Genomic DNA, 130,833 nt, shown 5'->3' on the forward strand with positions numbered 1-130,833 from the left:
GGGCCGGTACGCTCAGAGCGCGGAAGATGGAAACCACCCGTGTGGGTTGCTGACGCGCTTTGGTGCCTTTGAGCAGGAGACAGGCCACACACAGCAGCCTCACCCTCGCAGCCTGGGCTCTGTCCTGATGCTCTGTGCATGTGCAGGCCCTGACGCCTGCTAGGCTACAGACAAGCCCCAGGACAGGAGAAGCCTGTGACAAAGCTCAGGGCGGAGCATTCGCCCCGGGAGACGTAAAGCAGATGCTGTTCCAGGGCCCCCGGCCCTGCTGGACAGACTGCGGAGTTCCATCCTCCCTGGGCCACCTGCACCTGGCTGGAGCCCAGGTCATGCATTGTTAAGTGGCCAGTCATCTGGGCCAGCCTCTAAGTGGGTTGTGTGGCAATGGAGGCTCCAGCTGGATGGCAGGAAGGCCAGGGGTGGGGGGCTGCAGGATGTGGGCACACCTCCACCCATGAAGGCCTCCGGGCAGGACCACAGTGTGACCACTGAGAATAGGCCCCTGTGTTTCTATTTGCTCTGTCTGTGTCCCCAGATGACTTCTGAATCCTTGCTGGAAACTCAGCCTATCGGTGAGAGGAGCGCAGGGCCCGGGACACAGGAGAGTCCCCCAGATGAGTTTAACCTCAGGTCTTCAGTGACCCAACCTCACTCCCTGTCCATTAGTGAATTCCTGATTCTGCATTTTTAAAGTAAATGAAACCACCTATTGCTCACTCTCGGGGTCCTCAAGTCCCCCTTATTTGAAGACAGTGTTATTTAAGAGACGTTTCCTTGATTTAAATGACGATGGTTCCAGCTGGGGCTTGGTTTCAGGTGGCTCTGGGTTCTGTCCCTGATAGTCACCCCACTTGTCATCAGCCTGCACTGAAAATTAGGCCCAGGATCTGACTGTAAGCTGGTGACTTACTGTCCCGTGACAACTGCCTGAGACTGAAGGGTTTTGTTTCCAGAATGTGGGACTTCCAGGGTTAAACCCAGGACTGTCTCAGGAAAATTGGGATTGTGGTCACCTGAATCATGAGGAAGGCAGAGCCGCAAGGCAGTCCTGTGACCTTGACGGGTCTCCTCTGCAGAGGACGAGGCATGCGGTCGGAATGGGACTCAGGAGAGACTCAGGAGGGACAATCTTACTAGACAAGCCCGCAAATCTCCAGCTCCAAATTCCCCGCCCTCCGGGCCAGCAGAAGCAGCCTCCCTCTCCCTTGCGAGGGAGAGTGTCTCCCCCACCCCGACCCTGTACCCGGAGACCTGCGAGACCCCACCTGAGTCAGGTGTCCCGCAGGTGATCCCAGGCCGGGATTGCTGACGAGCTGGGAAAGGTGCACGGAGCGGCCCTGCCCTGCTGTGGAGGTGGTCCCTGAGTCGTTGTCGTGGAGACACCACATAGCCGATGGAGCACAGAACTGCCTCAGTGGAGTGGTAAGGGCAGGGGCCAGACGGCTCAGGAGGGGAAAAGCTGGATCAGGTTCTCTGTACAACCAGAGAACCCGCCATCTGACTAGTGGACCCAGGGAGGTCAGAGGCTCCCACACTCTTCACCGAGGCAGTGGGGATGTGCTAACGTGGGGCACTGTCATCACAGTGCCAACTAAAACAAATTGCACAGCCTGTGAGTTGAGAGTGACATTTTCTTCTGTGGATTTCCTGAGGACTCGAGCCCGGGTAGGCGGCCTCTCAGACAGATCTAAGGGACGGCTCCAAAGAGGCAGGGAGGAGCCAGGATGTATAAGAGTTTCTGCAACAAAGACAAGGGTGGGTGGGCGCAGCACGGTCTGTTGGATGATGGAAATGGGACATTTGGGACCAAGCTCGAGCACTAGAAGTTACACAGACCGTGGTCCAGACCCTCGTCTTGCCTCTGTCACCTGACCCTCCCCAGCCCCCCTTGGCCCCTTGGGGGTGCTCCCTAAGTCCCGAGGGGCTGCTAGAGGGAGCATCGTAGGTCTGATTCTTGAGTGGCTCAGCCCAGTGTGACTGCACAGTGGAAACGCACCGCCGCGCCGCAGCCCGAAGGCAGTGGGCAGAGGTTAGAGAGCTGCCCGGGCCGGACCTTCGGACGGAGGGAGACGTGGCTTGTGGTGGTGCTGTGGGGTGCTGTCTAGGCGGCTCGGCTCGCTAGTCCATTGCCAGAAGCAAAACTGGAAGCAAAATCTGTGAAAATAGCAACAGTGACTTTGGGTGTAAAAACGGGAAAGACCTCAAATGCTGGGAAGTATTCAGGGGTGAGCAGGTGTGAACACTTTTTTTAAAAAACTATTTTTTGTTTTTTTGTTTTGGGGGGGTAATTGGGTTTATTTTTGAGCTCAGGATCCTGTGCACGCTAAGCATGTGCTCTACCACTGAGCTGTAGCCCCCCGCCCCACCCCGAACACTGACTTAAGCTCCTGCATTGGTTGGAAGGAGAGGCAAACGTGCCCCTGAACCTCAGGACGAATCACGTTAAGAATGTGTGTTAAGAGTAGCCACTCAAAGAATAAAAATACCTTGTAGAGGAGGGAGAGTTGGGGAAGGAAGCTTAACCGGAAGGCAGAAAGAGACAGAAAATGCTGAAAAGTGGTAAAAATAAAGTGAGTCCTAAAACCCATGAAGCTCACTGGTTGAAAGGCATTTATTTTCTTACTGGATTAAAACCAAAATTGACCAGTACATGTTGTTTGCAAGAGATATAAGAGACAAACTCCCAAATATAAGGACACAGAGAGGTTAAAAGAAAGGAAAAATTATACACTAAGCAAAAAAAAGTAATACGTAGCTATGTTGACATTAGATTGGGAGGAGGGTACAGCTCAGGGGTAGAGCGCGTGCTTAGCATGCACAGTCCTGGGTTCAATCCCCAGCACCTCCGTTAAAAATAAACAAACAAATAAATAAATCTAATCACCCCCCGCAAAGAGGTCCTAAGACAACCTGTTCCCCAGGCAGAAAGTGTAACTGAAATAAAACGGGATATTTAATTCTGTTTCCCACACCTCCAACTTAGCTCCAGGTGGACGAAAGTCCCAAATGAAAAGTAAACGTTACGGTTTTCAGAACAAAATGTAAGCGAACCGGCTGTGACTTCAAGAAGGGAAAGGGTTTCGTAGCGAGACACAGAGTGCACAAAGCACAGAGGAGACAGGGCGTGCGCGCAGAGCCATTAAACGAGAAAGTTCTACACATCAGAGACACAAACGTAAAGGGAAGAACAAACCAGAAACGGGAAGGCTTTGATAATGCGTAAAATCAACCCCAAATCCGTGCGTATGACGTATATAGAGAATGCTTAGGAATCAGAAAGAAAAGGCCGGCAACACCACGGCAGACCAAGGGATGTCCCCACAGCCCTGCGGAGGAAGCGCCCGCAGCCAGGCGAGGGCTGAACCACTCAGACCCCTGCGCGCAGCGGGGTGTGCGGCAACGCACTTGCCTGGGGAGACAAAGGTAGGACCCGAGAAAGCAGGGCCTCCTCCTCCCCAGATGCAGCCATTCCCGCTGCAAACGTGCGCCCGACCAGAGCAGGACCAGAGCACAGAGGAACGTGGACGGGAGAGTCACAGCGGCACAGAGCACTGCAGCCAAACACGGGACACCTGTAGGTCCAACTGGGCAATGGACGGACTCGAGATGGTCACCCAAGGAAGCGTGATGGGGTGGCAAGGATGGACTGCACCGCCTGCTTGATCACCCCCTCCCCCCAGAACACTGAAAGAGACAAACAAGAAGCAGAGTGACCGCTCCATGCGCTCCCCATCCCGCCCACCTGGATAACACCCTGCAGGGCCGTGGGGGAGGGCAGAGGCGGCGGGTCCAGGCTGACCGCTGGCTGGCCACGCTCTCTCCGCTGTCACTCTCTGCGTGTTAGTGTTTCCTCCTGGGTTGATGTGACCTTAAGCAAGTACCCCTGTGAATTGCCCAGAACAGGGCCAGGCCCACAAGATCACCATGGAAGTCTCAGCTGTTACTGTTTAGGGATAAATGCACAAGGCCACTGGGCAGGATGGGTGAGACGCGTGAGGCTGCAGTGTTTGGGGACAGGCACCTGGGCGTCTATTTCACTGTTCTTGATGTCTTTCGGTATGTTTCAGACACTTGGTTAAATGGTCACTTTGTTGGTGGTGCTCTGTTTTTCCTTAAGCTGTTTTTCCTTCTGAAAGTTCATCTTGGGGCTTCCTTTCAAAACCACCCCACTCATCCCTCACCCTCCCACCCCAGGCCTTTGGAACAGTTCCCGTAGAGTGATACACGGGTCATGCGCTGCTGGGGACTTCCAGTGTCATTGTGAGATTCCCCTTCGAAAGTCACTGGCCTGCCACCCTCCAGGACCCTCCCAAGTTCTGGCAGCTTCTGTGCAGGATGGCTCTCCTTTGCTCTCCAGTTCTCTTGACCCCAGCTTCAGGGGCTCTGGGCCCCTTGGGGCCACACAAGGAGCAGCCAAGATGTCTGGGGGGTGAGGGGCAGGGAAGCTGGCATGTGTCCCCCTAGCTCCTCCTGCAGGGGGGTGACATCAGCAAAGACTCTGGAACAAAGGGCTCCTTCCAAACCCTTAAGGGCAGTCATCAGATCCTAGAGACTGTGAGACTGACCAGCTGTAGCACCTGCCTGTTCAAGGCGCTGCCCTGGGGCCACCCCGGGCCCCTCAACATGCTCAGTGCTGCCAGGTGAATTTCCTGCTCGTCCCAGCCCAGACCTGGTGACAGGCAGGGGCCCCTCTCAGAGCAGTTACCTTGGCCACTCCTGGTGATGAGTCCTTCTCTGCCCTTCAGACGTACCTCTCCCCGCCCAGGGCCGTCTCCCCAGGACCAGGGAGCAGACACTCACTCTCTCCCCGTCCCGTCCCTGGGGAGGTCAGGGCCCAACCTCTGGCGCCTTGCTCAGTGCACCACTGCCTCCTGCCCTCAGGGTACTTCTGGGCACGTCCAGTTAGCCCACCCGGGTGGCCTGGTCACGTGGCCCCCACCCCACCCTTGTGCCTCCCCTCCAGGGCGCCCGCCTTCCGAGAGCCTCCTGCCCGGGTCTGGGGATGCTGGGCTCAGCTTCCTGCAGCAGCTGTCATGGAAGAAACCTGCCTTTGCCGCCTCTGACTGGGGTCCGGCTTTGTTTGTCTTTGGCGGGGGTCAGGGCCGGCTGCTCCTTGCATCCTCCATTTGGGGCCTTGGGCAGCCGCTGCCCACTCCGGGGGCAGCCCCTCCACTACCTGCTCCTAAAGGGCAGAACCTGTCTTTGTCGCTTTCTGGCTGGGAGGGAGCTGGTAACACAGGCCCAGCCAGAGCAGATGAGCGAGCACGCAGCCAGCGCTCCTGCCTCTCCAGGTGGCGTGGGGTAACCAGCTGTGCTCTGCAGGCCCCCGGGACCTGGGAACCAGCTGTTGATTGAGACCCAAGGTCCCTTTCCCAGCCCCCCTCCCACCTCCCCCAACCCTGGAGACCCAGACGGCCCCCTCTTCGAGGGGTCCACTCTGCCGGCTACCAGGCCCTGAACGAGGGTGGCCTTCAACCTTCAGACCGTTTTTCAGTGCCCGCCTGGGGTGGGGGAGCGACCGTTTCTGTGTGCGTGTTCTGGGACCAGCAGGAAGGTCGCCCCGAGTCCTCACGGGATGCCTGCATCCTACCAGCGAGAGGAGCCTCCTGGAGACCTGGGGAGAGCCCACCGCTGATCTCCTAACCAGTGATTGTGACAGAAGTCAGAATCCCCTTGGGCTCAGGACAGGAAAAGGCATTTCAAAGAGTCTAAAAGAGGGAACAGTGTTGTTCGGGGTAGTAAAGCGGATTTCCCCCCTGGGGCCCTCTGCTGCGTGGTCTGGGTGGGTGGGGGCTTGTTTCCCGCTCCGTCAGTCCCCGCCCCAGCTAGGCAGTCATCAGATTCTAGCATGCGTCTAGGAGACTGACCCAGCAGGAGGACCTGCGTTCCGTACAGCTGTCCTGACTCAGCGCCATCGCAGCCCCGAGGACCCCGGAGATGCACGGGCTGTCCCAGAGAAACAGGCAGCGAGGGCCCAGGAAATTGTTCTGGCCCAGGTACCTCCCTGAGGGTAGGGTGCCCTTCCAAACCCGGAGTCCCTCCTGTGTGACCCCAGGGGTGGCCCTGTGGCAGGACACACTCCCCTGAACACTGAGCCTCACTGGGGCCCTCAGCACCCATTTCCTCCGGCACCAGATCTTTCACTAGCGAAGAAGACATGGCAGGTTGGCCTCCACCCCTGATTTTCTGGTTGGAAGCAGCAGAAAAGGGGGCTGAGCAGGAGGGACGGCTGTCTTGGGGCTTGAAGACGGCATCCTGAGACCAGGAGCGTAGCCCCAGGCTTGTGTCCTGATGGCAGGGTCTCTGGAGGTGGCAGCTACCTCCCCACTTTCCACAGGGTGGAGGGTACTTCCACGGCCCTCGGCTGGCCCAGTGGGTCAGGTTTCTTACAGCGTCCTGGGCAGGTGGGACCGACCATGCGATCAGAGACAGCATTGGAATTCTTTACCAGTGAGTGATCACAGTTTAAACAGTCTGTGGGGGAGCCATGTTCCAGAGGCTTCCTGGCCCTGTGTAGTGACTGAGCTGGGAGGGGCTGAGGAGCCCTCGGGGCAGGTGTACGGCCTGGGCGAGGGCAGACTCCAGGGACGGACAGCACTTGGAGTCCTTGTAAGTCTCTGATCTCTGGCATCAAGTCTGGGCCAGGTGGCTGATGGCAGGAGAACCTCATCCTCCAGATGTGTCCCTGGAAGGGCCTGAGATTTTACAAACAGGATGCACCTGCCTGGCAACAGGCGGCAGCCCCCCCCCACCCCGACCCCCAACCCCTGTTTAGGGCCACTGAGTGTCTCCTTGTACCCCGACACCCCGTGCGCTGCACAGCCTCCTGGTTCAGGGCCTGGAACCCCGTCCGCTCCTGCCCTGGGTGCGGAGGAGGGAGCAGGGCTGCGATTGCACTGGATCTTGCCCCTCCTGACGGAGCCCACACCCTGTGCTGTGAGACTCATCTTTCTGGAAGGCAGTCTGAGGGCTGTGCTGGACTCCTGGACTTCAGGAGTGTGATCTTGGGGGTCCAGCTCCAAGCCAACCATTGGGGATCGCTTCAACCGCAGGCAGAGCCCAGTGCCAGCCCCATCCCACCTGTCACCCAATCCATCCATGTATTCTGCCCACTTTCCACAAAACACGCCCCTCGGCATAGTGTTCCTGTGCATGTCACGTCCCCCCACTCACTGACGGAGCTGGAGCCCGGAGCAAGGGACATTGCCCACTTCCCTGAGCTGTCACACGACCATTTGCTCTCTTCACCGAGTTTTGGGCCTTTGGGGAGCACTTTCTTCAAGTCCAGGGCTGTTCAGGGGGCCTAGACCACGTGTGCCCTCAGGCTTTACACCCCTGGGAGGAGGTGTGGGGAGGGGGGGCCCCGGTGCAGGCCTGTGGTTTCATCCCATCTCCTAATGGGGCTGTGTGGCCTCCCTGAGCTTCCCCCTCACTCTCTGGGGTGTGTGCACCTGTGTGTGTCCGTGGGCAGGGCCCGTGTGTGTGCCTGTAGGCGCGTGCTGGCCCATCCACACTCTGAATTCAGGATGTACACTTGAAGATAAACCGCGTGGAGACGTGCGACCATCAGGAGGCCAGCCTTCCCGGGCCTCAGGAGGGCTGCGCTGAGCGGCCGGGCAGCAGCCGGGCGCGTCCGCTGGGGCGGCTCCCAGAGCACACGGGACACCACGCTTCTTTTAGCTCAGTTTATTTTCACAAGACAGACAGAGCAGACCCTGGAATAGCTCTTGGTTCTCACAAGAGATCTTTCCTCTATAAAGAAGAAAAAGGGTTCCTGGGTTTTCTCCACGGAATGAATTTGGTTTTACAAAAAAATAGTTTTTGATATATACATGCCTACTTTGGAAAACCTCATCCTCGATGGCTTTCAAGACCCGTTTTAGGTAGAGGGCCTCAGCCTTGTGCACCAACTGGTTTTCTCCCTTGCTTTTGCCAGATGATCACTCTCCGTCTCAATTTCCCTTCCAGAAGCAACTTATGGGCAAGGGAGAGGCTGGGAAAGTGTCCTCAGCAGGACAGCCTTGGAGAAACACGCGTGGCCTCGGAGTGTCTGCGCGGGCGAGGCCCCGGCCCGGACGTGTGTGCCCGGAGGGCCTTTCCTTTCCCTAGGAAACCCTCTGCAGACCAGAAGCAAAGGGACAAAAGGAGGCGGCCGCTCCCTCCTGCAGTGTGATTTTTATCCCTCACTTTCACAGCAGCAATTAAAAAAGCAAGTATGACGCCCACAGTGTTTTATCTAGAAAACACCGTCGAGCAGGCAGGCTCAGGCACGCCGTGTGCAGAGACCAGCGCGGAGCACGGCGATCGCGGCCGGCTTTTCAGGAGACAGGCTTTTAGGGTCTCAGTTAGCACCCCCACGCCCCCCAAGACCAAAGCCAGAGATCAAAAATACTGCTATCCTCAACTGCATAAAGCTGTAGCAAAATTGTAAAACTGAAGCGTACAAAAGGAAACACGCGTATAATACATTCGCACCCTGTATACAACGTCTCCCTCTTTGAAGCCGGCCAGCATCAGGTCGGCAGAGCATCAGTAGAAAAAGAACCCAGCGTCTGTCCCACACGTCTGAGTCGGTGGTTCGTGTGGTTTTCCAAAGAGAGAGACTTTTCCGTTACAGTTACAGTACTTGCTGACGGTCATTATGGTTAAGAAGCCAGCTGAATTTCCTGGCAGTTGGGCAAGTAACATTTGATTGTCACAACGTACAATTCTGAGACAATAAATACAAGGAGATTGGATGCATTTCTTCATCGCGTCAAGTCACCCCGGTTGGATTTGATACAATTCAGTGCACTTCAGTATCTCACTCACTGCTCAACCTCTGTCCAAATACTCTTGCAACAAAAAGTTAAGAAACTGAAAAGTTAACGGAAGAAGAAAACCCCAAGAGGCCTTTTCATCACAAAGCGATTCAAAGTCAATTGTTTTTGAGAAGAGTGTGGGGCCACTGACGGGCTCACTGGCATCCACGCCTCTGGGATGTCCCGGGCTCCCTAAAGTGCTCCGGTCCCTGGACTTCCCGAGGGTTCTGTGAGAAGGCCACCGATTACCCTGACTTAACCAGCGGCCAGTGCTTGTGGTAAAACTTAATGCACGTGTCCATCCCTTCAACCAAGCAGAGCAGTGTGACATCTCCTACCTAAAATGTCCCTGTGTTTTTGTGCCCTGGCCCTGAAATGCAGGAATGTGGGACCCGCACACCTGCGCCCTGGCAGCCCTGCTCAGGAGGCGGGACAGTGTGACTGGCCCCACTGGCCAGGCCCAGGCGCAGGGGGGAGGCCTGCCTTTGCTCGGGGAAGTAACTCACTGGAGCACTGGAGCAGGGCGGGGGCGGGGGCGGGGACATGCTGGCTCCGGAGGGGAGGCAGGTGGGCATGTCAGGCCCACTGTTTTAACCCTAAGCCTGGTTACCCTGCAGAGGGTGGCAGCCACTTGACCCTACAGACCCGTGTCGCCTGCCGGGGCTGCACGAGTTGCGGCAGCAGAGGGTGGAACAATACAGCTGCAGACCAGCCGGGCTGAAAGGTTCTGTTCCGCGTGTCCTCTAGGTGTCTCGGGCAGGGACAAAGCAGCATGAAGAGTCACTCTCCACCCCAGATCTGACACAGCGGGCGGTCACCTGGATGTGCACAGCCTGGTGACTCCAAGGCGCAGTGGCTAAAGCAGTGTAAGAGAGTGCTCCTGCCCTGGTGTACATGGCGCAGGGAGTGAGGAGGCAAACAAACCGGAGATGCCGGCCGGACCCCCGGCCACACCGCACTGCCTTTGCCGGACGTGCCCGCATGGCATTGATTCTCGCTATTACTTGGCGGGCTGTGCACTCAGAGCTCATCCCTTCCACCTGACCCTGTACTTCTCGAGGGATGACGGCGACTGGGGAGCACCTCCCCTGGGCCATGCACCCAGTACACTGCCACCAAGGGCTGGCTGACTTGTGTCACTGCTTGCTTTTGGGTTAAAATTCCGTCATTGGGCAACTGTTTCAAACCCTTCTCAAAGCCTCAGTTTGGGGGAGAAGACGGGTAAAGAGGCGTTTGCAGCCTTTCCCCAGCATCTGCTCATCAGCGTGGGTGGAGGCAGTCCCCACTCACCATGCTGTCAGAGACCCTGAAGAGGGAGGCCAGGAAGTCTACAGGAGCTGCGGGCTGCCACAAAGTCACCAGGAAAGGCCACAGTCACCTTAGAAGCCCCTGGAACTCCCCAGAGGGGACTGCTGGACACATAGGGAGGGCCCACAACCCAAACACAGCACCTGGGCCTGAGCTGAGAAACACTAGTTGGCGGCCCCCTGGGCTCAGAACTCAGCCTGCTGGTCACTCCTGGGAGGGGCCCAAGGCCTGGGGCCGCCTCTGTGTACCTCTAGTGGGAGGGGAGCTGACCCCACAGAGAGGCTGAGCAGACCCCTCCTCCAACAGAGAGGCTCAGCAAACATCCATGCTCACACACCCTCCCACAATGAGGCTCAGCAAACAGCACAGAGACCCCCTTTCCTGACCCAGGACCTAGTGTAGAGGGCACCAGCGACTTCAACCTAGAGCACACTCTCCCCACTGTGACCAGCACAACTGTCCCAGCATTCAGCCTGATCTGGACATCACCAGCAGCAGAGGGGGTAAAGGAGAAGAAATAAGGAAAGCACTGTTCTGTGGTTTATTAATTGAGGGGAAAAAATGAAGAGAGCTCCTCTCCCCCTTTCCTTCCGAAATGGATGAAAAGCAGAGTCTACCCCTCCAAAAAAAAAAAAAAAAAAAAAAAAAAAACCCAAACATTCATGGTGTAGTTTTTATTGCTGTCAAAGAGCTTGGTATTCAAGTGCACAAGCTAATCTGCGTTCAGTGGGAAGGAAGTCGCTGAGATTTGAAAATTAGAAGTGGTCAATCTCCATTTACCTCGAGTCTTCACAGCTCATCACTGCCTCCACACAGAATTTACACATTAGGTATTAATTTCAAGGGGAGGGAACTTATCCCAGAGGCAAGAACTATTAATTAAACGGTAAAAAGATCTAATTTTGCATTTTCCAGGTAATGTACCCGCACAGTAGTACTCTTCAACTGTTTCCTTTAAGATTTGCAGGGTTAGTGAATTAGCAAATAACATAAACACACAGAGAGACGGAAGAACAGCACACCGTGTGCAGAGAAATGAGACCTAAGGTAGCGCTGACCGCAGTGGGAGCAGCTCTTCCGCAGGGGCTCTGCTATGCGGGGGGGGGGGGGGGGGGGGTTGGAGGGGCGTGCTTTGTGGCAGAGGGAAGCACGCGTCTAAGAAAAGCACTTCAAAGCCGGTTTGTTTTACCCTTCAACCTCACCAGGACTCGTGTGCACCCACTGTCCCTCCTGAGCAAGTACAGTATCGTGGTTCGCGTCCCTGCGACCTCGGTCCCTTCACCAAGGTCACTAATGCAGAATTCAGTAGTGTCGTTACAAAGGATGTGGGCTGTTTCCCTAGACCTCCCCAAAATACGTACTTAGGACCAATGCATAATTATTTTTCCAATTTGGTTTATAATTTTTTCCATGCCTCTTCCCTCCATTTTTTCCCCTAGAAAGTTCACCCTGCCTCTATTCAGGATGCTGGTTACAGTGCATCAGAGATAACACCCGTTATTTTTCGTTCTCTTGCTAAAAAAGATGAGGGGAGTGTGACTTTTAAAAAGCAAGGTAAAGTTTCAGAGGAAAGCCGGATGCGGGCGGGGGGCGGGGCTACAGCGGAGGGAGGCCGGGCGGGGGGCGGGGCGGGAGCGCCCGGGGGGGCGGGGCGGCCGGCCCCGGGGGCTTCCGCCCCGCCGGGCGTGCGCTGGAGGCGCCTCCCTCCGGGAGGAGCGGCGAGCACCCCGGCGGCAGGCTGCGGGGATGCGGTGCCGCCAAGCACAGGCGGTCAGCACACTCGGGGGACAGCCCTGCGGCAGGAGCCGCCGCCGGCCCTCCCCCCGGACACATGCAGCTGCCCGGGGGGGAGGGGGGCGGAGGTGGGGAGGGCTCACCACCTCCCGTTTTCGTCAGGACGCTGACAGCCGTCCACAGGTCCACTGTCAAAGTATACCCTCTCAAAGCAGACGAGCTCCGTGCTGTTTCCAACCACCTCAGAAGACAGGGTGATGGTGACACTGCCTTCTCAAAAGCGTCAACAGTCCTGCAGGCTGCGGGCCGAGGCTCCCCCACCCCCGACCCCCGGACACAGCGCCTCCGTGCGGGTGGCCGCCCTGCGCTCGGCGGGGGACCCGAGTCTGACGGTCGCCGGGGACAGAGGAGCTGCGCCCGGGGCACCGGGAGGACGCCGCACCTCGCCGAGTTCTCGGGCTCCATCCGCCTTGAAACGGACTGAAGGTGTTTCCACGCGGGCTCAGGTAGGAAGGGGCAAGGAAGCTCTGGAAGCTCAACGGGGCGAGGCGCGTGTCCGCCGCCGGCTCGCTCGGTGTGCTGCTGGCCCAGAGAACTCTCCCGGGGCCCCGCGCCCACCGCCTGGAGGCCACGGTGCCAGCAGATCGGGACGAGCAGGTGCTCTGAGGCCCGGGGGCCCGGGAGGAGCCTTGAAGATAGTGTGCTGGGGGTGCAGGGGGAGAGGCGGGGAAACTCCCAAGATAACTGGTAAAAACCCAAACCGGGATCTAAGTGTGGGAAGAGAAAGCGACCGAAGGCTCCCTCGGCAGACAGCGCTCTCGGAGGTGACTAGTCGGACGGCTCTCCGGGCGCCACCTCCCCCCAGAGCGACGCCCCGGAGACCGGCTTCCCGGGGGAAGCGCAGGGGCGAGGCTGGCGTCTCCATCCGCAGGCCTTCCGACTGCTTTACTCTTGGCTCAAGTTTTATTGGTCAGTATTAGTCACCAGTTAATAAGAAAAATAGTTTCTAAGTGTCTTTTTCCCGCTCTGTGTGTGTTGTTCTGTTTTTAATTGAGTTAATTGGATACCACCGTCAGGTTATGTGTGTTCAATCACAGCCATTAATTATTCCTTTTTCTTAAACTCTTGGTTTCCATAGCTGGAGCCCTTCTCTATTTCAGTCACTCCTATTAGTCGGCGGACTCCAAAGGAAGCTTTAAAATAGGAAAAAGGCGAGGTTAGATGGATTGCTTTGCTGTCAAGCTGGGAAAATCAAGCGGGATGGCCTGCACCTTTGGCCTCAGACTCTCCCCCTGGGGCTGTGGGCCGCTCCCCCTCTTCCGTCTTCCCTGACGCGGCCAGCCGTGCACCCTGTCCGGGGGCATCAGAGGCCCCTGCTCCTCCAGCCAGCGGGAGGTAGGGTGTGGGCTCCTGGAGGGGTGCAGTTCTCACCCAGGTGCCCAGAGAGGCCGTGCGCCCATCCGCCTTGCGAGAATAAAAACGTCCTGGGAAACTTCAGACCGTCACGCCAGCCCCCGCCCCTAAGTGCCCAAGTGCAACCCGAGTGGCCCAGGGCCCTCCCCACCCGGCTCTCAGAGCACTAGCCTCGCTGCTGCATGGATGCCTGGCGGGCAGATGGCCGGCCAGCCTTCTGGAGAGATGGCCCTAGAATCTGGCTGTGGTCTGAGCAGCCGGAGCCACATTTGGCGGCCGGCAAGGCTCAGGTGGGAGCCCGGCTGCCAGGCCACCGCGGCGGTACAGGACTCCCAACCTCAAGCCATGCCTGCGTTCCCGTCCATTACCTGCCCCGACAAACCCCAGGAACGTCAGGATCAGCAGGGGAGATCCACTGGCGAAGACCCCCAAGACGAAACTGAAGAGAGGAGACAGGAGAACCGTGGCCCAGGAGAGGAAGTTCAGGAGCGTCCATGGCCGCCGAGCAGGTCTGAACTGCTCCCCAGGGAACACACCCTTCTGGTTGTACATCTCCTGCAGCGCGTCCTGGAAGAGGCAACCGGGAAAGTGGCTTCACATACTGCTGTCATAACACGACAGTGAAAAATGACTCTCCCCATAAACAGACTAGACGGACCACGCCTGCTGCAGGTGGGAGATGAAGTTGGAGGGACCATTGCGGGGAACCGTGGCGGCCTGTACCGAAAGCTTGAACAATTCCTTTCGACCCGGCAAGTTTCCTACAAAAACGATCAGCCAGTGCCGGGCGCACAGCACACACCTCTGACCCCCGGGAATGCGCTGCCAGCCGGCCCCTTCTCTCCCCACCACACTTTAAGGCAAGGGCGGCGGCTACCCCTTGCTGGGACTTCAGCCGTCTAGGCATCACCCCTGCCAGCTGCGTCACCCACGGAAAGCTACTTAACCTCCCCTTCCTCTGTGTCCTGGTGGCTAACGATGGAAGGAGGGAGGAGCAGGTGAGGACAGCAGAGCATCAACAGAGACATGGCGACGTGTGCTCCACACTGGGCAGCGGCCAGCTGAAAAACCAGAACGCCCAGCATAACAGGTTTCTCTGCAGCCGTGCCAAGAAGCATGTTAGCGAGCATGGAGATACACTCGTGATGTTTTCAGTTTTCTGAAAGGAGTTAAGTCCCACATAATCCCATGTAAATGACAAGTATGCGTGACTATGTACTGGTATAGGATCAAGGTTGGAAAGATGCACACCCACTTGACCTGAACTTCTCGAGGCAGTGGAATGTCACCTGTCTTCTTTATTTTCTGCGTTTAATTTTCTACAGTTGTGGGGGTTTTTACCTAAAAATGGGGCAAACACCTGGGGCAAACACCTGGCCTCGCAGCTTCTTCCAGCCTGTAGAGAGGCAGCTGCTCCTTCCGACCCAGGGCGCACAGGGTGGGCAACTTTCTGTGGCCTTTACACTAGAGCAGACTCCTGGGGGTGACCGCAGTGCTCCCCTGCGCCACCTGGAAGGCCCTCCCCGGCGCGGGGCAAGAACATCTTCAAGCCCAGTCGGCGTCTCCACTCTGAGCACCTGACGCTATGCCCACGGGCCAGGCCTCCCTCTCCGCCCAGAGCTCCTGTTGGGTGGGAAACCGTGGTCCCCCGTACAGGGGGCACAGGGCCTCCCAGTGGGCTCACAGTCAATGGCTGTTCAGGTGAGGTGGGCCCAGGGGGACACTGACAAACCAGAAGGCAGGCCCTTGCCCTGCAGGAGAGCACATCGTGGCTGCAGATTTAGACCAGGTTTGTGACAGGTGTCTCTGGACCATCTGTGCACCACCCACGTGCACACACATGGTCCACCCAGGGCCCGTCCTCCCTGGCAGGGTGCCCTGTGGGGTGAGCCCTCAGACAGTGGTGTGACCTCCGTCTGTCCTGACTTGTCAGCAATTCCATGCACAACTGAAAGGGCTCCTCTCCTTACACCCGTCCCACCAGCAGACGGCCCCCAGATGGTGGTCCCCCTTCCTGCAGGCCTGCTCTCCTTCCAGTGGTTTCTCCAGGAGCCCTGAGCACCCCCCCAACCCCAGCTTTGTCGTTCCAGGAGGCACACGGCAGGGTCCAGGGCTAGCCAGGATCTGCCCACCATCTCCAGCCAGCTACTCAACTCCTCGGCTGGAGTCCCCTCGCCTGTGCTCTGCTGGCAGGCGGAGGTGCAGCTAAGCGAGGTGACCATCAATGGCTCTCCGGAGGACAGGCCTGCCACACATGTGCTGCTGCTGTGACCAAAGGCACAAAGTGCCACGCCTCTCAGAAGTGTGTGCATTACAGCAGGACCAAAGAGCTGAGTTTGGTCACTTCAGGGTCTGTATCTCCCTGGCAGGGGGCAGTGGGACCAAAAGTGTTCCAGACCCTGCCGTCTCTCCTCAAGACAGGGAGAAAAAGCAACTCGCGCTCAGCTGGGGGGTGACGCACAGCTTAGAAAAGTTCTGCAAAGGCAGACGGGGTTCCGCCGCCAGTCACAGGGCTAGCTAGTGTCTCACAGAAACGCTCCCACACTTGCATAGCTAGTTCATAAATGTTCACAGATGGGAAGACACTTAACTAAAACGGGGTGTCATCACATGGTGGAGCTCGGCATCTGAAAGGAATGGACTAAATCTGTCTATGTCCATGTGGACAGGCAGAAGAAACAATGGTCACTAGAAGCAGAAAAAAATGGGAGAACATGACACGCAGTATGGTGTCCTTAATGCACATTAAAATATAAGTTAAACAAAAAGCAGTATTATATGTTTCAATATTAAAGGAGAACATAGAAAAATATCCGTATAAATCAGTTACGTCAAAACTTGTATCAGATTGTTTTAGAAAGCCCCCCTTACAGACTGGAGATGAGGCCTGTGGTTTCCCCTCTAGAAACGTCATGCTTGTGGTGGGGGGGAGATCTCCATCCCCAGGCAGGGTTTACACCTGCACTACCTGTGCGTGGGCACTTCTACGGTAATATACGGTACTGCTCCCGTGCCGGGCACCTCTACTACAATATACGGTACTGCTCTGGCCTCCTGTGATCTGAGAGTAGCGTCCTACCATCCGCCCACTGCAATCTGTTTTTACACTTAACATTCTCAAGATTCAGTTAGACTGATAATACACAGTTCATTCACTGTAACTGAATCACCGCAGATGAACACGAATACACAATGGCCTCTGTCCTAATTACACACCTTTAGCTTATTTCTCATTTCCTGCTAAATGCTGTTGCGTGCACGTCACTTGGTGGAAGAGTTTCAAACTTAAAACTCGACCCAGATCCAGAGACGCGCTCTCCGCTGCAGCCTCCTGCGTGCGCGGTCCCTCTGCCCATCCATCTACCTGATGCGCACACACTGCGCTTCTTTTCTGTTTAGGTTTCTTTATCTTCTGGAGAGGCTTTGAATGTTCTTGGAAATCACACATTTTATCCAAGTTTCCAAATGTATGCGCATGAAGTTACTCGTTTTGCTCCTCTGTTCTTTTCACTCCCTGCTCTTCGGTGGTGCCATCTTTTCTATCCCCATTAATACCGTCACTCTTTTTAAATTGGTCAGGCTTGCCCAAGGCTTTCTATTTTATTAATATTTTTATAGAAAAGTTTTGGTGCCACAGATTCACTCTTTTGTGGCGTTGCTTCCTGCTTCAATAATTTATGCTCTTTATTTTCTTTGCTCTTTCCCTGGGTTTACTCTATTTGGGGTGTGTGTGTACAATGCGTGTGTGGGGGTGTGTACATACGTGTGCACATGCCCGTTCTTTCTGTCCATCCTGTTCCACGCTTGTGCTTCCTGAACCTGATGAAACCCGTTCAGGGTTCCGGAAGCTGCATGTCACTGCCAACCACTCTTCCGAGCTTCTCCTCTGGACCTCCCCCTGGACATACTTTCCCGTCTGTGTCCTCACCTCCCTTTCGTGTCCCCACTTCCTCTGCGCTGCTGCTGGGCAGCGCCCTCAGCGCCTCCCAGTTTGCCGCCTCCCCCTCCGGCCGTGGCTTTACAGTCACTAGGCTTCCTATGCCTGTGCATTTTGCTGGGTTTTTCTCAGATCTGTTTCTTTCTTAAAAAGGTCTTGTTCCTTTGTTTTCAATTCCTTCTCTTTTGCTTAATCATTTCAAACACACTGCTTCTGGTTGCTGCCTGGGAGCCCCACAGCGCAAGCTTAGTTTTCTGTCTGTGTGTCTGTCGCACCTGCCCGTGGCGGGTCTTGCTGTGAGCGTGTCTCTGGCAGACGCTCGCCTGAGGGAGTCGGGGCAGCTTAGGCTTGGGGTCGTGTTCGTCCAGTTTCACACATGCTTCTCTCAGGGATTCTAGGGTGATCATGTAGAACCACTTTTATGCTGCTGTTTTGGCTTTGTTCTTCCGAACCCGTGCTGTTAGTATAAATTCAAACCCTGCACCTGTCTACGGATAGCACCATGATTATGAGTTACCAGGGAGACTTTTCAAGACCAAGAGGGGAAAGGCCAGCTTCTGAGTCACTTCCTGTGCTGGCAGGTACATTTTCCAGTTTCACTTCTCTGAGGGCGAAGCTCCCTGAGGATCCCAGCTTCACTGGGGTCTTCAGTTCTAGCTTCTGGCCTTGAGTGCAGGCAGACCTTCGTCTTCTGTTTCCACGTGGGCACTAAAACTCGACTTCAGGCTGTGGGGACCAGCAAACTCCACGAGCTTCCACCCACCGCCTTCCCTCCTGGATTTCGGCCCCCCTCTTTGATTCCTAGAGGGCTCCCCTACAATCTCAGAGCTTGCTGATGCATTTAAAATGCTATGTGTTACATACTGGCAGGATTTTCTGATTACCTAAGCCTCCCTTAATGCTGAAAATGAACACCTAGTGTCTGTATGTTTGTGTCTATAAAATAAACTGAAAGTAAGAGTCAGAGGTGAAGCGTCCTTGGGGGAGTGGAGAAGGGTGAGGTCATCATAGGAAGCCTGTCATGTCATCTAGATTGTAATAAGCCATATGTATACACACGTACAGTGTGTTATAGAGCTATAATTTCCTTTACGTGAGAAAAAGGAAATGAACATAATGAAGTGTTACCGGCCACGGGCATACAAGAGTTAGGATATCCTTTAGACTTTTCTCTGGTTTGTCAATTTCTCAGAAGCTAAGAAAAATGAAGGAAGAAGGAGAAGGATCAGAAAGAAGGATCTGAGGACGGCGCAGCGCTCCTGTCCCCAGAGCTAGGCTGTGGGACGCCCGCCTGCCCTGTGGGCCGCCCACCTGCCCTGTGGGCCGCCCCTTCGACATCTCTTCATGAGACCCTGGGGTGCCGGGAGGGGGGCTAAGGCCTTTACCTTCTCCTGGTACAATTTATGAAGCCACTGAGCCGCTTCCTTTTCATCCAGTGGAATCTCTTCCAGAGGAAATCTCCTGTTTTATTAAGAAAAGTGAAAGCAAAGTGAATCACCAGATGACATCAGACTGGAAAGGGGAGAAACAAATCATTGTGCATCAGGGCTGGTTGTCTATCGTGCCTTTTCTATTCAAATCTGACTCTCAATTTCTGAAAACACACAAATGTCAAAGCAGCCTCTCCTTGGGCATACGCTGGTGCTCCGAGGGGGCCGGGAGGCGCTCTGTGTTCACGGGACCGTGGGAGCACCACACAAGGGACGCCCGGGAGCAGGTAGCTGAGCGGGCCCCACCCCCAGCTCCACCACGAAGGCTCATCGTTTTTTCGCAAGAGTTCTGGTCTCTCTTAATAGTTCATTCCTTGGAAGTAACCTTGACTGGGTGTGTCTCATGATTACGAGTTTCACAAATGAAATCTACAGCTTCAAATATGAAGAGCAAGATAGATTTAGAAACTTTAATCTCAGTTAACAAATGACTGACTTCAATTAGGAAACGGACTTACATTTAACCTCACCACCAGCTGGCCTGCCAGCCCCACGAGGGGCAGTGTCTACCTGGTGAGACACGGCAGGGCAGGGGCCACGTGCCACGGCCACTGTAGTACCTCAACATTGCCGGGAGGGGCTGCCGAACACACGCGTGAGCTAGAATACTTAACCCGGGGCCTGGCTGCCCATCGGGGAAGGACCACAGTGAGAGAAGAGACAGGAGAAATTTCCACGGCCAGAGGTAAATCTCCTTGTTTCAAGGTGTCTCCATCTTTTTCTCTCTGAGAACTGAGAACGTCAGGTTTTGTGTGTTTTACCTGTTGGTCTTTACCATATTCTAAATGAAAACTTGAGAAATTTTACAAGCATGCATGTGATCAGACATCCGAGCAATGCTGGTGCCACACATCACGCAGCCTCTGGGAAACTCTACTGTATGCGCAAAGGAGTGAGGAAGACATATAACCTCCTAGTAAACAAAATGGGTTAACTTTGTGGACCATCAGTAGCAGGTATGGAGCTGACACAGAGGCGGGGCTGCACGATTTGTACACACACAGGGAATGCCCTGCCTTTCTGGCAGTGGAAAGGTGCTGGGGGGCTCCAGGAGTCCCCAGACCACAGATACCACTTCAGGAAGGAAAGGCATCCCCCAGGGCTCTGCCAAGGGGGCCGGGAGGTGCTTTGTGCTCATGGGACAGTGGGAGAACCACACAAGGGATGCCCAGGAGCAGTCAGAAGGGGTTTGTCTACAGAGAGAGACGACCACCAAAGTGTCAAACTCACATGATTGTGCTCCCCTGATTTCATATGTGTGACACATATGCCATATACAGGCTCTGCTGTACATCTATTACATGCAGGATAAAGTATATAAAATAACTTTAAATGATGATAATAAATACAATATTTATTAAATACTTCATGAGGCAGAGAAGCTTGGAAAGTCAGAACATGGCAGTGACATGGCCCACCTCCGGGAATGACTCTGATCCCTGACCCTGAGCTTGTGTTTCAGACAGGGATCTACTCTCCAAGTGAAGCCTCAAATGCATTTCACAATGAGCCCAACCAGTGGCCCAGGACGGCTCCCCTCTGACCCCGAGATCCCTGCCCCTCTGGGCCGAAGTCACCAGTGCCAGCAAAAAGTCACTCCGGAAGCAGTGCAGCTTCTAGAAGTTTCCGTAGGAGGGAGAGCCTGCACTGCCCCCTCAAGGAGATATCTGGGTTTCTACATGGGCTGAAAGGCCAGCACCCTGTGTCCACCTTGGGGAGCCCCCTGGGGCCTCCAAGGAGGTGGGAGGAGAGGGTGCAGGGGCCCCTCCCTTCCCACCCAACTACAAACTAGGGAGAAGGGCAACCATGTGGTCGTTTCCCTCCCTCTGCTCCCAGAGTGTGCCTGGAGCACAGCTTGCCTGCCTGAGGCCTGGGGGGGAATCCAGGGAAGGTACCCCCTCCACGCCCCACGGTGTTCAGGTTCCAGGGCAGGCCTTGGGACAGGCCCGTGAGCCGCAGCCACCTTCCCCCAAGCCCCACGGTTCTGCAGCTGCAGCAGCGAAGCCTTTCAGAAACTCTGTTCTCTCTGATCCCGCTGCCTGCCTCCACCTATCTCTACCCTCCTGCTCTGCATACAGTAGACACTCAATAAATGCTCACTGCACAAGTTAACCAGAACAGTTTCTGATAACCTGGGGACATTTTAAGGGCTACGTGGGGCCCCGCTTCCGACTGAGGTTTGCTTCTGGAGATTTCTCCGGTGTCCCTGCGGCCAGCCAGCCCCAGCAGCCCTGCATTAACCAACCGGATGTCCTTGCGGCAGGGCTGACTCTGAGCAGTGCGGCTGAGGCTGGCTGGGGTGGAACTCCAAGGCTCAGCCCAAGGTCGCCAGGATCTGGAGGCCAGGTGCGTGGCCGAGGTCAGGGTGGCCGTACACCATGAAAGGGGGCCACGTGGGTGTTCCACTTGGGCTGGGACAGCTTGTCCTTCTCCTGCCTGTGAAAGTCCTACACACCGCGCAAATCTTAGCTCAGACGCTTCTTCCGAAAAGCCCCTGCTCCCTTCAAGGGGAGGGGTCACTCTTCCCTCAGAGCTTCTGAAACATTCTGCATGCACCTCGCACCCCACTCCTTGGCTTCCTACTGTCCTCCCTGGTGCGGGTCCTGGCTGGATGGTGGAACTCCGCACCACCCCCACGTGGGAGCAGCGGGGAGGTGAGAGGGGCGGTGCGCCGCGAGCCCCGCCCCGCCCGGCCCCGCCCCCGCGGGAGCAGGCTGAGCTCACCTCACACACATGTCCGCCTCGTACTTCTTCCCGTACAGGATCCCCAGCAAAGACGGGTTCTTGTTTCCTCGGAAATTCAGCGTGACGTCGTAGACAGCTGCGACTGCAGGGAGGGGCGCAGAGGGTGAGCGGTGCCAGCTGACATCCTGCAGCCCGGCCCACCGCGGTTTGCACCTGGATCGCTGGCTTCTGCGGGCTCCCATCTCTTACTGGCGCATCCAGCTGACTCACATCACCGGACTTACGGCACGTTTGAGTTTCAAGTTGCTGTCTGGCTGCTTCCTACCCGCCTGCTCTTTGTCCCTTTCTTTTATCTTGCCTCCTTTTGGCTTAATTTGCTATATACATGTATTCCCCCCCTTTTAAGGTTTTGGTTACACACTTTTTAATTTAATTATCACTTCAGTTACTTTCCATTAACTAGTATTTTATCACCTCAAAAATGACACAAGAATCTTACAGCACGTAAGGTCCGCTTACTCGATTCTCCCTGTGAGGCTAGCGGCCTCCCGTATTCTACGCGCAATTCACTGATTGGCGTTTTGGCAAATCACTGACTTCGCGGCTCACTCTGCTCGGGGCGCAGGGGCGGCGCGGTCCCGGCGGGGCGCTCACCTGTCCCGCGGAGGCACTGGACCGCGGTGGTGAAGCCCTTGGTCCGAGGCAGCAGGTGGTACTTGAGGGCGGGCAGCCCTTTGGACGCGGCCACCTCCATGCTGACGCGGTGCTTCTTCTCCGTGAAGCGCGTGCCCTCGCAGTACAGGAGAAACTGGGCCGGACCCGGGACGCGGGTCAGCGCGGGCGCCGAGGCCGGGCGCCACCCCGCAGGCCCCGTGACGCCCGCGCGCGACCCCGGCCCGCGGCAGTCTTGTGGGGAGGACACCCGCCCCCGTCCCGCGCGCGAGCAGCGCGGCGCGAGCAGAGAGGCTGCGCCGTTCCAGCCGCGGCCACGCTCGCGCGCAGACAGCTTTGCCCTTCCAAGGAGTGAAAAGACGCCTCTCCCAGAGAAGGCGCAGCGCGCCCCCCCCGACAGCAGCGTTCGGAGGGCGCCCGGAAGCCGTCTTGCACCCACTAGCCCAACGCGAGTCACAGACGCCGGGCACGTAAGAGCCGGTTCTCGAGGAACTGCCGTCAGGGACCAGTAAGAGGGGTTCGGCGGGGAACTCAGGCCTAAACCGACTGACGCGAGCTTCGGGACGGCCGTCCACCAGCCTCCGTCCGCTCGGGCCGGCCCCGCCCTGCCCCGAGGGGCAGCTCTCTTAAGTGCAGGGCCAGCCTCCGCGGAGCCCAAGCACACGGCGACCCGCGGGCGGCAGCTCCCTCACCTGGCTCCACACGAGAGCCTGCCTGCAGAGAGGCTCCTCAGCCGGGGCGCTCGGCAGACGGAGCGCCGACTCAGCCCAGCAGGCTCTCCTCCGGCGGCCGGCTGTGCAGTGGGGGCGCCCTGCGCACAGCGGGTCCCACGGGGCCGGCGGGAAGCAGGCGGTCCTCGAGGCCCCGAGGGGCGGGGCACAGCTTCCCTGGTGCTCAGAGGGCCTGCTCGGTTGACAGCTAACAACTCGGGCTGCCTTCCTGGCACCGCGGGGCTCCCCTCACGCTGCCTCACTCACCCACATGTATTCGGGGTAGTCAGCCAGGCGCTTCAGTCCTTCGATGACGGTGTCCCGGTCTTCCTCCCACTTCCGTTTGCAGAATACGATCTCCAGGAAGTACCAGGTCCAGCCGATGAGGGGCACGTAAAGCAGCTCCCTTTTAGCCAGGACTTTGGAACTCTGGGGGGGAGGGGGCAGCTGGTGCATCAGGGCAGCCGGGTCCCAGAAGGCAGCACTGCCTCAGGCCACCCCCAAGACTGGCTGTCATCGGGAGCCCCTGACTCTGAGTGTGGGGACCAGCACGGCCCAGACGAGGAAACCATGGAAAGACCTGGCTGGCACAGGCCGATGCTGGCAGGCGGGCGGGCGGGGAGCCCAGGGCACAGACTGCACACTGGACTCCTGGGGCTGCTCTGACCACCAGGCCCAGGGGTCCCTGGGGATGATGCCAGGGTCATATCCCACAAGCTTCCAAGCAGAGGCCCCCTCGGCCTGTCTTATCTGAGGCAGCTGAGCTGACCAGGGAGGAAGGAGCTATGAGAGGAAGTGCAGCGACACCTGATCACTCGAGCCAGCCCCCCGGGGAGCTGGGGGCAGCCTGCAGCCCCAGGCACCTGCGGGCAGCCATTCACCCGGACTCCTAGCTTGGAGGGACTGGGGCGAGACCCAGAGGCAAGGGAAACCCAGAGCCACGCCCGCACCTCCCGGGGCCCCGGGCCCCCGCGCTGCTCACCCCCAGCACACCGAATCGCTCGCACATGGTCCACCCGCAGAGGAAGTCGATTTCGAAGTTGTGATTGAGGATAATGACCGCGTGCTCCTTCCCAAAGCGGGCCACCGTGGCCTGGTCGGTGAACAGGGTGCACGCAGTGCACGACCACCACTCCAGTAGCATGACCAGCTCTGCAGACACACGGGGAGGGATGTCAGCGAGGTGTGGGTGGCCACCCTCCGGGCCCTCCCTTCCCGCTCCTGATGTGGGTGGGGCTCCTACAGCCTTCATCCAGACTGGGATTTTCTGCTAGAAAGGAGTTTTGATGGCTTATATTTAATAAATTAAGGTTTCTAAAATTATAATTACCCTCTCTAAGCAGAAGTCGGGGAGAAGTCAAATGAAAAGCAGGAGAGATGGAGGAGGAAACACATTTTACGTGGACTTTTCTCTAATCATTGTATCTAAAGGACGTGATTTAAAATATTTTTTCTTAAAAATCAGATATTCCATAAAATAGTACAGTGAGCAAAGCATTCACTTAATAGAACACACCATTATCATCATCATCATATTATTATTATTACTATCGACAACCACTTCTGAGTACCGACAGGACACCAGGAGCTCTGCTCTGTAAGTCGCACCTGGCACCTCATCTAACTCTCAGGCACCTCGGGGTGGCGCTACTATTGTTCCCAAAGCCCAGAGGAAAGGTAACTTGTCCGTGAGTGCTGGAGCTCCGACTTAAGCCCAACACGCCAACTCCAAGGCTCTGTGGAAGGTTTCAGAGGAAGCTTCAAAACGCAGAAGTAACTGAGCAAACTCGGGCCTGGTCCGGCCATAAAGGGACCTTAAACTTACATATGTCAAGCACAGTCACTCTCATCCACATTACTCTTTACAGAAAGTTTAGGTGGATTTCTTCATCTTCCTGTCGGACTCCGATTCTCCCGTGCGCCGTGGACTGACGGGAAACCACACGCTGCATCCACGGAATAGGGGAGAGGCGACTGCGGGCACACAGCCAGCCCGCGGCCGTGGCCAGCATCACGCCCACCATGGCCAGGCACCCTGGAAGGGTGGTCTTAGATCAGAAAGGACGGCTCCCAGGCTCAGGAAGGTGGCCAGACAGCCTGTCCTTTGTGAGCTGGACACCAACCCCTCCGCTTTCGGAGGGGACCAGCCCTGGAAGACAGAGGCTGGGGAACGCTGACAGGCAGGCAGCCCGGTGTTTAGAGAGGCTCCAAGCCTGACCGCCTGGGCCCATCTCCCCGGTTACAGGAAGGGGCCGACAGTGGCTTCCTCACAGGGCTGCCGGGAGCGCGGAGTGGGGACCAGAACATGAAGTTAACACCTGAGAACCAGGGGGCCAGGGCTGGTTACCCTCCCCAAGAGCGTCCCCACCAGCCCAGGTGGAAGTGTGGGGTCACACAGCTCTGTCCCACAGGCTGGGGTCCCAGCTTCCTCTTCAGCACAAGGCGTGGCTGGGCGAAGGCTGTCTCTCGGACACCCCCACACTTCTGGGCCCGACGGCCAATCGGAGGAGGGGCCCTAAGGGGGCCAGTGAGGAGGAATGAAGTGCAGACAGACAGACAGAAAGACGCAGGTGGTTGTTCTCAGCATCCTGGAGGGGGCGCCAGCAGAGGCCCACCTGCGGGAGGCGGCCTTTCCACGCAGCGCTCTCCCGCCAGCTGCCAGCGCCCGCGGGGCGGCGGCTCAGCCTTTCTAGACACACTGGCCTCCCGGTGGACGGATGTGCTGCCGCGGACGAAGCTGGTCTGCTCACAGCCGGTCTGGGGACTATTTCAAATTAGGAGTTTTGCCGGTTGGCTCCTGGGTCCAGCACTAATTTTTTTGTGACTTCTTTTCATTCAAACACGGGCTTGTCCTTGCACACATGTGAGCAAGCCGTTCTCTGCACACTTCAACCAATGATTTTTGGAAAAAACTCAAAATTTGCCTGTCGGTAGTAACCTTCTGGGCAGTGCTGCCCACAGATTCTACACACTGACGCGACATCTGAGAGGTGACATCTGCTTCCCCGGTGAGAAGGGCAGAACCTTGGCTGGGTCAGCAGGGAGCCAGGGCCCAAGCCAGGAGGCCTGGCTCCACGTCTGTGCCCTTCACATGGCACGGAGGCTCCTCAGCCCGAGGACGACAGGGTCACACCAGAAATGGGCTCAGGGTGGGCAGCGTAAGGTGCCAGGCATCACAGACTGAGGAAGGTGTGGCCGCAGACTTGAGCACAAAGCAGTGGCCCAGGGCCACCTAGACAGAGCTGTGACTCCCGCGCTCACCATGAGCCATGCAGTTGGGGAAGGGCTTCCACCAGCTCGACTCGGGCTCACATGTTTGAGAAATAAGCAAGTGAGAACCTCCCCAAATCCGCTACCTCCTGGGGGCAACTCCCACAGCGCGGGGGTGTTCCTCCCAGACAGACAGGGGATTTTACATAAATCTTAATTTCTACCTCAAGTTTTCTTATTTTTATGCTTTTCCCCCCTACTTTCTTGTCTTAAAAAAATGAACTTGTCTTTGCTTTTTTTTAATATACTCTTTTTAAAGTATGGTCAGTTTATAATGTGTCAATTTCTGGTGTGTAGCTTTAAAAATCCACCTTTTCTAATCGTTTGGAAGTTCTGTTTGACTTCTCTGTCCTCTTCCCTACACGCAGTTAACAAAGCCTGGCGGTGAGATCCCCGCTCTGTTCCCAACAGACACGAGAAAGACAGTCTAACTGTGACCGTGCCGTTCCGGGTACACGGGCTGCGGGTGTCAGCCCCGTGCACTTGCAGCCTCGCAAACTGGGCATCGTTACTGCTGGTAAGACTGTTTAGACTCACCTGCTAACCAGTGTCTCTGGTGCCGGACCCTGTAACTCAGACCCGACTTTGAGGATGGCTTCTGTTCTCACTGAAGAACACGCTTTACGGAAACGTCAGGTGAAGGCGGGCGGGCAGTGATCAGCTCCCTTTCTGTTTCCTTCGGACTGTTCCTCTGTCTCCTCGGGAAGCTCCCTCTACTGGACGTAGAGTTCTGGGCTGGGCTGCCGCAGCCCAGGGCCCCAGGCTCTAGCCACGTCCGCAGGGGCTCCGTCCGCCTTCAGAGGTGTTCCAGCTTTCCCTTCTGGGGGTTTGTAAGATCTTCTTTTTGCCTCTGATGGTCTGTGATTTCTCTATGATGGGCAGAAGGGTGGATTTCTGTTTATCCAGCCTGCCTGGTGCCCACGTGTCTCCCAGAGCAACAGGATCGTGTGTTTCATCCACCCAGGGAAGTTCTCAGCCACCATCTCCTCCAGTGAGAACTTCTCCTTACTCTCCCTGCTGGGCCAGGGGTCCAAGATGGCTTCACAGACCTGCATCCTCTCCTCACACCTTTAACTCAGATTTTATACTTTTCATCTGGTCGCTCACTCTGCGGCAGTCTGATGACTTCTTCACATTTATGTCTGGTTTACCTACTCTCTCGTTAGCTGCATCTAATCTGTTGTAAAATCCAATCACTAGGTTTTTTTACTTCAAAAAACATTATAATTACAATTTTTATTCACCGAAGTTCTATTTGGCTGTTCTTCAAATCTGGTCACCTGGGCTGTCTTTTGTCTGTCTGTTGCTGTATGTTTGTTGTTCTTGAGCTCACATATGGTTTGCCTTCATCTGTGTGGCTCCTCAGGCCTGAATTACAGACACTTCCCCCCAGGGCATACTTCTGTTGGCCTCTGCTGACCCACGGGAACTGCTAGCTTCTCACTTCAGCCGTCTCTCAGGATTCTGTTTTGTTTTTGTTTTTAATTGAAGTACAGTTGATTTACAATGATGTTAGTTTCAGGTGTACAGCACAGTGATTCAGTCATACATACATACATTTCTTTTCCAGATTCTTTTCCATTATAATTTATTACAAGATATTGAATATAGTTCCCTATGCTGTACAGTAGGACCTTGTTGTTTATTTTCCATATAGTAGCTTGTATCTCTGAATCCTAAACTCCTAATTTATCCTCCTTTTCCCCTCTGATAACCATAAGTTTGTTTTCTATGTCTGTGAGTTGGTTTCTGTTTTGTAAATAAGTTCGTTTGTGTCATTTTTAAGATTCCACATGTAAGTGATGTCATATGGTATTTTTCTTTCTCTTTGTGACTTACCTCACTTAGTGTGATGATCTCCAGGTCCATCCATGTTGCTGCAAATGGCATTATTTCATTCTTTTTTATGGCTAAGTATTATTCCATTGTATAAATACACATCTTCTTTATCCACTTATCTGTCAACAGACATTTACGCTGCTTCCATGTCCTGGCTGTATGTATAATTTTTCAATTATAGTTTTTTCCCGGACATATGCCTAGGAGTGGGATTGCTGGATCATATGTAACTCTATTTTTAGTTCTTCAAGGAACTTCCATACTGTTTTCCATAATGGCTGCACCAATTTACAGTCTCACCAGCAGTGTGGGAGGGCTCCCTGTTCTCCACACCCTCTCCAGCATTTATCATTTGTAGACTTTTTGATGACAGCCATTCTGACCAGCGTGAGGTGATACCTCATTGTAGTTCTGATTTGTATTTCTCTGACAGTGACATTGAGCATCTTTTCATGTGCTCAGGATCCTGGTTTAGACTCAGCCCCTTTCTTGCAGCTGCCCAGGAATTTGGCTGTTTTGCAGTGTTTTACCTTCGTAAGACTGCTGGAAGTGGAGTCGACAGCTTTCATTAACTAGTATTTGCCCTTCTGCTATGCATTCCTCTCCCCAGTGACACCCATGAGTAACTCATCTGTATATTTTATATGGTAGGATTTCTGACTCTCCCTCTGACACACGCAGAAAAAAGGTAGCCCATTATTTAGTAAAAAATCACCTGGGAATTGAAACGACTGCCCTTCTAAGGTGAGAAGCCCGGGAGGGGCTGCTGTCCCTTCCCAGGGGGGCCGCATGCACTTGGGCTCAGTCACCCCCACAGCCGCCACAGCTGCCATCTACCTGCTCCTGCACTAGGCAGGGTGACGGGGTGACGGGGCGATGGCGTCAGGTGCACAGAGTCACTGCTGCCCGTGCGACATCAAATGTGTGTTACTTTCTCTTTATTGTAAAAGAAACGTGCTCTTCTGCTAAGATCTTCTGCTAAACAGCACACCCTGAATAAGCAGTGTCCCACCTTCCTCGGCTCCCCGGAGGCACGTTTTCTGCTCATCCTGCAGCGTTTTCCTGTGCAGGTGCAGCCACAGCACACACACGTCTTCAACAAGCAAGGAAACAGTAGCAACTATGCACTTGGTGCTACAGATTCCTTTTTCACTTAAACATGTGTCTTGAGGGTGGTCCTCTCCCAGTAATGAGAGATCACCCTTGTTGCTCTGGACGGTTGTGCAGGATTCCATCCAATGGACAGAGTGGAGCTGGTCTCCATTCATGGGCATTTAGGCTGCTGCCAAGTTCTGTGCTAATATCAAAATGATAAAGCGAGACTACCTGTGCACATGTGTACTTCTGCAGGTATCTTTCTAGGTTACATTCTTATTTTGTGGAAAAATTGGGTCAAAAAATAGACCCGTTTTAAATTGCTGATCACTCCTGACCAAAGCTGCCGACCAAAGATGTGCCTTGTCACCCAGACCCACAGTGTGAGCATCCACCGTCGTCAGCAGTGGGTGTTGCTACCAGGCTTTTAAGTCTCTGTCCATCTGACGGGCAAAGACTGATTGTATATGTACAAACGCACACACATCACAAGTGCATACAGGTGACACCTGTACATGTCTGAACACATGTATTTAAGAGACGGGTGAGAGTCTTCTTCTTTCAGAGAAGGATGCTGAAATATTTACACGTGAAGTGACAGGCCACACGAGGGTGGCCTCACAGTGCTCCGGAGCCAGGGAGGCTGGGGGGTCGAGGGGATACGAGACTGGCCACGTCCTGGCAGTGGTTAGGGCTTGGTAGCCATGAGCTCAGCTTACTATTGTTTGTTTTCAAACATCCCAAGTTCTAAGGAGTCAACCTCAGTGTCCTGAGCTCCTGGTCAGGGAGTGAGAGGTGGCCCACTGCCCTCCGTCACCGCAGCAGGAGTGAATATCCAGCCCCGGGGGCCCTGCACACAGGAGCATCAGACTGGTCTGCACAGGGGTCAGGGGTCCTCCAGCAGAAAGGGCCCCCCCCCAGCCACCCGCCCCCCCCCCCCCGCCGCCGCGCGTCCCCGCCGCACTCACGGCTCCAGAGTGAGTAGGCGAGGCGGCAGTTGAGCCGGCGGTACAGCTGCTTGTTCACGGGCCAGAGGATGAGTGTGCAGAGCTGGACGAAGTTGATGACCAGCCCGCTGACCACAAAGACGAAGCCGATGAGGAGGTGCACGACGAACTGGGTCTTCAGGAAGGCGAGCAGGCCCATGGCCACAGCTCAGTAGCGCGTGCAAGGTCCCTCACTGAGAACGGCCGTCCTGGAAGGAGAAGCAGTGGTCAGGGAGTGCCTGGGACCCCAGGAAGAGGGGGTGCAGGCGGAGGAGAAACCCACGGTCCTCAAGCCAGAGCCAGACCTGTGCGGCCTGTGAGCCAGCAGCTCACCTGCAACATCCTCTGCATCTGTCCCGTCTACAGTGGCACACGGTAGACAGGTGAGCGGACACACACCATTCACACGGGCGTCATGTGCACACGCACACACCATGCCACACCATATACACATACGCCACACCACACACACACATCACATACACACATACACCAGACACACACACACACACTCCCATGCATACAAGAAAGGAAGAAAAAAAGACTAGCAGAAATGTACACAAATATTAATAGTGATTGTCTCCAGGTAAAGGCATTATGGGTAATTTTTCTTTTCTTTTTTAGCATCTTATTTAAAAGATCAAACCAGCACACCAAATCTCTATAAAAACACTTCAACAACAACAACAAAAAAACACTTCAACGAATGTCTTTTAACCCCCGAGCCGTGGGTGCACTTTCTTAGCTGAAAACCTTTCATTTTGGCCTCTGACGCAGAAGCGGGGACCCCAGGACTTAGCCAGCCTCTCCCTTCTGCTCAACACCGGTTTCCTGGCTTCAAAGGCAAAGCCAGAAGCTGGCCTTGCCTGGCGGTGCCTGCCCTGTGCGCTGCCCTGAGCCCCTTGTGTGGACAGAAGCAGGCGGGCAGTGGGGGTCATGCCCCGGCACCATCGAGCAGGCCTGGTGACATCCCAGTGGCCGCCCGCCACCAGCCCCACCCTGGGTCCTTGGGAGAGGTGACCACACGCTCTCCTTGGTGCTGCAGGGGGAGCGGGCTCTGGAGGCTTCCAGGTGCGCCACACCGAGCACACGGTGGCACGAGGGACCTGGCTGCCCCCCACCCGAGGTGCCCGTGCCCGGAGAGGCCCAACTGTGCCAGCAACAAGGCCAGTGACTCCCGGGGCTGAGTTGTAGGCAGGACGCCCCCTGCCTGCCCCAGGCCCCAGCGGCCATGGAAGGAGGATGCCCTGGAGGACATGGGAGGGGCTGAGACCCGGCCTGGGCCTGGGAGCCTCCGGGAGGCGGCCCTTCAGACGGGATGCACGTGAGGTGTCTCTGCCGCTACACGGTGGGTCACAAGAGCGTCAACGCAGAAAGCGAACCATTACTCTGGTGAGTCAGCTGACTGGGCGCCCACCCGGGATGCAGAGGGGAGACAGCACCGCAGGGGCCACTCCCAAGCCCCCCAGGCCCCGGCACCCTGTCGCCGCCCCTCTTCGACGGGCGAGCAAGGGAAGCCCAGAGGCTAAGTGGCTTGTTCAGGGCCACACAGCACAGAGTGGGAGGGCTGGACTCCGATTCCGGTGAGGAGACCCGAGTCCACACTCCTTTGCGGGCCCTCCGTGGGCGGGGACCCTCTGTAAACAGAGTGTCACACACGTCAGCCAGGTCCGGCCGAGGCCCGCTTCCTTCTGGGACTAGAGACAATGGCTTTGACCAGACCTGACGATGCCGCCCGGCCTCTGGCCCCCGACCTGCACCTGGCAGGCTCTCTGCACCCCCGCACCATTCCACGTCAGGCACAGGGCTTCACCAGGTAGGCCACAATTACCAGGGTCCCCAGAAAGCCAGCTCAAGGATTGGCCCATCAGCTGTGACGTTGTTAGAAGCAGATTCCATCATTAGGGCACCAGGTACAAGACTGACAGAGAGCCAGCTTCATCGAGGCCAGATCCACACACGCGCACAGAGGGACGACCGCTGCCCCAGCTAGACAAAGCAGCTCCACCGCCCCTGCTCAGTCCACGCCCCCGCCCCCCGCCCCCCGCAGCACCTCTCAGCTTTCTGATGGCAGATCCGTCTTCCTTTCCTAGAGGGGCACAGAAGCAGGGGCACGTGGGGTCTGCCCCACGGGCCCAGCACGGAGCCGAGGCCCAGCCGCACAGCGCGCTCTCCCGTGACACGGGCGTGGGGTCCAGCGGGGCTAATGTGAGCCCTGGCAAGGGCTCCTGGCCTGGTGTGGGCTGGCCGGGGCCCAGAAGCTCAGTTCTGACCGCCAGCCTTCTTCATGACCCAGTCAGGTTCACTACCTGCTGGTCCAGGAGCAAGCGGGAGCCAAGCCTGACAGGACTCCTTCACGGGTGGCCTTGGCCCTTGGCGGTATATCTCTGCTGGAGCAAATGCTCCCACGTTACCTGGGGCCATAATGACCTGCTGTCTGCTCCAGGCGGTGACAGGCAGGTTGAGATGGAAGATGAACATCTGGGCAGACCCTGCCGCTGTCTGCCGACCCCCCCCACCAACCAACCCCTGCCCCAGGCGCGAGCCTGGCGGGGGCTCCTGGCTGCGGCCGTCCTCCCTGCTGCGGACCACCTGCCGGGGTTGTCAGTCCACCCTCCATGCCCAGAGGTGGGTGTGACTTCACTGCTCCCTGGGGCAGACTCCTTCCCAAGGGACGCCAGCGGCTGCAGTCCAGGGCCCCTCCCACCTGCCCTCCCCCACAGAGCACCCAGAGTCCATCATCTGCTTGGACATGGCTGTCACTTGGCCCCCTACGTCTGGTGCAGTGGGGTCTGCCTACTGTGATAACACATCAGTCACACGCGCTAACTGGGAGGCCCTTCACCAATGGCAGGCCAACCAGCACCCCTGCAGAGGGCGGTGGTAGGAAGACGCCCCGCTCCCCCCCACTCTCCCCAGCTCCCTCAAGGCCTGCAGACCCGCAGGTGGGAAAGCATTGGCTCAGAGCCCTCAAGAGCACTGGCTTGTGTACACCCCTTCAAAAAAGTATTTTTAAATTATGTATCACCAGACAATTTTAAGTTGATTTCTATATTTTTAAACCCAAGTTTAAATATGCAAGGGGTATAAATTCTGGCATTTCGGGAAGTTTTACTTTTCAAATATACAGATCTTTCTTGACTTACAATGGGACTACATCTGGATAAACTCATTACAAGTTGAAAATATTGTAAAGTTGAAATGCATTTAACATGAGTCCCAGAGAGGATGGGAGGCCCGGGAGCCCCAGCTGGACCCTCCTCCCAGCTCTGGTTCTGACACTGTCCCTCCAGGGGCTTCTGCTGCAAACTCTGAGCCCATGGATCCTGTTGCCACGTTGCTGGGGGCTCAGGGCCGGGGGTGAGGGAAGAGCTGGGACCCGAGCCCCGTGGAATCACTGACCATCACCCCGTGCCGGGCGTGGCTCTGCCCTGGCTGCTCCCAGCCTTAACTCGAGCACTTCTTGTTAGGGGTGAACTGTGCTCCCTCAAAAGGGTATGTTGGGGTCCAGTACCTCGGAGTGAGGCCTCCACAATGGGGTCAAGTTCAGCGGGGCCGTCAGGGCGGCTCTGCTCCAACCTGCCCGGCCTCCTTGTGAGAAGGGGTGAGGATGCAGACCTGCAGGGAGGGAGGGCCCCATGAGGACACAGAGGCGGCGGCACCCGCAAGTGGACACGTGCACCCCCCTCAGAAGGACCGGCCCTGCCGACACCCCGGTCTCAGGCGTCCGGCCCCCAGGGCTGAGAGAAGCAATGTCTGTGTAAGCCCCCAGCCTGTGGGGCCGAGGCACGGCCCCTGGAGGATGAGCACACCTCTCACCAAGATACAGGCCTTGCTCCCGGGTCCCGCAACCCTGGATGTGCACAGGCCCCCCCGCCACGTCCCGCCGCCCGAGACCCGGGGCCTGCCACGACCCTGGCCCAGCCTTGCCCTGCTCAAGGGCGGGCTCCTCAGCCCCTGCCCGGCCTCAGGGCCCACTGCCAGATGCCCGCAGGACTCGCTCTCCCTGGCATTGGTCCCTTTGTCCCTCTTCCTCAAAAACTAGCCTCCAGTCAGATACTCTGACCTTCAGATCTCCTTCCCAGGCACCCCTCATCTTTGCCAAAACCCCACCCTTCCAAGAGTCTTTCCATAGAAACGGAAGTTGAGGTTGAGGGCCTGCCATCCTCCCCACACCCAGAGTGGCGGCCAGGCCCCTCTGTTCCTTCGTTCCAGGTAGAGAAGGCCACGGCCCTCTGCACGTGGAAGACTGCTGCCTCACTGACACACAGGGCCCGTATCAGTCCCCCCAGCCTCCGCCGACGGGGTCTAATCATACACCTCGGGGAGCAGCGCCCGACCTGGGCTGCCCCCTCAGCCTGCAACAGCAGGCCCTGCCCCACAGCCGGGCGTCCGAACCTGCGCTGGAGCAGGAACTGGCCAGCCCTGGGGACACTGCTTCAGTGCACCTGCTGCCCTGGTTCCTGAGACCCAAGGCCAAGGCATGGTCACTGACAGCAACTCCAGGACCAGTCACCCCTCGGAGCTGCGGTCACAGCCGGCAGCTCACCCTGCCCTGTCGGAGCGTGTCTCCTGAGCAACTGCCCTTGTGCACACAGTGCCGGTGAAGGGAGAAGACACTACATATGCCGAAAGTGCTCGCTTCGGATGTTCCAGCTGGGAAGTCTGGGTTAGGATTAAAAAGAAGTGTTCAGTTACATGTGACCCAAACTCAAAGTCCATAACGCAGGAAAACCGAGGAATGGATGTCGCCTTCCTTCCTTCCTTCCTTCCTTCCTTCCCCTCCTCTGCCTCGCTCACCGACCTACCTGTCCATCCACCCACCCACCCATCCATTCACCCTTCCTTCCACCTACCCACCCACCCACCTTGCCCATCCAACCACCCACTCATCCTCTTTCCACCCACCCACTCACCCCTTTCCATCCACCTGCCCAGCGATCCGCTCACTCATCCATCCATCCATCCACCCATCCACCCACCCATCCACCCATCCATCCACCCACCCACCCATCCATCCATCCACCCATCCATCCATCCACCCATCCATCCATCCACCCACCCATCCATCCACCCATCCATCCATCCACCCATCCATCCACCCACCCATCCATCCATCCATCCACCCATCCATCCACCCATCCGTCCATCCACCCATCCATCCACCCATCCATCCACCCACCCGTCCATCCATCCACCCATCCACCCATCCATCCATCCACCCATCCATCCACCCATCCCATATTTGAGTGTCTACGTGTGCAGCAAGCAGAGCTGACCTGGTCTGCTAGGAGGCAGCAGAGCGGCAAGGCTGTGCTGGCTGGCTGCACTGGGGGAACATACTGGGACAAGCCCTAGGTTTCTGTTCTGCTGTGGATAGTTTTGCTGTTGCTGAGCCAGGAGATACTGGAGGAGAAAGTCTGTGAACAGGACTGACTATTGGGAACATAGGGCAGTAGAGACATAATCTTATCTCAAGCATTTTAAAAGCATCTTAAGATAATTCAGGTGGCAATGGCTCCTGTTCAGAACACAGCCAAGAACGGGAACAAGCCCCCAGCACTCCCTGAGCAGCCAGCTGGGGTCAGGGGGCAAGCACACCTCACACGGTAGCGTTCTCAGCTCCTAGACAGGTTCTTCCTCACTCTTGCTTTCAACACAGCTCGGACAAGCGGGACTGGGTGGTCTCCTGGCTCACAGCCAATCTGAAGCGCCAGATGAGAAAAGTCAGGGTGGGGGGCGCTGGAGGCAGACATCCTGCTGACGCAGCCTGAGGACAGAGGCAAGCCCGGGACCTGAGGCTGCGCCACCACGGGGCATCGGGCGTGGGGGCAGCTCTGCAGACCCAGTGCCCGCGGTGACATCACGGGTGAGAACATAATGCAGTGATTGTTGTCCCGCCAACCTCACCCGGCGCCGACGGTGCGCCACGCTCACCGGTGCTGGAGACGGCGGGGAGCCGGGAAGGTATTCCCATGAGTCGAAGAAAAATTTTAGAGTAGACACACACAGTCCTATCTGGAGGTTTAAAGAGTCTAGCGTCAGTTCTTGGGTAAATTCACTTACAGGGACTATCTCAGCTTTCAGTAAGGTTGAAAAATATGATGTATTTTTGTGCTAATAATGATCCATTGCTGGTCCGACCTCAACAGCGTTTGAAGTTGCCAAGACGTCTGAGAAGCGACAACGGGGAGTAAGAGCATCACCGTTCACCGCGGGTGGGTTTGTGTTACATAAACCCAGGGGCATCCACTGCAACTGAAATGCTGCTATAAACAGTAAGAGATTCCAGTACTGTTGAAAGGAGTAAAATTGATAGAATTTACAGGAGTCAATATTCTAATAATGTTCAATGAGTGGTTCCACCTGAAGTAATTAGGAGGGGCTAAGACAATAGAAAGATTTCTTTCTTTCTGACTTAATGGATCCAGGTCACTGGCCCCAGATGGTCACTTGGGACAGCGGAGGAGTTCAGGAAGCCGGGCAGTGAGGACGTGGGGGCCCCCAGCAGCCTGGCAGCTGGCCCCTGGGGTCACCTGGGGACGACTGACTGTCCTGTGCGTTTGTCTTAAGGCCAGCCTGCACTTCAGCTGCGTCACACATGGTGACAATAAACAGAACACGAAGTCGACCTAAAACCACTGCTGGGCTCATGAAGCTCTTCTGGCGTTAACCTCTCTCAACCGCCATGAAATGCCCATCAGAACGGCCCCTCCAGGCCTCCCTCACAAAACCCCCTCATAGGAGAGTCCTGCTCAACCTCTGGGAGGGGAGGGGACCCCCAGCCCCAGACCTAAGCCAGAGAGGTAGTAACTCCACGCCCAGTTTGAGCGACCGATGCAGGGTAGGCACGTGGCCCAGTCCCAGGCACTGGGCCACCCAGGGCTCCCAGGAGGCGTCTGCTTCCCTAACACCCAGGACAAATCCCCCTGGCACAGCCCCTCACTCTTCTGCCTCCTTGAGTGAGGAAGGGGCGTCTGCGGCAGCCCCCTTAGAAGCGTGGAGGGACCCACACTGCGAGCAGAGGGGGAAGACCCCGGGTCCTTGTGGGCATCGGTGTGTGGCTGAAACCACGCCAGCAACTGCCCCTCAAGAGGCCGGGGGGACCAGAGCTCACCATTTCTGTCCCCTGGGCCCATCAGTTCTGTTCCTCTCACTCCCGTGGGCCTGGTGCCCAACACACGGCTGCTCCATCTAAGTTCGCTACACGGATGCTCAGATTTACTACATACACTTGTGATCATGGTGGCGTGCCTTCCTAATCTCGTGCCACTCCCACATGCGTGTGGCCGTCTCCATGCAAAGCTTCCTGAAAGAGCAGCGTGACAGGACAGCCCGTGCAGCCCTTGGCCGGACGGTCTCATGGGGACTCTCCAGACCCTGCCAAGCTCCCCTCAGGCCAGTGGGGTAGGGCTGGGGACTGCACAGGCTGGAGGGAGAAAGGACTCAGCAGAGGAAGCTGCCCGTCCTTGCAGCCCCCACCAGGGACGGCCGGGGCAAGGCCCCAGCCAGCAAAGGTCAGGCAAGGAACTGGCTGCCCGGGCCAAAGGGCGGGGGTCACACACGGCCTGCACCCACCCTGACCGCAGGCTGCTGGAGGAGTCATGTGTATCAAAGGGTCCCTGGGTCCCAGACCACCTCTGAAGGAGGTCAGAACCCCGCCTCGCCACTGCCAGTTGCTACGAGAAAGCCTGGGAACCACAGGCCAAGGACAGGGGTGGTGAAGTGGCACCGTTTCCCCGGGGAGGAGGGTCTGCTTCCACCGTGGAAATGGAGCACCCTGGTGGGAGGGAGGGCCGGCGGGCAAGCCGACAGTGCAGGCGGACCCTCAGAGACGAGGGCCCCACTGCCCACATGCCCCAGTTCTCTGAGCTCCAGAATCTTTTGTCCTTCCAAGGTGGTGGTGATGGTTTTACTGGCCTGAGCAGCAGTGACCCTTGTGGTGGGGGTGGGAGGGATGGGAAGGGCTTCCAGGGACCGGTGACAAGCCTCCGGGCCCGAGGACTCAGCGGGCACCCCTCACACTGGGGCGGCGGCCAGTGGCACACACAGGCAGGCACACGTGCGCACACATGCACACGCCCCCACACGACAGGCGCGACTAAGTTGCCTCGGATGTAGTTTTGTGACAATGATCCGCCCTCTATAATAGTGACATTTTACTTAGAGAAACAGGTGGATGTTTGCTTTCTAAATATTCAATAAACTGGCTGTTAATGGACTTTTCAACATGGACAATACACTTCACAACTTAAAATGTCACATTGAGCCCTGGTTTCCCCTTGGGAATGGTTGTCACTCTGGCCCTGCAACAGGATAAAACCAGACAAACTGCAAGCTGACCACTTCTCTTGGCCCCATGGGGGATCTGATATCACAGGACAATTAACAAAAAATCTGGGGTGAGGCGGGTGCCTGCAGTGGTGTGGGATGGAGCCCTCAGCTCCCTATGGCAGACACCGAGGGAGGAGCTGTTCGGAGGAGCTGAGAGCCGGGGGAAACTGCACATCTGGGGAGAGTGTGAGGTCCCACAGCTGCTGGGGGGGGGGGCTCACCCTCCTGCAGGCTTTCTCTCCATGACCCCCACCCCAACCCAGCATGACAGGGACGCCTGGGGGAGCGTGGGGACAGCGTCTCCACCACAAACTCCAGAATCTGTTGGTGTTTAACAGTGCTTTTTAATGAGACACAAACCTCAAAGGATGAACAAGGACATTCATAAAGATTTAAAATGTCACATTTGCCATTAAAGAGGCACCAGAAGTCACATACTTAAAAAATAAGATTTTATGCAAAGTAAAACTACAATGAGGGAGAGAAGCAAGATGGTGGAGTAGAAGGACACTCGTAGCTCACCCTCTCCCACAAATACACCAAAACTCACATCTATGGACCCACTCAGCCAACCAGAGCACCTGCCAAACTCCAACAGAACATCGCCCTCCTCGAAAGACAAAGACACCAAAAATCTGGGAGGAGAAAAGGAAAAAAGAAAGAAAAAAAAAGCAAAACAGTGCGGGACGGGTCCCGCGGGGAGGGAGCGGTAGAGGAGGACTGGCGCTCACTGGCTGGGTCTCTCCTCTCCAACGCAGAGGCCAGCGGGACGGAGGGGGAGCCCCCGAGGCTCAGATCTGCCCCGAGCACCCCTTGACCGACAGAACTGAGTTAAATGGGCACAGAGGGTCCCCGCGACACCCAGCCCGAGAAGCGGGCCGGCAGTGGGGCGGGGCCAGGCCGCCGGAGCCGGGTGGAGGACCGGGGTGGCTGCGCTAAGGCATCCCCAGGGGACTGCAGGGGGCTGCGCGCCATAGCCAGGAGGAGACACGGAGCAGAACAACCTCGGTCCCCCATAAATTGCGAAAAAAGCAAAGCAACACGGCTGGTGTGCCCTGGGGGGAGGGGCGCTGTAGCCTTTGTCTCCTCAGACCCGCGCCGCCATTACTAGCACTTCTCGCAAGAAGAGAGGCGGGGCGCGGCCACGGCCACTGTCTCCTCCTGCGGGGGGGGGGGGGGGGCGGGCCCTGAAGCTGCACCCGGGGGCTCCGGGGCCTCCTGGGCTGGACTGAGACTTGTTCACAGCCCCAGGCACATTGGATCTTTCTGCCCTGGCACCTCAGAGACCTCGCACCGCCAAGACAAACAAGGAGCTGCGATTTGGCACGGAGCAGGGGCGGGGCCATTCCGCGGTCTTCCCCGAGCCCGCCTTCGGGTCGCTGAAGTAGCGGAGCGACCGGCGCTGGGAGAGGGCGGGTGGTCACCCGCCCTCCTGGCAGGAACGCAGCACCTGACCATGGTGCTGGGAGGGGGCGTGATCCGCCCACCTGCCTCGCCTGAGCACAGCATCTGACTGCGGCATCGGGAGGGGGAGTGACCCGCCTGCCCACCAGGTAAGAGCTCAGCACCTGACCCAGTGTTAGGAGGGGGCGCGATCTGCTAGCCGACAGCCACTGGGAGCAGCACAGATGAGGGCGCCAACAAAGAGCCTCTGGAAACAGCAAGCTGAGTTCATGAAATACTGCGAATACACAAAGATCTCTCAGTAAAATCATTAAGAGCACACTGTCTCCAGGAGAACTAGATAACTGATACTCCTTAAGCCACAGTGCCAGAGAGATATAAGCAATATGGACAAGCAGAGGAACCACTCCCAAATAAAAGATCAAGAGAAATCCCCTGAAAGCACGATCAAGGAAATAGACATTGATGGCCTACTAGATCAAGATTTCGAAAAAGGAGTGATCAGAGTACTGAAGGAACTAAAAGAAATAGTGTTTAGAGATACAAAATATGTCAAAACTGAAATAGAAGCTATAAAGAAGAACCAAGTAGAACTAGTAAACTCATTTGCTGAGATGAGAGCTGACCTAAAGGCTGTACAAAGCAGGCTAGATAATGCAAATGAACAAATAAGTGACCTATTAGGACAACAGAAAGCACCCAATCAGAACAGCTGAGAGAAAAACAAATAAAAGATAATGAAAACAATATAAGGGACCTATGGGATAATATAAAGTGTGCCAATCTATGCATAACAGGGGTTCCAGAAGGGGAAGAAAGAACAAAGGGGATTGAAAAGGTATTTGAAGAAATCATGACTGAAAACTTCCCGAACCTAAAGAAGGAATCAGATATCCAAGTGCAGGAGGCTCAGAGTGTCCCAAACAGGAAGAACCCAAACAGACCCACACCAAGACATATTATAATCAAGATGGCCAGAGTCAAGATAAAGAAATGATCCTAAAGGCAGCAAGAGAAAAACAAAGAGTGAGTTACAAGGGAACCCCCATAAGGCTCTCAGCTGATTTCTCTACACAAACACTACAGGCCAGAAGGGAGTGGCAAGATATATTCAAAGTCCTGAATGAAAAAAAGATGCAGCCTAGGATACTCTATCCAGCAAGGCTATCCTTTAGAATAGAAGGAGAAATAAAGAACTTCACAAACAAGCAAAAACTAAAAGAGTTTAGCAACACTAAACCCATGCTAAAAGAAATATTGACAGGTCTACTCTAAATAGAAAAGAAGCAGGATGCTACAAAAATGAGAAATTCATAACTGGAAAGGAGATAACTGCCATGAATTACAAATAGAATAAACACAAAATTGTAAAAGAAGACATCTAAGTCATTAAGAGTGGGGGAGGGAAGCAAGGAAAACCACTGTGGAAAAGAGTATGGAGATTCCTCAAAAGACTAGGAATAGACTTACCATGTGACCCAGGAATCCCGCTCCTGGGCATAAATCCAGAAGGAACCCTACTTCAAAACGACACCTGCACCCCAATGTTCACAGCAGCACTATTTACAATAGCCAAGACATGGAAGCAGCCTAAATGTCCATCAGCAGATGACTGAATAAAGAAGAGGTGGTATATTTATACAATGGAATACTATTCAGCCACAAAAACCGACAACATAACGCCATATGCAGCAACATGGATGTTCCTGGAGAATGTCATTCTAAGTGAAGTAAGCCAGAAAGAGAAAGAAAAATACCATATGAGATCGCTCATATGTGGAATCTAAAAGAAAAAAAAAACATAAATACAAAACAGAAACAGACTCATAGACATAGAATACAAACTTGTGGTTGCCAAGGGGGCAGGGGGTGGGAAGGGACAGACTGGGATTTTAAAATGCAGAATAGATAAACAAGATTATACTGTATAGCACAGGGAAATATATACAAGATCTTATGGTAGCTCACAGTAAAAAAAATAAATGTGACAATGAGTATATATATGTTCATATACAGCTGAAAAATTGTGCTCTACGCTAGAATTTGACACAGCATTGTAAAATGACTATTACTCAATAAAAAAATGTAAAGAGAAAATAAATAAATCAAATAAACACGATCACCAGTTTAAAAACAAAGTCTACAAATAAATGCTGGAGAGGGTGGAGAGAGGAGGCCCTCCCACACTGCTGGGGGGAATGCAAACTGGTGCAGCCACGTGGGGGACAGTATGGAGGTTCCTTAAAAGACTGAAAACAGACGTACCCTATGATTCAGCCATCCCACTCCTGCACATGTAACTGGAGGAAACTCTGATAGACACATACTTCCCAGTGCTCACAGCAGCACTGCATACAACAGCCAAGACATGGAAACAACCTAAATGTCCATCCACAGATGACTGGGTAAAGAAGCTGTGGTGTATGGACACAATGGCATTCTACTCAGCCATAAAAAAGAGTAAAATAATGCCATCTGCTGCAACAAGGACCTGGAGATGGTCATACTAAGTGAAGTAAGACAGAGAAAGACAAATACCATATGGTGTCAATTTATGTGGAATCTAAACTATGACACAAATGAACTTATTTATGAAACAGAAACAGATTCACAGACGTAGAAAACAAGTTTATGGTTACTAAAGGGGATAGGGGTGGGGAGGGATAAATTAGGAGTTTGGGATTAGCAGATTAAAAACTACTATATATAGACTAGATAAACAAGGTCCTGCTGTCCAGCACAGGGAGCCATATTCAATATCTTGTAATAAACCATAGTGGAAAAGAATCTGAAAACGAGTATGTATATATGACTGAACCACCCTGCTGTATACCAGAAACTAACACAACATTGTAAATCAACTACATTTTTTAAAATAGATTTTAAAAAAGGTAGGGATTGAAAATGGAGTAAACTCAATGGGTTTCAAATGCCCACGTCGGCGTCTGTCCAGGGTGGAGGGGTCCCCACCCACTTCGCGGTCCCGGAGCCACCCCGACCCAGGTGTGGCCTGGAAAAGGTCAGACTGCCCCAAGTCAGAGCACGCAGTCCCCTGTCCCTTGGCAGTCTGCCTTATTTGAGCTTCCTATCCGAATACAAACTCAGACCATCTCAGACATACAAACATTTCAAAGTAAAGGATGGTTTCCAAGAACATTAATCAGACCTGTGAAACGTCATGTAGAAAGTGAAGTGAAGGCTGCCACAGGCTTCCCCGAGGTGGCGCACCTGCGACCCCACGAGCTCGTGCCCCCAGGAGGTGAGCCCCGCCCTCCTCCTCACTGACCTCGAGACCCTGGACGAGGAGGGATCAGAGGAGTGCCCAGCACTCCAGAAATCACAGCACAGCAGTGTCTGAGGAACAGACCTTGCTTGTGTTTTTCTGAGGGGACCCAACCTCTTTCTGAGGCCCCTTTCAGACCACCCTGCTCAGGCAGGACAGGCCAGTGGCTGAGGGGGTCAGCTGCCTTCAGGGCAGCCCTAGCCCCGGGCTGGCTGCAGTCCCGCCCCGGCCCGGCCCCAGCCTTAGCGCCCAGCAGAAACTGCACGTGAGCTGAATACGAATCCCACAGGGGAAGTGACCAGTCACACATCTCTCACCAGAAGCCCCAGTACGTAGACAACACACTTACTTCCAAGGATACGAGTTATAACAAAATTTGCTAATATTTAAAAGGCATAAGAGAGAAACATTTTCTGAGTTTAATGGTAACATGGCCAGATAAAGAGTTACCAGGGAATCTGGTGACTTTTACAGACTCGTCCAGCTGTTACAAATAGTTAATACTTAAGCCTGAGGAAGAAGACGGAGCTTTCTGCCTCTTTCTAGCACTGGACTTCTCTCCTCTCTCAGTAAACACTCATGAAGCACTGCCGTGGGCATCCAAACTGTTTTCGAGCCCCAAGGGATGAGGAGTGTCCCAGACCGCCTGAGGTCAGGGGGCAGGCTTTACTAGACAGAGGACCAAGAGTCAGAGTAATGCGCTGGGCGGGAGGCAAGAAAATGAAGTTCATGAAACGGCAAAGATTCAGAAGGATTAATTTCACCTACTGATTAATTTCCCATTATGGTGGTGATGATTGTGCAAATTTACATTTTTTAAATTGCTTATTAACTTTTAATTCCTTCTAGTCAGCACAAAACAGCGTAGGAAGCTGGGCAGGGCTGCTGGGAAGTCCTAGCAGAGCTGCGACGCCCGCCCCCGCACCGCGAGGGCGGCCCCGCCCTCCGTCCAGCTCCCTGGAACCGTCTCCCCCACCCCTCCCCCAGCTGCTCTCTCCTTCCCGCCCGGCCTCCTGGCTCCACTGCAGACGGGAGCACACACACCAATGACGGATCTGCTGACCGCACCAAGAAACAATGCTGCATTCATCCTACACGTTATCTCCATAGTGCATGTGCTGGAACGGCCATCTCACCGTTCAGTGCGTGCTCTTGGGCTGAAACCTTTAGGTCAACAGCAGTGAGTGGGGCACAACAGGCTTTTCTCTAGGATCAGATGCCAGAGCACAATCCAATATGTGGTCACTTTACAAATGTCACAGAATTTGGGCCCTGGGACCAAGAACAGTAAATTTTAATTCCATTGATACTACTACTTTTCTCTGGACCCTTTCCTTCCCCACAAAAAAACAGTGGCTGAAATAAGCTACACTATCAGCAAGAACTCGTTAACTCAAGTTCTTTTTTCACTTTCTTATTGCTTTCTTTGATCTCTGCCTACATCTTTGTAAACAGCCCTTTTACTAAATTCTCCTCCCTTTATGCAGCTTGAATCCCATTTGTTTTCTATCAGGATGCTGACTTATACAAAGAATGAAGACAGAAATTATGATAAACTCAGGATAGGCAGGGGTTCAGAAATTTTAATTTCCACTCATCCTTTATGAAAAGATTACTTGAGGATATTGTCCAGCCAAACAAGAAGGAATCTAATGAAGAGGAAGACATGAGATTTAAGAAAAAGAAGAAATAGCCCCATTAAGAAATTAAAAGAAATGCCAGGATAACAACTTTCTAGATGGCCTGGAAAGAAATTGGTCCAAATAAAACAGGAAACCTTTTAAAGAGAAAGCAGAATTTGTTCAACAAAGATTATAATTAAGGAGCTGACAGTTTTTGCTATTGAAGAAGGAATATGTTTCTTTTCTCAAAAATAAAAAGCAAAGCAATTAAGATTTTCAAGTAATAAAAAATGATATGCAAGGAAATTGTGACCCAAACATAAATCAAATTAACATGGGGCGTGATGTCCCACAATTGGTTTAATGAGGTGCTTAAAACGCCCTCCTTCAAGCAGCAAAAACTTGGATTTCCAGTTCCTTCTTGTGGCATATACAGCAACTAATTTTTAAATTTTTATTGTGAAAAAAAACTTTTTATTGTGAATGCTATTTCTGGCCTTCTAATATTTAAAATCAACCTAGAAAGAAGCATGGATATTTTAATTACAATTAAACAACAGAACATGAACATCATAAACCTAAATTATTTTATATAATAGGGGGGTCAAGAGATTTTTTGTCTAAGTCGATCCAACAAAAAGTGGAAATTTAAGTACATTAAAGTTTTGAGGGGGCAGTAAAATAACAAAAAATAACAATACACTGGCAGCACTGGAGAGAAGGTGGGAGGCCTGTGAGTTGACTAAATCCCTAATCCCTGACAGTACCGCCGAGGAGGCCGAGGGTCTGGTCTGTCTTACACACTGACAGCCAAAGGTCTAGGACAGTGCCTGGGGCACGGTAGCTGCTCAGTGAAAATCTGTTGGGGAACTGAGTAAAATTAGTAAATCAAGAAACAGAAGCAGTAGATCTTAGCAATGTTTTCCTAGGGCAGTCTACCCAGGTAATGGAAATATAAGCGAAAATAAACAAATGGGACCTAATTAAACGTATAAGCTTTTGTACTGCAAAAGAAACCATAAGCAAAACAAAAAGACAACCTACGGAATGGGAGAAAATATTTGCAAAAGATGAGACTAACAAGGGCTTAATTTCCAGAACATATGAGCAGCTCATACAACTTAATAAGAAAAAACAAACAACCCAATCCAAAACTGGGCAGCAGACCTAAACAAGCAATTCTCCAATGGAGACGTACGAATGGCCAACAGGCACATGAAAAAATGCTCAATGTCGCTAATTATCAGAGAAATGCAAATCAAAACCATGAGGTATCACCTCTCATCAGCCAGAATGGCCATCATTAAAGAGTCCACAAATGATAAATGCTGGAGAGGGTGTGGAGAAAAGGGAACCCTCCTACACTGCTGGTGGAAATGTAAATTGGTGCAGTCACTGTGGAAAGCAGTATGGAGATTCCTCAAAAGACTAAAAAGAGCTCTCATATGATCCAGCAATCCCACTCCTGAGTATATATCCAGAGGGAACTTTAAGCTGAAAAGATACATGCACCTCAGTGTTCACAGCAGCGCTATTTACAACAGCCAAGACATGGAAGCAACCTAAATGTCCAATGACAGATGACTGGATAAAGAAGTTGTGGGGTATTTATACAATGGAATACTACTCAGCCATAAAAATGATAAAATAATGCCATTTGCAGCAACATGGATGGACCTGGAAATGGTCATACTGAGTGAAGTAAGCCAGAAAGAGAAAGAAAAATACCATATGATATCACTCATATGTGGAATCTAAAAAAGACAAATGAACTTATTTACAAAACAGAAACAGACTCACAGAAAACACACTTATGGTTACCGGGAGGAAGGGGGTAGGAGGGAATAAATTGGGAGTATGAGATTTGCAGATACTGACTGATATATATAAAATAAACAAGTTTCTGCTGCACAGCAAGATAGTCAATATCTTGTAGTGACCTGTAATGAAAACAAATACATGTGTGTACATGTGTGACTGAAGCACTGTGCTGTGCACCAGAAATTGACGCAACATTGTAAACTGACTACACTTCAAAAAAAAAGAGATATTCTTCTATTATCTCCTAAAAAAAAAAAAAAAAGAAACAGAAGCACGTGCAAACTATGCAGAACCAGACCCAGGGCTGACTGGACACGGCCACCTCTGAGGACAGCACTACAATGGGGAGGCAGCTGGGAAACCCACTTCCCTGCCGTCCACTCTGTGCTGCAGGAGTTTTTTAATTTTTTTTATTTTATTTTTTTAACATTTTTTATTGATTTATAATCATTTTACAATGTTGTGTCAAATTCCAGTGTTCAGCACAATTTTTCAGTTATTCATGGACATATACACACTCATTGTCACATTTTTTTCTCTGTGAGTTATCATAACATTTTGTGTATATTTCCCTGTGCTATACAGTGTAGTCTATTCTACAATTTTGAAATTGCAGGAGTTTTTTTAAACCAGTGCACATTACTATGTTTATAGTTATAAAAACGTCAAAGCATTTACGTGCATGGATCCACGCTGATTATGAAATAACATCTTCAAAGTTGAAAAACAGACCCTTGTGTAACTCTGTCGAGCAAGAATGATCCACAGGTTTCAGTTCGGTTTAATGCATCCGCCCCCCGCCCCTGGGGCCCCGCGCCCACCGCAGTTTTCTCCACCTAGGAGGGGAACGTGTTGGGCCCGAGGCTCAGGACCCTGGATTCTTGTCCCATGTCTGTGGCCTCAGCACGTGACACGATCACTTTGAAATCCAGTTTCTGGTTTGAAGACGTGACTAAGACAACCTTACTACCTACCCGTGGCCTGGGGTGGCTCTGAGGGTTAATAAGAGCATCAACGCCACGGGGCCCCCCTTAATAACTGCTGAGGGCTGAGGGACCCTCATGAGCAGGTTTTACAGGGTACTCGGCAGGTCAGCAAAACAAAGGTGCTGTTTTCCCTACAAATAACAGACACTGGACTCCTGCGCATGTGCAACACGGCACAGTTCAGCTGCTAATCCCAAGAAATGCCTTGCTGCCAGAGGGTCGCACTGTCACATTAGTTGGGGAGGTTCTGTTGCCCCCCTCCCCATGCTGAACAGAACAGACACGCACTCTGAGAGGCTGGGCAGGAAGGAAGCAGTCTGACCGGTTACCTTCCTGAACTATGAGCCCAGGGACGCTTTCAGCGTCTCCTGTCTGCAGCGGCACTAACTCAGACTCACTGCCCCCCCCGACTCTGCACTGGTGAGGTTTTAAATAACATTTACACACACAGGTTTCATTTCAAAGGGTGGGGTTGAAATCTGATTACTGGATATGGTTATAAATCAGTAACATTAAAAACAGCTACTGTTATAATTTTGAACAAGTTTTTGGTGCTAGGGAGGAAAAAAAAAGCAAAAACCCCAGAGCAGTAACTACACTTCAACCAAGATGACAGGGAGGGAAATTTATCAACAAGCCAGGTTTGGGAGGCTGCGGACAGGTGGCACTGGCAGTGCCAACCACACACGTCCACGGCGGGGGGCCTCCGCCGGAGAGCGCGGGATAGAGTGTGAGAAGTAAGACTTCCGCCAGGGCCGCCACTGCGCACCTGCGCACATGGTACACGAGCCACTGGAATGTCTTTTCCTACTGGGTATTTCTTAGTGGCAGGAATTTTGTTTCTTTAAAGAAGAGGAAAATCGTAAGCCAATGCCGCAAACAGCTTCAGCAATAAGGGCAAGGAACCTGCGAAGTATTTAAAACACGAGGAAAGGGCAACACAGCTCTGCCTGTTTCCCCCAAAGGGAGTGACCTTAGCCACGCCTCAGCCCCACGCCTCCCCGCACCCGTGGGGTCCTGGGCAGTGGACACAGCCAGAGTGGAGTCCATCGGGCTGACCCAGCATCTTCTCGTGCACTGTGCTGGGTCCTGGGGCTCTTACCCCTGAATCTGAACCTGATCCTGAGAAAAGCAAGCTTGCGCCCCAGCCACAGTGTCCAGACGTGGTGACCCTGCAGACAGACGTGTAAGGGGCTGAGCTCCCGCCCCCCCTCACCCCGGTCAGAGGTTCTGTGGCACCTCCTGTGGCCCTGCGCTTGGCTGGACCAGACTTCCCTGCGTAAAGAGGCGCTCCCTCACAGGTGGGGTGCCTTCTCCCCAGGGCACGCCGGCCGCGTCCAGCCCCTTTGCTAGTGACGACCTGACACCCGGCACGAGACGGAGCCCACCTCGGCCAGAGTCCTTGCCCACGGACCGGACAGACGAGGCAATGGCCTCTCCCCCGGCTGCTGTGACGTCTGGCGGGGCAGCTGGGACCGCTGCGGCCTCCCAGGCGTCCGCCAGGGGAAGGCCCCGCCTGCTGGACTTTCTGTATTGTTCCCATCAGCGGGAGCTGAGGTTACACGATCCACAGCTGAAAATGTCCAAGAGAGGCCGTGCACCCTTCCCTAGACGCGCCTCCACGTTTAGGAAGGTGCAGCACCTTCCGACGTGGAGCTGAGCGGTGCTCGGTCCAGGGAGCTGTGGACTCCCACTGCCCCGCAGGAAGGCCTTGGCCAGGCCGCTCTCAGCAAGTCCAGAGCGGGACTCGGGGTCCCCAGGGAGAACAGCAGCGGAAAAGGCCGTGCTCAAGTCCCACACTGACCAGGAGGAGACAGCTCTGCAGACCCGGAGAGCGAAACCCTCGCTGTTTCCTCCCAGTTCTGAGCCCCGGGGACTTGACTGGCAGATCACAGCTGCGCCGGGAACGTTCTTTGAATGGGGTCTCTGCCCATCTGTGGATCAGTGACCCTTTGGTCGCCGGGACAAGTGTCAGAGAAGGACACATGGATGACACACTGGACTAGAAAGCCAGCGAGCCCCTCCCCCCGATGCAGGTGTGACGCAGTCCGTGGCCCTTCTCAGGCCAGGCCGTCTCTGACCTGGGCCCAGCAGCCCTGCCGGCCTCAGAACCCGCACACACTGCTCCCTCTTGGCTGGCCATCCTGACAGGGTGACGCATCAGGCAGACACCGCCACCACCCACCCCGGGTGCCCGAGGACGGCCCCACACGGAGGCCACTTGTGGGCAGAGGTGTCGCACACCTGTGCCGTGGTCCTGCACCCTCAGAAGTGTCCTGAAGTCCATGATCAAGGAAGCAGTCCCTCTCATGGGGCCTTGCTGGGGCCTGGGGCCACTCCGTAACAACTGCCCCACTCACCCTCAAAGAGGCCAGAACCCATCTAATAAGGGACCAGTGTCTGATTAGGAATTAGGGCTAATCCCACACCAATGTGCTACCTCTTGGTTCTGTGCAATCCTCATTTGTCAGTTGTTCAACCACATTTACATAAGATCTGAAACGCAAAAAGCTCTGGGCGCGAATTCATGCTGCAGAGTTCGGAGGGGAGGCCCTGCTGGAGAGCACATGGGGCTGCACCCCTGGAACAGCGCCCCCCCCCCCATCAAACACAGGCATTAATCAGATCTACCGGAGAGCAAGCTTCCCAGTCAGAACAGAATTCCCAGCCCGATCGAGTGTGCTCTGAGGAGACACGACGGCCTGGGACAGAGCCCTCAGAAGATGGGCCACTCTCCACGGGAAACCACCCCACTCCCCAGCTCTGAGAACAAAGTGCTCCCCAGACTGGGGCCTGGGCTTCCTCATGGCCCCCACCCCACCCCGGGCGGGTGGCTCTCCTCCTGTGGAGCCATGGTTGCAGACTGTGTGCAAGGTTGTGCAGACACCGGGCTGACATCCTTGTCTGCTCTCCAGGTAGAATCTGGGGGCCCAGAGCTCACAGGCCCCGTTTGTGACCCCAGCCTCGTGAGGGGCCAGCTGGACCAGAGAACCCAGAGCCCCAGGCGGGCGTGGTCCCCAACCCGCCAACTCTGCGTATGCACAGCAGGAACGGTGGGCACCCCCATCACAACTGCGCCAAGGGTCATCAGTGACGCTCTGGAAACCAGGTCATCACTCATGGCTACAACAGATCACGTCCCATTGACGGAAATGACCCGTCTTCTGCTTAGCTTACAGACCGACACATAAGTCAGCGGCCCCTGCAGCACCCACCCTGGGGAGACGTGAGGTCAGAGGCCAGAGAGCACGGGAAGCAGACGGGCCTGAGCGTCAGGCACTTCTCCTCGGAGACCTCCTGAGCACCTGCTGGTACCAACTCAATGGGCGGAAACCTGATCCTTCTTCAGGAAGGCTCCGAACCAGAGCGAGTGGCGAGGGGCCGGTCAGTCCCTGGAGCAAGTGCCCTGGGCAGAACTGGCTCCTGCCGCCACCTCCCTCCCCCGCCGCGAGGTCGCCATCCCAGGGGAGGGAGAATGGAGCGGAAGGGCCACAGCAGAAGCAGACGTGGGCATGGGACCCCCCAGGTCGGCCCAGCCGGCCACGCTCACCAGTAGAAGTAATAGGCCAAGGCCACGGCCAGCAGGCCGGTGCAGACGCCCCAGAACAGGCAGGTCGAGTAGCTGGCCAGCATCTTCAGACCCTTGTGAGAGTCGGTGAGAGGAGACGGCGGCGTGGACGGGTCAGCCTCCCCAAAGGATAAGGAAGGGGATTATGGCCCCGTCTACACTGCCTGGGTCTGACGGGCTGTGGCCGCCCAGACCATCCGCTCAGCAGAGGACACTGCTTCCGGGGTGCCGCCTTCCCTGCAGCGGCCTGCGGGTCTCAGAGGCCAACTCGGAGGAAAACAGGGACGTCCTGGGGCAGCACGTAAAACACAGGCCTTCCCTCTGCCGTAGGGGGGGCTCCACTAGGCGCCCGCTAATCCAATAAGCGGCTTTCGGCCTGGAGCCGTTGCAAGCAGGTGGTGTCACGGGGCTCGGCCAGGAGACAGGTCAATGGGCTCCACCCACCCCGACCCAGGACTGTGGCCGGAGGGCACACACGGGACCCCGACGTGGCCTGGGGTGGGTGTGCAGTGGGCTAGACAGGCCGGTGCTCGGCCCTGGGCTGGAAGGGGCTGGGCAGACCCCCTCTCAGTGGGGCCAGGTCCCAGGCCCACGGGCTCCCCAGCCTCCCCACCACCCCGGACGCCGGGAAGTTCCAACTCCAGGTGCCGTGTGCATGGCCGCTCCGGCACTGCCAGGGGCGCCTCTCCCTGTGAGGACCTGGGGGAAGGGTGTGGAAGGAACCGGACACATGAACAAGCAAACGTGGGGTCTGTCCTCCCACGCCCCCCCAGCCTGAGACGGCTGGGCCTGCAAGGAGGGGCTGAGAGCAGATGAAGGGACCCAGGACAGAGGCATCCCCTGAGGAACCTGTCCCCAAGGCACGGGGCCCGGCACAGAGGAGTTCCTGGAGGAGTCTTCATGCTGGATTGGGGTGAAGTGACACTCATTCCTCTGTGCATCCTTCATGGTGCTCAGTACAAGAGACCCTCTTCCAAAAGCAGCTGCCCCAGCAGCTCCCAGCGCCCCCGCACCCCCCGCCCACTCGCAGCCCCGGGCTCTGCACAGCAGAGGACCTGCCCTGTGCTCCACGGTGAGTCTGCAGTGCTCTGGCACCCCGTGTGACCCGAGGCTGCTGTCCTGGGGCCTCAGACAGGCTGCCGTAAGGCTTCTTCTGATACTCGGTTCTGCACCCCGGCCTCCGGCTCCGGGCCCGAGATGCTCTCAGGAGAGGAGGCGGCCACTGCTCCCCACATAGTCCATGGGAGGGGCTGGGAGGGCTGCCCTGAGGACTGTCCCACTGGATGAGGCTTCCCGCGTCCTTAATCCCCAGAGCAGCCGGAGGAAGTGCTGACCTGGCTTGGGGGGGGGGGGCGGTTCCCCGAGGAAGGACACCGCCTCCATCTTCTGATGAAAAATGACAGAGCCCTCCTCTCTCAGAGCGGCTCCCTGATCTCCGTCTGCATGACCATGACGGGCCACCTGACGTCCGGCAGACCCAGGGTCCTCGTGGCATCTGTTCTCGGGTCGGGGACGCTGCCCGGGAGGCTGTCTGGCTCGGAGCTCCAGGAAGGGCGGCAGGTGCCCTTGACTGACCCACGACTGGTGGCATCTGGATTCGCCCTCTGCCCTGAAACCAGTTCTCATTTAAAAAGCTGTTGTGAGGACGTTCTGTGGCCCGGCTGGCTCTGCCCCCTCTGTGTCTGCTGGTGCCTCCGGGCCTCCTCCACCACCAAGGTCGGCCCCTGTACCGCAGGAGACAGGCCACAGCCCAACTGGCTGCTGCTGGCGGCATCCTCAATGGTCGCCTTCTGACCAGGCCTTTAAGACACTCCCCACATCCCGTTCCCAGCCTCCTGCCGTGTCCGCAGGGCACCAGGCAAGCTCAGGGGTGGAGGGTCGGTGGCCCACGTGGCTTCGGGCCCCTCGGAGCCTCTGTCCTCAGACCGCACCCCTGGGGGCTCCTCCAGGGGCTGAGCTGGGTCTGTCCTCCTCTGTTCTGCACTGGACGCTGGGCCCTGGGTGGGCAGTGACGGGCCTTAGACCGTCCCTTGGGCCCAGTGCTCTCTGAGGACGTGTGGGGATGGAGGACAGAACGGTCAGGCTAAGCCTGCATCGCTCCCACACCTGCGAAGCCCAGTGTTTGACACTGAGGGCGCAGCGGCTTGGGGAACAGGCTGTCTGGCCGATGTGGCCCTGACCCCTGGGCTCCCTGGGACTGTGGACCTTCAGGGTCTCAGCGGGTCCTAGAAAGAGTCCCGGTGAGGGGTGCACAGCAGACGTGGCCATCTGGCCAGGTGCCCCCCCCAAGCTGGGCCTCAGTCTTCCCTGCTGTAAAGTGGGGGTGACAGCTGCACCCACATCAACGACTGGGGGAGGCCTTAGACGGTCCCCAGGGAGGCAGCTGGGAGGGTGCCTGGCCTGAGCACCAAGCGGGCATCTCTCACGATGCCATCACCACCGCCCCCGTATCACTTCCGAAGGAGGTTAAAAGGAACACCCGAGATTTCTCTCCAGCCGTGAACCAGCCGGAAGGACAGCCTCAGACTGCGCGGGACGCGGGGGCAGCTGCCGCTGTTTGCGACGCTCCGTGTGACTTGTGTGAAACGCAGCAAACCTGAACGTTCAGTCTCTCGGTTTCATTTATTCTGAAATAAAGGCTGGCACAGGAATTTTGCCCAAGTCCCCCTGCGCAGTGTTTCTGCTGGACGGAGACCCCCTGTCAGGGGCCTGCCTGCTGGGGCTCGGGGCTCCCCGAGGGAAGGACCCTCACCGCCCTCGGCTGAGAGCCACCCCAGGAGCCAACGTCACCTCCACTACTGCTCAGATTTCACTGCCCAAGAACAAGTATCACACGAGAAAATGTCACTGGAATATAGGATCTCTAGATTATTTCCCTGGACCTGAAAATCAATGATTTATACCAAAATATTAAAAGACCAGGGAGCATGTTGACAGAATTTTCTGGTGGTTTCCAAAGAGCAGCAACATGAAAGGTATGTTTTTAAAGCTTGGTGAACCCTTCCTTAGACCAGATGACTCTTACGACATTCCCACATTCCCTTCCGTCCGCAGCTGCGTGACAGACGCTCAGGGGTGGCTGGTTGTCACCCTGGGCTAGCAGCGGTCATCACGCCCACCAGACTCGCAGAAGTACGGAAGGATGAACAGGCAGTCGCTATCACTGTGCAGTTTCAAAAAGACATTAACCCCCGCTGATACTCCTCGTCCCGCAGAGGACCCCTTGCTGTCTGACCCCAAGGACAACAGGCGGCCGTCGGGGCCCACGAGGCAGAGCCCTAACGAGACTCAGACCCCGTCCCCAGGATCTGGGGTCCCATAAGCTCCTGCCCCGGAAACGCAGGGCCAACACTCACGTGGAGAGCAGACGCGAGACAGCCCAACAGGAGGCCACGGGGGCCACACCAAGGTCACGCCAAGCGACAGGAACTGCGTGAGAATTATTTATTTCACGATCACAGTAACTCTGCCAACTCCACAGGATTCTGCCCAAGGTCACCAAATCACCGGCAGACCCAGGGCCTGAAACCAGTTTAGCCAACGAGGCCCCTGAGCCCTTGGCTGCCCCAGGGTTAGTTCCACCCCAGACGCCCCAGGGACGAGCCTGGCACCTCCCGTCCCCAGCAGTTCCCGGGGCCAGGGCGCCTGCAGTCGGTCCCGGCTTCTCCACCTGTTAAGGCACAGTCACCTGCCCCGCGGTCTTCCTGCAGACCTTAGGAGGACGGGCCCCGCCTACACTCAGAGGAACAGCAACAAGGCTCGAGGCTCAGGTTTCAGGACAAAACCCGCTTCTAAGCCCTCCTCTGCTCTGGGCCCCGGCTCTTGGCTCTCGGTGCGGGCAGAACACCCGCCCCGGGCGGCGTCCCCCTCACCAGGTCCTGCTGCATTCACTGGGTTACCGAGATGCCGCCAGCCTGCTGGGACGGCGCTGGTCCTGCAGCCTGTCTGTCCGTTGGCCCAGCACTCGAGCTGGGGAGACCCCTCAGACAGCGGCCACACGACCCACTTAGGGTCAAGGCGCCCAAAACTCTCACTAACGGCCCCCCGGGCCCCCAAGGCCTCGTGGGGCTCCTTCTGCGGAGAACGTCAGGCCCACACCTCCTTCTCACGCCCAGCACATCCTTCCACTGATCGCCGGCCACGGAGCTCCTGGTGTTTGCCGGCAGCGCTTACCTAGAAAGGTTATGAGTTTCCTGAGCTTTCTCCTAGGGCCCCAGAGGAAGCAAGGAGAGGCCGTGTCCGCAGCCCAAGCACTTCCCGGAGAAGTCGCTCGACCCGCGTGCGGGAACCAGCCCTGAACACGCGGGGGAGGCGGCTTCCGGCCCCTCGCCTGGAGCTCTCACACTCCACGCTTCAACCCAGCCTGCCCTTCCACAGCTTAAATACATGAGCAAATAAGTAAATAACCGAAATAAACCGACACGTGGAAAGCTCTTTGTTTTGCCCGGCTCTGGGGTAAAGGAGCCGGTGATGGCGGAGGGCCCAGGAGGAGGCTGGCGCTCTCGGGGACCAGCTGATTCAATGTCCTTCCAATCCACCCCGGGACCTCGGAGGACGCGGGTTACTAGGCAAACCAAACACAGGTAAACAGCCTGAGGTGCGAGCCCAGGAAAGCCCGCGGCCAAGTCCCCAGTGCTCTGAAGCACATTCGGGAAGACTGCGCAGCCCTGTTTGTGCGGCTGCACTTATCCTGCAGTGCCTACCCTCGAGGGCCACGCACAGGGGGCAACGGCACGGGGCCGGGGACAAGGCTGCCACGTGGGGGGCTCACCTGCTGTGGGGCGGGGGGCGCTGGGAGACCACCAGCTCTGATCTAAGACATGGGGCCAACCTACAAGCCTTCCAAGGACGTGGGGCAGCGCTCCGGCCCGTGGCCACCCAGGCATTCAGATAAAACACACTGACTTTCCTAAGATTCTGCAGGTCAGGACTGGTCGGCAGGAGGCCCTCAGAGGGCGGTGACAGTCCAGTGGCGACAGCAGTGAGAAGACGTACACAGAGCACAGAAGCACCTGCAAGAACTACCTCGTGGTCCTGGCGCCGTGCGAGGCGCAGCGTGGTCCTGGCGCCCCAGCCCTCCAGCTCCGGTGAAATGTCTCGAGTACAAAACACCCACAACTCTGTTTTTTGAAGATTTTGCAAATTGGCGAGATTCTGCAAATTGGTAAGTGGAATACATTTTTTTGCCATAAAATTTTGAAACCATGCAGAAGTACATAGTAAGAAGGGAAGAGTTGCTCTCAGCCCCGTCCCACCCCGGGGCCGACTACTGCCACTCTGGTGTCTCTTCTTCGGACCCATGTAGCTTCTGAGCGTGGCAGTTTCAAATTACCACACACCGTGATGCTGCGGCCTCCGCAACTTGGCCTCCTCACTCAGCGCCCTGTGCTGTGGGTGGGCCGCGCCTCCCCCAGAATCACGGCTGAACTCCTAGTCGTCCCCAGTGGGATGGCACGTGCGGTGGGGCCTTCGGGGTGATTAGGTCGTGAGGGTGGAGCCCCTTGTAAAAGACCCCGGGGAGCCCCCCGCCCCTTCCACTACACGAGGACCCAGCGAGAAGACGGCTGCCTATGAACTAGGAAGCGGGTCCTCACCGGACACCGAGTCTGCCGGCACCCTGACCTTGAACTTCCAGCCTCTAGAACTGTGAGAAATAAACGTCTGTTGTGTGCCAGCCCTGTCTGCGGTTTTCTGTTACGGCAGCCTGGACGGACTAAGACACCGTACCAGGAAGGTCTTCCGGGTCAGCACAAACTTCTCGTCTCCTCTGAAAGCAGCAGAGAACACGGAAGGCACTACCTGGGTTCCAATCCCGGCCTCTCCACCCAGGAGTGTGTGACCTTGACAGACAGATGGACCTCTCTGAGTCTCCACTCCCTCACCTGGGGGAGCAGGGTGGAGGCGTGCCCGATGGGCCTGGCTCTTCTGCTGTCCTGAGACACTTCTCTCAGGGACCCTCCTGCCCCTGCCTATCTGGGATCGGAAGGTGTCCTCACTGAGGGGCACACGCCCACTGCAAGCGGCCCGGAAAGCAAACTGCGCCCCCCGACCCACAATTTCTTACCTCCTGGCACGTCTCACTGGCACCAGCCACCAAAACCCCCTCCTTCCTCCAGCTTCCTCTCCTCAAGCCCAGATCCTGGGATTAAGGATTTTAATTCACAAAAGGGGAAATCTTTTTCACTAGACAGAATTTACTCCAAACAAAGAAGCCCATGTTCTCACAACAATCTATCAGATGTTTGCTAAATCCTCACAAAAACAGGATCAAGATGTGGAGAAACCAGTAAAAAGACACCCTGACACTTGCACCTACCGCTGGACCCCCGCGGAATGTCCTCCAGCACAGCTGTCCCCCGCGGTGGCTGCAGCACACGCCCAGCTCCCGACGCCCGCCTGGCCCATCCTGGGACTCTGGGGTCAGAAGGCGGTAAGCACGGTCCCTGGAGACCCGGCTGAGAGAGCCGGCAGCATGGAGCTGCTTACTGATTAACAGGAGGAAAGCCACCAATCGCAAATTTTATCATCAACTGAAAACAAGCTGTCAAAGCACCAAACAGTGGAACTGCTCCAAGGCCATTCACTGCCCTGATAAAGCCAACATCTTGCCAAGTTGCTAGTGTCACCGGAGCTGGGACAGGACGGCAGCCCCGAACCCCACCTTCACACAGGAAGACACGCACACGCACACGCACACACACGCGAGGAACAGGCGTGTCACCGCACAGGACACCTGCCGGCCAGTCCAGAAAGCTGCCGCAGGAAGGGTCCCCAGGCTCGGGGGTGCCAGCAGGGTGAAGGCTCAGAAAGTACAGGCGTCTGGAGTGGAGAAGGAACAGGACAAAAGGCACGGCCCTGGGAGGGCAGGGACGGAAGTGGTGGGCGGGCGTGGCGGCCCAGAGTCACTTCTCCGAGCACCCCGATCCTCACCTGCAGAAGACGCCCAGAGCCCAGGAGCCATGGCGGAGGCTCCATGAGAGCACAGAGGGGCAAACACCTGGCACAGGGTGGCTTGTGCTCCAGAATCAGGGCTTGAAAACACTGTGAGCCCAAATCCCAGTTCTCAGGTCTCCGTGCTATTTGGGAAGAAAGCAGACACCAATGCTCTGTATCTCCGTGCACCAGGCCTCCTGCTGCCAGAAGGGCACCGCTCCGAGGACAGGAGCTGATGAGCACATTTAACAGATTAAAGTCAAGAGAAGGCAGGAGAACAAAGGAGAAGGAAGATGAATGATGAAGGTGATGAAGTAGAAAGTCCAAGTCCATCAGTGACCACAGTGAGTCTCACCAGCAGTTTAAGAACCCAGCAGCCCACTAGATTCACAAGAGACAAATGACGCTAAGACATGATGTCACAGAAAGACTGAAACCGAAGGCAAAGGAAAGACACGCAGACAAACGCCCACGGAGCGAGCACTGGGTACCAGAGTAAGATGCAGAAACAGCTTGCAGGCAAGAGGTCCTGGAGGGGTGACAGGGGCTGGGACCCGGGGAAGAGTGGCTCCGTTCACACGGACAGTCCAAACCCGTGCCCACGACTGATCCAGACGTGGCTGAGCCACCAGGACGTTCAGGTGGAGAGAGAAGGCCAGGCAGAGAGGGCTGACCCAACGGGACATGCTATGTGCTCCGATAACCAAGCAGGGTGCCATCATTCCACCCACCACGGCAGGTAAAACGACGTCGGGGCAGCTGAGCGACCGGCAAGAACAGCTCAGGTGTGCAGGGGCGGCGGGACCAGGTGCCGGGGGAGGGAAAGCCTTGGGGACGGGGAGGTCACAGGGCATTTTATTGTCCCTCTTAGTAGAGAAAGGACAGATAGTATCCAAAAGGGGGAACTCAGGATCTGACGTAAAGGCATTCATATGAGGTAGCCACTAAGGCAGAACACACACTGCCCCAACCATCAGGGCAGCACCACCAAGCAGCACAAGGCAAAACACCAGAAGGGCGACGGGAGAGAGCACTGCGTGCATGGAGCACCGTGTCTGCGCCGTGCGTGTGCTGTGCGGGCAGCAGCCTCTCTGTGCTTACCCCCCAAATGCACAGAACACCGACAGCACTAATCCAAACACGTGCATCCTATCGGTCAGTACGCGGGGCTAAGATCAGCTCCTAACAGGGAAATAGTTTCACAGCAGCTTATGAAACAGAACCCAGCCCTGCGAGGTGTAAGAGAATTACTCAGCGCGGCTGCAAGCGAGGAATGAGGGTGCACTCAGGAAACGCCCCCACAACAGGGGCAAGACCTCAGTGTCAGAGAACAACCAGGCGAGCGAAATGCAATGAGACAAACCAGGAACGCCTATGATGCTCCGGACTAACGTTCTTAAGGAAGATGCAGCAGGTTAACACCCGCGGGCCAAGTAATCCAGCAACACTCTTCATAAAGCAGAAATTACTGGGGACGCCACAGGAACAAATCAAAGGCGCTAATAATAGGAGACACTAATACATCTCTTTCAACCCAGAAAAGAACAGTGGTCAGAAGGACCAGAGGAGCTGTAACAGCAAGACTGATGGAGTGGACTCCGAGGACGTGCAGCCAATCCTGTGCTTGGTAAGTGAGGCTGCCCCCCCTTCCAGCTGCTCATGGAAACACTGGTGAACAGAGCCCCTAAAATACGCAACCAAGAAATTTTCAACAAATGCCAAACAGTAACTAAACACAAACAATATTCCCTAGAAATTATAAATAAAATCAGGAAACAGAAAGGGCTCCCAACAGATGTAAATGTTTTCCTCTAAGATGCTCCTCCCGGGGGAAGTAGAAACCCAAGCTGCAGAATTTCTAGAAACATAATGAAAACTAAAGCAGTGTTTAGAGGAAAATTTATCACATTAAATACTTTAAGTCTTTAGAAACGAAAGCATGAAAATAAGAGAGTGGAGGCTCCGATTCAGAAAGTCAGAAGAAAATGAAAGAGTAACTGATGGAATTAATAAAGGCAAAAGCAAAAAAAAAAAAAAAAAAAAAAAAAGAGAGAGAGAGAAAAAGCATTCCGATTAACAGCTAAACTTTAAAAGTGGGTTTTGGAAAACATCAATAAAACAGATGAGTCCCTCATAGCAATAAAAATAAACTAAGAAAAGGGGGAACAAAATACATAAAATAAGAAAGGAGAGAATAACCTTCAAAAGAAGACAATTTTTTTAAATCATGGAAATAATTGCACATCTCTATGCAGATAAATTTGGAAACCTAGATGAAGCAGGTAATTTTCTAATAGAAAAAATTTACAAAAACAGTGACCCCAGAAAAGATAGAAAGTCTGAACAGACCTATTTTTATAGAATTAAAAGAGGTATCTGTCAGCGTTACCACTAATGAAAGCTACCAAACCCAGGTGATTTCACAAGAGAATTCCACCAATCCTGTAAGAACAGATTGTCTTACAATGATTTAACCTCAAGAACATAGAGAAGGAAGGAAAATTTCCAAATGATTTTTTATGAAGCAAGTGTGAGACTGAATCCAGGAAGAATGAAGAAGGCAGGCAGCAGGGAGGAAACGTGTCTAAATCAATGGTTCTCAAGTGTGATGTGAGGACCCCAGGGGTTCCCAAGACCCCGTTGTTAGATCTGAGAGTCCTTAGTTTTCCAAGCACGCACTTGGTGAGGCAGAATTTTCCGTATCAACCTTCATCAAACAACCCAGTAAAACAGTCTGAATGCAGAAGCAGCTATTTCGGGGGTCCCCTAACAGGTAAGACATTTGAGAGATTAATTGCATTGCCAAAATATAAGACAATGCCCCTCTCCTCACTATACTTTTTTCAGTTTAGGAAAGCATAGGTTTTCTTTATAAAAATGTTATTTATGTGAACATGTAATGAGTTTATTGCTGCTCTTTTAAAGGAATTATTTAATAAGTATTTTGAAATGCTCTCAGGGTTAATTTTTAAACTATTACACATCAGCAGCAGAGCTTCTCAACTGTGACACAAATGCCATTTTGGACCAGGTGCTCCTTTGCTGTGGGGATGCCCTGGGCTTCGTGGGATACCTGGCAGCGTCCCTGAATCCCCCACTAGATGCGGCAGCTGCAGCCCGCCACACACACTGTGTCCGCCAAAAACATCTCCTGATCACACCGCATGTCCCCTTGGGTGGGAGAAGGCCCACCCCCTGCTGAGAACCACAGTAGATACAACTCACAAAAGCAAAAGTTCTTTAGGGCCTTCAATAATTCTTTAAGATTATTGGTAAAGAGACCAAATATTTGAGATTCATTGCTCTTTACTTACGAATACAAACATAAAAATTCCCTTAAAAATTAGCAAATTAAAATTAAATTAAAATTTAGCAAACAGAATCTAACAGCACATTAAAAAACAATACATCGTGACCAAGTGGGGTCTATTCCATGAATGCAAGGATGGTTTGATAGTGGACAATCTATCAATAAAATCCATCCTATATCTTTAAAAAGAATGCTAGGCAGGTAATTTAACAAAATCTAACTTCACTTCCTGATTAAAACACTCAAAAAAGTAAGAGCAACTGGAAGTATTACATATGCTCACTACACGCTTCCCCCCGAGATGGCACACTCACTGTATAGTTCCCTGCGAAGTGACAGTACCTAAGACCCAGAGTCAGTGTTTACTTAAAGGACAAACACTAGGGCCACTCCAGCAAACAGCAGGAAGCAGGCAAAATGCCCATTACTTAACCGGCCGGTCACGTGCGTGAACACAGATGGGCCACTGGCAACAATGTGCATTAGCAAAGTGATTCCAGCCATGTAGTCACCAAAGCACACTTGACCGAATCTGGTTTATACCAGGACACAGGAATGGTCTACCACAGAAAATCAAGAAATCTAGTTACTGTCAGCAAGAGATAAAAGGAAAAAACCGACACGATCGTGTCATTAGATTCGGGAAAAGCAGAGGGTGAGTTCAACCCCACTCATAGCTGCTTACAGGCCTCTGCCACCGAGGCTCCTGCTGCTCAGAGATCTTACCGCAGCCACTGTGACAAGACACATAAAGAAGTAAGAGAAATAGGACTTAAAAGAAGAAAACAAGCTCTTGTCATTCGTTGATGACAAGACTGTCTACACAGAAGATCCAGTAAGTTCTTGAGGCAAGTCCCTGGTGAGGACGGGGTGCCGGTGGGCTGGCAGCAGCACTCAGGCTGGCAGTGCCTCCCCGCCGGGCCTGCCAGGGGCTTCCTTGGGAGATGCTCACGTCGCTGGAGGGACCAGAAAGACACGAAGTGGCACTAAAACCAAGAAGGGGCCCCAGGTGTGTGAGGCGACAGGTCTTCCTTCAGCATCCAGGGCTGTCTGAGCACCACGGTCCCCTGCCTGCCTCTGTCCCGACGTTTCCACGGGAGACCACTTCAGGCAACGCCAAGTGGGGGCGGCGGCTCAGGGAACCCTGGCCCCAGGAGACGCGTCCCCCAGGCGCAGCCCCACTCCTGCCCCAGTTGGAGCTGCTGGCGCGGAGCCAGGCAGGTGGCAGGATGCCTGGTGCTGGGACCTGGGGATTCAAGAGGGTTCTCCGGTTTTCAGGTCTATTCACAAGAGATGAAGCGTTGCCAGGCCATCAGCGTCCATGGGACAAGAGACAGGGCCCCGATACCGCGGCCTCGCGGACAAGCGGAGTCAGCGGAAGCCCGGCCATGCTCGGACTTTAGGTGCTTGAAGGATGCGGCCTCACTAACGAGCACTGGCGACCAGGCAATAAAATGCCTGCAGACGTGCGTGCACATCACAAGAGGAACAGCGTGGAATGTTCCAGAAAGCAGACACTCCCTGGTGGAAAGGGACTCTGGCCCAGGCCACTGTTCATGCAGGGCCTCCCCCCTCGCCCCCTGCAAACTTAGGAACTGCACCAGCCAGAGACGCCACGCGGGCAGGGGGCAGAGTCCACCTTCCAGCGGGTCGGGCAGCTGGGCCGGGCGGGGCCGGTCCGACACGGCAGAGGCACGGGGCCCTCGCGGCCGTCTCCGCGGACCAGCTCCACCGCGCCCCCGGCCCCCGCCAGCCCCTCCCTCAACACGAGTCCGAGCGTGCTGGCTCTACGACGCCTTCTGAGACACGCAAACACATCTCTGGAAAGCGTACTCTGGTCCAAATAAACTATGACCTGTGCTCTGAAACCATTACCAGACACTTCCTGTAAAGCATGTGTGTGTACATGTGTGCATGCGTGTGGACACACGTGTATACCCAGCTCTTTAGCATATACGCATAAAAGAGGAAGTCAAGTTTTTAAATGAGGTGGGTCTGTGTGCACTAAGGCTCCCAAGGAAGTTAACAATCACGTTGCACAGATGCACGTTGTGACGGGCAGACACAGGTTTAGAAACGCTGTGCAGGTATGTTCTCATGTGTGTTTTGACAAGCTCTGGAAGGACAAACCACAAGCCATCTATAGCAGTTCCCTCCAGGAAAAAGGGTGGGATTCGGGTGGAGTAAAGAATAAAATTTTGATTATTTATCAGATTTGGTTCTGTGTTTTATTTTTATAAGCACGTATCACTTCTTTGATTAAAATTTAAATATTAACAGAAATTATCTTGCTTGCTTATAAAGCGCCCATCTTTTGTCTCTGCAGCGGGTACGACAGTCCCACCAATCACGCTGAACACCGGCAAGACTGTTTTCTAAGGAAAAAGCTTACCCTGTAGGGGCCACGTCTTCTCTAGACACTACCTGGCGGTCACAGTCTGAGCCCTCTGCTCGGCCCCTCATGTTGCCTTTAGAGCAAAGAGAGCCCGTCCTCAAACTCGGGCCAGGGTGGAGCCGGGCAGGGGCTCCCACCGACTCCTCCCTGTGCCCACCTCCCGCACCCCGGCTGCAGGGCCCCTCCCTGAGGGCGTGAGGGCCTTGCACTCGGTTCTGAGTCCATGGTCCACATGGGCCACGGCAGGAGGGCTGGGGTTTCAGCATCAGTGCCCAAGACAGACTAAGGAAAGCCTTCTGATCATCTTAAACCTGTAAGGAGAGTTGGCGGAAACCAGCACGAGCCAAACCTGCAGTAATTACACAGAAGAGACGCTTGCTTTGTCCTGCGGTTTGTCAGTTAGGGGCCACAGCCAGTGACTGAGCGCTCTGCCCGGGGCCACGCTGGGCTGGTTCTCAGGAGCGTCAGTGCCTGGGGGTCCACGTGGAGGACCGCCCCACAGCCCGGGCCCCAGGGGTCTCCCGGCCTCTCCCACCAGGGCAGCGATGGCTGGTTCCGCAGGGCTGGCGCAGGACGTGACTGCCAGCACGAGTGTCCTCCAGGGCAGGGCAGGGGCTCCGAACCCCAGAGGGGCCACGGGGCAGGCGAGAGCAGGCAAAGGGCTCGTCCTCATCGGAAAAACACAAATAAGAGTCACTCGGCACAGAGCGGGAGAGAACTGAGTGATGAGGGGTTTTAAGGTGCTCAGCTCCGCCGGCATTCCTAGTAAGAGTGTCAGAGTTCTCCAAGGGGTCAGACCAGGCTGTGGCCACCAGGACGCCGAGTGAGCCCCCCGCTCCTCACCCGCAGCCGCCAGCTCCGTCTCCCCTCCGCAGCCACGGGCCACACAGACCCCACACTGGGCTTTGTAACTCTCGTTGCTCTGACGATTAATGAGGGTGCACGTCCTTCTGGGTGTTTATGAGACATTTGGACGTCTTTGGAGAGGTACCAGCTCAAGCCATCAGCAAACAGTTTGCTTTTAAACTCCAACACCGGCGACAGCAGCCTGGGGCGGGGGGCGTGCTGCTGCCTCTTCCCTGCCTCTATGAAACGGCAGGTTGTGTGCACGTAACTGGAAGTCGTTTCTGTAAACGTTGAGTTAACCTGGATGCTGGGTTGTGAATCCGATCTGGTATCGTTCCGTAGCTGAAAAGCATAAAGTTACTGGTTCTTTTTCCAGTCCTCAATTGTTAGGGAACGTAGAGGCCCCATCCTCAGAAAAGACGGAGATGAGACTGATTCCCGTCTCCAACCTCCCAAATTCCATCCTTCTGGGAGAGGGCTGCCTGATAGCCAGTGACCTCGGCCATTCTCCCCCCGGAAACAAACCCCTGCTGACGACATGCCTGCCTTACACAACGCAATACACTTCACAGATCAAAAGGCTCTTGGTGCCACCCACAGCTCCCGCGCCGCCGCCCGGGGCGAGGGCAGTTACAGGAAATTCTCCTTTCTGCCGAGTACAGTTGCCCCGTTGCCAGGTGATAATCAAAAGGGAAGGAACACACGGAGCACTCAATTTTAGGATACAATGTAGTTTGGCTTTCTTTTGCACAGAATATCAGCTTGCAACAGTGTAACAGTGGAAACCATAACTGGGTACTGAATCAGTAATGAGCAAAAAAGGCGACTACACCTTTGCTGACTCGGGACGTTGGAGACGCTCAGAGAACGCAGGGGCTGAGGGCTGTCATGGGTCTCACATCTGTCACCGGTTATCCGATGAGCATGCATAATAAAACATTTAATTATAAAGAGACACTAAGCAAAGTAATTTTAATTTGAACACTGAGGAGGAACAGCGGTGCCATTCATGTATTCAAGCAACACGACTGGTAACCAGGCAGGACCATAAACACAGAAAGCAGGAGACCAGCCCTGGGCTGCACTGACCCTGCCCCACCCCAGGGGCTTGTCCTTGAGTGACGAGCAGCTCCCAGCACGCAGGGTCACTGTGACAGGAGGTGGAACTGCCCGCCCACCAAGAGCTGGGGACCACGAGCTAACCGTGTAAACTGCCAAACAGAACGGCTGGACTCGCTCCCTGCAGAAGGGGTGCTAGGAGACAGATGTCGCCCGGGCCCAAGAAGCAGCAGCAGGAAGAGGCCTCCTGGTCGAGGCTGATTAAGACAAAAGGAGCCCGTCGCTCAGGCACCTCACACAGCAGATCCCAAAACGTCTGGGTGCCGGTGCAGAAGGGAGGTGGTCAGCATGGGCCCTAAAAGGCCTGGGCTGCCCGGAGTCAGGACACGGAGGACAGGAGAGCACCCAGGTCACTCGAGGTCACTCTGTGGGACAGGCTCTGTCCTCAGTCCCAGATAACTAGGGACACCTGGTTAACACTGGGCTTCCCAGGGGAGCTCCCTGCAGAAGCAGAAGGCTCCGATGGCAAACAGGGCTCTCCTTCTCCTGGAAAACGTGCACTCTGACCACCAGATCATACGTCCACCCTGGATGTCTGAACTGGGCAGCTGCATCCATCTCAAAGACACGTACGTGCATGACTGAATCACCGTGCTGCGCGCAACCAACTATGCTTCCATTAAAAGAGAGACAGACAGAAAGACTCAGGGACTTCCAGGTCTGCGGGGTGATGCCCACAGATGCCCCCACAGGTGCCCCTGCAATTTTAGCTCGTCCCCCCAGGAAAGGACAGAAGGGGAAAGAAACTGCTCTGCCTGAACTTTTTCATTTGGATTTGGGCCAAATGGGAACTGATTATAATAAATATCCTTTGGCTGGAGGAAACCTTTAAAGTATTCACCCCTTTAAGAAAATCAACCAACTACACACTAAGGCCGGACCGCGCCCCAAGGGCCCCTTCCATGTCATCAAAGCCGGATGGGCAGGCCTGGCTCTCCAGGTGGCAGACTTCCGTGTCTGCCAACAGAGCAGGCCCGGGGCGCGGGGCAAGACCCACTCCAGCGCTGCTCTGGGGGACAGAAATAAGCACACGCACATGGACACGCACACACACGTGGCTCAAGCGTCAGGCGCCTCCCCTAACTCACCGCGGCACGGGGGCAGCGGGGCAGCGGGGCAGAGTCGTCCTCAGAAGGCTCCGACTTGAAGGCCCGAGAGTGAAAGGCACAAGCACAGATTCACCTGCGCAGGAAAGACACAGCGTGAGTGAGCCACACGCAGCCACGTCACATCAGAGCCTGCACCTCAGGGAGACAGACAGTGACGGATGTGCCTTGTTTCCCGATGTACCCAACCGGCCACCGACAAGCAAACAGCAGGGACAGCCTGTTTGGGCCTTTTCGAGCACTGTTGCTGCCCCCCGCCTCATAAGGAGGCCCAACAGATGGCCCATAAATGAACAAACCAGAGAGGCCCACAGGTCACGCCCCAGGAAGGACTGCAAAGCAATTTCAACCTCCCCGCGGGCTCCCAGAGCAGCTGACAGTGAGCTGCCTCCCACAGAGGAGGCCGAGCAGACTGGCCTCCAGGCGGGGGGCCCTCTGGGCCCTGGTTCCCCGCACAGCGACCTTGCGGCCTCAGCTGCACACCCGCTGCCCCCCAGACCCCCAAACCCGGCGGGATGGGCTCTCCAGACCAGACCAGCCCTCCTGCCACACAGCTTGGCTGCAATCAGCAAGCAAAATCCCAGCCTACTGGCTAATTTAGCCCTTGTTTTTGTTTGCTTGTTTTAAATTGTGGTAAAACACACACACAAGTCACCACTGGAACCACGTCTAAGCGCACAGGTCAGTGGCATCAAGTACGTTCGCAGTGTGTGCAACCATCACTACCGTCCACCCACAGACCCTGTCCCTCTTCCCAGACAAACTCGGCCCGCGACACTCGCCCACCAGCCCTGGCCCAGCCCCTGGCACTCCCCACCTGACCTTCCGACCCCGGGAACTTGACACGAAGGTGCAGTCACACAGTATTTGTCCTTTCGTGTCTGGCTTACTTCCCCTCAAGGCTCATCCATGTTGTAGCGTGGGTCAGAATTTTGTTTTTAAGGCTGAGTAATATTACACTGCATGTAGATACCACTTTTTTCTTCTATAAATCTTACAGTTTTAGCTTGCACGCTTAGATCTGTGATCCACTTTGAGTTAGTTTTTTAACATGGGACGAAGTTGGGCAAAGGTTCAGCTTTATACACAGCTGTGCGACGGTCCTGGTATGTTTATTGACAACACGCTCGCTTCTCCGCTGAACTATGTTGGAACTTCTGTTGGAAATGAAGTGACTATAAATGTGTGGCTTTGTTTCTGGAATCTTTCCATTCTGTTGATCTTCATCTACACTTTTTTTGCTACTTCCACGGGGTCTAGATTACTGTAGCAACAGAGGAAGTCTGAAAACCAGGGACTCTTTTGTGTGTCTCTTCAAAATTAGCCCGGCTCTCCCAGGTCCTTGAATTTTCATGTAAATTTTAGACTAAGTCTGTAACTTTCTACAAAAAGCCTTGCCAGGATTTTGATTGTGACTGCACCGGATCTATGTATCAATTCCGGTAGATCGGCATTTTAAGAACATCGGGTCCTGCGGCGCATTCACAGAGCATCTCTCTCCGTTTACTTAGGTCTTCGGTTTCTCTGGCACCATTTTGTTAGATTGATCCTCCCGACGTTCACACTTTTGATGCTATTATAAATGGTGTTTTATTACAGCTTTTATATGTTCAGTGCTGGTGCACAGAAATAAAATCAGTTTGTTGTAATAACCTGGTGTCCCGTAACGTCACCAAACCCATCCATTGGTCTAGTAACTTTCTTGTGGGTTTCTTAGCATTTCCCACATCGGCCAGCATGTCATCTGTGAATAAAGACAATTTTACTTCTTTTATTCCATGCTGTATGTCTCTTCTTTCTTTTCTTGCCTTACCTTTCGAGGACAATGTTGAGTGAGGTGAGAGCAGATGTCCTCTCCTGGCTCCCCGCCCGGAAGGACACCGTCGGTCTCTCCCCATCAGGCAGGACACTCGCGACAGGCCTTCCACAGAGCCCTTTACTGGGCTGAGGGCGTCTTCTCTGTTCTGGACTGCTGCGGTCTTTTTTTTTTTTTTTTTTTTTTTTTTTTTTGGCTTTGCTTTCGCTTTCTTTCTTTCCTTTTTACCACGAATGAATACTAAGTCCTTTCTTTTGTCTTTTCTGCACCACTGAGATGGTGATACGGTTTTTCTTTTTCTGTCTGCCAGTAGAGTGAATTGTAACGACTGATTTAGAATGTTAAACCAACTTTGCATCCCATCCGGTATGACGCAGTATCCTTTTCACATGTCGCTGGCTTTGATTTGCAAAAATTTTCTAATTCCTGAAAGATTTTGCCTATGATGGATACTGGTCCACGGCCCTTGTTTGGTTTTGGTGCCAGGGGGACGCTGGCCTCACCGAGTGAGCTAAGACGCGTTCCCTCCTCTCCCAACTCCCGGGGGACTTTGCAGAGAATCCGGGCTGCTTCTTCCTTGAATGTTCGGTAGAATTCATCAGTGACGTCAGCCGGGCCAAGAGTGCTCTCCGTTGGAAGGTTTTATATACAAATTGAATTTAGGGGACAGGGTTACTTGGGTTGTCTACTTTGACTTGAGTGAGTTTTAGTGATTTGTTTTGTTCCAGGAATCTGCCCCTTTCGTCCATGTGGCAAACATTTCTCAGCATCGAGTGCTTCATGATACTCCCTGACCACCATTGTAGCACCTGTAGGGCTCGTAGCGATGCCTCCTCTCTCATCTGATTGTGGTACTTCCTCTTCTCTCCCTCTTTTTTCTGATCAGTCCAACTAGGGGTTTATCAATTTTAATGATTCTTTCACAGAAACAGCTTTCGGTGTCATTGATTTTTCTTCTTTTGTTCATTTTCTATTTCATTGATTTCTGCTCTTTGCTCTTTATTTTTTCTTAAGGTTGAAGTTTGAATCATTGATTTGAGGCCTGTTTTATGTTCTGATATAATAATGCTACTCATTTCTAAGCACTGCTTTTACTCGCGTTCCACAAAACCTGCTGCGTTGTTGTAATTCTCAGTCAGTTCAAAACGCTGTCCAGTCTCCCTCGTGATTCTCCCTCTGGGTTATTTAGAAGTGTGTTCATTTAGTTTTCAAATATTTGGGGGGGGGGGTCCAGATATCTTTTAATTACTGATTTCTAGTTTAATTCTCTGTTGGTCAGAGAAATCTTTGTAAGGTTTCAGTCCTTTTTCATTTATCAAGATTTGTTAATAAAAAATGTTAAAAAAAAAAAAAAAAAGATTTGCTTTTCGGCCCAAATTTGGTCCACCTTGGTGAAAGGTCCACGTACATGCAAAGAGTACGCATTCTGCTGTTTGGACGGGGTGCTCCATGGATTGGTGGTGCTATTCAAGCCTTCCACATCTTTACTGATTTCCTCTCGATTATTGAAAGAGGAGTGTCGAAATATCCAGCTACAGTGGTGGGTTCACCTAACTCCCCTTTCAGTCCTGTCAGTTTTCGCTCTGTGTATCTTGAAGCTCTCATTAGGCGCGTACTCACTCAGTGCTACGTTCTCTGGATGAACGGAGCCCTCTGATCACCATGAGGTACCGCTCTCATCCCTGGTAACATTTCCTGTCCTGAAATCTGCCTTGTCCCATACTCATCTATCTACTTGGATTACCCTTTGACTCATATTTGCAATCAATGGTATCTATTTTTCTAACCTTTTACTTTTAACCTATCTGTGTCTTTATATTTAATGTGGAAAGCACTTTTACCTAATGTTTTTTTAATCTGATCTGATACTCTGACACAATGCCTTTTATTTGGAGTTTTCAGGCCATCCACAATTTGATGTGATCATTGACATGGCTGGGATTAAATCTATCCTCTTTCTACCTGTCCTATCTGGGTTTGCAAAGTCAGGGATGATTAATTTTTTCAGCTTCCGAATATCTGAAGAAGTCTTTATTTTGCCTTCACTTTGGAAAGGGATTCTGTGGCTGTGGGACTGCAGGCTGCATTTTAAAGATGCCCCTCCACCGTCTTTGGCTGCAGAGCTCCTGGTAAGAAGTCCGCTGAGATTTCACCTTGGTTTTCTCTGAACACTGTAGGTTTTTGCCTCTGACTGCTTTTAAGATCTTCTGCTATTAAGATTTCCAGAAATTTGATTATGATTGGTTTGTTTTCTTTATATTTCTTCTGCTTAGGATTGATTGATCTTGAAAAATAAGTTTTCATCAAATTTGCAAAAATCTTACCCATTATTTCTTTCAAACATTTTCCACCACACACGCCTTTTTCTGGAATCCACGTTCATACCTGTTATTTCTCTTCTCGTGGTGCGCTGGTGCCATTCCTTTTTCCCGTCTTTTTCCTGTGTTTCATGTTAGAAAGTTCCCAGTGCTGGATGTTCAAGAACCCTGACCCCGCCTCTGCAGCGTGGGACCTGCTGTGACCCCGCCCAGTATGTCTTCCTCTTCAGGAGACTCGGGTCTTTTTTATAGCCTCCATTTGCCCATCTTGTTCGTATTTTCTCTGTGACATTGAACACACGCAGCACATTTATAACACACATTTTAACATCCTTTTCTGCCAATTCTATCATCTGGGAGGTTGTGGATCCACCCAGATCTGTTTCTGATAACTGACTTTTCTCATCTTCTGGGTTACGCTTCTCCACTCGTGTGTATGCCGAGTGCTGCTTGCTTGGTTCCGGGACACTGTGAACACGATGTGTTGAAGGCCCGGCTTTGCTGCAGCCCCTCAAACGCTGTCAGGCTCTTTTCAGGGGTGCAGTTACCTTACTCAGAGTGGTCTGACCCTTTCAAGGCTTGTTTCAAGCTTTGTTTAGGTGAGTCCTGGGGGGGGCTTGTGTTGAGGGCTATGGGGACCCTAGCCGATGCCCTTTGAATTGGGACTCCTTCCACCTGGCGGGTGAGAACACTAACTTCCTTGCAGCCCTGTGTGAACTAAGGGACTTGTTCACCTCCTCCTTTCGAGGCTCTCCCAACCTTGGTGGGATTCCCACACACGTGCGCGGATCAACACGCAGCCTCAGCCTGGGGCCCCTCGGCTCCCCAGAGCATTTTATTCATGCAGTCCTAGCCTCTCCAGTACTCCTGTCCACTGATTCTAGCCCAACGTGGTCTGCCCCGCCGCCCTGTGCTCCGCGGATGCTGCCGGTGCTAAGCTGGAGGGCGGCCCCCCACTCCTGCCCTGTCAGGGGTCACCGCCCCGGGCTCCTGTTGTGCACTGTTTGAAGTCTGCAGCTTCACGTACTTTGGTTTGGTTTTCCCATGTTTCAGTTGGGGGTGAAATCCAGTCCCTGTCATCCCATCACGGTTAGCAGTGGATGCTAGAATCATGCACCCCATTTCCCACTCAGCCAGGGCAGCTCCCCTAACAGATCTGACGGCTGCACCTTATCTGAGAAGCACTGGGCAGCACCTCGAGACAGAGGCTGGGGCTGCACGGAAGGGGTGATGCCTGCGAATTCTCAACAGGTGTCCAGCGACCCTCCTGCACACGGTTAGGTATTGGGGGCAGGGGCAGCACAGGACAGGAGGGCGCATCTCAGAAGCACAGCAGCGTTTAGCTCGCCCCCGTCCCCCCTTCTCAGTCTGTGTCTGTTCCCGAGACGCTGAGCACGCCGAGGGCATCGCTGGCGCTCAGGCAGGGGCGGCTCTGACGCACCCGAGCTCCTTCTACGCCCTGGGACAAGCCCCTCTCGGATGTGCAATTTTTTTACTCCCATCCTGTGTGTTGTCTTTTCACTTTCTGGATGGTGTCCTTTGAAGTACAGAGGTTTTTAAGTTTGATCTCAAAGCCAGAAAAAAAAGCAGATTATCTTCAAAGGAGAGTCAGCCTGGCAAGGACCTGTTAGCAGACGAAGGACGTCAAAGGCCAGTGCATGACGTCGTCAATGTGCTAAAAGAACTCAGCAGCCAGCCCAGATTCTACAGCCCCCAATGCATCTCTGAAGGAGCAAGTAAAACTCAACAGAAGGGGGAAGGGGAGAGCTTGCCACCAGCAGAATCGAACTAAAGGGACGTCTCACACGTGCACTTCAAGCCAGAAGAAATGACCTCGGATGGAAAGTCAGAGATGCAAAAAGAATGAGGAGCAAAGAAAGTGGCAGGTCCATCTACAAATCTAAAAAAAGCAATACTGTGGGTTATTAAGCAACACTGAGGGCGCAGCAACGAAGGCTCGTGGGGTGAAAAATCAGGCCCCCAGCAAGCCGCGGGGGGGGGGGGGTCAGGGGTGTTGTCGGGCCCTCGGCACCCTGAGGAGTAAAGTACTAGGTGATCTCAGATTTCTGACAAGTAAGAATGTTGTAATTTCTGGGAAAACCATCAGAAAAACAGTAAGAGTCTATAACTTCCTAATTGTAGAAAAAATGGTCCAAAAAATGAAAGAATCAATAATTAACTTGAAAAAAACAAGAAAGGAGAAAGAAAGAAAAAAATACAGCACAGATAACAAAACATAAGACAGCAGATTTAAACAAATCCATCTGTAATCACATTTAAAGTAAACCAAATGAAAACTCCTGTTAAAAGTTTTTAATTGTCAGACTTAAAAAGATTAACCAAACTTCAATTAAAAAAATACTTTAATCATAGGCTGTGCACAAGCTACATCTAAGATATAAAGATACAAAAGGGTAAAAATAAAACAGAAGGAGGATACAAGGCAGTTATTTCCCAAAGGTTCAGCTACGTGAACTTCTGACGGAGCCGACTGTGGGCAGAAACCCCCCCAGGAGACAGATGCCTTCACGTGACAGACACGTCGTTCACAAAGGAGATACAGCAATTGTAAACCTGTGCCACTGGTAACGCAGCCCCAAACACATAAAGCAAAACTTGACAGAAACGCACAACTGAACAGGCAGATCCACCGTGATAGCTGGGGATTCTAACAGACCTCGCTCAGTAGTCGATAAAGCAGGTAGACATGAGAAACCAATGAGGATGCAAGAGTTGGAGACGTTTTCTGGAAAGGGCCAGAGAGCAAATATTTTGAGTTCTTCAGGTGGTCTCTGTTGAAACAACTTAGCCAGTCATACTGCGAAACAGCCACAGACAATACATAAACCAACGGGTGTGGCTGGGATCTCATTAAACTTTATTTCTAGAAACGGGTGGTGGGCCAGATTTGGCCCATGGGCTGCAGTTTGCCAATTCCTGATACTGAAGGTTTACACAACGCGATTAATAAACTTAGTGAGCTCACCAAAAACTAACCCCACCAACTGCAGAACACAGTCTTTCCAAAGAAGCACAGAGTACTTCCAAAATCTGACCACATGCTGGGCCACAGAGCGAGTCTCAACAAATGCCAAAACACAGGCACCAATCAGAGCATATTCTCTGACCAAAACGCACGGACACTTAAAGAAAGGCCACAAAAAGATATTTGGAAAAGTCCTCATATGCTTAGAAATTCAAAACAGTTATCAACAATCAAAAATAAATCAATTCGGAATTAGAAAATCTATTGAACGGAACAGTAACAAGAAGACGTAACATCACGTCCCTGAGGCCGCGGCTAAGGGTCACGCTAAGTGTGTGCTAGAAAACGTCAGAAGGCTGAGAGCGAAAAACGAAAAACATAAGTTAGAAAGACAAAAGAGAGGAAGGAAATAATTTAGAAAACAGAAACTGATGAAATAAAAAACAGAGAAAGCCACGAAGGTGGTCGTTTGAAAGAATCAGTGAAACTGGCAGTTTCAGCCAGAGGACCAACATGGAGAGAGGCGTCACGGATGGCGTCCAGAGAGAGGAGAGGGCGCAGCCAGACGCTGCGGATTTGTCTAAACAAGAGGGAACTGTGAACAGCTTAGAGTAATACGCTTGAAAGTGTTAGCTCAGGGCAAGTTCCTAGGAAGAATAACTGACAAAACCTTAAGAAGATGCAGAAAGCCCAGTGAACACTGCAGCCCTTAAACAGCTGGAGCAGAGGTCACCACAAACCCAGGCCCTCCACCGTGGCCCCTCACCTGGGAGCGCCCCCCTCGCAGGCCCCTGGCACCTCCGGGCCTGCCTGGCCGGAGCCGGGCCCTCAGACCCGCAGGACAGGAGACATCGTCTCCCTCCTCAGAAGGAGAGGAGAAATTTACCTGAGCGTTGTTTGTTCAAGAACCAAGGAAGGGCTGGGAGAGCCGGTGTGCATCTGGGTGGAGGGCTGACAGCAGGCGTGAAGAGAGTGTCTGACACCCCGGAGCTTCTGCGCTGGTCCCAGCCCCACCCTGCAGGGAACCTGAAGGGAGGCAGCCACCACACCGCTGTGGGCCCAGGGGACATTGACCGTCCAGACCCACAGTCCTGCTGCCACGCCCGGTCACAGGCCCAAGGCAACCCCTGTTCTTCAGGAAGACCAGTGTTTCCCGACAAAGGGCGAAGACTCTGCTTTGAAGAAAACAGAGGGCATTGCTGTTAACGGATTGTCAAGGGTCGGAGGAGAAGGGAGCAGACAGGGTCACAGCGCACAAGGAGCCACGCCGCCAACACAGGCCGCCCCACCTTGGCTGTCCCAGCCCAGCCCCAGCCGCACGCGGCCTGCCGCCCGGTCCAGGGTGGCCGCCCTGACTGCACGGTCCACGCAGGCCGGCCGAGGGTCAGGGAGGGGCTGCCTGGTGGCTCCGCTGAGAGACTGTGGGAAATACGGACGGAACGAGAGACTCCCGTTCTACATGTTGTTCGTCTTACACGAATGAGTTGAGTATGAAAAGCTGATTTACTGAAAGAGGCATCTCCTGCGTCACCCGCTTGCAGTCAAGTGTCCTCATGACACACGTGGTGGGGGCTGCACGTGGGCCCCCCAACCCCAAGACTATTCTGGGACATCCATGACCTGGTGACAGTAAGGACCAGCTGGTCAAGGGTGTCCCTTTGGGAGACAGACACCCAGGCCCGCGGCAGAGAGGTCCCAACACGGGACCTCAAGCTCCCCGGGGCTGCTGAGCCAGGACCATGGCCGACTCTCCAGGACCAGCGGCTGAGCAGGAGGAGCAGCTGCCCTGGGCTGATGGCCTTCCTGTCCCGGGGCCAGAGTGGCCTGGGGAGCCCAGAGCTGTGGCCACCTCGCTCTGGGCCATGTGCGCCCTCCCCAGAGACCCAATCCATGCAGGTTGGCCTCCAGGGGGCCCCTGAGCCCAGGCCCAGAATCGCCACCCAGAGGGGACAAGAGGGAACCCCGCTGTGTCATTTTCCCAACTGCCTGGTCACCTCTTCCCCAACACGTCCACGTGCAAAACGCTCCCAGCCAAGGAAGGCGGCTGCTCCTCCGGTCGTGGTGCCTCCGGGGAACCCACATGGGCCGCAAGACAAGGACAAACGGAGGCCCCAGGGCCCCGAGGACAGATGACGGCAGTGGGGCTGGGCCACATCGAGGACCCGAGGGCCGGTGAGTCTCCCAGACCTTCCCACTCGCTGCACAGGAACTTCTGTGTCACTGGGGGCTGGTGTCTGCAGCACAGCTGGTAGTTCTGAAGGGTGGGTCCCACCCGGGTGGGTCCCACCCTGCGTCTCACTGGGCTCCTGCTCTCAGAGCTCAGAGCCTGACCCCACTCAGAGCAAACACAGCAGAGCCCTGTCATCACACACAATGACCGGTCCAGGAAAGCAGGTGCCTGCCAGACACGACCGGGAGACGTCCCCAGCCTGTCTCCCCCAACCCCCACCACGCCACGCCCACCAGGGCCCGGGGTTCCCACACGCAGAGCATGTCCAGATTGTAGCACACATCCTTTTGAAATTCTGGCGGTGGACAAGCACTGAAACCCATTTCCACACAGTAAAGAAGACATTCCCAAATAGCCCATTACTGATAATTAACGTCCAAGGGACACACGACAGGGCCTAGAGTGCAACCTTAAATCCCCCAGCAGCAGCGCACAAAGAAGCAAGCAAACGCAACTTGGTACTACATTTTATCCCACCCAATGCATCCAACATATTATTTCAACGTGTATTCATATAAAAGAACATCAGGGAGACATTTTACTTTTTTCCCCACATTGTGAAATCAGTGTGCAACCCACCCCGACAACTCCTGACCACTGTTCCCCCCAACCCCGCGTCTCTGTCTCCCTGGCCCCCTACCTCCCAGCTGGGAAGGATCTGCTCTGCAATCACCCCCCCACCTCTAACAAACCTCTCCTGCTGAGCACGGTTGACAGACACCCCGCTACGTGTCACGTGGGTCGAACCAGACGCAACACCAGGGAAAGCGCGTCAGAAACGTCCAGGCGTCACTGCCTGCTCCCCCGGCGTCGGCGCGGGTGCGGGGGTCGCTGCTGCCGTCGACCTACGTGCCTGTTCTTATTTTTGGTGGATGTGTGTGTAAATAAATAGAGTAAGTGGCAAAAGTCACCGTTTTACATAAAACCGCCCTCCCGTAAGTGTGGTTGCATATTTTGACATTTATTTTCAAAAGGCCACAGGTGTCTATGTGACACCCACACGCACACTAATAAAACTGCTGAGGAGGCGCGATTGTCCTCTGAGCCCAGCAGAGACCCTGACTGCACAGCGGGGCAGGCCCGCTTCGGCCCGCGTCACCGAAAGCCTGACGCTGAGCTCGGCTTCTCCCAGGGGCGCACAAACGCAGCCTCACATCCCTGGGGAGAAGCCTCAGAGCCGCTCAGGGACGGATGGACCGGGCGCCTGCCCTGCTCCCGCTCCACGGCCCTGCAGGTGCCTCCCCGGGAGCTCGGGCCAACGGCTCTGCTGCCCTCGGGCCGGCGGTTCCGGGGAAGAGACGCTCTTCCCAGAAGTGCTGAGCCAGGAGACGATTCAGCAGCAAGGGAGCGTGAAGCTGGCCTAGGCCCGCGCTGACCGCGGGGACAGCCAGGCACCCAGCGTGGCCCGGCAAGGGAAACCCGCCTCTCCCGGACACGGCCGAGTCCCCTGCCACGTGCTTCTGCAGAACAGAGAGTGACACGGATGGACAGAACCCACCACTGTCTGCTCTGCACCGGAGGGGAGGCATCAGAGGAGAGGCGGCTGGGACCCTTGTCAGCTGCCCGAGGACAAGGTGGCCAGTTTGGGGACAGGCAGGGCAGAGCTCAGCCCGTGTCTGTTCCTGCTTGCCCTCCGAGCCGTCACCCCTGGGCAGCCCCCAGGCCTGGCCACTCACCCCATGAGCAGCACCCCCGCCTTACGAAGCCCCTTCACACGTGATGCTTTCTGACCCTCGCTAACTCCTGGGGGAGACGCCCCAGTGGTCCATCCCACACCCCCACAGAGGAAAGGCCAGTCACCGCCACCTACGGGCGCCGCTGGCCTTCACAGACGGGGGCCAGCATCGGTTAGGTGCCTGTGAATTTCACACACTCGCAGCACGTTACATCCCAGAACTGGAAAGTGAAGCAGAAACGAGGAAACTGTTAGGCACCCAGAGTGGGGTGTTCGTTCAGTCGCTCCTGGTGGGGGCGCAGGCGCGGTCTTGTCCTGGGGAGAGTCGGCCACGTGCCGGTCAAGCCCCCGGTGAGCTGAGCCTGTGCCCAGCGGCCGCAGGCAGGCCTCGCCCTCACCGGCTCCCAGGCAGGGAGGCAGCCTCAGTACACACAGGGAGTCAGGGCAGCGCTCAGGGCAGGGCTGGGGAGAAGGGCGAGGGTCAGCTGTGGGATGGGCCTGATGGAAGTGGGCCGTGAAGAAGGTCCGCAGACGTGGTCCACACGTGTGCGCGTGTGCATGTGCATGTGTGCTTGTGTGATCGTACGGAGCACGTGTGCCCAAGGGGCAGACTTGCGGTGGGGGAGGCCTCCAGCCTCGTGACAGCAGGCTGCAGGTCGAGCACAAACTCCCCAGGCCAAGGTCCGAGGTGCAGCGCGACTCAGTGGAGAACCCGAGGCCAGTGTAGGGGGCACCAAGGAAGAGGAGGTGGCCTCAGCAGGCATCACCACGGGGCCCGGGGGCAGGGGAGTGACAGGGACAGGTCGGGGGCTACTGAGACGCAACCTGGACACACAGTAGGGAGTGAATCAGATGGGAACAGAACCACAGGCATGAGGACTTGGCGGGTGCAGGAGAGTAACAACAAGCTTTTAAATCCTCGGGAATTGAACAGTGTCATTACTGCACACCAAGATACACAAAGCACAGGACGGCAGGATGGAAATCAGGAAGGAATGTTGCAGCCTTAAATGCTTATGATAGAAATGAAGTCTGAAAATTAAGAAATTATGCTTAGAAAAAGTAAAAAAGAAGTTACACTTTCAGCTCAATAACCTATAAAGAGAACACCAGAAAAAAACCCAAGAAGCGGGGAAAGAAACGCTGACAACAAAAGGAAAAGTTAACGACACAGGAAACAGAAGTACAAGGGGTGGATCTACGAAGCTCCGTGTGCACAGCAGTGAGCCCGTGAAGCCCTGCCGAGGTGAATCAACAGAAAAGAAAAGCAAAACCAAGACCGGGAGTGGGAGGCGAGCCTGATGTCAGCTGCGGCGGCGATTTAAAAATTGGGAGATTATGACCTCTGTAGCAAGGCACTGACAGCTTTACTGACATGGATACGGGGCGGAGAGCTCTCAGATGGCCCCATGGGTCACATCCTTGTGAGACCTGCACCCTTGAGGTGGGGCTAGACCTGGTCACTGGCTCCCAACAAAAAGTACCACAAAAGCAGGGGGGCTGCCCCCGAGACGAGGTTTACAAGCTCTTGGTCCTGGTCTTGCTGGCGAGCTCGCTCCCCTCTCCCCTCCCCGCTCTCTCCCCACCACCTCACTCTGACGGACAAGTCGCCAGGCTGCGGGGACCCTCAGGACACCCACTGGCAAGGACCTGAGTCCTGACAACAACCCCATGAGTGAACTTGAAGAGGGACCCTGCCCTGCTGAGCTTTCAGATAAGGCCACAGCCCCCGGCAGCACCTCCATCCCAGCCCGTGAGGGGCCCTGAGCCGGGGGACACAGCGAGGCTGCTGGGTTGCTGGACCACAGACGCGAGAGCTGGTAGCTGTTGTTGTCTAAAGCCAGCAAGTGCAGAGGTCATTTGTTACACAGCAACAGATAACCGATGCATATCACCACTAGAAAAATAATGCCAAATCTTACGCAAAAAGGATTGGAAAAGCTGAACAAACCTGCAACTATTAAAGTGATGGACCAGGACGAGAAAATCTATCTGCATGAAAGCCAGGCCCAGACCAAGAAGCTGCGAAAGAAACACACAACCTCGGTTTCACACGTGCTCCTTGGACAACAGCGACGGTGGCAGCGCCGCCCACTCGCGGTGAGACCAGCGCGAGCCAGCACCAAACCCAGACGGGGACAGCACAGTGACGGACAACTGTAAGGCGCGTGCACTTCCGGACACAGGTGCGAAAAATGCTAAGCAAAGTACTGACAAACCAAACACAGTAATGCAACAAAGAGTGATGTGTCATGGCCAAGACGGGACGGTTCCTGAGAAGCAAGGAAATCTGCTCAGTACTTCACAAACTAACCATTAAAGGGAGAAAATCTTACGGGGTCAGCTTAACACACGCAGAAAAAGTCTTTGATAAAACAACTTTTTCAGTAAAATATTCATATAAACAAGGGAACCTTCTCAAGCTGAAAGGGGGATCTACAGAAAACTACGCGTTCTCTTTCTTGTAAACATCACGGGTTTAAACGGGTAACTCAATCCAAGACGCATCAACACGCTGTGACCCCGCCCTGCTGCACCGTCCCAGCCCTTGGGAGAAGTGACTGCTTATCCCCTGGGTCTCCCCCGGGGGTGGTCTCACCTCTCCCCCATTCCACACACAGGGCTCCAAGCCCTGCCCTCTGCCCTGGGTCCCCTGTAGGCAGGAGGGCGGCCTCATCCTCAAGGTGCACAGCGTCCAGGTCTGTGGGCACCTCCTGCTCCTCCGGCCAGGGCCCCGAGACAGGCCCCCGAGTCACCAGCGCTGAGACGCACAGCCCTGCCTAGGTCGCCTCACACCTGTAAAGGGCCCCAGGCATGCGGCTGCCCAGCCAGCCCAAGGATAGAAGCCCTGGGGCCGCGGAGCGGTGAAGCCCCCCCCCGCCCCTCCTCCAGAGCCTCCTGGGCAGAGCGTGCCCAGCTCAGGGATGTGGAATGGCTGGGTCTGAGGAACGACAGCCCCTCCCCTTTCTTCCCAGCTGTGCCGACAATGTTAGGGCTCCCCAGTTCACTCCGAAACACACCAACTGCCATGCAGGGTCTGTCTACTTTGGTCCCCAGCCACAGAACCTGGCAACGGGCCCTCCTCTCTCCACCTCCCTCCAGTCCCTCCACTCTCACACCAGCCGTCTCTTGGGACAGTGCTTGTCACCGCCCAGCTGACCCCACCTGGGGGTAACCGGCCCCGACTCCCCTGTCATTGTGTAGCGGGCGGCAGCCTGTCCTTCAGACGCCTCCCAGAAGGGCTTCTACAAACGCGGCCCCTGAGCTCCATGCGCCCCAGAAGGGCAGCGTAGGGACACAGTCTGTGGCCCATTTTCTTTCCTGAGTCCCTCTCGTGTCTAACGGGCACTGGTTGCTCTCCCGAAGAGTCGCCGGCCACCTGCTTTTCTCTCCTTGAAGGTGGCCATCTCTTGGCCCCTGGGGAGGCTGAACCTGGGCCTCCCATATTTGCCAGGAGAGGCCCCTGTGGCCCCGCCCGGGTCAAGGTCAGCTTACACATCCACCCCCACAGACACACCCGTGTCACCAACACCTGGATGGAGAGAGAAAACGTTTCCAGTGCCCCTACAAGCCCAGTGTCCCCGCCCAGCCGCCCAGCCTGCTGACAGCCGCACCCTGGATGCCAGTGGCACAGACACCTGGCCACGTGAACAGAATCCAGGGCGAGCACCCAGGGCCGCACTCCCTGCTCAGCCCGCAGGCCGGATTCATGCACATTCACCTCGGGTTGGAGCCACTTCCCGCTGTGTGAGCTATTTCTCCTTTTGTTTGGAGCGTTTGCAGGGTCTGCCGTTGTTAGGTGTGCTGCTGTGGGCGTTCGGCCCAGCCCGGGGGCGCCCAGACGTCCGGGGGAGCACACACGAGGGGCACCCAGGTGTGAAAGTCCTTTGCAGACACGGCCGGCAAGTCTCTAATGCACACCTGTTCACGCTTACACCAGCACTCTGCTTGCGCACGTCTGAGCACCCCCGGGGCCCCAGCAGCCTCTTTGCATCGTGGCCGCGCTCCCTGTGCCCTCACAGGCCGGCCGGCCTCTCACTGTGCTCTTATTTCTGCATCTCCCTGGTGACCGGTGAAGGTAAGTCTTTCAACTCTTCATCTCTATCTTCTCTGTTTGTTTGCTCCCCTGTTCCCAGGGGAAGGCGGAGGCTTCAGGGCCGGGCAGCCTCGGTGTCTGTACCAACACGGGACGGCTGAACAGCATTTCCCAAAAACCAGGAGCGAGACAGGAACGCCTCACCGCACTTCCACCTGGCACGGCCCTGACGGGCCCGGCCCAGGCAGGAAAGCAGGAGGGCACCGTTACAGGCAGGAGGAAGAAACGAAGCCGCCACCATTCCCAGATGAAAGGGATGTCCGCACAGAAAATCCCCCAAACCTACAAACAGAGTTTCAGAAACAGAGACTGGCAAGGTGGCCAGCTGTCAAACCGATTCCCCAAATCAACTGCGTTTCTGTTCAGCACCGAGAATCAGAAACATTTTAAAATAAAAAATAAAAAATTTAAATACCACTTAAGAAAGCAACAAAAATACTAAGGACAGCTGGGAATAAACGTGCCCGTGGGGTGCAGGGCAGCCTGTGGAACAGGGCACATGGAGCCTCGTCGGACGCCGTCTAAAAGCTACACTGACGGAGGCAGACGCAGGTTCACAGCAGGAGGACTTCAGCCGTAAAGATGAGAGCTCCCCTCAGCGGGTCCGCAGGATCCGTACAGCTTCATTCCAAATCCTGACAAAGGTTTCCATGAATGTGACAAACCGTTTAAACGCGCACACAGAAAGGCAAAAAGCAAGAAGCAGCGGGCGGGGGGCGCCCGGCGGGACAGAGAGCCGAACGGAGGGGACTGGGCCTGTGGCTGCAGTGGCATCTGGGGCCGGCAGGGAAGGAGGGCCGACTCGCTGAGGACAGGAGGCAGGACTCCTGTTACGGGCAACGCCTCTTTTGAGCGCCGCTAAGAAGCTCCTCCCGCCCTGGGCTCGCTGGCGCATTCTGTGTTTCCTTCCAGAAGTTGTGCGGTTTGCTTTCCACACTGAAGCCCTGAGTCCCCCAGGAGTGGACTCTGTGTGGTGGCAAGTAGGGGGCCTCTGTCCCCACATTATTTTATGGCATTACCCGTAAAAGAAAAAAGCCAAATTCTACATTAAATTAAGAATTTCTATTCGTCAAAATTAAGTAAAGTAAAAAGACAAGACGTGGCTAGGAAAGGCGCCAGACACACGCGTTACGACAAAGGACCCAACCTGAATGTGTAAGAAGGCACGGCACCTAGAGCTACAGGGCACACGTGAGACAAGGCTCCCGCCCAGCCGGAGGGGGCGAAGGAGCACGCGGAGGAGCGCGCGCATCTAGGTGAGCACGGGAGCTGCCCGGCTGCACTGGGCAGGGGTGTGGAGCAAGGCCACAGTCACGTATTTTGCATCCATTCTATTCGCAAAAATTATTGCCAACACCATGTGCTGAAGAGCACGTGGGTCCACTTACACACTAGGGGTGGCTGTGTAGTCCGGGGCCATCATTCTGGGAAACAGCCCAGGATCACCGTGTAAATTCTAACCCACCTGGACCTGCCCGCCCAGCGGTCCACTCTGAGCACACCCGAGGGCCGCACGACTCTACTAGTGAACCAGGAGGGTGGACGCAGAACGTTCCACCTGCCTTCTGGTAAATGTACGGGTGCATTTGGTAAACATTATTTTTTGCAGATTCCATCCTCACATGGCTCTTAGGGCCTCCGACCTGTACACGGAGACCTAGGAGCTCTTGCATTCCTCAACAGACGCTGCTCTGGGTTCTACCTGCCCTTCCCCTCCGCCAGCTCCACGGACCCACCCTGCTCCCAGCAGCCATGCTTCAGACGCAAAAGACAGTTGTATCAGTTTTCACCTGTACACAGAGTCTTGGGTTTCTGTTCTTTGCTTTTCCCACACATTTTGAAAGTGCCCGCTTTGTCCTCATTAAATTGGCTCACTTTATTTTGAAAATTAAATAAGCATTTTAGACCAGAAATTGTAAAAATAGTAGCCCACAGGCTAAATCCAGGCAGGAACATTTTTCATTTGCCTGCACAGTTTGTTAAAGATAAGTAACTGCATATAAAGATCCAGATTTCTGACTTGTCTCAGCAGACCAAAGACCTAGTGACTCTGCTCCCCTCCCCGCCTGGCATGTCGGCTGGGGGTCAGAGGCTGGGGGTCAGAGGTGGGGGTCAGAGGTGGGGGTCAAGCACGACCCACCCGAAAGAAGAGGCGCTCGGGCATCACTCACGTTCACACGGCCACCCCTGCCTGGCACCTGTCGGATCTGCGTTTACAACTTTCACACATAGCTTTTGTTTACCAAAAAAGAAATATTTATACCCAAAACATTTATACCCATTAAAATTTAAAGATGGTGGGTACAGCTCAAGTGGTTGAGTGTGTGCTTAGCATGCAGGAGGTCCTGGCTTCAATCCCCTGTGTGTTCATTAAAAAAATAATAATAATTAAATAAATAACCCTAATTACCTCAAAAAAAAAAAAAAAAAAGGAGGAACAGAAATGTCAGTGCAAAGCAGCAGGGCCCCGGAAAACGCCCTGCTCGCCTGGAGCCCGGACCACGCTTTCCTCACAAATGTTCTGGAACTTCAGTTCCCATGGGAAGTGCCTGGGCTCAGGAAGCTGAAGACAGGCCCATGTTCTGGTCTCTGCTGGAACCCAGGAGCCCTCCGCCTCTCTCTGTGGCTGGACCAGCTCACCCCTGTCACACAGAGAGCCGAAGTAACACCTACTGGCCCCGCCAGGACCTCAAACTAAACCGGGGCGCTGCCCGGGCTCAGGACTGTTGGCGGTTTGGGATTAATTTACTGTCCTTCTGCTGGTGTGGGTTCCAAGTCACTGAACTCTTGTCTCTGAGGCCATCATGGACCCTGCACACTCAGACCCCCCACAAGAGGGAACCTGCCATGGGGGCATGTCCCTGCCACCCTCCAGCCTCACCCGGGGCGGGGAGGGCGGGGAGCTGAGGGACAGGGGCTCCTGGCGGGGGGACCCCAGGAGGAGGCTTCCCCAGAGCTGCCTCTGAGGCCCAAGGCCAGCCTCCTGCCCTCCCCACTCCGCAGCCCCTCGCCCGGGGGGTCGGACCACCTCCTCCTGTGCCTCCGCAGCCCCTCCCGGCAAGCCTCCCACACGCCCTGCACCCCGCGCCTCGGCACCTCCTTCCCAAGTGACCCGGACTGATGTCAGCTTCATTCACCAACAACTTGCCTCTTGTCTTCGTTTGGCAAGAATCACTGCTGGCAAGCCATACTTTGCAAGGTACACCCATTGTTTAATTTCTCTCTAAACACGAGGATTATGCGCGACTTCCTAATACAAGGTACACCTGCTCACTGGTTCAGTCACTCTCACTCCAGTCAGCTAGGACCACGGCCTAAGTAGAAATCTCTGCAGGAAAAGCACAACCCAACAGCAGCACGTGCTCCATATTGACAGTCGGTAGCCGGGGGAGGGCACAGCTCAGCGGCGGAGCGTGCGCTCGGCACGCACCAGGTCTGGGTCCAACCCCCAGCACCTTCATTAAAAATAAATAAATAAATAAACCTAATTACCGCCCCCCGCAAAACAAACAAAAAATAAACCAACAAAAGAGTCAACAGACAGCTCTTCCCTTCACTCCCACCGAGTCTCAGACGAAAAGCCGGGCACAGGCGAATCTGCATACGCTGAGTTTACCCCCAGCCTTCCCCAGACACCATCGCGCCAGCACGGACCTGTTCCCAGCACCCTAGGGGGATTTCTGAACCCCAGTCACCAAGTCCAGCTTCTACAAGTAAAAAGGCTTGTCATGACTACTTCCGTGAAGTCAGTCACCGAGTTTCTGTTTTAAAGGTGAAGATTTTCATACATTGATTGGGCTTTTTGAGTGTTGAGCTGGTTTGGATTCAATCAGACCTCTATTCGAAATCAAGATTCATGGCTTTCCCATCTCAGTTTCTCCACCTGTGTAACAGGGCAGCACCCGTCCTTCCAGGGCTGTTCTGAGAAGCAGACAACATAACGAGCACACGCAACGCCCCACAGAGATGCAGTCATTGCAGCTGCTGTCATAAAACTCGAAGCAGGGACACGTTTAATGTCAGTATCTACTTAGAAAGTTTCAGGTCAGCAAACGATGGGATGAAAAGAGCCAGCGTTCCTGCAGCTTCGGGATGCAGGCCCCTCCCGCCGAGCCCCCGGGTGTGTGACCCTCAGGCTCACAGGCGCCCTGAGAGCAGATCTGGGTGGAGGAGCTCCCCGCTCTCCCCGCTGGGCGTTCTGCGGGCTCTGGGACTCCTCTCTGTCCCTCCCGTCACTGATTCCATCCCCCACCCACTTTCAGAAAGGAACTGAGAGGAGCCACATCAATGATGCATGGCCTCCCCAGGCCGCCTGGGGACAGGCCTCCGGCTGCTGGCAGGCAGCTCCCACCACGAGCGCCCAGTTCCTAGTGACGCCAAGCACTCCCGCCAGGGAGGAGAATTCTGCCTGTCACTGCTGAAGGACACGTTTCTTTCAACTTAGTAGCACTAACCTCCAAAATGTATCTTATCCGTGACCTTCTGGCTACACTTGGGAAAAGACATGGCCATTTAAAGCCCCGTGTCCAGGGTCAAAGACTCCAGCCCTGCAGTGGGAACTCGGGCCAACTTTCCCCAGGCACCTGCTCCTCCACCTCCAAAGAGAAACCGATGCCACCCCAAGATTACCTGTGCATCAGTTTTCTCAAGCTTTGCTCCACAAAGATAATCAAAACATGATGAATTCTCCTAAATAACTAAATGAGACACTGTCCAAGGATGGACCACTAAGATGTTTCCCTAAAATGCAACATTTTGAAATCAGCAATGTAGGATTAATTTTAAGATTATTACAAAGCGGTTTTAGGAACAACAGATGAAGTCATAGCCATTTCACTATGCAATGGGAAACAACTCGTAAAACCCCGAGCACGCCTTGCTTAACCAAGAGTAAAATCGACGGAATTTCTGAGCAATTGTTTTACAAAATTCAGTCTAACCTCGCTGTGACGTGAATTTCTCAGTGAGAAGGCTGAGCAACTGAAGGTCTCGCGTCACATAGCACAAATCAGTTAAAGAGGAACAGGCAGGTGCGGTCAGTTGCATCCAATGCTTGGCTCTCTACGTATCAATCGGCCACAACTTGCATGGTAAAATATTAAGAGTGTTTGACAAAGCCCAAGAGAAGGAAGAAACAGGGGAGCAGAAGCCACTGCTTTTCCACAGGTGGATTCTGACTGAGACAGAGACTAGCTGCTAACGGCGAGCCCGGGCCCCTAACCGGCACCGTAAACGCCTTCTTGTGTCTCCCACGCCAGGTCGGCTGGAGCCGATGGCAGTTGTGTGCTTTGGGGTCAAATATGATTGGAAAAGTTAACCCCACCTCCCCCACCCCCAGGAAAACGCAGTAAATTTGGCTCTTCTCAGACACAATTTCTATGTCTCATGTTCCCTGTTTATAAGGATTTCAACATTTGATTTGACCAGAGATAAAGGTTTACAGAGTTTGAGCTGAATGAGGGGAGAAGATTGGAGTCCATGGATCTTAGTTTAAATCCTGGCCATGCCGATTTGTGACCGAACCTTCAGGAGGTAACTAACCTCTGTGTTTTCCCAGGTTGAAGTGTCATCCGAGGTGACCCACGTCCAGGACTAACCCTGTGTATGGAGACCCACTGCCAGTGAACACGGAAACAGAAGTAAAAGAGGGCAGACCAGGTCACTCTGGCAGATACGCATTTTCTAACATCCAAAAGAAACACGGACTCTTAGTTTGCCTCCCCAGCCGGGCCCGCAGACGGGTGTGCAGCACAGGAACACCAGCAGGCTGGCCTGGGCGCAGCAGTAGCCCCTGGAAGCCACACCCTGGCAGCTCAAGGAGCCCTCCCCCAACTTCCTTACCATCCCACGACACCGACTTGCCCCTGCAAACTCCCCAGGCTGCTGCTAAGCCTCAGATCACTGGGCAGTGATGTCTGGGCAGAGTCCCACTTGGGTAGGGTGACCAGCACCCTCCAGCCAGCACAACCAGTCTGGGTGCGTGGGAAGTCTGGTTCAAAACATTAAGGCACCTGCCCCTTCCGAGGCCAAGAAGAGGCCCTGTGTGTTCTGACCGCCAATCACATGTCCGTACATTCTGAATGTCAACCACGGGTGTGTAAGAATCTCAATCACATGTAACTTCCTTTTTTTAAAACAATGTAATCAAGAAGATGCCCTGAGTGACTGAGAAAAGGATACAGAAGTGAGTTGTAACAGCCTAACTCCTAAACTTTGAGGGAAGGGGGGGCGGGGTCAGGATTATCTAGAAAGGGGGAGGTGGCAGTCAGGAAATGATCAAATTAGAGAATGTTCAGAATCTCACTGAGACCCCTCAGGAAGTTTTTAAATGGAAAAAACATTGATTAGCAATCCCTAAAAGAATATCATGGCCCTGCAGAGCTCTAATTTAAAGCATGTTGGGGACTTCCTGGTTTAGTCCCTCAGCACCAGCCAGGTGTTCGCACCAGCACACTGTCATCCCCCACCAGCCCCACCACTGGTGGGGCTGGCTCTCTGGGCAACTGTCACCCTTGACATGGGTGGTACCACTCATTCCTGTCTGCCTCAAGGGGAACAGCCCTCATTTCCCCTTCTCATAAGATCATATTTCCTACAAAAACGGACTTAATTGCTCTAGTATTCTCTTAAAGGAGACTGTTTTTAGTGTGCTTTAAAAAAAAAAAGGTTTGGGAAGTCATTTATAAAAAGCATTTTCCCTATTTCACTGAACTTCTCAAAGTTGAAAGGAGGGAAGGAAGGAAGGGAGGAAGGGAGGGAGGGAGGAAGGGAGGAAATCTGCACAATTTTTCAAGGTAGCTTCAACGGCTCATCACCCTCTTTTCCTGAGACCCTTGGAATCCCAGGTTCCCGGGTCCTCCAGGCGGCCCTGGGGGTGGAGGTGGCTTTCCTCCTAAGGGGCTCCTAGGTTATTGACTGACCCCATCACCTGACTGGAACCGTGGAGATTCACCGTCGGCCTTTGGTCCAGACGCCAAAGTCAAATCTGGAGAGTCAGCACGCACCCCCTTGCAGTCCCGCCTGCAGCCCTCCCTCTGGGCTGAGCAAAAAGTGAAACTAGACCGTGGCCGCAGCGCGCAGGGTCGGGGGCGCGCGGGGCCCTCGGTCCCAGCGCCCCGAAGGCGGGCGAGGGGCGCGTATGTCCTCGGGGAGCAGCGGGCCTGCGAAAGTCCTTGGGGAGCGGGCGGCGATGTCGCCCCTCGCCCAGCCCGGTCGCCCGGCGGCCCGCCCGCCCCTCCCGGGCGCCCCTGCCCCGGCCGCGCGCAGCCCGGGCCCAGCGCGCCCGGCTGCAGCGCCCCAGGCGGGCCGGCAGGGACGCGGACCAGGCCTGGGCCTGGCCGGACGGGACCCCGGGGAGGCCGGGAGGGAGCCCGGGGCCCGCGGACCCCAGCCCCCGTCCGCCCGCAGGCCTCCCGCAGGAGGAGCGCAGCCGGCCCACTGCGGCGGCGCGGGGCCCGGGTCGCGGTGGGGGTGGTGACAGGGGCAGTGGGGAGGGTCCCCGACCTCCGGCGGCGGGGAGGGGAGGGGGCCGACCTCGCGGGGGCCCCGCCGCTCACCTGCAGCCGCCGCCACCTGCTCTTCGCGCGCGTGGCCCCGGCGTCGCCTCCGGGCCGCTCCGGCCGCCGCGCTCCGGCCCTGGGCGCGCCCGGCCCTGCGTCGGGCCTCAGCGAGTGCGGCGCCCGCCGCCCCCGGCCCCCATCCCGCCCCGCCCGGCCCGCCGCCCTCCGCCCTCGGCCGCGCCGCCCCGCCACTTCCTGTGCGCGGCGATCCCACAGTTCCGCCGGCGCGCGGGGTGGCGGGGACACGCGGGGGGACACGCGGGGGGGCGACAGGGGGACACGTGGGGGACACGCGGGGGGGCGACAGGGGGACACGGAGTCCGGCAGGGGAAACACGCTAGGGGCACACTCGGGGGGGGGGGAGGTTGGGGGGAACACGTGGGGGAGATACGCCAGGGGGACTGGGAGGTACAGCGGTTCAGCGGGGGTGGGGGACACGAGGCACCAGGGGACAGGGGACGCGGTAGGAGAACAAGGGGACACCCGGGGTGGGCGGCCTGGCTGGGGTCCAGAAACGGACGCGGCTGGAGGATCCGGCGAGCTTGGAGCCAGAAGCACGTGGGGTGCGGGCTCAGCTAGGTGAGTCTAAGGAGGGATTGGGGGTGCAGGGAGGGGGTCTGGCTGGGGACACAGACGGGGGACTGGACGTAGGGCCAGGGGCACTGCATGGAGGCGGCGAGTCACAGGGCTGGGGAGGGCAGTGGGGACCGCCCAGAGCCCTCATCTCTTCAGAGCCCCCTCTGCGGGCACTTGGGGGTGTTCCCCGGCGTGAGATTCCCCCAGTTCATGTTACTGTCCGGGGTTACTCGGGGGTTGGGGGGTCCTGGGGAGCCACCGGTCCACGCGGGGATCAGGAACCAACCCCGTCGCCCTTTGACTTATTTATAGTTGGCACCCGGCAACATTGTATCCTACTTGACCCTGGAGGAAGCCTCCCGAATTGGGGGTATGGGGTTCCCGGAGGTTGAGGGGAGGATTGTCGCCCTGAACCGGCCTCCTAGCCCCACCCCTCCCCTGTGGTCAGTAACCACTGCCCCTCCTGGAAGAGAGTCATCAGAGCCGCGGAACAGGGCTGCCTGCATCGCCCATCAGGCACCCGGGGAGCGGCCAGGGAGGGCTGTCCTGCCACTGGATTGTTAAGGATGACGGAGGGCCATCTCCGCTCTCCTGCCTGCTCCCTGCCTCCGTGGGACCTGCGCCTGCTCAGGCCCTCAGGTCCAAGCTGGACCTCCTGCACTTGGATGAGTTTCATCCCAAAGCTATTTAAAATACCAGGTGCTGTCACTCTCTGCTGTGCCTTATTTTAAGCCTCCTCAAATTATTTCAGAAAACACCTAGACTAAAATAAAATAAACATACCTGCACCTGTTTTACTCACAATTCTCTTACCCTTGAAAAAGAAGACATGGTTTGCAATGTTCGTGTAAAGTCCCTATTTGTAAGATCGTGGACTTTTCACTGCCACTGCAGTCATGTAAATCCTACAGACAAATTCCCATAGCCACCTGCAGATATGGACACAGATGTTCTGACTCACAGCACGCATTTACCCTAAAAACCCTGAAACAACCAACAGATGCCCCATTAAATAAACTAGGCTATTCATTTAATGATATTTTTATTTTAAAACATTTAAAAATTATTGTAGTAATCCTATGCATGCTATTACATAATTTCTGAGATTTTTCAAGTTAAAATAAAAAACAAAGAGAAGCTGCAGAGCCATGGGTATGCAATGAACCTCTTTCTGTATTTAAAAGCAACATCTGCACATCCACACCCAGGAAAGTCCTGGAAGGACAAACATGAGACTCTTGTTGGCTGGGCAAGGTAAGGGGACCTTCTACTGTGTGCTAAGTGTATCAATACGCACTCACTTTGTAATTACTTTTTTTAAACTGATAAAAACGCACCTCATCACTGAGCTTTCCAGTCAGCGCCAAATACTATCTTTGTCTCAACAGCATAAAGTGTCAGCAATCTAATCCAGACTTGGTTTAAATCTGTGATCTTCAGACCTCAGCTGAGCAGAAACGTGCTCTGGAAAAGCAGGTCTGAACATATAAACAGAGTAAACACAAAAAGGGAACTTGGAAGCCAGCCCAGCAGCCCTTGACTGCTTCCTGGGCCCACGTGCTAAGATGACGGGAGATGTGGTCACTGCTAAGATTTATTGAGGGCTGTCACACGAGTGTGTTCTTTCAGCTGCTTATCTAAACAGGCCGTGAGGTAGAGATGATTGGCATCCCATTCTACATTTGCAGGAAACGAGGCACAGCAAACTCCGTAACTTCCACCATCAGTGTACAGCCCACCCGCCCCGGCTGCAGGGCTGGAGCCTCTCACGCCCCAGGCAGGACGTTTCCTTGCAAGGAGAGACACTCACGTCCCAGCCTGCTGAATTAAAATGGGGAACGGACAAGCCTACCTGCAGTGCTACTTGGCACAGGGAGGGAGTGAGGGGATTTCTGCCATGAAGGAACCAAAGGCAAGTGGGGTCTCTGTACCTGCCAGGAGCGTTTGCTCAGCCCTGGGAGAGGGACTCCACTCTGCTCATTATTGGTTCTCATTCTCAGGACAAACTTGCTGGCATCCCATTTCATAGACAAGTAAACCAGAGCCTGAGAGGAGACCCCAAGATGGAAGGGCAGCCAGCTGCCCACTTCCAAGACCAGGAGGGGTCTTTCCAGCCCTGAGACACTCACCGGGAACTTGCCCGTCAAGCCCTGCTCAGGTGCGCGGAGTACAGGCGTGAATCCCGGGAGGGGCCCGTCCAGCTGGCCGGTGGCTCCTAGGGCAGTAGGACACAGACATCTGGTTGTTGCCACTGCCTGGAGGAGCTGGGAGCCAAGGCTTAGAGCCAACCTCTGACCTTGAACAAGGACATGACCCCTTGGGGTCTTAGTTTCCTTTTCCGTAAAACAAGGAGACTCCTACTTGCACTTCCGTGATCCCCAAGTGTGTGCCGGGGAGCACAAGCCTTGGGGATACTTCAGGCATTTTTAGAAGTTTAAGGCAAAACTTCCTATCTACCCAAAATGTAGAAATTTACCAGCACTTAAGATAATGACTTTGCTGGAAACGTATTAACTCCTGCACGTTAACACACTCTCCAGTGGGTAAGTGATGCAGGTTCCTGTTTAACACGTAGGAGGGAACCACGATAAGTGCAGAATTTCAGAAGACAGGTTATTTTAAATATATTCAATATACATAGTATTTTAAACATAGGCTCTACAAGGGCAAAAGTCACAAAAGGGTTTTTCTTACCAGGACACGCTGAGACCCATCCTCGAGGTGCCGCTGAGAAACTGAGCTCGGCCTACAGGTGCAGAGTCAGACAAGACTGTTGCCGTCCATCAGACATTCGAGTGTCAGTGGAGAATACAATACAGGGGGCACAGGGAGAAGCTTGGCCTGACCAGCCTGCAGATCAAAGTCAAGTTCACAAGAGCAGTGAAGCCAGCGCCCGGCCCAGGACAGACCTCGTCCTGCACACAGGGAAGACATGCCTGCGGGGGTGAAGTCCTGAGTTTGAATCCTGCACCTCAGAAGAGCGTGAGGGCAGTGTGGTTGGCCAGGTGTGAAAGGCAGTGGCTGCTGTGTGTGGCTGTCCTATAAGGGGGACTGAGCACCTGCGACCTGAGCACAGGGCTGGCTCCAACAAGAGCCGTGGAACTATTAGCTACGGACTGTAGGAAGCATCTTTGTACAGAGCCTCACGGGAGAGACATGGGAAACAGAAGCGGGGCAGCTGGGCCAGAAAGCAGGCCAAGGGGCAGAGACAGGGAGGCCCAATCGGGGCTTCCCAGGTGCCAGCCAGTCGGAGCGGGCTGGGTACCAGGACATGTCTGCCCATGGCCCAGCATCCTATGGGGCAGTCTTTGCTCTGAGCGTCAGTCAGATGCATCGAGGTCTGAGGCTTTGCCTGCCCAGTCCTGCCTCCCTTTATCTTTCACAGGTGCTACCATGGCCCCAAACCCCTTGCACCCCAACCCCACTCAGTGTGGTCTGCCCAAAGGCCCCACTCCACCCAGGGACCTGGCCACCACACCTCACTTAGAAATGCTACTTGCCCAGGGCACCTGCGAGGTCTGCAGCCTGATGGAAGGAATTTTCACAGACTGGAGTATGGGGAAGCCCCCAGCTTGTGCATGATTTGGCCGGTACTTGATGGATCTTGCATCAAACATCTGCTTTAACCATGAAAGAAAATGAAGCGTTATTCGGAAGTGGAGGATGTCTGCTCCAAAGACAGGGGTAAACGCTAGTGCTCCTTCAGAGATCAGGCCCCCCCGGAAGCCGAGGCCACCTGACTCGCTGTGTATGTGCTGATCTGTCTCTTCTGAAGCCTGGAAGGAACGTACCCCTGTCATGTTTGATATTTGTTCTCTGTTCTGACAAGGTGCAAAACTGCCGAACGCCGTGCTTCCTGCCTCTGCGCAGGTGGCCCTCCTGGGCTGTAGTTCTCGGTTTGGGTCCAGTAAAACTTCTGTTCTTGTTGTAGATTGTTTATTGATTAATTGTGAGGCCAAGACAAAGGTGGCGTCCTGCGCACATGCGCAGTCCTCTGACCCGAGGCTGCAGGTGTCCGGCTCCCAACGGTGATGCAGCCTCCTTGCTAAGGTGGGAGCCCCCGCCCTCGACAGGCTTGTTCACAGAGGGGTGGGCAGGGCCTCTCAAGGGCAGGTCTCTCCGCCTGCGCCCCCCCCCAACTCAGACGCACACACGCTCGAGCAAAATCGTTCACTTTTTCCTTTGCACCAGATTGTTTTTCCAATTGTTCTCTGGGGTTAAAAAAGAAAAAGTTCATGCTTTTCCTAAAAATTCACCCATGCAGGTTTGGTGTTTCTCCCGCAGGTGGGAAAGCTCTAGCAGACCTCACAGGCCCGATATGCTGCCCACCTCCTGAGAAACGGGGAAGGAGCCTTCAAGCACTGCTTTTGGTGGGTCTGAGGAGATGCTTCCAGAAAGCAATAGACCGCTGCGTTAGCACGGAGGGGGAGGGCTGGGGTGGGCCTAGGGGAGGCTGTTGAATTTGGGCATAGATGCAAGATCACGACACGACGCGACTGGGAACAAAATACACTAAAACCCCAAATATTCTAAATAAAAAGAGAGCTGTGGAGAAGCATCACTGGCCCACGGGAAGAAGCGTGTCCGCACGCCGCCCAGCGCGTGGAACGCAAGCCCAGTGCCGCCTCCTGGAAAACGCGTAGGAGAGGAGCCTCCCTCCGGGGTCAGGTCTCTCTGAACAATTTGCTGCTGTCATCGGTCACGACATCACATCAAAACGTAAGCTCAACCTTCGGCATCAGGAAGGGCTGTAGGCTGGGAACTGGGTAGTTGTGAGGTAAATCCGTTTATGTCCTTTTATTCCTTGAGGACTGGTGTTGGGGGTGGGGAGCTCAGCCCTCAGGTGTCCTGAGCCCCATAAATGGAGTGACTGCTGTCAGCACTGGTGGGGAAGGCTGTGGTGGTCCTGGGAGGACCCTTGAGCCTGTGCTGCAGGCAGGCTCCCTTGGGGGACGTGGCCCGGCCCCCCACCGTCTGCACACTGTCTGTATGAGCAGGTGCAAACCTGCTTTCACACCTGGGAGGCTGAGCAGCCAGGCTTCCCGGGAGACCTCTGAGCGGGCGTCCGCGGGGAGGGCGTTCCCATCACTTTACTCCTCGTCTGAGTTTGTGAGGGCTGCAGTAACCAGGCACCACGGCCCCGGTGGCTCAGAGGACAGAGGCCCCGGTGGCTCAGAGAACAGAAACCCGTTGTCTCATGACTCTGTAAACCAGAGGGCCCAGAGCAAGGCGTCAGCAGGCCAGCTCCTTCCAGGCCTCCTTTCCTGCTGTGCAGACTGCCGTCTCCTCCTTGTGTGCCCCATGGTCACCCCCGTGTGTGTCTGTGTCCTGATCACCTCTTCCCCTAAGGACACCTTTCAGATTGGATTAGGGCCACCCTAGTGACCTCATTTTACCTAAATCACCTCTTTAAAGACCCCCCTCCAGATACAGTCACATTCAACACATGTTGAATACACAGCTTCAACAGATGGATTTGGGGGTGACACAGTCCCCCAAACCCTCAGCCCATAATATGAGCATTCTCTCTCTTTTTTTATTTTTTGTAATAAGCATGCATCCCTTATGTAATGCTAAAAGGCATTTTAAATTAGCCTATGTCTTATAGACATGAGGATGCTGGGAAGGTGAGCTGTACTGGAGCTGCCGTGGAGAAAGCAGAAGCGGGCTCTGCTGGAGGGAGCGGAGATGCTAATCAGCCAGGCCATCTAGAGCCCCTGCTCCTTTCTGCCTTCTGCTCTGTTCACTGTAGCCAGGACGCAGCTGGGACCTCCACCCTTTGGACAACAGAATTGAAAGGGAATTTGAAATCTGGAGAGCTGGTGGGACCTTGCTCTTCTGCCCACCCTGCAGCCGGGCCCTGGCCTTGCCTTGGCATCCTCAGGGTCCAGCTCCCAGTCAGTCCCCAGCGGAGGAGTGAGGGGACACACAGGGGCATCGCCAAATCAGCACAGTGAGGACAGCAGTGCCTGCCAAGCGGGTGGACAGAGCCGCTCACAGGGCAGGGGAGCAAGGCAAGGTCCCATCAGCTATCCACGATCCTGGCTCCATGACCTAAAAGTTATGGAGGACAAATGACAAATGCTGGAGAGGCTGTGGAGAAAGGGGAACCCTCCTACACTGCTGGTGGGAATGCAGTTTGGTGCAGCCACTGTGGAAAACAGTATGGAGATTCCTCAAAAGACTAGGAATAGACTTACCATATGACCCAGCAATCCCACTCCTGGGCTTATATCCAGAAGGAAATCTACTTCAGGATGACACCTGCACCCAAATGTTCACAGCAGCACTATTTACAATAGCCAAGACATAGAAACAGCCTAAATGTCCATCAACAGATGACTGGATAAAGAAGAGGTGGTATATTTATACAATGGAATACTACTCAGCCACTAAAACCGACAACATAATGCCATTTGCAGCAACATGGATGTTCCTGGAGAATGTCATTCTAAGTGAATGAAGTAAACCAGAAAGAGAAAGAAAAATACCACATGAGATCACTCATACGTGGAATCTAAAAAAAAAAAAAAAAAATAGAACGTAAATACAAAACAGAAACAGACTCCTAGACATAGAATACAAACGTGTGGTTGCCAAGGGGGCGGGGGGTGGGAAGGGACAGGCTGGGAGTTCGAAATTTGTAGATTCTGACAGGCATATACAGAATAGATAAACAAGATTATACTGTGTAGCACAGGGAAATGTATACAAGATCCTGTGGCAGCTCACAGCAAAAAAAAATACGGCAATGAAAATATATATATGTTCATGTATAACTGAAAAATTGTGCTCTACACTGGAAGTTGACACAACATTGTAAACTGACTATAATTTGATAAAAAAATTTTTTTTTAATTTAAATAAATAAATAAACACAGAAAAGTTTTGGAGCGACCCAAGGCTGCTCTCCCTGGCCAAAGCGTGGCCCTTCCCTGCTGCACACCCAGCCCAGGACCAGTGATCAGGGAGATGCTGGGGCTTGGTCGTCATCTGCCGAGGTCCTGGGCTGATTTGCTTCTGCGTTAGACGCACTTTCCCATGCGGTGTTACAGCTGCAAATTAATAGAGTAAATCAAATTGCTGAGGGAATGTTGAAAATACTCAAAGACGATTTTCAGAGCAATTTAGAAGCAATCTTCTTACAGAAATTGAAATGCAAATTGTAAGTAATTACTATCTATTTACTGAGATAATCAACACTATTATACTGGTCTGAGCTTCTGGTGGCCTCTGAAATAAGAAAACAGCCCTCACCCTCCAGATGGGCTGAGAGGGGAGAGGGTGAGCCAGCCACAAACTCAGGCCAGCCTCCTCTCGGCTCCTCCCAGCAGCCTCCGCCCTCTGTCCCTCCTCCCTCCTGGCTCCAGCAAGAAGTAACATGTGCCCCTCGGAAACGTGCTCGGAGAAAGTTAGGACCTGGTTCCACCCCGTCTGGACCAGTCTCCTGGGTTTGAGTCCTGACTTTGTAACTTACAGCTGTGTGACCTTAGGCAGGTTTCTTAACCTCTCTGTGCCTTAGTTTTCTTATTTCAAATGGGGACAATAAAAGCACCTACCTCTTAGAAGTGTTGTGCAGATCAAAAAAGATCGCAGCAACAGGGCCTCACACGGCACCTCGAGTGGGATAAGCATGAAATAAAATCAGCTGCGTTGACAACACCAGGGACGAGGTCGATGAGCACTGTACCTGCCCCTCCTCCCTCCATTCAGCATTCAGTATGGAAGCTCAGGGACTGTGGTTTTTTTTTTTTTTTTTTAGGGACTGTTTTTATGATCTGAATTATTTATGCATTGATCGTTCTAAAAAGGTGGACCCCAGACCAGCCCTGACACAAGAACTGGGCGTTAAGCAGTTCTCCAACCTTGTCCCAGACCTGCTGAATCAGAAGCTCTGGGACGGGGCCCAGCCACCTGCATTGTAACGAGCCTTCCAAGGACACAATGCACGCTTGAGCTCTGAGAGCCTCTGCTCTAGAGCTCTAGCTTAACAAAATAAATAAAGATAAATCCAGTCTCCTAGGTTGCAAGGCTGCACAGGAAGACAGAAATGGCCATCCTTTCTCTTCCTGTACCGAACATGATGGTTTCTTTGTGATCACAGATAGCCACACTCAGCCCAGCTCAGACCCTGAGCCCCCAGCCAAGCCCGCGTGTGTGTCCCACGGTTGCTGCAAGCAAATACCATAGACTGGTGTGCAGAGACAGCAAAACTTTATTCCCTCGCCGTCCGGAGGCCAGAAGTCTGAGATCAAGGTGTCGGCACGGCTGGTTCCCTCTGGAGATGCTTGGGAAGGATTGTTCCCAGCCCCTCCCCCAGCTTCGGGGGTGGGGGTGGGGTGTTGTTGCTGGCATCCTCGGGGACGCTTGTGGAGGCACCCCGCAACCTCTGCCTCCATCTTCACTTGGGGTTGTCTGTGTGCATATTCTTCCCTCTGTGTCCAAATGTCCCCTTTTTGTAAAGACACCATATTCCAGATGACCTCATCTTAACTAAGAACGTCTGCAATGACCCTGTTTCCAAACAAGGCCACGTTGTGAGGAACCGGGGGTAAGACTCCTACATACGAGTTGTGAGAGGACGCAGGTCAACCCATCACACCCAGTGACACCCGCCTTCACACTGGCATCTAGATGGAGGCCACACCCAGGCCTCCCTCCTTCCACCACGGAGAGGTACAGGACTCCGACGCGTAGAAGGGATCAAGGCGGGGCGTTTAGACCTTCCGGCCCGGAGCTGAGTACGAGGAGCATGCTGCCTGCTGAGAACGGGCTCCGCCCCCGGGCCCGGGCCCAGGCTGGACAGATGCCCCCAGCCCCGCTGGGGCTCGCGGCCTCCTCCCCCCCCTACCCCCGCACCCGGCTCTGCTGTGAGCAGGTAGCGGCCAGCCCCCCTGCCTGGTGGGGCCGTTCCCTGACTCGGCGCTGCCCTGCCCTGGCCTCCTGCCCCAGAGCTTCACACGGCCCTGGAGTGTTGCCCCTGTGGGGGTACAGGTCTCATTTTATTACGGAATCTGATATGAAAACGGTTCTTGTTTTACAGAGCTTAGAACACAATTTACAAACTGCCTGTAGCGAAATAAAATTACAGATATCCGTGTAGCATTTGCTCTCATGAACATCATTACTTTTGTTTGTTTGTTTATAACGAAAGTCTGTTTATTCAGGGAGACACGCACTCCGTGGACAGAATGCAGGCTGTCTCCAAAGGTGAGAGAAAGAGAACCAACATCATTCTTTTCTTTTCTTTTTTTTTTTAATTTTTAAAAAAATTTCTTCTTCTAATGGAGGCACTGGGGATTGAATCCAGGCCCTCGTGCACGCTAAGCACGTGCTCTACCACTGAGCTACACCCTCCGCCATAACGTCATTATCTTCAGAGAGATGAATGCCGCCTGTGAAGCCCGAGCAGGCTCGCGGTGCGGAAGTGTCCAGTCGGCCTTTCTCTCTGGCTGCACCACTTCCAGGCTTGACGTGAGAATGTTCTGATAAAGTGACGAGGCCCCGCTGTCACCTCCCGTGTGTGTGTGTATCATGACATCAAGGGACCTGAGGCGTCGGAAGGGCTGGTTTCTGGAGGTGAGTGAGAGCGCACATCCTGAGGCAGCTGTGCCTGATGTCCGCTCAAGGTCAGGACAACTCACACATCCTAGGGTATCGGGGTCACGGCCCTCGGGTCCCACCAAAGCCCCGTGGGAGGTTGACCTGTGTGTTCCACATGGGGTCTGTTTCAGGAAGGAAGACGCCAGGGTTCCAGGCTCAGAGGTGAAGACAGCTGAATAAGCCCCTCCCCCCAGGCTGCCCGCCGCCCAGCTAGGATGCAGCTCCTGGCAGAGGCCCCCCCGGCCTCAGCTTCAACTTGCCTCTGCCCTCCCCTCCCCCCCTGGCCCCTGACCCCCTCCCAGGGCCGCCCCTAGGGCCTGCAGCCTTGGCACCAACTTGGGAGCTTCCGAGGGGCCTGTCCCACCTCTGCAGCCCCCAGCTGACCTTGTGGTGATGTGGGGACCTAGAGGCATTCAACTCCAGGCCATTGAAAGTTTCCTGACAAGACACATGTGACCTAGCAAGGCCTCAGCTTGGTGCTGGGGGCCAGGACCCAGCTCGAGAAGGCCCAGGGCACGGGGTCAGTGGCCTGGCGTAGATGGACCAGAAGGGAACGACTGTGGCCCCCAGTGTAGACAAAGGGTTGATCTGTCCCTTCCATTGGCGCTGAGCAATGTGAGCGCCAGGCTGCAGCAGCTGCAGGAGCAGGAAGGGAGCTGGGTCTGCGGAGCCTGGGCCTCCCGAGGCCCGAGAAGGTCACCAACGGGGAGGCTTCCTGCCCAGAGCCCTGGGTTCTTTTGGAAACGGGTCTGTGTCTACACTGCTGGCTACCTGTTTCCTTGGCTGCCTCCAGTGCAGTCTGTTTGGCTGTGGTGGCCTTGGGGCAAGAGGACAGGTTTACGGATGTGCCTGTGCAGAGCTTCCACATTCCAGGGGCGTCTAGGGGGTGGGGACGGGTCCAGACAAGCCAGGAAAGCTGCTTCCTGACACTAGTTAGCTGAGGTATGAGTGTCCTGGGGCAGCTGTGACAAAGCACCACCAACAGGGGCTGAGAACAGAGCTCCATCCTCTCCCAGCTCTGGGGCTACAGTCTGGAGCCAAGGTGTCGCAGGGCTGCACTCCTGCCAGAGGCTCCAGAGGCGGGTCCTCCCCGCCTCTCCCAGCTCTGGGGAATCCAGGGGTCCCATGGCTCGTGGCCACATCACTCCAGGCCCTGCTCCAGTCATCATGGGGCTCCTCCCTGGGTCTGGGCCTTCGCACGGCCTCCACTGAAGGACCCCATCTTGAATTAGGCCCCTGGCTCCAGGGTGACCTCATCTGAACTCTTACATCTGCAATGATCCAGTTTCCAAATAAGGTCCCAGTCACAAGTAGAGGTCAGGACTTCAATACGTCTCTTTTTGGGACACAGTTCAACCCACAGCTCCTGACAATTGTAGACACAACCTGCGTGAGCCTCACCCCAGGCCCCGGGCTCCTCATCCACGGCCCATCTCTGTGCTTGTCGGCGGTGACAAGCACACGCAGGACACAAAACCCCAGGGTCACGGGGTCTGCGAGATGGTCACTCGGCAGTGCCTCCGCTCTGGACCTCCGGGCCAGGCAGCTGAAGCAGTCCTCGGCCAGGGGAGGGGCTGGGTGCACCCAGCTCGCAGGACCACCCACACCCGTCCCAGAACAGGGACCCAGGCCAGCTGACTCTCAGGACAGAACCTTTTTATTGTGCTTCTCTGGAGAGGTTCTCACCCCTGGTCTCACTCTCCTCTCTGTCCCCGCTGACCTCCCCAGACGCTGGCACTGTCCCCACTGGGGTGAGAGGACTTCCTGCCGCCTCCACTGGTCCAGCCCCCACCTGCATCCAATACTCTCCGAGGGCTCCTCAAGCCTCAGATCTCTGCAGCCCCCAGGGCCCTGCCTTGCCGGGGGCCAGTTCTCTGGGTACCGCCTGTTTGCTCACAGTCCACATGTGGGCGTCCAGAGTCAGCCTCTGACATAGGTAATGTGCGCAGGCTCGCCCTGCGGCACTGACTTGGGCCCAGAAGGGACACCCACGCGGCTGGATGGTGGCCCTTTGAGCTCAGCTATGAATTTCACAAAGCCTGCTGCTGCTTTCCAGCGAATGTTTCTCTTAAAGACCAAGAAAGTTATGGACTTGGGGACAGTTCCGGTCCTCAGAGAGCATGATCCCCCAGGAATGCACACAAGGCGACGGGCAAAATAGAAACGCTGGCTGGGTTACGTCACCCCGTCCCTGTCTGCTAACAGAGACAGGGCAGCGGGCAGAAGACCGATCGAGGAGGGGCTTTGACTCTGGATTAAATCTGTCGGCGTTGCTCCAAACAGCATCTGATATTTGACATTTCAAAAGATCTCCAATGCATGGAGCTGGATACACAAAACAAATACCCCAGTGACGCGTGCTGTATATATGACGCCATTTATGGGGGGGACACCTGCAGAAACCACAGGCACAGTATGAACACAGCCACCTTATAGCAACCCTTAGAGAAAGATCTGGAAAGATCCACCCCAGCTCTCAAACACTGGAGAAAGAGACCAGGGTTGGGGGCGATAGACGGACTTGAACCTTTCTCTGTAATTGTTGGGGCTTTTCCATGTTTCCCACCGTATCACAAAGGGCACAAGTGAACACTCAGATGAAAAAGCGCACAGACAAGGCCCGAGGGCCCTGAGCGTGGAGTTCCTGTCCCCGAGGAGCTGGGTGCGACGCCCCGCCTGGCACGCGGACACAGTCACCAACACGGGAGCTCCCTGAGCTGCCCTTTTCCATGTTTAAACTTTTACAGGGAGACTGCATTTCTGGATCACTTTGATAATGAAGAATTAGTCCTTTTAAAACCACAGCATTTTCTAAGTGAAAACAGGCCAGCAACCATAAAAACAAAAAGCACTAGAAAAGCACAGACAGAAAGTGCGTGTGGCCAAGGGAGCACCAGGCTCTGCCTGAAGTGCTGGGCCTTAGCTTAACGGATTTTTGCTTTCTAACTACGTAAGGGAAACCCGTATATCTAACGAGGAAAAAAACCATTTTTCTCCCGGAGTTGAATTGGCAAGAACTCATTTTGAGGGTCCTTGGAGGACACATGACAGTGGCGTGGGGGGTCTCAGTCCCGTCTGTAAGACGAGAGGCTGCCCGGGCCGCCAAGGAGCCCCTCCCCGCCGGTGACTGGCCAGCATCCCCCTCCCGCAAGGTCCTGCCTGTGCTCTGTGACAGCAGGAGGCTCAGGGGCTCCCCGGCTGGGGAGGGGGCCCTGAGGTGCCTCCCACATGCAGGGGCCCATCCCGTGGGAGGACAGGACCGTTTATCCGGACACGTGGGCCCAGTGAGATGGTCATGAGCATGCGCCTCTCATAAACACTCCAAGAGTAGGAATTATTTGTTTATTACAATCATTCTCCCATTTTACAGTTAAGGAAACTGAGGCTCAAAGAACACACACAACTTGCCTGAAGTCTTGCAACTAGTGAGAGGCAGCTCCTGGGTCTCTGACACCAGGACTCGGTGCTTTTCCAGGGAACACATTTTCCACAAACACGCACACCTCTCTTTCCCCTCCCTCTGCGCTCGGGGCACTTGTAACCGCATAGCTGCTGGGGGGTTATCCCTTCGGGAGGCCTCCCTCCCTGGGGCACATGGTAGCTGTTTGTGCGAGTTCTCACTCCCCCACGGCTCACACCGCTTGACTGGAGTTTCAGGAAGGCGGGACCCACCCTGATCCAGCTCTCGGGAGGGTCTCAAGCAACAGTCATGGATTCAAATCCGCACCAGCCACCAACATCCTGCAGATGATGGCGGACGAAGATCTTCATGCTCCAGGGAGCCCCAAATATAGCTGCAGGCAGAGTCCCCAAGGGGCAAATCCACACCCACAGGGAGAGGGTCTCACCTGCAAACACTGAGCGAGGCCCCTGTGGCGGCTTCTGGCACCTGGGGAGAGAATCCAAGAAGGGCTCCTCCCCCTCGCGGAGGCACAGCCCCTGCCACCTGGGGGCCGGAGGGAAAGCCGCAAAGCAGCCCCGCCCCTGCCTGGCCTCACTGCACACGGGACGGGAAGGACGGGGCAGGATGACTGGCGTGCCTCTCGGGAGAGAGAGGGAGGCGCACGGTTCTAACTCCAGTGCCGGCAGACCCACTCCACTCCCTACGGGGAAAACTGGTGAAGTACATGTACCATGCAATTCACCGTCCTAATCGATTTGAAGTGGACAGCTCAGTGGCATTGGGAGCATTCGCGACTTAACCACTGTCCACTTCCAGAACTTTTCATCAAGCCGTCCCTCCCTCCCCATTCCTCTCTCCCCGAGTCCCTGCAGAGCCTGGACTACCGACCTACCACCTACATGGCTGTGCGAGGTCAGCTGTGCCCGCCGCCACGCCACCTCCAGGCTGAGTTCCAGGCCCCTCGGATGCCTTGTGCAGTGGGAGGCCTGCGGGACAGGCGCCGCAGCCGCAGTCCGGGAGACGCGGCGGGTGTTTACTTGCTTTCCCGGGAACGGGCTCCCCTGTTGTGCCCAGGGCGTTGTTCACACATTTCCCCCCAAGAATCCACAAAAAGGCTTGAGTTTTAAACCCCTAAAGAGTAAAACATTAATTTTTTTATGATGGAAATATTTTGGTTTTGTTGATGACAGTAAAACCTGATTACTGTAAAAAAAAATTCCATCACAAATAAAGCCAGACGCTGGTTGCAGCGGTGAGAGCTGCGTTCCTCAGTACGTGCTGCAGAGGCTGAGCTCCGCTCGGATTGTGCAGCGGACACGGAGGGTGTTTTAAAGGGAGGATGAGGGAGGGGGCCAGCGGGGACAGGACAACTTCCCCGGGTGAGGGGCGGGGGTGGGCCGCGGGAGTGTGATCACGTGCCTGCTGGCTGCGGGGTCAAGTCAGGGTTCGACCGTCCCCCGAAACAGGGTCACAGAGCCCTGTCCTTCCTGCTGACGACAGAGAAAGGGCCTTCAGGTGCCTGAGAGTTAGACATGCGCAAACACACACACGTCTCACGAGGAGGAGCCGCAACGTGGACCCCTAGTAAGTGCACTGAGGCAGGAGGTCGAGCCTGTGGCCACGCGCTGGTGGGGACACTAAACTCTCGCTTCTGCAAGCAGGCGCTCGCAGGGGCAGGGTCCTGGGACTTGGCCTCGGGCTGCTGGGGGCGGGCCAGAGTTAACTGAGTCCTGGGTGTGCGGTTCTGGTGGGCAGCTCCTGCCAAGAGTATAAGAGACAGAAGAAAGGACACCGACGCAGAGGGAAGCCGGCCTCTGCGGGAAGGCAGAGGCAAGCCTGGAGAGATGCAGCCACAAGTCAGGAGCCCTGGACCACGGAAGCTGGATGAGGGAAGGACAGATTCTCCCCGGAGCTTCTGGAGGGAGTGCGGCCCGGCACACACCTGGATTTTGAACATCTGGCCTCTAGCACCCTGAGGAAGCATTTCTGTCATTTGACGCCAGCCAGCTTGCGTCACCTCTGGCAGCTGGGCAAGCCCTCTCCCCCAAGCTGCGGCCCCTTCCTCTGCAGTGGGAGAGCAGTGGTCCTTCACAGGGTAAAACAGAAAATGGACATGAACTCCACTGCACCCCCAGCCCCGCTCCCTACTGGGCAGCCACGAGCCTGGGAGACCCCACTCCCGGCCCCACTGTGTCTGCAGAAGGCAGACGGACCTCAGATCCCACTGTTCCCAGTCACGGCCGCCTCTGCCTTCTCGCACCTGCTCAGCAAGTGTCCACAGAGCAGCCACTGTGCACGGTGTGGCAGCAGGATTCTGAGATGAGCCCCGAGATGCTCACTCCTGGGGTGCCTTCCCTTCCTCCCGGCTACTCCATCCAAGACCCACCCGGGTGCTGCTTGGAGGGGTCCCTGCAGGTGTAACTGAGGCCCCAACCATCGACCTTAAGATGGGGAGACCATCCAATCTGAGCACAGGGGCCTTTGAATCTGGATCCAGAGGCCAGAGCAGAGAACCAGAGAGTCCCGAAGAATGAGAGGGACTTGACAGGGGCCAGATGCTCTGTGGCTGCGTTTGAAGAGGGTGGGGCCCATGGCAGGTGCTTTGAGTGGCCTCCGGGGAAGCTGAACTCCGCCAACAGCCACGTGAGCTTGGAGGGAGCCCGGGGTCTGGATTAGAAGGCTGCCAGCCCGCACCTAGACCTCAGCTCTGGAGACCCTGGGCCCCAGACCACAGAACCTGGGAAGTGACCACACTTGTGTCGTTTGTCACCCAGCCCAGCTGGCCAGCAGCAGCCTGAGTGGGGAGGAGGCTCAGGCAGCAGGTGAAGAACAGAGAGGCTGACGTGCTGGGCCAGGTGTGGCCGGGAGGGGTCAGGTGGGCAGGACAGACGCCGGGCCATGTGGGGCGATCAGAGCAGGTGTCCGACACGAACCTGTGGTTAACGGGCTAACAGTGGCCTCGGTGGCGTCCAGAGGCATCCTCCAAGGTCAGACCCGAGGTGGCCACTGTGACTCAGATACTTCGGGGGTTAGAGGCACCGTCCTCTCCGGTCGTCAGGACCTTGCACACCCCCCTTCCCGCTGCAGAAAATGAGTCACCCAGGGTGACACCCAACACACGGAAAGGGCTGAAGCTGCTGGGTCACGATGAACCAGGGTCAGGGCTCCTGTCCCCGGTCCTCCACCCTCCCGGTGGCCCTCTTCCAGGTGACCAGCTGTGCCCCGGTCACATCATTCGGATTCCTTGACCCTGAGGCCACAGTGAGGCCATCTTGGCTGTGTGTCTGCCCCTCAGCTGCCAAATGTTCCCTGCGCCGACTTGCAAGGCTGTGCCCTGTCCAAGACCGTGGGTCCCGGGCTGCTGTCCGCACGGCCGCACGGGCCATCCTTTGCCTGGAGGGCGGGCCAGCGGCCCCAGGCGTGTGCGGAGGAGACGTGTTTACCTGGCAGTTACACAGACAGTGTGGCTTTTGTGCATGCAGAGCTTCCCCAGGGGCCACGTGGCGCTCACGCTGCAGCCATCCTAGGGAGCACGCCCAGGGCGGTGTGTCCCCAGGGCCTGGGGACAGGGAAGGGACCGGGCCGGGCAGGAAAGCACCCTGTGAACCTTAAGTTAAACGACGGAATGGAGGCGCCGACGTCAGGAATCAGAAGTTCCATTTCCTCTACCCCTTTTGAGGCCTGCATCAGTCCTCGTGCCTGTGTCATAATCCAGAGGGATGGCCCCACCCATCAGCACCCTAAGGAAGACATGTTCTCTCTAGACCGGCTCCCAGAACCCATCCCCAGGGAGCCAGAAACCCTGGGAGGTTCCAGGGTCAGTTCCATCCGGAGGACACCGAGACTCCGCGGGCAGGGCAGAGGCGCCCCTCCCCCAGACAGGCTGCACCCAAAGCCTGGCAGCGTCACTTCGCGCTGTGACTGTGGGCAGGAGCCAGAGCTCACAGGCCTCCCTGCAGGCTAGTGGGGTGGGGGTCATAATGAGCCCTGCAGATCTGGAGATGGAAAACTTTCCCACACTCCTGCTGACTTTTTTGATTTCTTCTTTATCATTGGAGTAAAACATCCGTAACACGACATTTACCACTAACGACATTTACCATTCTACCCACTGGGAGCTGAGTGCAGCCAGTGGCACTCAGTCCATTCACGCTGTTGGGCAACCATCACCACCATCGTCTCCAGAATTTCCATCTTCCCAACAGACACTCTGTCCCCATTAAACACTCACTCCTCCTCCCTCCCCCGGCCCCTGGCCCTCCACTCCCCGCTTTCTGTCTCCGTGAGTCTGTCTCCTCCAGGGACCTGATGTAAGTGATCAGACAGTATCTGCCCTTCTGTGACTGGCTTATGTCACTAACACGACGTCCTCCAGGTTCATCCATGTTACAGCCCATGTCAGGACGTCCTTCCTTTTAAAGACTGAATAATATTCCATTGTGTGGATGGACCACCTTTTCTTTGTCCATCCGTCCATCCGTGGACTCTTAGGTTGTTTTCACCCCTTGGCTGTTGTGAGTAACACTGATGTGGACATGGGTGTGCAAATCTCTGTTTGAGACCCTGCTTTCACTTCTTTTGAGTTTATGCCCAGAAGCGGGGCTGCTGGATCACGGGGGAATTCTATGTTTAATTCCGTGAGGAAGTGCAGTACCATTTTCCACACGGGCTGCCATGCATTTCTGTTAACATTTTTCAAAAGACCTTTAAAAAGGAAGCAAGTCGCAGACGGCAGAAAGCGAATGGTTTGGCCTGAAACACAAAAAGTGTGGTGGACCCCCAGGTCCCGTGGGGCCAAGGCACTGTCCCTGGGCTCTGGCAGCAGCAGTGTCCATGCTTGGGGCCTGACTCAGCCTGATTCCACGCCCACCCCTCCTGCTGCCCCCTGTGCCCCACATTTGGGCGAGAGGGGCTCCCTCCCTGGGTGCAGGATGGAAGCATGAAGCCCACCAGCCAGGAGAACCCTCCCCAAGCCGAACCCCACATGCAGCGAGACCCCAGCCAGCACCTCCCCGGCTCTGAGGGTGTGTTCAGACCTGCTCAGGAACCTACCTCACTCTCCCCCCAAAGCCCAGGCCCGGGAGAAGTAAACCTTCTGGCCCCCATGGGTGCACTGCAGTGCCATTAGTCTCCATTTTGGAAATGAATTTTGGGTGGGGGTCCATCTGGCTTCTGAGGAGTGAAAAACACAGGGCTTTCCCAGCAGGTGTGCTGAGCTGCACCGGCTGGAACAGTCTCCAGCCAGGGCAGCACCAGGAGGCAGAAACACCTGGGTCCTCATGTCCACGGGACGCTGCAAGCTTGGGCCATGTAGGTCTCAAAACCTCCACCTGCTTCTTTTTCACCTGAGGTGGCATCCTTACGTCCTGACAGCGTGTGTCCTAACCCCACTCTGCTGGGAGCATCAGAAAGGGGATAGATCAGAGCTGCCATTAGGTCCCAGCCCAGCCCTAAGCCCCCAGCGCCTGCCAGCCCTCGGCAGCAGTGGACAGACAGGTCAGCTGTGGGGTCACCTACGACCCCTGCCCAGGGCAGGTTGGTGACAGACAGTCCCACTCCCGCTCCTGTGGCTTTCCCAGTGAGCACACATTGCCCATCTCAAATGCCACCCCATCCGCGAGGCAGGGCAGATGCCATCACTGTCCGGTTCCTCCTCGGACTACAAGACTAAAGGGTCCAGCCTGCAGCGTGGGACTCCCTCCCCAGGAGATGGAAGCAGTTCAGGGAGGCCGTGGGGGCCTGACCCTCCTGGACACCAGCTGTGCCCACAGTGGGAGCCACGCAGGGGTCCAGCCCTGGCCCACGTTCACCTGCTGGAAGTGGGGGGGGCTCCCACACAGCACTCACCCTCTTAGGCCTCAGTCTCCTGGTCTGTAGGGTGGGGTGATGAGGGCAGCTGCCTGGGTGGGTCATAGGGCTTAAGGAGTTGATGTGCGTTCTGTGTTCAGCACAGGGCCTGGCACAGGGCAGGTACTCACTGGACACCTGGTATTACCTGTCATCACCCTGGGCTGCAGTCTGACCAGCCCGATAAAGCATCTTCGGATCAGCCACTTGATTAAAGATTCACGTGAAGGAAAAGAAACCGCCTGCAGAGCCCAGTCTCGTCCCCAAGTCCCCTCCTGATTCCTGGGTCCCTGGCTCCCTCTCCACCATCATTTCACCTCTCCAAGCATCCAAGGGGCTATAACCTGGGGGTTCCCGAGGCCTAGCCCAGCCCGAAGTCAGGAGTCTGGGTCCAGGTCCTAGATGTTACCTGGGGACAAAATACCTCCCTCCTGCCTCCCCCATCCTCCCAACAGCACTGCGCTGACCATCTCACCCTGTGTGGTGGGTTGGACCATTTGTCCACAAACCCTCCCCTCCTGGCCTTCCTGTGATGGAATAACCTCCCCTGTCCTGAGGATGGGGTGTGGCCACGAGACCTGCTGATGGTTCTCGGAGGGAAAGCACTGAGCCGGCTCTGGGCTGGGCTGTACGAGGCCGGCAAGTTTCCGGTAGCCCCTTTAGAGCTTCCTTCCCCCCGTAGTGAGAAGAGACTCCTGGTGGGTCAAGAATGAAGACGTGGGACGGAGCTGAGCCCCTCCCGGAGCCCACGTCTGCCAGCCCACAGCCAGCACAGGCTTGTGAGCAATAAATGAGTGTGAGTCGGCATAAGCCACAGCACCACAGACCCACAGTGTTTGTTATGCAGCTATAACTGACTGGTGCATGGATGCAGCATCTTTATTCACTGAGGGGGGCCGAACACATGGGAGAGGCAGAGCGGCCTCCGTCCTGAAGTCAGACGAATGCAGCGTGTCACAGAGACAGCACTGGCGGGAAGCCTCTGTCCCAGCTTTTCCTGCGCTGATCCTACGGGGCTGCAGGGATGAGGAGGATGCGGGAGACTAGCGGGGTGGGGATGTGGGGAGGAGAAGGCACTAACTTGCCCATGTCCAAATGGGGCCAAGTCTGAGGACCTGGGGGCTAGTTGATCTGTCCAACAAACGCTGGTTGTATCCACAGCGTGCCAGAGCTGGGGCTGTGGCAGGGGACCAAGAGGACAGGCCCCCTCGCTGGCGGAGCTGACGTTCTAGCAGGGAAGAGCGTCACCTAGATAACAGATGCGACAGTTAGATGCGCAGAACGCCGGGCAGCGGCAAGCGCTTCCCCGCGGAGTGCGCACGCGCGGACGGTGGGCGTGTCCCTGGTGTGACCCGGGGGCAGCCAGGCGCCTGGTCAGGGCCAGGGGTGTGGGATGGGAGCTGGACCCCGGCGGGCAGGGCCTCGCCGGCCAAGGAGAGCCTTCAGCCTCACCCGAGGAAGGCAGGAGCTGCTGGAGACCCCGAGCAGGGCGCTGCGGTGGGTTAACATCTGAAGGCATGGGTCCCGGGACGAGGGCCCCTAGGTCAGTCCTCATCACACTGACCGAAGGAAGCCCGGCAGAGACCACGCACGACACAATTCCGTTTATGCCAAAAGCCCAGGAGAGGTGGTTCTTTAGACACGGAAAGTGAATTGGTGGCTTCCTAGGGTGAGGGTGGGCTGGGAGGGTGAGAGGGTTGGTAGCTAATGGGTTTGGGACCTCTTTTTCATTTTCTTGAAAATTTCCCCTTTATTTCCCCATTTTTAATGCGGTCATTGGGTTCTCTACCATTCTCCATATAGGAGGGTACTTTTTTTAGTAGTATTTAAAAATACAGGAATCTGACACATTTATGCTTAAAGCCATTGCAAACATGAGTTTGATGTAGAAAGTGCTTCCTGGTTGTCCATGGGGAGGGGTTTCTTTTCAAGGTGATGAAAATGTTGTGAAATTGACTGTGGTGATGTTTACCTGTAACTGTGAATATACTAAAAGCCATTGAATTGTGCATATCACATTGGTATGTTTGCACTATCTCCCAATAAATCTATTTTAAAAAGTTGGGGCACAGTTTAATGATCGCAGCCACGCAGTTGAAACCCATGCTTCTCAGACCCACTGTGACATCCTGCCTCTCCCTCGACTGCCGTCCTGACCAAAGGCCGGAGCCGCAGCCCGGCCCCTCCCGGTGGCCTCCCAGAGGTACAGCTCTCAAGCGAGGGAGGCCTCCCGGGGAGCTTAGCCCCTGTGGCAGCCCCTCCTGCAGTCCGCGCACAACGTGGTGGTTCTGCTCCACAGAAGAGATCTTGTGGTCCCCTTAAGCCGACTGTCCCTTGTATTCTGTCCTTTACGATGGCGCAGGCTTGGAAAATCAGACGTCAGAAACTCGGGGCACTTGAGCTGTGCCCCTGATTACTGTGCCTCTCAGAGAAGTTTAACTGGCTTAGTTATTTCCGGGTGACGCTCCTTCAAGGGAAGCTGGGAAGGTGCTATTTAAATCCAAGATCTAATTTTTGTCCTTTTCTGAAAAAAGCAGCTGTGACAGTCAGTACCTGCTCCAGAGGGCTGCTGTTAAATTTAATTGTTTCTTAGCTTGTGAGTTTTCCTAGAGTGAGATTTGGCGCCGGCACCTGTGATGTAAGTAAACACGTAAACCCACCAGGATGTCCGTGGGAGGCAAGAAGACAAGGCCCCGATTCTGCATGTGTCCCAGGGCTGGGACCTCAGATGTGACAGCTCTTTCCCTCGCCCTGACCCCAGCGCAGTCCTGCTGTGGTTCCCTCTCCACAGCGGTGGCCTGCGCAGGGAGCCCCGCTTTCAGCACCACGGCCAGCGCCGGAGACGCTTCCCGCGTGCAGAGAGGCTGCCTGCCCAGCTCTGCCCAGGTCTTCCGTTCATTCCCAAGGCTGGACATCACTCAGACCTGCCTCTCTCTCCAGATAACTCACCCCACATTCACCGTCCCTCCCCTGGCTTCTTTGACATTTATTTGCTCTGCATGTTTACTGAGCCAGCTCTGTGCTCACCATGGCTGGGTTCAGGGGCCGGGGATGAAAAGACAGTCCCAGTAGTTGCTCCAGGGAAGGGAGTCTGGAGGCGAGGCTGGTACTGATGGGGAGAGTCTTGGGCCTTGGGCCACCCACCATTGTGACCAAATGGGCTTTGGGGACATGCCTGGGGGAAGTCGCCATTCAGGCACCACATTAGCAAGGAGACTCCAGGTCAAACAGCCAGGGAGCAGCAGGCCACAGAGCCCCAGCACCAGGCTCAGGGGCCAGGGCCAGCAGACTGACTTGCAGACAGGATGCCAGGCATCCAAATCAGGACTCTCTGAGGCCAGGACCCTGGGAGATGCTGACCGCTGGAGTGCAGGGGACGGAGCCCAGAGTTGTAGTTCCAAGCTGTCATGAGATGAGGTCCAGAGTCTGAGAACCAGGCAGGGCCTGAGAGAGGGGTCCAGACCCCAGACATAGGCCCCACCCCCAGGAGGGGAAGATAGAGAAGTGCCGACGGGGCCAGAGATGAACCAACTCTGACAAGCCTGTCTCTCCTTCCCATTTTAATGGCCCCAAGTGTGGGCCAAGTTTTCAGCAAAACCGCTGTTCTTGTTGAGGGCATGGACCCTGATTTGGGGAAACCACCCACCCCATCCCCGGGCTGTGTGATGCCATGGTGTGTTGACTCCACTCCCGCCTGCGCAGAGATGGTGGGGCTCAGGCCAGGGGCCACAGCTGAGGGGCGGGGACTTGAGCCAGGCCCATGAGATGGGATTCTAGAACCTGGATGTCTCCAAAGTTCTGATCTCTGCTTTTGCAGGGTTCCCAGCTGTAAGGAATAGAAGCTGGGTGCTCCTAGGGCTGCCGCAGTTGACATGGCCCACACGGAGGAAAGCAGAGCAGAGAAGTGGAGAGAGCGAGGGGGAGGAAGCTGAGGGAGACCCAGAGGCCAAGACAGGCAGAGAGCGCCCTCCAGCCCTGGGTCCGCCCCGCGGGACCCGCCAGGTACCCTTGGCCATTTGGAGTTGGGTTTCCAGCACTTGCAGCCAGACTCTGACTGGCACCTGGGACTGCGGGGCCCCCACGGGGATGCCTCTGACTGCTTCTTCTGGAGGTTTCAGGAGGCACGGAAGAGAGGGGAGGTAGACACTCGGGGTTGTCTGTTCCTAGAGCTCCCTGGATCTCCTGTGCCTGCTGCCAACCTTCAGACAGACTCAGAGCCTGGCTGCACCTCTCTCTGGTGTGAGCCAGATCAGGGTGCAGGGCGGGCTTCAGAGTCTTCCCCACACCCGGCCTTGGTGCTTGTTCTTCCACTTGTGCTTTGCTTTTCCCTCTAATATTCTCCATTGTGTCTCTTCATCTTGAGACAAAGCAGCCCATTTCTTCTGAATCAGGGAGTGTCACCCCCCATCAGCCATCTCTGTAAGGCTCTGTAATCAAGCAGGACCCTTGGGCCTTCCCAGGACAGACCCCCCCCCCGCCCCACCCCATGTCCTCTGCCTGCCTTTTGTCTGTAGAAGAACTTTAGCCAAAGAATAAACTTAGTCAGAGAAGTGAGAAAATGCAGAAACAAAGGAAAACAGTCAGCAAGATGAAATAATAATAGTTTAGCCATTAAACAAAGTCAAGGACATGCCATTCCTCCTCCAGGGCTGGAGATCATATTCTGAGCCATGTCCTTCCAGCTACTTTGCAGACACTGAAACCCCCACCAGGTGGAAGAAGGTAACTGTGTGCAGCTCACAAGCACATAGACCCCAGACTGGTTGGAACCAGAAGGTTGATGACGTTGGCTCTTGGTTACCTCACCACCAGCCAATCAGAAGAATGTCCACAGCTGATCATGCACCCCACAACCCTCTCCTCAGCGCGTAACCCCTTCCTCTTTTCCCTGTGTAATCTACCTGCAAAGCCTGGAGGGGGGGAGTTGGCTGTTTGGGACACAAGTCCGCCTTCTCCCCAGGACTGCTGGCTTCCTCAATAAAGCTGTCTTTCCTTTTACTCAGCACTTTTCTCTCAATGTTGGATTCTTGAGCAACGAGCAGTTGAACCTGAGTTTGTTAGCAGCAACTCCACCCCTTTCTCTTGGTTCAAAATAGTTTCAAACGCTCCCATATGTGGCACTAAACTCTACCATTCTTTTGGAAAAGCAGTTTGCTATGTGCCAAGAGCAATAAAGTGCTCTATTTGACCCAAATCCATCTGGGACCCTACCTGAAAGTAATTATCCGCATCCCAAAAAAAACTTTGTACACAAAGATGTTTGTCACAAAGTTTAAATTGACAGCAACTAAGTGCCTATCAAGTATTACTGCTTACAACGATACAAAAAATGCTATATATTGGGGGTAAAGATTGGAGGAGTACCAGCCAAAATATTCACAATTATTACCTTTACGTGGTCAGATTGATCTACTTTCTTTTCTTTTCTTTTTTTTTTTTTTTTTTTTAGTTTTCCAAATTTCTCCAAGTTTATTTAATTGAAATTTTATTTTTTAATTTAAAAATATGCTTTCATGCCGGTTACCCAGTTCCTGTGGGGCAGCTCCTGACACATGATGAATTTAGCTCCCATCTACAATTACAGTGACGTGCATGGATGGTTTTGAGTCAACAGTGAAAGGATGGTAATTACATACCTATAAAATTGGAAATGACAGTTATTAATTATAGCCCCAGTGACTAATCTTCTGTCCACCTCACAGTTGTGTTGGTAAAAACCAGCCGGAAGGTAGATTAAAAGGTACCTGGGAGGAAATTAAAGCCCATTTCAAATGCTGGGAACTCACACTCTGGAGCGAAGCCTGGAGCTCAGAGGTGCACTTTCTAAAACCTAAACAAGACAAGGAGGTGGCATTTTATTTTTAACCAGATCAGATTCTCCTCTAACGCTGGTGCGCACAGCTGGGAAGTGACAGGCAAAGAGCAGGTCTGTTCAGACCTCCCCTGGGTCCCCTTGAAAGACCTGAGATGGGTCTTCTGCACCCTTCAGTGAGGACAGAGTTCTGCAGGGGAAGCACCCCTGGTTTCAGGGAGCTCTCTGGCCACCTCGGTCCTGAAATCCCCGTGTTCACCATCCTCCCACTTGTCAGCTGTGCCCCCAGGGGTGTGTGAACCCCACGGCGGAGGGACCGTGTCCTTCCAGCTTCGGTGCTCAGCACAGCAAATGTCGGGCATGTGGTGACTCACTGTCTCTGCTGTAAGGGTGCCCAGGATTTGTTTAACGAGGTGTATTTAATGAGAAATGGAAACAATGTCACAAGGAAAGAAGTTTTACTCACTGATTCCTAGAATCAGGAGACATGCATTCCATGCAGGGCCACGCAGGGAAGCACCAGGGTTGGTCAGGAGGCAGGGACCATGAGAGGAAAACGGAGGCAGGAGTTTTATGGTGGTTTCCACAAAAAGGAACAGGCGAGACTGGGTCAGTAGACTTGGGGTTGGCTGGTCTGAATCAGCCCAGCAGGCTCTGGGCGCAGGCGCTGTCCCCAGGTACGTGCCGTCCTGTGTGATTAGGGCAGGTGGACGGTGGCCCAGAGTTTGAGAGCCCCGTGGAGGAGGGGTTTGGGGTGTGGGTTCTGGATTGGTTGGTCTACATATGAAAGGAGCACTCGAAGGCGAGTTGTTTGCCATCTCTAGGGATCAGCTAACCGGGGAGGGACAGCCCCTCCGAGGTCAGCAAGGCCCCAGTGTGTCCAGGCATCAGAACACGGGAAATAAAAAGGCGTGGTGACGCAGCGTCCACAGCTGCGTATCTCAGCGGCAGGAGGTCGAGCTGTGGCTCGCTGTGCCTCTGCTGGGTGCCCTCCTCTCTGTGTCCCTTGGACCCTGGCATTGGCTGTAATCCTTAGGACCTCTTCCAAATGTTTCTTCTTTTCTGTGAGTCTTTGGTGCTACCTGCCAAACACCCCCATTGTCCCCTCAACAAAATTAAAACAAATAAATTTAAATTAAAAAACTATTTTTTAATGACATCGGGTTACTTTAGATTTTTCCATTGTCGATACACTGTAAAGAATTTTCTTGCACCAAAGAGTTTTACCTCAGTTAAATCACTCCCATGGGATTAATTCCCAGTCAAGGAATAGAATTTCTAAAAATGGTTCTTGTAATGTAGTCTGTGTCTGTCTCATTTTTTTACTTTATCATTTTTGTATAAAAAGTTCAAACTCCAACAGAAAAGTTGAAAGAACCAGAGAGGGGACTCAAGGTCTTGATTCCACAATCACAGAGCCAGTCCTCCAGCTACCCCACCTCCCCTCCATCAATCTGTCTTATTTTTATGCATTTCAAAGTAAATTCCAAATATCAGTATGTTTCTCCCCACAAAATACTTCAACATGCATTTTGTTAACTAGAGTTTAAGCTCGATGTTTACTTACGGTTCTCCTGAAATGAAACTTACACACGGTGAAACGCACGGGATTTGCTGGCGTCTGGCAAATCCGTACCCCTGTGTAACCCAGGCCCTTGCGAGTACATACTGTGGCCACTGTTCCAGAAGCGTCCTTCACGCCCCCACCCCCCACCATTGTTCTGATCCTGCTCTCCCACGGATTAATTTTGCCCGTTTGCCTTTTTAGAACTTCATGCAAATGGAAGGACACAGTGGGTGCGCTCTGGATAAGGCTTCCTTCAGCACGACAGGTTTCAGACTCATCAGCGTTGCTGCGTGCGTAAGTAATTCTCTCCTTTTTACTGCTGGCTCCAATTCCATACTATGGAGGTAGCACAGTTGATCTGTTTTCCTGTTGATGGGTATCTGGGCTTTTTTTTTTTCTAATTTGGGGCTGTTTTGAATAGAGCTGTGCTGTGGACCAACTGTGTCCCCCTCAAAGTCTATGTGTTGAAATCTAATCTCCAGCACGTTGGTACCAGAAGGCGGGGCTTTGGGGTGATCAGGTCGTGAGGGCAGAGCTGTCACAAATGGGATCGGTACCCTTGTAGGGAGAGGCCTCTCCTCACACGGGAGGCTCTGACAGGAAGGCGGCAGTCTGCACCGGAGGGGGGCCTCCCCAGGACCTGGCCTGGCCTCAGACTCAGGCCTGCAGACCTGGAGAAACAAACGCGTGCTCTTGGTATGCTTTGTCTGAGCAGCCCAAGCCAAGATGAGGGACTGTGAAGATGCTTGCAAGAGTCTTTTTGTGACATGTCGTTCCATGTTTTTCTTACTTAGAAACCTAAAAGAGCAACTGCTGGGTTATGGGGCAGCTGGTGTCTAGTTTCGTGAGAAACTCGCAGCTCTTTACCAGAGCTGTGGCATTTCACACACCCGTCCGCGGCAGCTCCGCACCGTTGCTAAACATGTCTTTTTAGTTTTTAGTTTTTAAATTTTGGGGGGGAGGGGAGGTAATTAGGTTTTTATTTCTTTATTTATTTTTAGTGGAGGCACTGGGGATTGAACCCAGGACCTCATGCGTGCTAAGCACACGCTGTACCACTGAGCTATGCCCTCCCCTCCCCTCATCTCTTTAATTTTAGCCATTCTGATGAGTGCTGTAGTGGTAGATCACTGTAGATTTTACCTTTATTTCCTTGATATCTAATGATGCTGCACACTTTTTCATGTACATTTTGGCCATTTATGTCTTCTATTTTGAAGTATCTATTCAAATCATTTGCCACTTCTTTAGCTATTTGTCCTTTTATTGTTGAGTTGTAGGAGTTCTTTACATATGCTGGACCTCAGTCCTTGACAGACATGCATTTTACAAATATTTTCTCCCAGTCTGTGGCTTGCCTATTTATTTCATAATGAAGCTTTTGATGAGCAGAACTCCTTAATTTTGATGAAGTTGAATTTTCTGTTATGATTATTGCTTTCTGCGTACTTTCTAAGAAATCTTTGCCTACCACCAAGTCAAAAAGTTATGCTCCTATATTTACTCCTAGAAGGTTCATGGTTTTAGCTTACATTTTGTCTAGGATCCATCACAATTTAACTTTGAGTAAGGTGTGAGGTAAGGACCAAGCTTCATTATTTTCCATGTGGATATCCAGCAGTTTCAGAACTGCTTGTTAAGAACTTTCTTACCTGCACTCGGTTGCTTTAGTGCTTTTGTTGAAAATCAGATGGTAGTATAAACGGGGATCTGTTTCTGGGTTCTCTATTTTGCACCAGTGATGTATTGTCTGTTATTCGCCAGTACTATGCTGTCTGATTACTGGAGTTTTATGGTGAAACTTGAAATCCAGTAACGTGAGTCTTGCAACTGTTCTTTTTCAAGAGCACTTTGGATTTTCTAGGTCTTTTGTATTTCCGTATACATTTTAAACCAGCTCATCAACTGCTCCAACCAGAGCTTGCTGAGACTGGGGGTTTTTGCATTAAATCGATATATCGATTTGAGAAGAACTGACCTCTTATCAATACTGGGTCTTCCAGATCACTGAACATGGTACACCTCTCCAATGATTTAGTCTCCTTTAATTTCTTTCAGCATGTCGTTTAGTGTGTGCGCAGCTTATTCATTATTAAACTCATAACATTTCATTGTAAAACTTGGAAAATACAAAAAAGTAGATATAATGACAGAAAAGAACCCCCCACTCTGTGGCACTGCTTAGAGACCCCTGCTGTTAACAGCCCGTGCGTTTGCTCCCAGTCTTTTCTACGTGTAGTTTTTGTTTGTTGTACACAGCTTGTTAGTTGTGTATGTAAAATTGTGTACCTTGCATTTATGACTTTAGCTCACTGTAGCAAACCCTGTTGGTGCCTGGCCTACATGCCCTGGGTCTTCTCCAAAAATGATTCCAACACTTGTTTCTTGCATCTCTGCCCGAGGGTGTCTCCAGCCCCAGAGGCTGCTTGGGTGGCACATGGAGCAATCAGAGCACTGGGGAGTTGGTGCCACCGGAGTAATCCTCCAACACATAGATGAGATGCTGGATGGATGCCCCAGCAGCCTGTCTCTTCCATGGAAGCATTCTGAGGCGTCTCTCCGTCTCTCCAGGGTCCCCAATGGGACCAAGCTCCCCGCTCCTGTGAGCCCTCTTCTCTCCTCCCAGTCCTCTCCTATCTCCCACCCAAGAGGACCACCCGTGCCTTGGGCCAGCTTGGGTGGGAACCCACACTAAGACACATTTCCCCAGGTATCTTAATTCTCTGGACATGTCAGTTTCAGTTGCCGCATAATATTCCATCCAATATATTTACCATGGTTTTCTCAATCCTTCCCTCTTTTTGGTGAGCTTTTCACTTTCTTAGAAGTGCCACAAAGACCAGAGTTATGTATGATGCTTTTTTGGTATTTAGAGTAATTTCCTTAGGATCGTTTCCTAGAATAGGAATTTTTTTGAGGCTCTGAATTTGCACTGCCAAAATGCTCTTCTGAAAAAAATGAAACCGATTTAGAGTCCTCCCAGTAGGATATAAAAGTGCCTGTTGTATCATATGCTGAGTGGCCCATATTTTCCAAGAGGAATTAACATCTACTCTTGGTTTATGTAATGGAAAAATAAAACTGAGTGATTTTTTTTTCCACTTCAGGTGATTCAGGAAGAAAACAGACACACCACCGATTTTCATAGGTTTCTTCTGTGTTTCTCTTGTGCAGCAAATAGAAATAATTTCTATCAGGGACCCCTAGTCAGAACACCTCCTGAAGGAGCCAGCAGCACCCACAAAGATAACAGTTTCTGGGCCATGAGTCGGGTCTGTCCTACATTTGGAGCAATTCAAGGATGCTTCACTGAGGGCCAGGATTTGAGAACAAATTACTTTTTCATTTTTCAAGTGTTTTTTCATTTGGCAGAAGAAATGTACTAAGATAAGAAAACATGTGTAGCTCAGAAATGTGGTTTACGAAAAACAGATTAAAAACTAGCTCTTTGGTCCCCAAAGAATTCCACCAGAGAGAGTCTCTTGGTATCACCGTCCTCCTGGATGAATGAGACAAGAGGGTACCACTTTGCTCTTGGTTGGTTTCCATGGTAAACAGAATGATGACCCCCAAAGAGGTTCACACCCTCTTCCCCAGAACCTGAGAATGTTACCTTACAGGGTAAAAGGGACTTTGCAGATGGGATTAAGTTAAAGATGGGGAGATGCGGGGATGCGGGCTGGCGATGGGGGACTCAGTGTCATCAGAGGGGACACAATGCCATCACACCATCTGTGAGGGAGGCAGAGGGTCAGAGTAAGAGAAGGAGACAAGACGGTGGAAGCAGGTCAGAGGGAAGCTGGCCGTGGAGGTGCCGGAGGGGCCGTGAGCCCAGGGAAAGACGAGAAGGTGGTTTTTTTCCCCCGGAGCCCCTAGGAGGAAGACAGCCTTGCCCTGACCTTGACTCTAGGACTTCTGTCTCCAGAACAGTGAGATAATAAATCTGCGTTGTTTTAAGCCACTAAGTTTGTGATCATTTGTTCCACAGCCACAAGAAACCACGGCAGGTACTTTCTGCTCTAATTTATTCACCAAAGACCCTCACAAAAATGTCTTGATGTTCCAGCAATTTAAACAGCTTCTGTGGTAAGATCGTTATTCTAGAATGACTGGTTAATGAGTGAAACTCGTGTACCGGGACACCTGTTAGCACTGCAAGGGGAAACGGGGGCTGTAACCTCCTCTCAGCGTCTCTCTATTTTCCGCGGTGGATGCAGTGTTGCTTCTTGGGGGGCGGGGGGAGCACGCTCCCAGAGCGGTGGGGACAGTCCCAGCAGGCGATGCGGTGCCAGGTGAACGGGCCTCGGCCCGGGACCTGCGTGTCCTTCAGCTGCTCACCTGCGTCTGGGGCTCGGGTCTTCTGCTCCATCACAGGGTGGCGTGGGCTTGGAGTCGGCGGGTCCGTGGTCGTCAGCCCGGAGGTGCCTGTGGCCCCTGCGAGGCTCTGTACACACCCAGGCCCAGCCGTGCTGGATGTTCTGGTTGGAGCTGGACACCTGCCTCCCCAAGAGCTCGCCCGGCAGTGCCACCCGGCTTAAATGAGAACACAGGACTCATTCAGGGGGGGATCACGGAGAAACCACAATCGTCTGTCAGTACAAGTGTGTCTCAGATCCTGCCCGGGACATACTTACACTAAACTGTTACCCGCGGTTTGTCTGAGGATGATTTTACTCCGCACCTGCTGCGGCTCCTGCGGGGCGATGGCTTCCCGGGCCTGTGCCGACCGCCAGTGTCTCTATTTAAGGCAATAAATAGGCAGTGCTGCCTGGAGACGGCCACCGCTAGGAACTGCCCCTGGTGTGGCCCTTCACTGCCGTGACAGGACGCGCTAGGAGGGACCACTCTCTCTGGGGACAGAGCACCTTCAAAGCTTGCCCATCAGTGGGTGGGCGTGTGGGGCTCCTCAGCCCACGTCCGGGGTCCTCGGAGTCTTGGGAGGCCCCGAGAGGCAGGACAAAGAGTCCATCTCCTCCGTGTAGGCAGACCCTCTTCTGGCGGCCATGGGGCAGGAAGGGGTCTGGAAGGAGAGGGGCCACCAGGTGGCCTGGGGAGGCAAGCCTGCATTTCAGGTGCAGACAGAAGATGAGCTCAGACTCAGAGGCCGGGGAGACCCCCTCACATGGCAGAAAGATCAAACGGGGTCGGTCATCCAAGGCTGTGCTTCCCAGCACTGGACAGGTGTCACCCAGTGGCTTCCTCCAGGATCCAGGAAGGCCTCTGGTTCTGGGGAAAGGCTATAACCTCCTCAGCCGGGTCAGGGACATCGCAGGTGAGCGAGGCTGGGTGGCCGGTCCGGGGCCTCTGAGAGCAGCATCAGACAGGACCAGGAGAGCGGCGCAGGGGAGCGAGACCCTGCCGTGTGGCCCACAGGGTGGCAGCGCTCTGCTTTCCTCCCCACGTCCTGACAGTGGGCAGAGCCGGCTTCGGGGGCCTCCCCAGAGGGCGAGGCCCTCACAGACAGAGGAGATGACCAGAGTCCTCCCCAGCCTTCCTGACTCCATTCCAGTCACCAGGGGCAACATCTGAGGACGGGCTGCCCCAGGCCCGGGGGCAGCTTGCTGAGGGGTGGGGTGGAGCAGGAGGGCCAGGGCTCGGCAGGGCAGGGGCAGGGAGAGGAGCAGGGCCAGTGCTCCCCACGCCACCACCTTCCAGAACCCCCTCAAAGCGGCCAGTTTCCAAGGTTCGAGCTGGCCAAGCCACCTCCACCCCCACCCCTGGCCACCAGCGTCTTTGTGTGTCAGGATGGAGGACGGAACAAATGTTGCTACTGATTTGTTGACTCCTTTATGACTCTAAAATATTTAGGCCCATCTGCCTGGCCTGCCTTCGTCCCACCTGCTGTGCAGGCCCATGACGGTGGGGCCCAGAGGGGCTGGTCATGCTCACAGCCATCGGCCATCGGCGCCTCTCTAAGCCCCTCGTCCAGTGAGGATCAGCGCCCAGAGGCACATTCCTGGGGCCCCAGAGAGAACAGCAGAGCTGAAATCCCAGCAGGGGCAGCACCCGGCAGAGGCCTGGGAGGCATTTATAAACGCTGAGAAGGGTGAGGGGAGGGACCTGCACACACTGAGTGCCTGCTGTGTGCCCGCAGTGAGTCACTCTCAAACAGTGTCTTCAAAACAATCCCCAGAGGGAGGGTGTAGCTCAAGTGGCAGGGCGCACGCTTAACATGCACGAGGTCCTGGGTTCAATCCCCACTGCTTCCTCCAAGAATAAGTAAATAAGAAATAAACCTAATCACCTCCCCCTACCAAAAATTAAATCAATTAATTTTTAAAAATCCCACACAACAAGTTTCTACTGTAGAGCACAAGCAACTATATTCAATTTCTTATAATAACATATAATGGAAGAGAATATGAAAAGAAATATATGCATATGTGTGACTGAATCACTCTGCTGTACACCTGCAACTAACACAACGTGGTGAATCCACTGCACTTCGAAAAAAACCCACAAAATTTAAATAAAAAAGAAAATTGGACAACAACAACAACAACAACAACAGTCCCAGGAGACAAGCACTATTATCTGAGTAATGCTTCACTGCACTGGTGAGAACACTGGGGTAGATGACTGGAGGGGCGGTGACCCTAGAGCCAGGTGACCACTCGGACCCTCAGTTTCCTCATCTCTGAGCTAGGAATAAGGACAACACCTGCGGGCCTGGGGAGACGCAGAACCTGGAACGCGCCCGGCCCTGAAGGCCCTGCACACGGACAGGCTGCTCTGACTACCTCCTCCGTACTCCAGTCGTCTATTTCCAAAAAAAAAAAAAAAAAAAATCTCCAAAACACAACTAAACACACATAAAATGTTAAGACAAAGGATGCTGGACAAAAAGGAATTTGTCTTTTATCACTTGGAAGCACATCGGCCTTCAGGGATGTGGTTGCAAAGGGCCCACCTTGAACTTGGGACAGACTGACCGATGGGTCTGTCCTGTTATGAAGGGGGCCTGGCTGACCAGGTTTCTGAACACTGAATGCAAGCAAGCTGGCCAGAAATAGGCCCGGAGGTGTGGGCACTGGGAAGGAGATGCTGGCTGGGACGTGAGTCATCTGCAGCTCTGAAGGCCAGTGCTTCTAGGAACAGATATTTTGGGTTCCTTTGGAGAGCGGTTTCTAAAGAGGATTTTGGGCGCTGGTGTCCCTGGACAGAGTTTCCCCCGGATGGAGAGGAGAAACACTCAGGGCCCAGCTCAAGAGGGACCAGGGAGGGGGCTGAGCCTTCCCTCCGTCCTGGGGGGCCCAGGGACGGCCAGGGGTGGGGGGCGTGGGTGTGGTGCTCACAGGGAACATGCGGGGGGGGGGGGGGCCCTGAGAGGAGCCCTAGGGACACGAGGACGGGGAGGGTGGGCCGTTGCTAAGTGTCTGCGGGGCTCTGACTAGGATGCATTCTCCATGCGGGTCTCCGCGGGGGTCTAAGGCCCTCTCTGCAGATCTGGCATATTGTTCAAGATGAAGTGGGGTGAGGGCCTCCAGGGACAGACACACAGGAGGCCTCAGAGCCGAGGATACGCCCCTTCCTCCCCACCATGGGCGGCAGACCCAGCCTGCAGGGCACCTCAGGGGCCTTAGACCGGTAGGCGCCTCCCTCTGGGCCACTTTCCTCGTTTGCATGAAAGGGAGCAGAATTAGGAACTCTGGAGGATTCTGGAAGGCAAACAACAGATCCTCTGTGGCCGAGGCCCAGGCAGGGCCAGCAGAACCTGCTGCCCCGGGCCGAGGGCGAGGCCCTGGCGCCCCCGTTGGGCCCTGCCTGCTGGGACTCCTCAGAGTTGGAGAGCAGGTCGCTTCCCGGTGCCCGCTTTCCAGACCCCGTGCTTGGAGCAAAAGAGCTGATTCCGCCCAAAACAACCTAAAAATAGATCAGCCAGGGACAGAGGGCACGGGAGGCACTCCTGCCAGAGCCTAAAAGTGGGGGGGAAATTGCTTCCAGAGACATTCTCAGTTAAGCCCAAGGGCAGCAGCTTTCGGTGGACGGGATGGCTGTGTGGGAACCGCCTCCTGCAGACCCCAGGCTGGAGCCAGTGGGCCTGGGGCCTCGGGGAGGACGGACTCCGGCTCCCCTGGCTCCACTGGGCGTGTCCGTGTGGGCTCTAGAAGCCCATGTTCTCACGGTGGAAGCTGCCTTCTGCATTTCCCACTGCGCTGTGGTCCTGTCGCACTCGCAGTGAGGGCTAGGGGTTATCTCACGGCAGAAGCGTGGGGCCACAGCGACTCAGCGCCAGGCAGGAACAGCGTCCCCCCCCCCCTGCCCCGGGGCCCCTGCTGTCACCTGAGCCTGTGTTGGGAAACTGGGACAGTCCTGTGTCACTCTGCTCTCAGCTGGCCGGACTCTCTGGCCTGGGTGCTACTTAAAACGGCCACGCTTGCCCGCTGTGTCCCCATCCTGTGGCCGTGCCAGCACACACCCCACACCTCACCCTCTCCCCCCAGCAGCTCCCAGATGCAGAACACCCTCTCCCTCTGACACACACTTCAATCAGTTCATTTGTTCGCTCCCCCCTGCCAGCCTGCAGGCGTCGCTCCCTCCTCGAGAAAACTCCCTCCCGCCCCCTGCCCTGCCGGGTGGTCCCGGTAGCCTCCCCATTCTCCACGCGTCCAGGGGTGTGGGAACCCTGAGCCCCCCACCTGCGGTGCCTGGGGATGGGGCATCCGATCCCGGCATCCCCTGCACTGGGGCCACGCTCAGACAACACTAGACAAATAGGCGATCAAAACAAAATGAAAATGTCTACTGAAAAAAAACAGTGGATGTAAACCACCATGTACAAAATAGACAGACAGCAAGGACCTACAGTGCAGCACAGGGAACCGTATTCAAAACCTTGTAATGGCCTGTAATGGAAAAGAATATGAAAACGAATGTATGTATGTGTGTGCATGACTGAATCAGTGTGCTGTACACCAGAAACTAACTCAGCATTGTAAATCAACCGCACGTCAGTACTGGATAAAGAAGATGTGATACAGACATGTACGCTGGAACACTACTCAGCCATAAAAAATAATGAAATAGTGCCATTTGCAGCAACACGGATGGACCTGGAGATCGTCATTCTATGTGAAGTAAGTCAGACAGAGAAAGAAAAATACCGTATGATGTCGCTTTTATGTGCAATCTAAAAAAAAGACACAAATGAACTTATTTACAAAACAGAAACAGACTTGCAGATGTAGAAAACAGACTTACGGTGACCAGGGAGGAGAGAGCAGGAAGGGATAAATTGGGAGTTGAAATCTGCAGCGCTGGGGGTGCGATGGAAACGTTCGCGATCCCGATGGTGGTGGTGGTTTCACAGGTGTGGACATCTGTCAAAATCCATCAGGTTGTGCATCTGAAGTACATGGAGTTTACTGTACAGAAATTATACCACAATAAAGTTGTTTTAAAAACTAAAAGCACATTTATAAAAAAAAAAAACCAAACCAAAAAACTATACAACAATCAATCAATCAAGTAATAAAGTAATAAAATTTTTATATGAACAGTGGTTCCTCTTAGAAATCGAGAAGAGATGTGAGGGGTGAGGAGTGGGCAGTTTTTTTTCAATAAACATGGGTTAATTTCATAATAAAAACTTCTTTTTAAAACACCTCATGATATTATTTGAAATGTGAGATTCAGTTTCATGATCGCAGACAAATCAGAGCTGCAGGTGCAGACTGCTTACCTCCAGACAGCTCTGCTGGGGGCCGTGCTCCCCACACCCCCGGGAGGATCTTGGCCTAAACTACTCAGGCGTGATGGGCCCCCACTTTATCCCAGCCCGCTCCCCCTAAACAGCCATGGTAACTTGAGCTAAATACACATTTTTGGCAAAGTATGAGTTTAGGATGGTCAGTGGGTTTCGGTGAGCCCAGCTCTCCTTCCGCTCAACTTCCAGGCCACGGAGACTGGTCCCAGCTGGAAACAAAACTGGACCAGGGAGGAAGGGAGGGGGGTGCAGGTCTGAGTGAGGCGGGGTGCCAGCAGGGCTCAGACCCCTCCTCCAGCAGACACTCACCTTGCACTCCACCGTGGCCATCTGGGCAGGGCCAGGACTGGGGGACAGATCAGCCCGGCACCCATCCCCAGGGAGCTGCATTCTTATGGGGGGCAGACAAAACCCATAGTTACAGACTGTGGTTAGTGCCGTGAAAAAAGCAAGTAGGAACTGAGAAAAACAGACCAAGCAGGGGTGTCTTCTTCAACACACGAGTGAGGGAACCCCACTGCTGCCTGTACCACATCCATTTTCCCCACGTCCCTTTTAATCCCAGTATTTATGGTGCCACCAAGAGCACAGCTCTGAAAATGTCTCTCAGCTCCCCTTGCACTGGGGTTTGCCAATGAGATATAAATGATGGGCTGAGACTTCTATAAAAGCTCCTTAAAGAGGGCTGCCTCAGCTGAGAAATTCTCCCTTTCCCCCTCCATTCTCCTTTGTGCCTGGAATATGGTTGTGACGGTTGGAGCTCCAGTGGCCATTTTGTGACATTAAGTAGCCTTCCCAACCAGTGTCTGGGACTCCAAAATTTAAATAGCAGGTAAGTTCTGGAGCCAAGCATTGGACTTTTGATTCTAAAACATATATTCTTCACCATCTCCGACTGCTTCCCTCTCAACACATGCACACACACACACACAACCCTGAGATGAAAAACAGTGGGAGCCTTTCTGTGTTCAGCAGAGCTTCTTATGGGATAGAAGGCCCCTGTGAGTGCAGGGAAAGTTCTTGCCCACATGACTTCAACCTCAAGCAGAGGGAGCAGACAGACCAGCTGACGGCAATTTTTGTTCTTCTGAGAGTTCTAAAATCAAATTTCCAATTTTTCTCTGTGACTACAACCAGATAAAATTACATGGTGCCAGCAATTTATAAATAGAAGGAAATAAATGGGGAGAGATGAGCAGATGAAGCCATAAGCCACCAGGAGAAATCAGAGGATGGAATTGCTTTGTAATTTTTTTTTTTTTAGTTTGCCAATACCATGGTTGGAATTCTCTGTGCTCTGCATCTGCTGCATGTGGTCCCCAGTGAGCATCTGGCTCCATCCTTCTCACGTCAGCGGAATCTGGTGAGACTGCAGAGCTTCGCGCTCAGGAACCCCATCTGCACTTCCGCGTCTGCTTAGGACGCTGGGTCCCTGGACGCAAACCAGGAGACACGTGGTCGCCCCCAATGGTCTGCATTTGGTGGACGCCACATTCCTGCAGGTGAGGATGCAGGCGAGGGTCCCACAGAGAGGAGCCCCCGGGCTGAGCCCAAGGCAAGCTGGGCTGTCCACGGCCAAGCCAGCAACGGGATGCTCTTCCGCCTCCAGTACCGCTTCTGACTCGTTCTTAGCCGGGAATCAGAGGCTCACTCCTCTTGCAAACATGCTCAGAGTCCAAGTGACATCAGCGTGAAACACTAGCAAACTGAAGGGGAGACAAGATTAAAAACAGAAGATCCAGTGCTTTGTCTCCGGAGCTGCCCGACTCCTCAGATGTGCAGGAGTCATGGCTGTGATCTTTTGATCGCGTTGCTCTGCCACACAGAAGGCGACGCTGAACTACGTCAGAAGGGGTGGCGGGCGACTGGTGAGAGCTAGAACTCTTCTTCCCTGGGCCCCCCGCCCCAGTCTCTGGTCAAGAGATGTCTGGGGGCACATCTTAAGCAACCCAGACAGGGACCCTGGTCTGTGAGTTTCTCCTTTTTTTTGTGGAAGAATGAGCACTGTTTCCCTCTTTTCTTTTTTTTTTTTTTTGGTCTACGAATTTCTGAGCAGGACAAAACCCTGCCCCGTGGAAGCCGTGGGCATGGACTCCAGGAAGGGTCTCACGTACCCTGAGGCAGTGGCATCTGTTGCGGTCCTAACTGCCTGCTGTCTGTCTTTATTATTATTAAACTTTTTACTCTGAGGTAATGGTAGATTTACATGCTGTTGTAAGAAATAACAGAGAGTTTCTTTATTCAGTCTCCTTGAATGGGAACATGTTGCAGAGTGCAGTGCAGTATCAGACCAGGACGCTGGCACTGACGCTGTTACGGACCATCCCGTCCCCTGGTCCCCACGTCCCCACCAGGTCCCTCCTGCTCTCCTTCTGTAGCCTCAGCTCTTCACTGCTGTCCCCACCAACCACCCATCTGCCCTCTGTACCCACAGTTGTGCCATTTTAAGGATGCTTTCTAGAAGGAAGCGTCTGTATCAACTGTTTGGAATTGGCTTTTTTGCACGCTCACATCCCCACTCTAACACACCCGCACGCACACTCACACGCTCACAGTCGGGGTCCGAGCTCACTTTCCAGGCCCTTTCTACTCAAAGAGGAGCTCGAGGAGGAGAAGAAAGGAGGTGAACACACTCTGGAGGCGGCTGCCGTTCACCAGCTCCATCTCGCTTCCTTCGCTGCCCCAGCATGCCCTTGTTTGGCTTTTGCTTTGTTCTGTTTTTACTTCTTAGGAAATGAAACCCGTTAGCGCAGCACTGGGGCTGGGCAGGCATCTGAGGACCGGAGTCACCGGCCTCAGCCTCCTCCAGCGGGGACAGGGACAGGGACAGGGTAGGGACCGCAGGCCTCGCCAGCTGCCTGCCCGCCCGGGTCGTCCAGGCCCCACCGCAGGGTCCCCTCCTCCCGACGCTCCCACCCCACTAGGCCCCAGGGTGTGGCTGGGGTCCCCCATCCCCCAGGGGCCAAGGGAGGGGCTCAGGGGGAGCCTTGCTCATTCGGGTGAAAAATTTAAGGGGGTGCCAAAAACTCAGCAGTGAGATAAACAATATTTTATTTCAATATTTTAATAAATTAATATGTGAGTCCACAAAGCGTGGGTGGTGATGGGGGCAGAGAGTGGCTCTGGAGAGCCGAGGGGACCGCGTTCTGGGGGCCGCTCGCCAGGGAGGGTTTAGGACACCACAGTCTCCTTGTCCAGGATCAGGAAAAATAACAAAGCTCCTGGGCACCTGGACATAAAAGCAGCAAACGAGACACGATGGAGCAGCAGAGGAGCGCGGTCCAAATGAAGGAGGCAGGTAAAAGCCCAGGGCTGAGCGCGGCGGAGACCGGGGCCTCCCTGCAAGGAGCGCCAGGCCGTGACCCGCGAGGCCGGGCAGAGGCCTCGGGAGAGCGGCGCGCGCGCAGAGCCGGAGTCAGACGTTTTCAGCAAAGAGCTAGAAAACACGAAGAACAACAACAAAGAGCCGAGGAAAACCGCGAGCGAGATGAAAAGCAGGCCGGGAGGAGAAGCAGGGCGCTGGGCGGCGCGGAGGCTCTGCGCCTGGACGGAAGGCGAAGCGAAGAGCGATGAAAGGAACGAGGCGGGCTTCAGGCCCGGCGGGGCCTCGGCGGGCGCGCCCCGGCACGCGCGGTGCAGGCGCCCCCGGCAGGGCAGGCGGAGGGCCGGGCGGGGAGCGCGCTCTCAGGCTGGCCGCTGAAAACCGGCCTCCCCGGCGGCGCCGGCCGGTCGCCGCAGCCCGCGAGGCGCAGAGCCCGACGCAGGAGCAGCCCAGAGAGCAGCGCGCGAGGCCCTGCGAGTAAGCCGGCGGAGTCCGGGACACGGGAGGGCGTCGCGTTCGGCGCGGCAGCAGCGGAAGCACGCCGGCCGCGCGCCGCCTTCTCAGCGGAAGCTCTGCGGCCGGCGCGGTTAAGCTGCTGAAAGGAAAGCCCTGCGGCCGAGCGTGCTTCGCCCAGCGAGGCTCTCCCTCCGAGCTGACCCCGAAGTCAAAATTCCGCAGACAAGCGGAAGCTAAAAGAGCTCAGCACCCCGAGCCAGCTGTACGAGAAATGCTAAAGGAAGAATAAATAAAATAAACGTTAAAGGAACTTCTCCGAGCGAGAAAGAAAAGGCCACAACTAGAAACGTGAACATCATGAGAGGAGAAAGCTCACCGTGAAGGCGAACGCACAGCCAAGGCAGCGAAGGAACCACGCCCAAAGCGAGTGGGACAATTAAAGGACAAAGGAGGAAGGCCATCAGCCGCAGGCTGGGCAGCACGGGGCGCGCGACGATCAGACGTAAAACCGGACCCCAAACACAGCGGACGCGGCGGGAGGCGAGTGAAAGGCAGGGTCGTCCAAATGCATTTGAAATTAAGAGACAAGCGACTTAAAATTATCACGTATACACACATGCATACGTGCGTATACAGACAGACACACATCACAGCAACCACAAACCAAAAATCCACGGTTGGTACACACACAAAAGGGAAAGAAATCCAAACGTAACACTAGACACAGTCATCAAAGCACAAGGGAAGAGGACGGAAGAAGACAGGACTGAAAAAGAAGGACCAAAAACACCTGAAAACAACGAACAGAGTGGCCGTAAGTTCGCACCTGCCAACGACGCTTCAAGTGCACATGGGCGAAATGCCCCGCTCACAGCGGCTGGATGGTCCCAGAAACAAGCCCGTCTGTACGCTGCCTCTGTGTCCACAGTGGGATCCTCCTCAGCCATGAAAAGAATGGGGTTTCGCCAGTTGATACCACACGGAGGACCTGGAGGGTGTCACGCTAAGGGAAGTAAGTCAGACACAGAGAGACAAAGGCTGCATGACTTCCCTTACACGTGGAATTAAAACGCAAAACAGGCGAGCGGGGGTGAGGGCCCCTGGCTGGGCTGATACACTGTAACGGACCCCAGCCGCTTGCGACCTTTAGGAAGAACAAACGTGCTTTGCTGGCAGGCGTCCGTGCGTCGCACT

At 54.6% G+C, this 130,833-nt stretch overlaps 1 protein-coding gene and 1 long non-coding RNA gene across 7 annotated transcripts; one reads left to right on the top strand and one right to left on the bottom strand.

The window, feature by feature from the left end:
• Nucleotides 1-10,768: 10,768 nt before the first annotated feature.
• Nucleotides 10,769-89,503, bottom strand: AGPAT3 (1-acylglycerol-3-phosphate O-acyltransferase 3). Of its 3 annotated transcripts, XM_074344289.1 has the most exons (10): nucleotides 89,345-89,498; nucleotides 66,650-66,743; nucleotides 29,923-30,149; nucleotides 23,733-23,902; nucleotides 23,018-23,179; nucleotides 22,023-22,176; nucleotides 21,408-21,510; nucleotides 18,579-18,654; nucleotides 13,625-13,823; nucleotides 10,769-13,036 (listed from the first exon to the last, which is right to left on the bottom strand). In XM_074344289.1, the coding sequence occupies exons 3-10, from the start codon at nucleotides 30,098-30,100 to the stop codon at nucleotides 12,948-12,950; spliced, it is 1,131 nt and encodes a 376-aa protein (XP_074200390.1). In that variant the 5' UTR covers nucleotides 30,101-30,149; nucleotides 66,650-66,743; nucleotides 89,345-89,498; the 3' UTR covers nucleotides 10,769-12,947. The 3 variants fall into 3 exon arrangements, with proteins under 3 accessions (XP_074200390.1, XP_074200452.1, XP_074200487.1); XM_074344351.1 differs by lacking the exon at nucleotides 66,650-66,743 and having other exon boundaries at nucleotides 89,345-89,503; XM_074344386.1 differs by lacking the exons at nucleotides 66,650-66,743; nucleotides 89,345-89,498 and adding an exon at nucleotides 57,275-57,419.
• Nucleotides 89,504-89,748: 245 nt separating this feature from the next.
• LOC141573764 (uncharacterized) lies at nucleotides 89,749-93,853 on the top strand. 4 transcript variants are annotated; one of them, XR_012499886.1, is made up of 6 exons: nucleotides 89,749-89,926; nucleotides 90,236-90,622; nucleotides 91,108-91,177; nucleotides 91,612-91,835; nucleotides 91,924-92,081; nucleotides 92,621-93,853. It is a non-coding gene; the product is annotated as an uncharacterized LOC141573764 (long non-coding RNA). The 4 variants fall into 4 exon arrangements; XR_012499893.1 differs by lacking the exon at nucleotides 90,236-90,622 and having other exon boundaries at nucleotides 91,029-91,177; XR_012499922.1 differs by lacking the exon at nucleotides 90,236-90,622.
• Nucleotides 93,854-130,833: the final 36,980 nt, after the last annotated feature.

This window comes from Camelus bactrianus, chromosome 1 (genome assembly GCF_048773025.1).
Source record: "Camelus bactrianus isolate YW-2024 breed Bactrian camel chromosome 1, ASM4877302v1, whole genome shotgun sequence".
NCBI lineage: Eukaryota > Metazoa > Chordata > Mammalia > Artiodactyla > Camelidae > Camelus > Camelus bactrianus.

What these genes read in the sequence shown, in the direction of transcription:
- AGPAT3 (XM_074344351.1), bottom strand. Translation starts at nt 30,100, where the DNA reads ATGGGCCTGCTCGCCTTCCTGAAGACCCAGTTCGTCGTGCACCTCCTC. An exon ending in ATAAATTGTACCAGGAGAAG is followed by an intron (nt 13,824 to 18,578) that starts GTAAAGGCCTTA and finishes TGCCTCTTCCAG; the next exon opens with GACGCGCTGCAGGAGATGTA. An exon ending in CCTGGGGTTTGTCGGGGCAG is followed by an intron (nt 13,037 to 13,624) that starts GTAATGGACGGG and finishes CCTATTTTAAAG; the next exon opens with CTTCCTTTGGAGTCCGCCGA.